This window comes from Mustelus asterias, chromosome 2, assembly GCF_964213995.1.
Source record: "Mustelus asterias chromosome 2, sMusAst1.hap1.1, whole genome shotgun sequence".
Lineage (NCBI taxonomy): Eukaryota > Metazoa > Chordata > Chondrichthyes > Carcharhiniformes > Triakidae > Mustelus > Mustelus asterias.
Window position 1 is genome coordinate 6,254,806 of NC_135802.1, and position 144,179 is coordinate 6,398,984.

The 144,179-nt window shown below is 44.7% G+C and overlaps 2 protein-coding genes across 6 annotated transcripts; one reads left to right on the forward strand and one right to left on the reverse strand.

Annotated features, from left to right (window-relative positions):
• Positions 1–9,248: 9,248 nt before the first annotated feature.
• fbxl6 (F-box and leucine-rich repeat protein 6) lies at positions 9,249–66,605 on the forward strand. Its single transcript, XM_078230545.1, has 10 exons — positions 9,249–9,305; positions 30,119–30,674; positions 31,031–31,189; positions 33,935–33,998; positions 36,755–36,886; positions 38,909–39,016; positions 48,494–48,607; positions 53,412–53,643; positions 57,012–57,252; positions 65,091–66,605. The coding sequence occupies exons 2-10, from the start codon at positions 30,202–30,204 to the stop codon at positions 65,272–65,274; spliced, it is 1,707 nt and encodes a 568-aa protein (XP_078086671.1). The 5' UTR covers positions 9,249–9,305; positions 30,119–30,201; the 3' UTR covers positions 65,275–66,605.
• Positions 66,606–73,255: 6,650 nt separating this feature from the next.
• Positions 73,256–109,693, reverse strand: smpd5 (sphingomyelin phosphodiesterase 5). 5 transcript variants are annotated; one of them, XM_078230555.1, is made up of 8 exons: positions 109,526–109,693; positions 93,909–95,256; positions 89,749–89,824; positions 83,840–83,980; positions 79,432–79,521; positions 77,040–77,103; positions 76,045–76,204; positions 73,256–74,059 (listed from the first exon to the last, which is right to left on the reverse strand). In XM_078230555.1, exons 2-8 carry the CDS (start codon positions 95,055–95,057, stop codon positions 73,928–73,930), a joined length of 1,812 nt encoding a protein of 603 aa, XP_078086681.1. In that variant the 5' UTR covers positions 95,058–95,256; positions 109,526–109,693; the 3' UTR covers positions 73,256–73,927. The 5 variants fall into 5 exon arrangements, with proteins under 5 accessions (XP_078086681.1, XP_078086692.1, XP_078086705.1 ...); XM_078230566.1 differs by having other exon boundaries at positions 109,246–109,682; XM_078230579.1 differs by having other exon boundaries at positions 79,432–79,518; positions 109,466–109,562.
• Between the last annotated feature and the right edge of the window lie 34,486 nt (positions 109,694–144,179).

The window sequence follows — 144,179 nt, forward strand, 5'->3', positions numbered from 1 at the left end:
CCTCTTAACCCTCCACTCCCTTGTAGATCAAATATCTTGATGTGGAGATGCCGGCGTTGGACTGGGGTAAACACAGTAAGAAGTTTAACAACACCAGGTTAAAGTCCAACAGGTTTATTTGGTAGCAAAAGCCACACAAGCTTTCGAAGCTCTAAGCCCCTTCTTCAGGTGAGTGGGAATTCTGTTCACAAACAGAGCTTATAAAGACACAGACTCAATTTACATGAATAATGGTTGGAATGTGAATACTTACAACTAATCAAGTCTTTAAGAAACAAAACAATGGGAGTGGAGAGAGCATCAAGACAGGCTAAAAAGATGTGTATTGTCTCCAGACAAGACAGCCAGTGAAACTCTGCAGGTCCACGCAACTGTGGGAGTTACAAATAGTGTGACATGAACCCAATATCCCGGTTGAGGCCGTCCTCGTGTGTGCGGAACTTGGCTATCAGCTTCTGCTCAGCGACTCTGCGCTGTCGTGTGTCGTGAAGGCCGCCTTGGAGAACGCTTACCCGAATATCAGAGGCCGAATGCCCGTGACCGCTGAAGTGCTCCCCAACAGGAAGAGAACAGTCTTGCCTGGTGATTGTCGAGCGGTGTTCATTCATCCGTTGTCGCAGCGTCTGCATAGTTTCCCCAATGTACCATGCCTCGGGACATCCTTTCTTGCCCAAATATCTGCCCAACTCAGCCTTGAATATATTCAATACCTCAGCCTCCACTGCTCTCGAGGAAGAGAATTCCAAAGATTAACTATCTTTTGAGATAAGAAATTCCTCCTTATCTTCTTAAATAGAGTCATAGACGTTTACAGCATGGAAACAGGCCCTTCGGCCCAACTTGTCCATGCCGCCCTTTTTTTAAACCCCTAAGCTGATCCCAATTGTCCGTATTTGCCCCATATCCCTCTATACTCATCGTACTCATGTAACTGTCTAAACGCTTTTTAAAAGACAAAATTGTACCCGCCTCTACTACTACCTCTAGCAGCTTGTTCCAGACACTCACCACCCTCTGTGTGAAAAAATTGCGCCTCTGGATCCTTTTGTATCTCTCTCCTCTCACCTTAAATCTATTCCCTCTAGTTTTAGACTCCTCTACCTTTGGGAAAAGATATTGACTATCTAGCTGATCTATGCCCCTATTATTTTATAGACCTCTATAAGTTCACCCCTCAGCCTTCTATGCTCCAGAGAAAAAAGTCCCAGTCTATCCAGCCTCTTCTTATAACTCAAACCATTCAAGTCCCGGTAGCATCCTAGTAAATCTTTTCTGCACTCTTGATAGTGGGGGGGAATTCAGTGATGGCCAATGGTAACCCCCAGGATTTTGATAGTGGGGGGGATTCCGCAATGGTCAATGGTAACCATAAGAACATAAGAACATAAGAAATAGGAGCAGGAGTAGGCTATCTAGCCCCTCGAGCCTGCCCCGCCATTCAATAAGATCATGGCTGATCTGAAGTGGATCAGTTCCACTTACCTGCCTGCCCCCCATAACCCCTAATTCCCTTACCGATCAGGAATCCATCTATCCGTGATTTAAACATATTCAACGAGGTAGCCTCCACCACTTCAGTGGGCAGAGAATTCCAGAGATTCACCACCCTCTGAGAGAAGAAGTTCCTCCTCAATTTTGTCCTAAACTGACCCCCCTTTATTTTGAGGCTGTGCCCTCTTGTTCTAGCTTCCTTTCTAAGTGGAAAGAATCTCTCCACCTCTACCCTATCCAGCCCCTTCATTATCTTATAGGTCTCTATAAGATCCCCCCTCAGCCTTCTAAATTCCAACAAGTACAAACTCAATCTGCTCAGTCTCTCCTCATAATCAACACCCCTCATCTCCGGTATCAACCTGGCGAACCTTCTCTGCACTCCCTCCAAGGCCAATATATCCTTCTGCAAATAAGGGGACCAATACTGCACACAGTATTCCAGCTGCGGCCTCACCAATGCCCTGTACAGATGCAGCAAGACATCTCTGCTTTTATATTCTATCCCCCTTGCGATATAGGCCAACATCCCAGGATAACTGGGACCGCTGAGTTAACCGCTGAGCTAACTGATTAACATTGACCATCGCTGAAATCCCCCCCACGATCAAAATCCTGGACCATTGACCAGTAACCCCAGGATTTTGATAGTGGGGGGGATTCAGCGAAGGTCAATGATAACTATGTTTCTATCAAAAAGAAACTAGATATAGCCCTTGGGCTAAAGAGATCGAGGGATATGGGGGTAGGGGGGGAACCGGAATATTGAATTTGATGATCAGCTATGATCAAAATGAATGGCGGAGAAGGTTCGAAGGGCCGAATGGTGGGCAACTCCTTGGGGGCGATTCTCTCAGCAGCATAGCAGGCCGGGAGACTCAAGCGGAGGATGTTTAGCGGGCTCCCCGCTGGGTGCCACGGCCTCCGCGAGTTTCCGTGCGCCAGATTTCTGGCATCGTCAGCTCCACACCAGAAATCAGCGTGGAGCTGTATAAATTATTTAAATGATGACAGACACTTTAGGAACATTTAAGCGGTTATTGGATAGGCACATGGAGCACACCAGGATGATAGGGAGTGGGATAGCTTGATCTTGGTTTCAGATAAAGCTCGGCACAACATCGTGGGCCGAAGGGCCTGTTCTGTGCTGTACTGTTCTATATCTATATTATGATTTGCATCTAATTAGCAAGCCCGGGACTGAAGTATCCAGGCCCGCCAGCATCTCCCTCCCCCATGCCGCCCCGCCCCTCCCCCCCCCAACCCCCATGCCCCCGCCCGGAGTGGTTCACTCCAGTGGGGTTTACAACAGCTTCCCACTAACAGGGAGCTGGTGGCCTGATCCCGCTGGAGTGAAGGGGGGCTATTGAGGCCCCCTGGGCATTGCCACTGTGCCCCTTGGGTAGTGCCAGCCTGGCCGCCTGGCACTACCCAAGGGGCATAGTGGCAATGCCCAGGGGGCACCTTGGCGCTGCCCACCAGGCATCAGGCAGTGCCAAAGGGGCTGGGCCAGAGGGGGCATGGCCTATAGGGTCGGGGCCTCTGTGAGGGGGAGATCGGTGGGGGTGGGGGGGGTCCCGCTGCCACTCTGCACTCAGCGGTGACAGAGGAAGAGAGGCCAACGATCAGGGCTGGGAGTCGGGACTGGGGTTGGGGGGGTGGTTGCTGCCAGTGGGGCGGGTTGGGGGGGGGGGGAGGGTGAGATCGGGACGGGCTGGGGTGGCGGGAGGGGGGGGTGTCGGGGCTGGCTCAAGTTGGGGATCGGAGGGGCAGCGATGCGGGCATCACAGGGCTGACCAGCGATTGGGAGGCCGGCAGTGCAGCTACTGTGCATGTACTGATCTTGGTGCTGACAGAGTCATAGAGGTTTACAGCACGGAAACAGGCCCTTCGATCCAACTTGTCCATGCCGCCCTTTTTTTTTTAAACCCCTAAGCCAGTCCCAATTGCCCGCATTTGGCCCATATCCCTCCATATCCATCTTATGTTCCCTTCCTGTTGGGGAACACTTCAGCCGTCACGGGCATTCAGCCTCTGATCTTCGGGTAAGCGTTCTCCAAGGCGGCCTTCACAACACACGACAACGCAGAGTCGCTGAGCAGAGACTGATAGCCAAGTTCCGCACACACGAGGACGGCCTCAACCGGGATCTTGGGTTCATGTCACACTATCTGTAACCCCCACGACTTGCCTGGGCTTGCAAAATCTCACTAACTGTCCTGGCTGGAGACAATACACATCTCTTTAACCTGTGCTTAACCCTCTCTCCACTCACATTGTCTGTACCTTTCAGACTTGATTACCTGTAAAGACTCGCATTCCAACCATTATTTTGTAAATTGAGTTTGTGTCTTTATATGCCCTGTTTGTAAACTGAAATCCCACTCACCTGATGAAGGAGCAGCGCTCCGAAAGCTAGTGGCTTTTGCTACCAAATAAACCTGTTGGACTTTAACCTGGTGTTGTGAGACTTAGAAACATAGAAACATAGAAAACTACAGCACAAAAAGAGGCCCTTCGGCCCCACAAGTTGTGCCGAACATATCCCTACCTTTTAGGCCTACCTATAACCCTCCATCCTATTAAGTCCCATGTACTCATCCAGGAGTCTCTTAAAAGACCCTATTGAGTTTGCCTCCACCACCACTGACGGCAGCCGATTCCACTCGCCCACCACCCTTGTGTGAAAAACTTCCCCCTAACATTTCCCCTGTACCTACCCCCCAGCACCTTAAACCTGTGTCCTCTCGTAGCAGCCATTTCCACCCTGGGAAAAAGCCTCTGAGAGTCCACCCAATCTATGCCTCTCAACATCTTATATACCTCTATTAGGTCTCCTCTCATCCTACGTCTCTCCAAGGAGAAAAGACCGAGCTCCCTCAGCCTATCCTCATAAGGCATGCCACTCAATCCAGGCAACATCCTTGTAAATCTCCTCTGCACCCTTTCAATCTTTTCCACATCCTTCCTGTAATGAGGCAACCAGAACTGAGCACAGTACTCCAAGTGGGGTCTGACGAGGGTCTTATATAGCTGCATCATTATCCCCGGACTCCTAAACTCAATCCCTCGATTGATAAAGGCCAGCACACCATACGCCTTCTTAACCACCTCCTCCACTTGCGGGGCCGATTTTAGAGTCCTATGGACCCGGACCCCAAGGACCTTCTGATCCTCTACCGTACTAAGAGTCTTTCCCTTTATATTGTACTCCTTCATCCCATTTGACCTGCCAAAATGGACCACTACGCATTTATCTGGGTTGAAGTCCATCTGCCACTTCTCCGCCCAGTCTTGCATCCTATCTATGTCCCTCTGTAACTTCTGACATCCCTCCAGACTATCCACAACCCCACCAACCTTCATGTCGTCGGCAAACTTACCAACCCATCCCTCCACTTCCTCATCCAGGTCATTTATGAAAATGACAAACAGCAGGGGTTCCAGAACAGATCCCTGGGGCACACCACTGGTGACCGACCTCCAATTAGAAAAAGACCCATCTATACGCACTCTCTGCCTCCTTTGGGCAAGCCAGTTCTGGATCCACAGGTCAGCAGCCCCTTGGATCCCATGCCCTCTCACTTTTTCTAGAAGCCTTGCATGGGGGACCTTATCGAACGCCTTGCTAAAATCCATATAAACCACATCTACCGCTTTCCCTTCGTCAATGTGTTTAGTCACATTTTCGAAGAACTCCACCAGGCTCGTAAGGCACGATTTGCTTTTGACAAAGCAATGCTGAGTATTCTTGAGCATACTAAACCTCTCTAAATGCCCATTAATCTTGACCCTCAGGATCTTCTCCATCAGCTTACCAACCACTGAGGTTAAACTCACCGGTCGGTAATTTCCTGGGCTATCCCTATTCCCCTTCTTGAAAATAGGAACCACATCCGCAATCCTCCAATCCTCCGGCAGCTCTCCCGTCTCCATCGACGATGCAAAGATCATCGCCAGAGGCTCTGCAATCTCTTCCCTCGTCTCTCACAGTAACCTGGGGTACATCCCATCCGGACCCGGCGACTTATCTATCTTGATGCCATTCAAAGATTCCAGCACAACCTCTTTGTTAAAGTCCACTTCTTACTATGTTTACCCCAGTCCAACGCCGACATCTCCACATCATGCACAGAGTGTGCCAGATTCATGTTGAAACTCCCGCTGAAAAAACAGCGGAATTTATTCCAGTTTTTCTGTGAATTCGACACTCAGAAGTTTTTGTGGAGAATTCCAGTGAATATTTTCAAATTGCACCCTCATTCGTAGAATACCTATAGTGCAGAAGGAGGCCATTCAGCCCATTGAACCTGCACTGACAACAATCCCACCCTGGCCCTATCCCCGTGACCCCACATGTTTACCCTACTAATCCCCCTGATATCCCCCTGACACTAAGGGTCAATTTAGCATGGCCAATAAACCTAACCTGCACATAGTTGGAGTGTGGGAGGAAACTGGAGCACACAGAGGAAACGCACGCAGTCACAGGGAGAATGTGTAAACTCCACACAGTCACCCAAGCCGGGAATCGAACCCGGGTCCCTGGTGCTGTGAGGCAGCAGTGCTAATCACTGTGCCACCATGTCACCCTCATTCTCGATTCCCCCATGAGGGGAAACATTCTCGCAGCATCTACCCCGTTAGGTTCCCTCAGAATCTTTTATGTTCTTTTGAACTCCAATGAATATAGGCTCAACCTTTCCTCATAAGAGAACTGCTTCATCCTAGGAGTCAGCCTGGTGAATCTTTCTAAGTTCCTTCCAATACAAGTCTATCCTTCTTCAAATAAGGAGATCAAAACAGTTCTCTAGGTGCGGTCTCACCAATGCCCTACACAGCTGCAGCTAGACTTCTCTACTTTATACTCCATTCCCCTTGCAATAAAAGCCAACATTCCATTGCCTTCCTAATTACCTGCTGTACCTGCATGCTAACATTTTGTGTACAAGGACATCCAGATCTCTCTGCACCATAGCATTCTGAAGTCTGTCTCCATTTAAATAGAAAAATAGAATTTAAATAAAATTTAAATAGAGCAGGAGTAGGTCATTCAGCCCATAGAACCTGATCCACCGTTCAATATGATCATGTCTGATCCTGTATCTCATTGTCATACTCTAGCGTCCCCCCATATCCCTTGACACCTTTAGAGTCTAGAAATCTATCCATTTCCTTCTTAAATATATTCAGTGATTTGGCCTCCACAGCCTCTGTGATTGAGAATTCCCGACAATCTTGTTTCCCAGGAATCAGTCTGGTGAACCTTCGCTGCACTTCCTCTATGGCAAGAACTTCATTTCTTAGATAAGGAGTTCAAAACTACACACAATACTCCAGATGTGATTTCACCAAGTCCTATACAGCTGCAGTGGGACATTCTTGTTCCTATACTCAATCTTGCACTTAAGGCCAACATACCATTTGCCTTCCTAACTGCTTGCTGTATCTGCATGCTTGCTTTCAGTGAATAGTGTACTAGGACACCCAGGTCCCTTTGTACATCAACATTTCCCAAATTATTAGCATTTACGTAATACCCTGCCATTCTGTTTCTCCACTATGAAGGCCAACATACCATTTGCTTTCTTTACTGTCTGTTGTATCTGCGCGCTTACTTTCAGCGACTGATGCACTAGGGCACCAAGGTCTCGCTAAGTGTCCACCTCTCTCAATTTACACACATTCAAGTAATAATCTGTCTTCCTATTATTGCAATCATCTACTGTATTTAACTTCATAACATGTAGAAAGTACTCTCTGATCTATCCTTTTTTAGTCCAAAATAAATAACCTCACATTTGCTTAATTGAAATTCCTCTGTCACAGTTTTGCCCAAACACCTAGTTTATCCCTTTGTAACTTTATGCTATCATGTACACTGTCCATAATGCCGCCTAACTTCAACAAATTTAGATATATGACTTTCTATGCTATTAACCAAGTCATTAATAAATAATGTGAATAACTGAGACCCCAACACAGATCCTTGTGGGACACCACTAGACACATCCTGCCAATTTGTGTACCTACCCATTATCCCTACTTTCTGTCACCTGCCACTCAATTAATTTCCCAGCCATGTCAATAATTTGCCCTCAATTCCATGGGTTTCTACCTTAGTTCACAGTCTCTTATGTGGGATTTTATAAAAGGTCTCTGGAAATCCATATAAAGAGCATCCATAGATATTCCCCTGTCCACTACCATAATCACCTCTTCAAAAGATTCACCGAGGTTTGTCAGGCATGACCTACCTACCTGTCATGAATCCATGCTGGCTCACTCTGATTAACTGAAAAATTTCAAGGTTACCCTATCTTTTATTTTCAATTGGCCTTGGAGGGACAACGTGTGTTTATAAGAATGCTACCTAGTTTTCAGGGGTTTAGTTATGAATTATAGATCATAGAGTCATAGAATCCCTATAGCACAGAAGGAGGCAATTCAGCCCATCAAGCCTGCACCAACAACAATCCCACCCAGGCCCTATCTCTGTAACTCTACGTATTTACCCTGCTAATTCCCCTGTGAAAGTTCAGTTATCCTATCTTTTATTTTAGGCTCCACCAATTTCTCGCCACAGGTGTTAGGCTAACTGGTCTGTAATTCCCTGGGTATCCTTTTTCATTTTTCCTAAAAAGTGGAGTGACATGAGCAATTTTCCAATGCAGAGGGATGACTCCTGAATCTAAGGAACTCTGAAAGAGCATAGTTTGAGCATCAATAATGTGCTCCCCTGCTTTCTTTAACACCGATGTGGAGATGCCGGCGTTGGACTGGGGTAAACACAGTAGGAAGTCTCACAACACCAGGTTAAAGTCCAACAGGTTTATTTGGCAGCAAAAGCCACTAGCTTTCGGAGCGCTGCCCCTTCATCAGGTGAGTGGGAGTTCTGTTCACAAACAGGGCACGTAAAGAAACCATAGAAAGAAACCATAGAAACCCTAGTGCAGAAGGAGGCCATTCGGCCCATTGAGTCTGCACCGACCACAATCCCACCCAGGCCCTACCCCCACATATTTACCCACTAATCCCTCTAACCTACGCATCTCAGGACTCTAAGGGGCAATTTTTTTAACCTGGCCAATCAACCTAACCCGCACATCTTTGGACTGTGGGAGGAAACCGGAGCACCTGGAGGAAACCCACGCAGACACGAGGAGAATGTGCAAACTCCACACAGACAGTGACCCGAGCCGGGAATCAAACCCGGGACCCTGGAGCTGTGAAGCAGCAGTGCTAACCACTGTGCTACCGTGCCGCCCCCACAAACTCAATTTACAAATAATGGTTGGAACTATATTTTGCAGATTGTTAAGGAATTTTAGAACTTGAAAGAATGTAAAAAAAAGTCAAGTAAAACAAAACAAAATAGTGCAGTTTATTAATGTAAATTCAGCCTTTAAAAACTCCTCCAGCAACACCTGATTATGCAAATGAGCAGCTGCCATACAAAAATAAACGTCAGCATTTTGCTTTGTGCCACGCATTTAACGCAAAATAAAAATAACATATTTTTAAAAGGCATTTTAAAAATGAAAATTCTGCCAGTTAAAAAAGCCAGTGGCTTTGGTGGTTGTTCCCTCCCCTTTTAAAACGTTGCCTTTAAGATTAAGGGCCGAAGAGCGGCGCAGGCGTCGACCCAGCTTGATCAGCGTGTTGTGATTGACAGGAGCCACGGACCAATCGATGGTGAGGACCGCCTGACAATGCTGAAAGCAGCAGCCAATTGGCGCGCGGGGAGGGCGGGACTTGGGGCGGGTTGATGCGAGAGGGAAACAAGATGGTGGAAGCGGAGTGAAGCTGTGGCAGTAAGTGAGAGAGCAGAGCGGGGGAGAGGGGACGGTGAGGAGGGTGTAGGTGGGGCCGGGATAGGGAGGAGATAAACTCAGCGGGAACAGAGTCCGTACCGCGCTATCTATGGAAATCTTTAATTAGGCCTCGTTACCTTGGTTACTGCCCCCCCGCCATGTCCAGTTGGATGCTGTGCTTAACCCCCCCCCCCGTGTCCAGTTGGATGCTGTGCTTACCCTCCCCCCCCCCCCCCCCCACTACACCCTTTCCATGCTCAGTTGGATGCTGCTTCATCATCTGAGGAAGGAGCAGCACTGCGAAAGCTCATGATTCCAAATAAACCTGTTGGACTTTAACCTGGTGTTGTTGGATACGAGGATTACTCTTCTGTCCGAGAGAGTCCATAGAGTGGCAGTTGGTACCCAAATGTTGGTTTCTGCTGTGAGGCAGGATTGTGGATGTTGCTGGAATGCACGGTGTGGATGCAGCTGGGTCATTTCGGGAAGGGTGATGGTCTAAAATGATCTCCCATTTTTGGTTGTTTATTGAATGTAGTGCTCCTGGCAAGGCCATGGTGCATTGATTATCTCTTACCTGCCTTCCTCTGATATTTAATCAGGGCTGTAGTGAGAGATGATATAGGTTCTATGGAAAAAAAAAGGTTGAATCCATTTGGGTGGAAATTAGAAATAGTAAGGAGAAAAAGTCACTGATAGGCGTAGTCTAGGCCACCAAATAATGACATCATGGTGGGACGAGAAATAATGTAAAAATGGTACAACAATTATCATGGGGGATTTTAATCTACATTTAATCAATTGGTCAAACCAGGTTGCTCAAGACAGCCTTGAGGAGCGGTTCATAGAATGTATCCGTGATAGCTTCCTTGAAGAGTATGTAATGGAACTGACAAGGGAGCAAGCTATCCTAGATCTGGTCCTGTGTAATGAGATGGGAATAATTAATGATCTTGCAGTTAGGGATCCTCTTGGAAGAAGCGATCACGGTATGGTTGAATTTAAAATACAGATGGAGCGTGAGAAGGTAAAATCCAATACCAGTGTCTTGTGCCTAAACAAAGGAGGCTACAAAGGGATGAGGGAGGAGTTGGCTAAGGTAGACTGGGAGCAAAAACTTTATGGTGGGACAATTGAGGAACAGTGGAGGACCTTCAAAGCGATCTTTCACAGTGCTCAGCAAAAGTATATACCAGCGATAAGGAAGGACTATAGAAAAATAGATAATCTGCCATAGATATCTAAGGAAATAAAGGAGGGTATCAAATTGAAAGAAAATGCATACAAAGTGGCAAAGATTAATGGGGACCTAGAGGATTGGGAAATCTTTAAAGGTCAACAGAAAGCCACGAAAAAAGCTATAAAGAAAGGTAAGATGGATTGAGAGTAAACTAGCTCAGAATATAAAAACAGAGAGCAAAAGTTTCTACAAATATATAAAATGAAAAAGAGTGGCGAAAATAAACATTGGTCCTTTAGAGGACGAGAAGGGGGATGTAATAACTGGAAATGAGAAAATGGCTGAGGCATTGAACAGGTATTTTGTGTCGGTCTTCACAGTGGAAGACACAAATAACATGCCAAAAATTGATGGCAGGTGAGAACCTAGAAATCATCATTATCACGAAAGAGGTAGTGTTGGGCAAGTTAATGGGGCGAAAGGGGACAAGTCTTCTGGTCCTGATGGAATGCATCCCAGGTACTAAAAGAGATGGCGGGAGAAATAGCAAATGCACTAGTGGTAATTTACCGAAATTCGCTGGACTCTGGGGTGGTTCCCGCAGATTGGAAAACAGCAAATGTGACGGCATTGTTTAAAAAAGGAGGTAGACAAAAGGCAGGTAACTATAGGCCGGTTAGCTTAACTTCTGTAGCAGGGAAAATGCTTGAATCTATCATCAAGGAAGAAATAGCGAGACATCTGGATAGAAATTGTCCCATTGGGAAGACGCAACATAGGTTCATGAAGGGCGGGTCATGTTTGACTAATTTGGTGGAATTCTTTGTCCACTGCACATGTAATGTTCTCAATGGGGAACCTGTGGATGTGGTGTATCTGGATTTCCAGAAGGCATTTGACAAGGTGCCGCACCAAAGACTGCTACATTAGATAAAGGTGCACAGTATTACGGGTAATGTATTAGAACATAGAACATAGAAAGCCACAGCACAAACAGGCCCTTCGGCCCACAAGTTGCGCCGATCACATCCCCACCTCTAGGCCTATCTATAGCCCTCAATCCCATTAAATCCCATGTACTCATCCAGAAGTCTCTTAAAAGACCCCAACGAGTTTGCCTCCACCACCACCGACGTCAGCCGATTCCACTCACCCACCACCCTCTGAGTGAAAAACTTACCCCTGACATCTCCTCTGTACCTACCCCCCAGCACCTTAAACCTGTGTCCTCTCGTAGCAACCATTTCAGCCCTTGGAAATAGCCTCTGAGAGTCTACCCTATCCAGACCTCTCAACATCTTGTAAACCTCTATCAGGTCACCTCTCATCCTTCGTCTCTCCAGGGAGAAGAGACCAAGCTCCCTCAACCTATCCTCATAAGGCATGCCCCCCAATCCAGGCAACATCCTTGTAAATCTCCTCTGCACCCTTTCAATGGCTTCAATATCTTTCCTGTAATGAGGTGACCAGAACTGCGCGCAGTACTCCAAGTGGGGTCTAACCAGGGTCCTATAAAGCTGCAGCATTATCTCCCGACTCCTAAACTCAATCCCTTGATTAATGAAGGCCAGTACGCCGTACGCCTTCTTGACCGCATCCTCCACCTGCGAGGCCGATTTAAGAGTCCTATGGACCCGGACCCCAAGGTCCTTCTGATCCTCTACACTGCTAAGAATGGTACCCTTCATATTATACTGCTGCTTCATCCCATTGGATCTGCCAAAATGGATCACCACACACTTATCCGGGTTGAAGTCCATCTGCCACTTCTCCGCCCAGTCTTGCATTCTATCTATGTCTCGCTGCAACTTCTGACATCCCTCCAAACTATCCACAACACCACCTACCTTGGTGTCGTCAGCAAACTTACCAACCCATCCCTCCACTTCCTCATCCAGGTCATTTATGAAAATGACAAACAGCAAGGGTCCCAGAACAGATCCCTGGGGCACTCCACTGGTCACTGACCTCCATGCAGAGAAAGACCCCTCCACAGCCACTCTCTGCCTTCTGCAGGCAAGCCAGTTCTGGATCCACAAGGCAACAGCCCCTTGGATCCCATGCCCTCTCACTTTCTCAAGAAGTCTTGCATGGGGGACCTTATCGAACGCCTTGCTGAAGTCCATATAGACCACATCCACCGCTCTTCCTTCGTCAATGTGTTTGGTCACATTTTCAAAGAACTCAACCAGGCTCGTAAGGCACGACCTGCCCTTGACAAAGCCGTGCTGACTACTTTTGATCATACTAAACTTCTCTAGATGATCATAAATCCTGTCTCTCAGGATCCTCTCCATCAACTTACCAACCACTGAGGTTAGACTCACCGGTCGGTAATTTCCCGGGCTGTCCCTGTTCCCTTTCTTGAATATAGGGACCACATCTGCAATCCTCCAATCCTCCGGAACCTCTCCCGTCTCCATCGACGATGCAAAGATCATCGCCAAAGGCTCCGCAATCTCCTCCCTCGCCTCCCACAGTAACCTGGGGTACATCCCATCCGGTCCCGGCGACTTACCAACCTTGATGCCATTCAATAGTTCCAACACATCCTCTTTCTTTATGTCCACATGCTCGATCCTTTCTGTCCACCGCAAACCAGCAGTACAACCACCCAGATCCCTTTCCACCGTGAATACCGAGGTAAAGTATTCATTAAGCAGCTCCGCCATTTCTAACGGTTCCGCACAAACTTTTCTCCCTTCACCTTTTAAGGGTCCTATGCCTTCACATCTCATCCTTTTACTCTTGACATATTTGTAGAAAGCCTTGGGATTCTCCTTAATCTTACCCGCCAAGGCCTTCTCATGACCCCTTCTCGCTCTCCTAATTTCCTTCTTAAGCTCCTTCCTACGTCCCGTATACTCCTCTAAATCCTTAACACCTCCTAGCTCTCTGAACCTTCTGTACGCCTCTCTTTTCTTATTCACCAGGTTCATCACAACCTTCGTGCACCACGGTTCCCGTACCCTACCAACACCCCCCTGTCTCATCGGAACGTTGTCATGCAGAGCTCCAGACAAACATTCCTTGAAAATCCTCCACTTTCCTTCGGTACTTTTCCCCAAGAATGCCTCCTTCCAATTTACCCGTCTAATTTCCTCCCTGATGACACTGTATTTCCCTTTACTCCAGAGAAACACTTTCCTAGCCTGCCTGATCCTATCTCTTTCCAATGCTATCGTGAAGGAGATAGAATTAGAATTAGCATGGATAGAGGATTGGTTAATTAACAGAAAGCAAAGAGTGGGGGTAAATGGGTGTTTTTCTGGTTGGCGATCAGTGGTGTGCCTCAGGGATCAGTGTTGGGACCGCAATTGTTTACGATTTACATAGATGATATGGAGTTGGGGACCAAGTGTAGTGTGTTAAAATTTGCAGATGACACTAAGATGGGTGGAAGAGCAAAGTGTGAAGAGGACGTTGAAAGTCTGCAAAGGGATATAGATAGTCTAAGTGAGTGGGCGAGGGTCTGGCAGATGGAGTACGATGTTGGTAAATGTGAGGTCATCCATTTTGGTAGGAATAACAACAAAATGGACTATTACTTAAATGGTAAAAAAATGCAGCATGCTGCTGTGCAAAGGGACCTGGGTGTCCTTGTGCAGGAATCTCAAGGTGTTGGTTTGCAAGTGCAGCAGGTAATTAAGAAGGCAAATGGAATTTTGTCCTTCATTGCTAGAGGGATGGAGTTTAAAAACAGTGAGATTATGTTGCAGCTGTATAAGATGCTGGTGAGGCCACACCTGGAGTACTGTGTACAGTTTTGGTCTTCTTATTTGAGAAAGGATATACTGGCACTGGAGGGGTGCAGAGGAGATTCACTAGGTTGATTCCGGAGTTGAGAGTGTTGGCTTATGAGGAGAGACTGAGCAGACTGGGGCTATATTCATTGAAATTCAGAAGAATGAGGGGAGATCTTATAGAAACATATAAGATTATGAAGGGAATAGATAAGATAGAAGCAGGAAAGTTGTTTCCACTGGCGGGTGAAAGTAGAACTAGAGGCCATGTCCTCAAAATAAGGGGAAGCAGATTTAGGACTGAGTTGAGGAGGAACTTCTTCACACAAAGGGTTGTGAATCTATGGAATTCCCTTCCCAGTGAAGCAGTTGAAGCTACCTCATTGAATGTTTTTAAGGCAAGGATAGATAAATTTTTGAACAGTAAAGGAATTAAGGGTTATGGTGAGCGGACAGGTAAGTGGAGCTGAGTCCACAAAAAGATCAGCCATGATCTGAATGAATGGTGCAGCAGGCTCGAGGGGCCAGATGGCCTACTCCTGCTCCTAGTTCTTATGTTCCTCACAAGGGAGTGCTTTGCTGGGCCATTTTTGCGGGCAATTAAGTGTCAACCGTGTTGCTGTGGATCTAATGTCACATTTTAGCTAGACTCAGACTCTGAGACAAAGAATGAAATTTTCTTCCTGAACTATTAGTTTTTTTAAACAGCAATCCAGTAGAAAGTCATGTCACCATCACTGATGCTAGTCTTTTATTCCAGATTTAATTTGACTTGCATTTCTGAGCTGCCATAGTAGGTTTTGAATTTTAGTCTCTCTGGATCATTAGTCCAGTAACAGAATCACTATCTTATCATTCCTGATGCTTCTTCAAAACCCACCCATCTGTTTTGTCAGCCCTCTGGGTCATGTCCTGGAGCCTCCAAGAATTAAAGATTAATCTCCTGGATGAACAATACTGGTGGAAGTTCATTGGGGCAGGCTGTTTAATTTTTTTACTATTCGTTCATCAGATGTGGGCATTGCTGACTGGCCAGCATTTATTGCCATTTCAAAGGACATTTAAGAGTCACCACGTTGCTGTAGATTTGAGTGACATGTAGGCCAGACTGCGTAGGGACATCTTTCTCTAAAGGATATTCGTGAATCCGACCTTTTTTTTTATGACCATGGTAATGGTTAGACTTTTACTTTAAGATTTTTAGGGAATTCACATTTCACTATCTGCTATGGTGGGCTTGGAACCTGTGCCCCAGAGCGTTGCTCTGGATTACTAGTCCAGTGCCAACACTATGCCACCATCTTCCAACCAATGCTTCATATATTATGCAGACTGATGGTCACGTGGTGGAAGTTCTGGGAATATGTCTAACCATAAAAGTAAAGCGTGTTGCTGCAACTGTACAAGGTACTAGTGAGGCCACATTTAGAATACAGAATACAGTTTTGGTCCGTTAATTTAATTAAAGATATATTATCATTGGAGGCAGTACAAAGGAGGTTTACAAGTATAATCCTGGGTATGGAGGGACTGCCATATGAGGAAAGATTAAACATGTTGAGTGTGTATTCCTTGGAGTTCAGAAGGATGAGAGGTGATATGATTGAAACATCTAATATGGGTTGATAGGGTAAGTGTTGGGAGGATGCTTCCACTCGTGGGAGAGTGCAAGACCAGAGGATATAGTTGCAGAATAAGGGGGTGTTCATTTACGGTGAATCTGAGGAAGAATTTCTCGAAAGAGTCCTGAATCTTTGGAGTTCTTTACGCCAGGAAGCTGTGGAAGCCGCGTCCTTGAATGTTTTAAAGGTTGAGTTCGATAGGGAAATTAAGTATTAAGGCAGGACAATGGACTTAGTGAGTGTTGAATCAGCTATGATCTTATTAAATGGTGGAGCAGGCTTGAAGGGCTAAATGGCCTATCCCTGTTCCTGTTTCTTATGTTATATTTGGAAACTTTAATTTCTTCCCTGATCTGAATGGATTTAAGGCAAGTGGATTATGAATGTTGGATGAAGCAGCATTATGGACTCATCCATTTTATGTACATGATGTGGGTGCTGGCAGGGCCACCAGCAATTGACCACAGTGGTTTGCCAGTCCATTTTAGTGAGCGATTAAAAGACTCAATCACACATAGGCCGGAAGGGTGGCACATTGTATTGTGTGCTTAAAAAAGAGAGTGGGGAATACACTCAGCAATTACAGGCCAGTCAGCCGTACCTCAGTGATGGGCAAATTATTGGAAGAAAAGTTCTGAGGGACAGTATAATTATCATTTAGAAAGACATAGATTGTTGTTGCTCTTCAGATAAAGATGACCATATCCAATCAGCTGGATGTTTGGTAGGGTTCTGGTAGGTGATGTAGGTGCCTGGAAGGTTCCTGTGCAAATAAGGCAGGATATTGCAGACAATTGAGCATTGGGTGAGCTACTGGCTTAGGAATTCCTCTGTGTTTTGTCTCTACCTCTGGTATGCATTTGCTTTTGCAGGACGTCGCGCCATTTCTTTGTGCCTGATGCAGCAATCCTCGGAAGCTTGTCTCGGAACTCGGGAGTGATATCAAAGGCATGAATTAACCAAGCAGTCAGCATGGATTTGTTAAGGACAGGTCATGTCTGGTTAACTTAAATTAATTTTTTTGGAGGTAACAAGGATCTGCAATGGCAGTGCATATGATGTAGTCTACATGGGTTTTAAAAAGGCTTTTGACAAGGTCCCAAATAGATTGGTTGCATCTTTTTTTTGAAAGAGATGTTCCCTGTACAGAACAGAAACCAAAACTAAATAGTAACCTGTGAAACACCCCAATGATATCACCACCAAATCATGTGACTGGTTCTTAAAGCAATCAGGCAACCACTTAAGTATATAGAATTTCCACCTCCCAGTGCATTTGCAACAATCTTCAGCCAGAATTGCAGGCCAGTTACATAGAACCATAGAAAATTACAGCTCAGAAACAGGCCTTTTGGCCCTTCTTGTCTGTGCCAAACCATTTTTTGCCGAGTCCCACTGACCTGCACTTGGACCATATCCCTCCACACCCCTCTCATCCATGAACCCGTCCAAGTTTTTCTTAAATGTTAAAAGTGACCCCGCATTCACCACTTTATCCGACAGCTCATTCCACACTCCCACCACTCTCTGCGTGAAGAAGCCCCCCCTAATATTCCCTTTAAAACTTTTCTCCTTTCACCCTTAACCCATGCCCTCTGTTTTTTTTCTCCCCGATCCTTAGTGGAAAAAGCCTGCTTGCATTCACTCTATCTATATCCATCAAAATCTTATACACCTCTATCAAATCTCCCCTCAATCTTCTGCGCTCCAGGGAATAAAGTCCCAACCTATTCAATCTCTCTTTGTAACTCAGCTTCTCAAGTCCCGGCAACATCCTTGTGAACCTTCTCTGCACTCTTTCAACCTTACTACATCCTTCCTGTAACTAGGTGACCAAAACTGTACACAATACTCCAAATTCGGCCTCACCAATGCCTTATATAACCTTACCATAACACTCCCAACTTTTATACTTGATACTCCGATTTATAAAGGCCAATGTACCAAAGGCACTCTTTAGGACCCTATCCACCTGTGACGTCACTTTTAGGGAATTCTGTACCTCTATTCCCAGATCCCTCTGTTCAACTGCACTCTTCAGAGTCCTACCATTTACCCTGTACGTTCTACTTTGGTTTGTCCTTCCAAAGTGCAATATCTCACACTTGTCTGCGTTAAATTCCATTTGCCATTTTTCTAGTTGGTCCAAATCCCTCTGCAAGCTTTGAAAACCTTCCTCACTGTCCACGACACCTCCAATCTTTGTATCATCAGCAAACATGCTGATCCAATTTACCACATTATCATCCAGATCATTGATATAGATGACAAACAACAATGGACCCAACAACAATGGACCCAACACCGATCCCTGCGGCACACCATTAGTCACAGGCCTCCACTCAGAGAAGCAATCCTCCACAACCACTCTCTGGCTTCTTCCATTGAGCCAGTGTCTAATCCAATTTACTACCTTCCCATGTATAATCAGCGACTGAACCTTCCTAACTAACCTCCCATGAGGGACCTTGTCAAAGGCCTTGCTGAAATCCAGGTAGACAACATCCGCCACCTTCCCTTCTTCCACTTTCCTGGTAACCTCCTCGAAAAACTCTAATAGATAGGTCAAACATGGCCTACCACGCACAAAGCCATGTTGACTCTCCCTAATAAGTCCCTGTCTATCCAAATATTTGTAGATCCTATCCCTTATCACACCTTCCAACAACTTGCCCACCACCGACGTCAAACTTACTGGCCTATAATTTCCTGGATTTCTTTTGGAATCTTTTTTAAACAACGGAACAACATGAGTCACCCTCCAATCATCCGGCACCTCCCCCGTGAATACTGACATTTTAAATATGTCTGCCAGGGCCCCTGCAAGTTCAACACTAGCTTCCCTCAAGGTCCGTGGGAATACCCTGTCCGGTCCTGGGGATTTATCCACTCTGATTTGCCTCAAGACAGCAAGCACCACCTCCTCTTTAATCTGTAAAGGTTCCATGACCTCCCTACCTGTTTGCCCGATTTCCGTAGACTCCATGCCCGTTTCCTCAGTAAATACGGATGCAAAAAAACCATTTAGTATCTCCCCCATCTCTTTTGGTTCCATACACAGTCTTCCACTCTGGTCTTCAAGAGGACCAATTTTATCCCTCACTATCCTTTTGCTCCTAACATACCTATAGAAGCTCTTTGGATTTTCCTTCACTCTGTCTGCCAAAGCAACCTCATGTCTTCTTTTAGCCCTCCTGATTTCCCTCTTAAGTAGCTTCTTGCACTTTTTATACTCCTCGAACATCTGATCTGTTCCTTGCTGCCTGTACATTTCATACAACTCTCTCTTCCTCTTAATCAGTGTTACAATCTCCCTCGAGAACCAAGGTTCCTTATTCCTATTTACTTTGCCTTTAATCCTGACCGGAACATACAAACTCTGCACTCTCAAAATTTCTCCTTTGAAGGCCTCCCACTTTCCATTTACATCCTTACCAGAGAACAGCCTGTGCCAATCCAAGCTTCCCAGATCCCTTCTCATTTCATCAAATTTGGCCTTTTTCCAGTTCAGAACTTCAACCCGAGGACCAGATCTATCCTTATCCATGATCAGGTTGAAACTAATGGCATTATGATCACTCGATCCAAAGTGTTCCCTCACACTCGTATCCATCACCTGCCCTTACTCATTTCCCAATAGGAGATCCAATATCGCATCCTCTCTAGTTGACACCTCTATATACTGATGTAGAAAATTTTCCTGAACACATTTTACAAACTCTACCCCGTCTAAACCTTTAACAGTATGCGAGTCCCAATCTATATGTGGAAAATTAAAATCCCCTACTATCACAACTTTGTGTTTCTTGCAGTTGTCAGCTATCTCTCTGCTGATTTGCTCCTCCAATTCTCGCCGACTATTGGGTGGTCTATAATACAACCCCATTAATGTGGTCATACCTTTCCTGTTTCTCAGCTCCACCCATAGGGCCTCTGTAGACAAGCTCCCTAAACTATCCTGCCTGAGTACCGCTGTAACATTTTCCCTGACCAACAATGCCACTCCCCCACCTTTTATCCCTCTGCCTCTATCCCGCCTGAAACATTGGAACCCTGGAACATTGAGCTGCCAGTCCTGCCCCTCCTGTAGCCAAGTTTCACTAATGGCTATAATGTCATATTTTCATGTGTCTATCCACACCTTCAGCTCATCTGCCTTCCCCACAATACTCCCGGCATTGAAATAGACACACCTCAAAAGGTTATTTCCACTACACTCAACCCTTCCATTTGTGATTTTGCTTGAACTAATCTGTCTTTTTACCCCTGCTCCACTATCTGCTCTGGCACTCTGCAAATCTAGTTTGAACGCTCCCCAATAACACTAGCAAACCTCCCTGCAAGTATATTGGTCCCCTTGTAGTTTAGGTGTAACCCGTCTCTCTTGTACGGGTCCCACCTGCCCCTGAAGAGGTCCCAATGATCCAGGAAACGGAAACCCTGCCCACTACACCAGTTCCTCAGCCACGTGTTCATCTGCCCAAGCATCCTACTCCTACCCTCACTGGCATGTGGTACAGGTAGCAATCCTGAGATTACTACCCTCGGGGTCCTGCTTTTTAACTTCCTTCCAAGCTCTTTGTACTCACTCTTTAGGATCTCCTCGCTCTTCCTACCTACGTCATTTGTACCCATGTGTACCACGATATCTGGCTGATCACCTTCCCACTTTAGAACGCTGTGCACACGATCAGAGACATCCCTGACCTTGGCACCTGGGAGGTAACAAACCATGCGGGAGTCTCTGTCCCGACCACAGAACCTCCTGTCCGTACGTCTGACCATTGAGTCCCCTATCACTACTGCTCTCTTCTTCCTCCCACCCTTTTGCGCTGTAGAACCAGACTCAGTATCAGAGTTCTGGCTGTCGCAGCTTGTCCCAGGTAAAACATCTCCCACAACAGTATCCAATTTAGTATACCTGTTGTGGAGGGGTATGGCCACAGGGGAACCCTGCTCTGCCTGTTCTTTCACATTTCCATTTCCTCTCCTTACAGTAACCCAATTTCCTGTGCTCTGCTGCTTAGGTGTAACTACCTCCCTAAAGCTACTGTCTATATACTTCTCATTCTCCTGAATTAGATGGAGGTCATCAAGCTCCTGCTCCAGTTCCCTAACAAGCTTTGCTAGCAGCTGCAGCTGGTTGCATCTTTTGCAGGTGTTGTCCGGTCTCCCTGATCTCCCACATCCTGCAAGAGGAGCATTCCAACATCTTGCCTGGCATTTTTTTTTTTACCCTGAGCATTTGTCTTGGGGAACTTGCTAGAATCTATTATTAAGGAGGTTATAGTGAGTGGATGATCCACCTCAACTTCCTCTGCAGGTTCCCAGAATCAGAGATGTCAGTCTTCAGCCAATTTGATTCACTCCACGTGATATCAAGAATATCCCTCCCTAACAGCACTGTGGGTGTACCTATACCTCAGGGACTGCAGTGGTTCAAGAAGGCAGCCCACCAGCACCTTCTGAAAGGCAACTAGGAATGGGCAATAAATGCTGGCCTAGCAGTGACATCCATATCCAATAAAATACATTTTAAAGATACTCAAATAATACATTCCAGTGAGAAGTTAAGACTCTAGAAGAAGGATGTATCATCTGTGGCTAACTAAAGACAATATCAAATTGAAAGAAAAAGCATATAATTCCACAAAGATGTGGCAAGTCAGAACATTGTACAGCTATAAAGAACAGGAAAGAATGACTTAAAGATTAATAATAAGGGAGAAATTAATGTACGAGAGAAAACAAGCCAAGAATATAGAAACAGATAAATGTTTCTGCAGGTATTTAAAAAGGAAAAGAGAAAGTTAACTGAGTGTTGGTCCACTAGAGTGAGAATGGGCAATTAAGGAAATGGCAGGTGAATTGAACATCTATTTTACATCTGTCTTCCTTGTAGTTGATGCATCCCAAAATAATTGTGAATCAGGAAGTGAAAGGAGGAGACAGAAAGCAGAGAATTGCAGGCCAGTTAACTTAACATTTGTTTTGGGGAACTTGCTAGAATCTGATATATATAGAATAAGGGCGGCACGGTAGCACAGTGGTTAGCACTGCTGCTTCACAGCTCCAGGGTCCCGGGTTCGATTCCCGGCTTGGGTCACTGTCTGTGTGGAGTTTGCACATTCTCCTCGTGTCTGCGTGGGTTTCCTCCGGGTGCTCCGGTTTCCTCCCACAGTCCAAAGATGTGCGGGTTAGGTTGATTGGCCAGGTTAAAAAAAAAAATTGCCCCTTCGAGTCCTGAGGGATTAGCGGGTAAATATGTGAGGGTAGGGCCTGGGTGGGATTGTGGTCGGTGCAGACTCGATGGGCCGAATGGCCTCCTTCTGCACTGTAGGGTTTCTATGATCATTTCTATGATCTATTATTAGAGAGGTTATAGCAGGGCACTTATAAAATCTCAATGAAATCCGGCAGGGTCAACGTGGTTTTGTGAAAGAGAAATCATGTTGCAGTTCTTTGAGGCAGTACCAAGCAGTGTGGATAAAGGGGACCCTGTGAATGTGCTGTACTTAAAGGCATCTGACAAGATGCTGTATGAAAGGTTACTATGGAAAATAGCTCATGGTTTAGGGGGTAACATATTAGCATGGATAGAGGATTGGTTGGCTAACAGGAAACAGAAGGTGAAGTCACATGGGATCTGAGGTGAACTGGTGGTGCAGCAGTGGAAGGATACTTTTCTAATTCGAGGTCTGTGACAAGTGGTGTTTCACAAGGATCAGTGCTGGGGCCTCTGTTGTTTGTAATATATATATATAAATGATTTGGAGGAAAATGTAGGTGGTCTGATTAGTAAATTTGCAGATGATACAAACATTGGGGGAGTAGCGGATAGTGAGGAGGATTGTCAGAGGATACAGCAGGATATAAATTGGCTGGAGACCTGGGCCGAAAGATGGCAGATGGATTTTAACCCGGACAAATGTGAGGTGATGCAATTTGGAAGGTTTGCTGCAGAAGGAAAGTATACAGTAAATGCTAGAGTACTTGGAAATATTAGTATACAGAAGGATCTAGGCGCACAGATCCACAGTTCCCTGAAGGTGGCAACTCAGGTGGTCAAGAAGGCTTATGGCATGCTGACCTTCATCAGTCGGGGCGGTGAGTATAGGAATTGGAAAATCATGTTGCAGCTGTATAAGACTTTGGTTAGGCCGCATTTGGAGTATTGTATACAATTCTGGTCACCACACTACTGGAAAGATGTTGATGCATTGGAAAGGGTGCAGAAGAGATTTACCAGGATGTTGCCTGGTTTGGAGGATATGGACTATGAAGAAAGGTTGAACAAACTTGGATAGTTTTCATTGGAGTGTCGGGAGGATGAGGGGGGGAACCTGATAGTGGTTTACAAGATTATGACAGGCTTGGATAGAGTGGATCGTCAGAGTCTTTTTCCCAGGGTCGAAGGGTCAATTACTCGGGGGCATGGGTTAAAAGTGAGAGGGGGAAAGTTTAAAAGAGATGTAAGGGGCAAGTTTTTCACAGAGTGGTGGATGCCTGGAATGCGCTGCTGGAAGAAGTGATGGAAGCAGATTCTATAACAACGTTCGAGAGGCATCTGGATAGATGCATGAAAGATGCAGGGAATAGAGGGATATGGACCACATAGAGGCAAGAAAATATTAGTTTAGAGAGGCATCTGTGTCAGCACAGACTTGGTGGGCGGAAGGGCCTGCTCCTATACTGTACTGTTCTTTAGGGGTAAATTGGCCATTTTTGGGTTGGCAAGATGAATGCAGTACCATAGATTAGTGCTGGGGCTTCAACTATTTACTGTTTGTATCAATGGCTTGGATGAAGGGACTAAATATATGGGGCAAGATTTTCTGGCCTTGCTTGATTTGAAACCGTAAAATCCCACCCAAGGTCCACGGACCTTCCCATTGTCTGCCCCTCGCCCACTCTGATTCCTGTGATGGGTGAGGCAGTAAAATTCCGGCCATGGTTTCTAAATTTGCTGATGACACAAAGAAAGGAAGGTAAGTTGTGATGAAGACCTAAATCTGCAAAGGGACTTGGGTTAAGTGAGAGGGCAAGAATTTGATATAATGTGGAGAAATGTGAACTTGTTCACTTTGGCATGTGGAATAGAAGACCAGCATATTTAAATGGAAGGGGATTTCAGAACTCAAGTACAGAGGGTTCTGGGTGTCCTGGGACATGAATCAGGAAAAGGTTGTATGCAGATACAGCAAGAATGGCAAATGGAATGTTGTCATTTATTGCAAGTGGAATGGAGTATAAAAGTAGGGATGGTAGAATATTAAGAAGTGTGGAGGAACAGAGGACCTTTAAGTGTATGTACAATTATCCTTAAAGGCAGCAGGACAGGGGAGGTGGTGGTGGTGAAAAAGGTACGTGGGATACTTTCCTTTATTGGGTAAGACATGGAGTTTAAGAACATGGAGGTTATAGGAACTATACAAAACTAGTTAGACTGTAGTAAGAGTACTGCATGCAGTTCTGGTCACCGCATTGCAGGAAGGATGTAATCACACAAGAGAACATGTAAAGTTTGTGAGGGTGTTACCAGGAATGATTGGCAAAGCTGGAATTAGTTTCTTTGGAGTAGATGAGGTTGAGGAGAGATTTAATTGAGCTGTATAAGATTGAGGCCTCGGTCGAGTGTATAGGAAGGACGTTTATGAGGAGATTGTGCAAACTCTACATACACAGTTACCCAAGGCTGGAATTGAACCCAAGTCCCTGGCACTGAGAGTCAGCAGTGCTAATCATTGTGCCACCCTAAAGGATGTTAGTGAATCAGACAGGTTTTATTACAACAAAAACAGAAAATGCTGGAACATCTCAGAAGGTCTGTTAGTATCTGTGGAGAGAGAATAGAGCTAAAGTTCAAGTCTGGATTCAGATTCCAGCATCTGCAACATTTTGCTTTTACCTTTGGGTTTTTATTGCAATCTGGCAGTATTAGGTTACTGTTACCTTTAATACCAGATTTATTTCATTAACTGAATTTAAATTTCTTAGATGCCACAGTGGGGGGTATTGAACGTTTTACTGTGGATGATAAGTCCAGTAATATAAGCACAATGCTGCTGTACTCTGTTTAACGCAGTATACACTGTGGATTCCTCCATATTATTTTGTCACATACATTGCATGAAATGTTAGTATTTAATTGAGAAAGATGTAGGGGAATTAAGGATAAGAATAAAGAGTTTGTTCTGTGATTATTGAGATATGAAAAATAGTATTCCTTGGGCAGTGGTGGTGTAGTGGCAATGTCACTTGACAAGTAATGCAGAGGCCCAGGCTAATCCTCTGGGGATAGGGGTTCAAATCCTACCATGGCAGCTGGTACAATTTAAATTCAATTAATACATTGGAAATACAAAGGTAATTTCAGCAATGGTGACCATAACAACTATTATCGGTTATTATAAAAACCCATCTGGTTCACTTGTGCCCGATAGGGAAGGAAATCTGCCAACCGAACCTGGCCTACGTGAGACTCCAGAACCAGAGCAAGTTGGTTGATTCTCACCTACCCTATGAAGTGGCCTAGCAAGTCACTCAGTTAAAGGGCAGTTAGGGATAGGCAACAAAAGCTGACCTTGTCAGCAATGCCCACGTCCCATTAACAAATGAAGTAAAAAAATCTTGTGCTGAGGTTTCTGCTTTTCACCTACACTGAGTTGGCTGAATGAACAGAGTTTTATATTCCATTTTATGGAAGACACTTAAGTTAGGAGGCACAACAAGTTGTTCAGATGGGAGAGGAAGTTATAACGGAACATAGACGAAGAGAGTGGGCAAAACAATGGCAGATGGAGTTCAATCCATAAACTCCTTTGCTCTTCATATTGTATCCCTATTATCGGAGGGTTACTAATCATTGTTCAAATAGGAGTAGACTACTCGAGAACTACCTCAAATGGTACAGGAATGGAACCCACACTGTCAGCATTGTTAATATCCACTTCCACTACCTCCCCCGGCAACGAGTTTCAGGCACCCACTACTCGCTGTGTAAAAAATTTGCCTCATACATCTCCTTTAAACCTTGCCCCTCGCACCTCAAACCTGTGCCCCCTAGTAATTGACTCTTCCGCCCTGGGAAAAAGCTTCTGACTATCCACTCTGTCCATGCCTCACATAATCTTATAGACTTCTATCAGGTCTCCCCTCAACCTCAGTTGCTCGAGTGAGAACAAACCAAGTTTCTCCAACCTCTCCTCATAGCTAATGCCCTCCATACCAGGCAGCATCTTGGTAAATCTTTTCTGTACCCTCTCCAAAGCCTCCACTTCCTTCTGGTAGTGTGGCGACCAGAATTGAACACTATGTTCCAAGTGCAGCCTAACTAAGGTTCTATAAAGCATCAACGTGACTTGCCAATTTTTAAACTTCCCGATGAAGGGAAGCATGCCGTATGCCTTCTTGACTACCTTCTCCACCTGCATTGCCACTTTCAGTGACCTGTGTACCTGTACACCCAGATCCCTTTGCCTATCAATACTCTGAAGGGTCCTGCCATTTACTGTATATTTCCTATCTGTATTAGACCTTCCAAAATGCATTACCTCACATTTGCCCGGATTAAACTCCATCTGCCATCTCTCCGCCCAAGTCTCCAACTGATCTATGTCCTGCTGTATCCTCTGATGGTCCTCATCGCTATCCACAAATCCACCAACCTTTATGTCATCCGCAAACTTACTCATCAATCCAGTTACATTTTCCTCCAAATCATTTATATATATATATATTATGAACAGCAAAGGTCCCAGCACGGATCCTTGAGGAACACCACTTGTCACAGCCCTCCATTCAGAAACACACCCTCCCACTGCTACCCTCTGTCGTCTTTGACCGAGCCAGTTTTGTATCCACCTTGCCAGCTCACCTCTGATCCCATGCTACTTCACCTTCTGCACCAGTCTGCCATGAGGGACCTTGTCAAAGGCCTTACTGAAGTCCATGTAGACAACATCCACTGCCCTACCCTCATCAATCATCTTTGTCACTTGCTCGAAAAACTCGATCAAGTTCGTTAGACACGACCTCCCCTTCACAAAACCATGTTGCCTCTCACTAATACGTCCACTTATTTCCAAGTGGGAAACACGATCCGAGACATCATGGACCCTGCACCTGGGAGGCAACACACCAGCCGCGAATCCCTCTCGTTCCCACAGAATCTCCTATCTATCCCCCTAACTATTGGAGTCCCCAGTAACTAATGCTCTACTCCTCTCCCCACTTCCCTTCTGAGCAACAAGGACAGACTCTGTGCCAGAGACCTGTACCCCATGGTTTACCCCTGTTAAGTCATCCAAGTCCTTCTCTTTGGTGAATACTGATGCAAAGTACTCATTTAATACCTCGCCCAAGTTGTAATACAAGTAGGCTTACATTCACACTGCAATGAAGTTACTGTGAAAATCCCTCAGTTGCTGCAGTCTGGTGCCTGTTCGGGTACACTGAGGGAGAATTTATCATGACCAATTCACCTAACCTGCACATCTTTGGACTGTGGGGGGAAACCGGAGCACCCGGAGGAAACCCACAGAGACTCGGGGAGAATGTGCAAACTCAACACAGACAGTGACCCAAGCTGGGAATCGAACCCGGGTCCCTGGGGCTGTGAGGCAGCAGTGCTAACCACTGTGCCACCGTGCCCCCCCCAACTGGCACCCAGATTTGGGTGTCAGTGTACACAGATTACTTTTGTGTACCTGCATATTAGCTTCTAGTTATCAAAAAAGGCTAATAAAACTGTTACATCCTAGGGAGCTGTGGTCAGACATTATCTGGAATATTTGTGATTTATTCTGGACACCACGTCCAGGAGGGTATATTAGGCTTGGGTGGGGTAGTGTGCATTAATGATGCTGGGGCTTGAAAGGTTAAATTATGCAGATAGATTGCATTTCCCTTGAGTTTAGAAGGCTGACTGCTGATTTAATTGAGGCTATTACAGAGAGGCACAGTCTTAACATTGGTACTTGGGCCATTTAGGAGGAAAATCTGGAAAAGTTTTTCACCCTAAGGGCAGTACTACATAAGAAACCTGTTAGCAACATTTAAAACCCAAGGGTTTAAATGGGTAATAGCTGCATGGATACAGACTTGGCTGCAACACAAAAGGTAGAGGATAGTGGTGAATGGAGCGGCCCTGCACAGGGGTCAGTATTGGAACCACTGTACTTTGATATGGAGAAATATACATAATGATGACTGGCTTTGGGAGTAGGCCCCTCGCGCCTGCTGCGCCATTTAACAAGATCATGGCTGATCTTTTTGTGGACTCAGCTCCACTTACCCGCCCGCTCACCATAACCCTTAAATTCCTTTACTGTTCAAAAGTTTATCCTTGCCTTAAAAACATTCAATGAGGTAGCCTCAACTGCTTCACTGGGCAGGGAATTCCACAGATTCACAACCCTTTGTGTGAAGAAGTTCCTCCTCAACTCAGTCCTAAATCTGCTTCCCCTTATTTTGAGGCTATGCCCCCTAGTTCTAGTTTCACCCGTCAGTGGAAACAACTTCCCTGCTTCTATCTTATCTATTCCCTTCATAATCTTATATGTTTCTATAAGATCTCCCCTCATTCTTCTGAATTCCAATGAATATAGCCCCAGTCTGCTCAGTCTCTCCTCATAAGCCAACACTCTCAACTCCGGAATCAACCTAGTGAATCTCCTCTGCACCCCCTCCAGTGCCAGTATATCCTTTCTCAAGTAAGGAGACCAAAACTGTACACAGTACTCCAGGTGTAGCCTCACCAGCACCTTATACAGCTGCAACATAATCTCGCTGATTTTAAACTCCATCCCTCTAGCAATGAAGGACAAAATTCCATTTGCCGCCTTAATTACCTGCTGCACCTGCAAACCAACTCCTTGTGATTCCTGCACAAGGACACCTAGGTCCCTCTGCACAGCAGCATGCTGCATTTTTTTACCATTTAAATAAGCATCTAGTTACTAGAGACAATATAAACAATATGGTACAATTTAACAGAGGTGCAGAAACAGACATTGGGTTCACTTTCACAGATTTTTGAAGGTGTCAAAATTGCGAGTGAGACTCCAGGCTGGAGTAACATGGGTAATCCTAGGCACCACATTTTAGCAAAGATGTCAAAACCTTGGAAGGAATGCAGAGATTTAACAGAATGGTACCCAGAGCTGAGGGACTTCAGATATGTGCAGACACTAGTGAAGGTGGCATTGTTTTCCATAGCGCACAGTAGGAGAAGAAAACGTGCAGGAATATGGGGAAAGAATGGTGGTCCACTAAGTGAATTGCTTTTCGATAGGGCCAGCACAGCTCAAAAAGTGACCATTTGGCCCATCATATCAGTGCTGATTTTCTGTCGGAGCAACTCGCCTACTCCCATCCCCTGCATTTTCCCCATTGCCCTACAAATATTTTTCTGTTAAGGTAATTGCCCAGTTTTGTTTTGAAAGCTATGGTTGAATCAGCCTGACCACACTCAGGCAGATCATTCCAGATATTAACCATTCAAAACAGTTTCTGTGTGTTGCCACTTCTTTTGTTAATTATCTTAAATCATTATCCTTTGATTCTAGATCCTTCTGAGAATGAGAACGGTTTATCTGCTTTTTCCTACCGGTTTGTAGGAAATGTTGGGGAGAATAAACATTACGGTGCAGTGGCAGGACATTAATGCTTAGTTATTAACAATAGCAGCAGCATTTACAGAGAAGAGCCAGTTGTTGTCTGAAATGGATGCTATTTGGCTGCCTGTTTGTGAAATCATTGTCCATTAAAGATGCAAATGGATAATGGGCTGAGTAATAACTTCTAACCAGTGTTGTTCACTCTGATTTACTTTTGAAGAAATAGGCCTGAATTTTTGAGAATTGGGCATCAAACAGCTGTCAGTCTTTTGTCCTTCTACATTTTTAACATTTTACATGGCAAGTTGCTGAACGCTTTCTCACAACTGATCAGATCTTCTTGGGTTGTTGTCGACCCCTTGGATTTGATCCCTATAGTTTTATCTTACTTAAGGAGCAGAAACCTTCTCTACTATAATCTCAGGACATGTGATGTGTAATGGACTGTATACCACTTTGTTGGGCATGCATCTCATGGGAGCCAGGAGAGGAGTATGGAGAATTTAAAGATATTTTAATTTTTAAAATTGGCTTCTATCCAATTTTCTGTTTATACGTCTGTCGAGACCAGTTTGCCTCCTTCCATAAGTGCAAAGGTCCATTTTGAGAACACTGGCAATGATGAAATGCTAACTTTTTCTTGTTCCAGTGACGTTCCAAATTCCTCTTTACCGTTGAATAAGGACTCATCCAGCTGAAGAATTTAATGAGGAAGACTGAGGGGACAACGTGATGGAAGGCTCTTCTTCTCCCCACACCTCTCGGCCTTCGTCTTCACGCAAGCGGGACGGAAGTGTGGAAAGCCGTAGTAGGTCATGTGTCCGAGTGACCTCCAAACCAGTAAGGAAAGTGCGACGAACGTCGAGGTGGAACACCACAGACTACACGGTTCATGATACTGACAATGACATGCTATTGATCATTTCTAACGAAAACAGGGTGCAGAGGAGGCCGCGCAAACTGGCAGGGAAGAAAAGCAGCCGCAAGTTGAACACACCGCACAATTCCCACAAAAATAAGGTGTCCCTGGGCAATGCAGCGACAAAGGCAGCCAGGGGCCTGGCAGGCCAGGTTAAGCTAACTGATTTAGAACTGGAGAAGACAGAACCCTTGGACCGATGGGGTCAAGAGCTTCCGATCGAAGTCTTGGTTCATATCTTCCATTATGTCGTGTCATCGAATGGGGCCGTACCATTTTTGTGCAGGTAAATGCAAATGATGGGTGGGGGGGTTGGTCTGTAACCTCACCCTGTACAGGTAACTTTTGTCAAAAAAATTTCCCCTTCCCTTTTATGGACTATTAAGGATTCTGCTTTTACTATCTCTAGTCAAGCATCAATGTCCTAACAACTTTCCTGTAGCTGATCTTATTTGCATGATGCAGTGAATAAGCACTTTCTGATAGAATTGTTTTCCTATGATTGTTGATTGGATCATTATGGACCCCTGTGGTTTTGACTTTCTTGGAGAGCGTAACATAATATCAGGATCACAACTCTGCGTTTTGGTCTGTGTGGTTGTGTGCTTTGATCTCCCAGTGCTAACTCTTGTTTTTAAACAGGATGGCCCGGGTGTGTCACCTCTGGTATGGTGCTGCTGCCAACCCCAAACTCTGGCAGAAAGTTACAATCTCCTATTGCTGGTCAGAATCTGGAAAGAAACTGGCGCCTCCAATTCAGCGAAAAATCCAAAACACCCTGAACTGGCTGAGAGACAACAGGTTTGTATGAGTTTTAATGGCTGAAAAGAACATTTCTAATGTGATGTGGGGGAAATAGGCACAGTATTATCAGGTGCGATCAGCTGTTCGAATGTTAAATAGCCAGAAACTTCATTTGTATAACAAAGCTAATGTAAAATATCCCAAGGAGCTTCAGGGTAGCATTACCAAACAACATTTGATACCAGGTCATGTAAGGAGACATTAGGACTGCTGGGGTGTTGTGTTCTGAGGGAGCATCTTAAGAGGAGAGAGGACTGGAAAGGTTGAGAAAGCATATTCCAGAGTTTTGAACCTAGACAACTGTAAACCCAGCTGTTGATCATAGAATCCTACAGTGCAGAAGGAGGCCGTTTGGCCCCTCGAGTCACAACCGCACCCACGCCCTACTCCCACAACCCCATGCATTTACCCCAGCTAGTTCCCCTGACACCAAGGGGCAATTTAGCATGGCCAATCCACCTAACCCTGCACATCTTTGGATGGAGTGCAGGAAGTAAAGGAAGTGACTCAGCATCGGAGGAGTGTTGAGTTCCTGGAGGATTATGGAGCTGGATGAAGTTAGAGATAGTGAGGCCAGGGAAGAAAGAGAATTTTAAGAGTTGTCCTGGGACTCAGAGAGTGTCTCAGAGAGATGTGTTGATCCGTTAGAAAAAATCTCAATTACAAGGGAGGAAGTGTTAGGTTTTTTAGGAAACATTAAGACAGACAAATCCCCAGGGCCGGATGGCATCTATCCTAGACTCCTCAGGGAGGTGAGGGATGCAATTGCTGGGCCTCTAACAAAAATCTTTGTCTCTTCACTTGATACAGGTGAGGTCCCAGAGGATTGGAGGATAGCAAATGTGGTCCCATTATTTAAGAAAGGTAGCAAGGATAACCCGGGTAATTATAGGCCGGTGAGCTTGACGTCCGTGGTAGGGAAGTTGTTGGAGAAGATTCTTAGAGATAGGATATATGCGCATTTAGAACTGAATAACCTCATTAGCGATAGACAGCATGGTTTTGTACGAGGGAGGTCATGCCTCACAAATTTGGTTGAGTTTTTTGAGGAGGTGACAAAAACGATTGACGAAGGAAGGGCCGTGGATGTCGTCTATATGGATTTTAGTAAAGCGTTTGACAAGGTCCCTCATGGCAGGCTGGTGCAAAAGGTTAAATCTCTCGGGCTAAAAGGTGAGCTAGCTAGATGGGTGGAGAACTGGCTTAGCCATAGAAGACAGAGGGTAGCAGTGGAGGGGTCTTTTTCCGGTGCGAGGTCTGTGACTAGTGGAGTTCATGATGTGGAGGAAGATGTAGCTGGTGTGATCAGTAAGTTTGTGAACGACACGAAGATTGCTGGAGTTGCGGATAGTGATGAACATTGTCAGAGAATACAGCAGGATATAGATAGGCTGGAACATTGGGCGGAGAAATGGCAGATGGAATTTAATCCAGATAAATGCGAAGTGATGCATTTCGGTAGATCTAATGTAAGGGGGAGCCATACAATAAATGGCAGAACCATCAGGAGTATAGACACACAGAGGAACTTGGGTGTACAAGTCCACAGATCCTTAAAGGTGGCAGCACAGGTGGAGAGGGTGGTGAAGAAGGCATATGGCATGCTTGCCTTTATTGGATGGGGCATAGAATATAAAAGTTGGCATATGATGTTGCGGCTGTGTAGAACGATGGTTAGGCCACATTTGGAATACTGCGTCCAGTTCTGTTTGCCACACTACCAGAAGGATGTGGAGGCTTTGGAGAGAGTACAGAATAGGTTTACCAGGATGTTGCCTGGTATGGAGGGTCTTAGCTATGAGGAGAGATTGGGTAAACTGGGGATGTTCTCCCTGGAAAGACGGAGGTTGAGGGGCGACCTAATAGAAGTGTATAAAATTATGAAGGGCATAGATAGGGTGAACAGTGGGAAGCTTTTTCCCAGGTCGGAGGTGACGAACACAACGGGTCACGGGTTCAAGGTGAGGGGGGTAAGGTTCAACACAGATGTCAGGGGGACGTATTTTACACAGAGGGTGGTGGGGACCTGGAATGCACTGCCAAGCAAGGTGATTGAGGCGGACACGCTGGGATCGTTTAAGGCTGATCTAGATAGCCACATGAACAGACTGGGAATAGAGGGATACAAACGAATGGTCTAGTTGGGCACATGAGCGGCGCAGGCTTGGAGGGCCGTGGGGCCTGTGCTGTATTGTTCTTTGTTCTTTGACTGAGAACCGGCTGAGGTCAGTAACATAGGGTGATGATTGAATGGTACGATAAGAGCTAGGATACAGGCAGCAGAGGTTTTGTTGGGCTGATGGTTATTGTGTTCTAATCCTTCCCCTACTCCAATGAAACACACCCACCTGGTCCAGCATTTGGTAACTCGGCCAACACTCTGCTCCAAGCCCTGACTTCATTTCTACTAAGCCCCTTGAGAAGCCGAAAGTCGTTATTACTCCTAGTAGCAAAGAAAAAGTTGCTGAAATGCTTTGATGCTGAGACAGCCATTGGTCTCAGACTTGATGGGCAAAGATTCATTCCTTTGATGCCAAGTCTCAGTTGGCCTTCAAATTTGAAGGCAAAAGACAAAACGCGGGAAAATCTCAGCAGGTCTGGCCACATCTGTAAGGAGAGAAAAGAGCTGACATTTCGAGTCCAGATGACCCTTTGTCAAATTTGAAGGAGTCATTTTAAAGGTGGGAACTTATGGTAAAGTTGGTAAATTGATTTCATCTGCTTTTCTTTTAAAACGTGCAGATTTACACAGCTTCGGGAGTTCTCTCTCTGCCACTGGAACAATCTTGTGAGTTACACCATGAAGGTAAGGCTTGACATTCAAGGGTTGCTCTCTAGTTGGATCAGCAGTGGTTTGCTTTTCAATGTGAAATCGTATTCAAAGGGAATCCACTAATGCTAACTCTCTAACCCTCTGTCAGTCAAATAGAATCATCATGGAATCATAGAAACCCTACAGTGCAGAAAGAGGCCATTTGGCCCATCGAGTCTGCACCGACCACAATCCCACCCAGGCCCTACCCCCATATCCCTACATATTTACCCACTAATCCCTCTAACCTATGCATCTCAGGACACTAAGGGGCAATTTTAGCATAGCCAATCAACCTAACCTGCACATCTTTGGACTGTGGGAGGAAACCAGAGCACCCGGAGGAAACCCATGCAGACACGAGGAGAATGTGCAAACTCCACGCAGACAGTGACCCAAGCCGGGAATCGAACCCAGGTCCCTGGAGCTGTGAAGCAGCAGTGCTAACCACTGTGCTACCATAGAAAGGGCAAAACTTGCTAATATTTCCAAATATGGTGGTATCGATTTAGAATCATCTTTTCCGCTTCTGTACTCTCTACCCTGTGTAAGTTTGATTTGCATCCTTACCTTTATAGGTACAGCCTGGGTATAAAAGGATCATAACAATCTGCTGTATTTTTCATAAGTTACGTGTTTAAAGAAGACAAAAGCACAGACTGTCTGCTTGTCTGTGGGAGTTGTAAATCAGAGGGCACAAATATACAGATGTTCATAGAAACCCTACAGTTCAGAAAGAGGCCACTCGGCCCATCGAGTCTGCACCGACCACAATCCCACCCAGGCCCTACCTCCATATCCCTACATATATACCCACTAACCCACGCATCTCAGGACGCTAAGGGGCAATTTTTTAGCATGGCTTATCAACCTAACCCGCACATCTTTGGACTGTGTTGAATGTTGGTAGTGGAACAGTTCTACCATTGTGGTTAAACTGCATTGTAGTGGAAGCTTTACTTTGTTTCACCTCACTTGGGCATGCTTGATGTGGCAAAGAAATGGGGCACATGCTATGTGCCAGGGTTGCTTGAAGTTAAGGGATTTTCATCTGTTCTATACTTTACCTGGTCTGCAACTAATATTGAGGTAGGATGAAAATTGTAGGGAAGCACTCATTCTGTATTTTTTATCTAATTCCCACATTGTTCCATGTGGCATTATCTAATTTTGTTTGATTTGGGAAGAGTGTTCCAGGTTTCGCCATTGTAGCAATATTTCTAACAAGAGACACGTTGCCAAAGTATTTTTTTGAACTCATCCAGACAAATGCAAGAATGTCAAATTTCAGACGATTGCAATAATTTATACTCCCAAGAGTAAAGGGTGCTGATTGGCAAGTTGACTCTGGCTGAGGCATTGCCATGGAGAAAGCAACAGGGAATTCTAGGCTCCCCAAACTCATGGTGATTCAAAAAAGCCTCAAGACTTGAACATATTCCTTTTGTTTGCAGAGCATGGACCCCTGCATATGAATGCACGTCACTTCTAGCAAGTGTAAATGGGTTACTCACAAAACTGATTATCTTCAATTGGTTGCTAAGGTAGCTGTTAGTATACTCCGAATTCATAGAATCTTACAGTGCAGAAGAGGCCTTTCAACCCATCGAGCCCGCACCAACACATTAGAAACACCTGAACTCCCACCTAATCCCATCTGCCAACACTTAGCCCACAGCCCTGAATGTTATGGTGTGCCAAGTGCTCATCCAGATACTTTTTAAAGGATGTGAGGCATCCCGTCTCTACCACCCTCCCAGGCAGGGCATTCCAGACCGTCACCACCCTCTGGGTGAAAAAGTTTTGTTTTTAAAAATGTGCTGCCCAATGCTGAATCACATCTAGCAATAGACATTTTGTTTTCGGTTTAGCAAGCACAGACTAATTGAATAAGGTCTGTGCTCTATCTGCTACGAAAAACTGAAAGAACATGCTGTTTGATTTGATCATCCTGGGACATGTAACTTAAGTACCTGACATTACACTGGCACTGAAATTCATACACTATTTTGCTCAGTTGTGTGGTAGACAGGACACCTTTTTGGACTGGTGGCAGCATTCTGGTGGTAGCAAATACTACTCGCATATACCTAACTAATGGCTATGTGAGTGATATTTTCCACAAACAGGATACTGCCATTGGTAGAAACTGTCTACCAGATAATTGAGCATTGTCTTTGTATGAATTTCACTGCTAGTATGATGCTAGGTAGCTAGGTAGCATGTCCCTGATTGCTTGATGAAATCGAATTGCATGTTCTTTGGTTGTTTGTAATTGACATGTGCTCAAGCAGCCGGTGTTTGTAAAACCCAAACAAAATGTCAAAATGTCGCTTGTTAAATGTGATTCTACAATTGGGCAACACTTGCTGAATAATCCGAGTGTGATAATAGTTACACTAACAACCAATTTAAGATGATCATCTTGTTCATTTGGTTGCTCATTTACACTTACTAGAAATGGCAAGCATTCATACTCTGTTGACAAAAGGAATAGGTTCAAGCTTTGAATTTAGCTTCGGAGCCTGTTGTTTCCTGCTGCTTTCTCCATGACAATGTCATGGCCAATCAAAGTCGGCTTTCAACCAATCAGCACCCTTTCTCCTGTGGTATAAAATCTTGATTATTTGAAGCTTGACATCTTGTCCTGATCACAAGATGAAAAGCTTTGGCAACAAAGCTATATTCAAGTTCTGTACAACCAAGTGACCATTTTAATACTAAAGCTGTTGTTGTTTTCCTCTTTCCAGACCATCACCGAGTCCTGTCCTCACTTAGTCTCCTTGAGACTGACCAATTGCACTGGTGTCACATCTGATGTCTTTGAGGCGTTGGCCACCCGTTGCCAGAAGCTGGAAAGTTTAAACCTGCAACATTCAGTGGTAAGTTGGCTAGCAAGTTGCATGTTTCAGTTGTAAGCGCATGTTACACTTACTATCATAAGAGCTATCATCAGGTGGTCACACCAGGCCCACGGGTGGAGGCCAAGTGGGTGACGGCCAGGAAGGGTAAAGCTCGCGTGATTGAGAGCACCCCGGTGGATGTGCCCCTACACAACAAGTACTCCTGCCTGAGTACTGCTGGGGGGGGACAGCCCGCCTTGGGGAAGCAGCAGTGGCCGTGTTTCCGCAGTGGAGTCCGGCCCTGTAACTCAGAGGGCTAAGGAAAAGAGGAGGAAGGCAGTGTTAATCGGGGACTCGACAGTAAGGGGGTCGGACAGACGTTTTTGGGGAGGCAGACGGGAGTCTCGGATGGTGGTCTGCCTCCCTGGGGCCGGGATCCAGGGTGTCGCTGATCGAGTCCCAGAGATCCTGAGGTGGGAGGGAGAGGAGCCAGAGGTAGCGGTACATATTGATACCACTGATGTGGGTAGGAAGGGGGAAGGGTTCATGAAAAGAGAGTATAGGGAATTTGGGAGACTTAATAGGATGGAGGGTTATAGGTAGGCCTAGAAGGTAGGGATGTGTTCGGCACAACTTGTGGGGCTGAAGGGCCTGTTTGTGTTGTAGTTTTTCTATGTTTCTTACTGCACAGTGTTGAGTCACCCTATCATGCTTGGGCTGGTGCTAATTTATTTCTGAAATTATTTATTTATATTTTTTGCCCTATCTTGATCCAATTCCCTCTTGAATGTGATGGGCTTATTTTAATGGGTATTCTTTGTTTTCTTATGTGGGAAACTTCTCTTTCTATGCTTTTATTACTAAATTCTGAGTTTATGCTCTATTATTCTTTCACCAAGTAATACAGTCTTTATCTTTTAGCCTGGTTTCTAGGAGTTTTGTACTACTACTGAGTCTAACTATTCGACAGTTATCTGTTACAACCTTTTCCAATTTTTAAAGTTTGTTTTATTTATTAGTCACAAGTAAAGCTTACATTAACACTGCAATGAAGTTATTGTGCAATTCCCTTAGATTCTGGATAACAACATGGGAAATAGGAGTAGGCCATTTGGCCCTTTGAGACTGCTCCACAATCCAGCACTTGGTCCACAGTCTTGAATTCCAGGGTTTCATGTGTTCGTCCTAAATGCTTCTTAAATGTGAGGGTTCCCACCTCTATCACCATTTCAGGCGGTGAGATCCAGATTGCCATAATCCTCTGGGTGAAGTTGTCTTCAAACCCCTCTAAATTTCCCGCCCATTACCTTAAATCTTTGCCCCCTGGTTATTGACCCCTCAACTAGGGACACAGGCTTCGAGTCACTAAAACAACCTTTGACCAACAACCTTTGCCTCTCTGCTACTAAGCCAATTTTGGATCTAATTTGCCAAATTACGCTGGATTCCATGTGCTCTTCTATTGGCTTTAATTTGGGGAATGGAGAGTTCCTTTTCCTCACTCAGGCACTCAGAGCTGCAGAGACTTGGTCAGTTTATGAGGAGAGGTTGGAGAAACTTGGTTTGTTCTCACTGGAGCAACGGAGATTGAGAGGAGACCTGATAGAAGTCTGCAAGATTATGAGAGGCACGGACAGAGTGGATAGTCAGAAGCTTTTTCCCAGGGTGGAAGAGTCAATTACTAGGGGGCATAGGTTTAAGGTGCGAGGGGCAAGGTTTAAAGAAGATGTACGAGGTAGGTTTTTTACACGGAGAGTGGTGGGTGCCTGGAACTCGTTGCCGGGGGAGGTAGTGGAAGTGGATACGGTAGTGACTTTTAAGGGGTGTTTTGACAAGTACGTGAATGAGATGGGAATAGAGGGATATGGTCCCCGGAAGGGTAGGGGGTTTTAGTTCAGTCGGGCAGCATGGTCGGTGCAGGCCTGGAGGGCCGAAGGGCATCTTCCTGTGCTGTAATTTTCTTTGTTCTTTGTTCTAGTTGGAGTGTTCAGACTGAGAATGATGAAAGCCAGGAAGCTGTATTTTAGTTTTGATCGCCATATTGTGTGTTCTTCTTTGCAGGTTGACACTGCAGCTGTTGTTCATTTCCTTGAAGCAGCGGGTTCAAATCTCAAACAGCTTTGTGTGACTTACAACAGTCGCCTGCACAACATCTTCAACGCCATTGTGGTAAGGTGTATCATAGATTTGGGATTGGTCATAGAGTGGTTAACAGAATGGAAGGAGCCATTTGGTCCATTGTGTATATGATGGCGCTCACTGACAGCAACTCAGTTAATCTCACTCTTCTGCCTTTTCCTATCTTGTCCTGTAATTGTCTTTTATCGGGAACCCATTCTTTTTGAGCTGTGGTGTGTGAGGGGGAATTATTCTGTGGTATATATGCCACACTTGGATTCCACCACCAGAGTACAAGCAGGGGTACAGTTTTACATACACAGAAAATAAAAGCAGGAATAGGCCATTTAGCCCATCGAGCCTGCTTTGCCGTTCATTATGATCATGGCTGATCATTGAATTCAATATCCTGATCCCAACTACCCCCAATATCCCTTGATCCCTTTAGCCCCAAGAGCAATATCTAATTCCTTCTTGAAATCGCACAACATTTTGGCCTCAACTACTTTCTGTGGTCGTGAATTCCACACATTCACCACCCTCTGGGTAAAGAAATTTCTCCTCACCTCAGTCCTAAAAGGTTTACCCCTTATCCTCAAACTGACATTATTTCTGAACCTACCCTGTCTAACCATGTTACAATTTTATACGTTTCTATGAGATCCCCTCTCTAACCAATTTAGTCTCTCCTCATATGACACCTGCCATCCCAGGAATCAGCCTGGTAAACGTTCGCTGTGTTCCCTCTATAACAAGGACATCCTTCCTCAGATAAGGACACCAAAACTGCACACAATACTCCAGGTGTGGCCTCACCAACGCCCTATACAATTGTAGTAAAACATCCCTATCCCTATACTCAAATCCTCTCGCTATGAAGGCCAACGTACCATTTGCCGCCTTTACTGCCTGCTGCACCTGCATGCTTACCTTCAGCAACTGATGCACGAGGACGCCAAGGTCTCATTGAGTATCCATCTCTCTCAATTTGCATCCATTCAAGCAATAATCTGTCTTCCTATTATTGCTACCAAAGTGGATAACCTCACATTTATCCATATTATACTACATCTGACATGCATATGCCCAGAGACTTAGCCTGTCCAACTCACACTGAAGGATCCTGCATCCTCCTCACAGCTTACCCTCCCACTCAACTTTGTTATCTGAAAATTTGGAGATAATACATTTAGTTCCCTCATTCAAATCATTAATATATAATGTGAACTGTGGGTTCCTAGCACAGATCCCAGCGGTACTCCGGTAGTCACTGCCTGCCAATCAGAAAAAGACTCATTTATGCCAACTCTTTGCTCCCTGTCTGTTAACCAGCTTTCCATCCAACTCAAGACACTACCCACAATCCCATGCGCTTTAACTTTACATAATAGTCTGCTATGTGAGACCTTGTCAAAAGCCTGCTGGAAGTCTAAATAAACCACATCCATTGGTTCTCCTTAGTCAACTTTACTAGTTAGATCTTCAAAGAATTCCACTAGATTTGTCAAGCATGATTTTCCTATCGTAAGTCCATGTTGACTGTGATATACCACTGCCTTCCAAATGCTGTGTTAAGAAATCCTTGATAATGGACTCTTAACAACTTCCCTACTACTGATATTAGGCTCACTGGTCTATAGTCCCTCCTACAGTCTCTCTACCTCCTTTTTGAATAGCGGGCTTACTTTTGCAGTCCTCCAGTTTGTAGGGACCATTTCAGAGTCCAAAGAATTTTGGAAAATGACCACCAATGGATTTCTATTTCTAGGGCCACTTCTTTAAGTACTTTGGGATGAACATTATCAGGCCCTGGAGATTTATCTGCCTTCAATCCCATCAATTTCCCCAAAACTATTTCTCTACTAATATTGATTTCTTCAAGTTCCTCACTAAAACATGTTTCTCTCATAACTTCTGATACCTTATTCATGTAACTGTGAAGACAGAAGCAAAATACGAATTTAGTTCCGCAGTCATTTCTTTCCTCGTTATGAATTCCCCATTCGTGATTTCTAAGTGGCCTACGTTCATTTCTGTAGAATTCTTTAGGTATGTAAAGAGACACTGTCACAACATGGTCACTCATCTACAAGGGTTCTCTCTAGATTGCCAACTAGTCGTTTCTCATTACACAACACCCAATCCAAGATGGACTGTTCCCTGTTTGGTTCCTCAACGTATTGGTCCTGGAAACCATCCCATATACACTGCAGAAATTCCTCCTCTATTGTACTGTGACAAATTTGACTCACCCAATCTATATGCAGATTAAAGTCGTCCATGATCACAGATGTTCCTTTATCATATGCATCTCTTTTTTTATTTGTTCATGGGATCTGGGCATCGTTGGTTTGGCCAGCATTTATTGCCCATCACTGAGGGTATTTAAGAGTCAATGACATTGCTTTGGGTCTGGAGTGACATGTAGGCCAGACCAGGTAAGGATGGCAGATTTCCTTCCCTAAAGGACGTTAGTGAACCAGACTGTTTCCTGTCTAATGCTATTCCCAATATTACCACTACAGGTTTGTGATCTGTAAACCACCTCTATGCACGGGTGCCATATTAGTTTAAACCCTCCCAACCACTGTAATAAATACCCCACCAAGGACATCAGTCCCTGTCCAGATGTAACCCATGAATGCTTTTTGCCCCTTGGTGTTTCTTAACCAGCCAGCGATGCCCAGATGTAATGAGCGTGGTGGCACAGTGGTTAGCACTGCTGCCTCACAGCGCCAGGGACCTGGGTTCTATTCCTGGCTTGGGTCACTGTCTGTGTGGAGTTTGCATGTTCTCCCTGTGTCTGCATGGGTTTCTTCCGGGTGCTCCGGTTTCCCCCCACAATACAAAGATGTGCAGGTTAGGTGCATTGGCCATGCTAAATTCTCCATCTGTGTACCTGAACAGGCACTGGAGTGTGGCGATGAGGGGATTTTCACAGTAACTTCATTGCAGTGTTAATGTAAGCCCAAAGAACAATACAGCACAGGAACAGGCCCTTCGGCCCTCCAAGCCTGCGCCGCTCATGTGCCCAACTAGACCATTCGTTTGTATCCCTCTATTCCCAGTCTGTTCATGTGGCTATCTAGATAAGTCTTAAACGATCCCAGCGTGTCCACCTCAATCACCTTGCTTGGGAGTGCATTCCAGGCTCCCACCACCCTCTGTGTAAAATACGTCCCCCTGACATCTGTGTTGAACCTTGCCCCCCTCACCTTGAACCTGTGACCCCTTGTGTTCATCACCTCTGACCTGGGAAAAAGCTTCCCACTGTTCACCCTATCTATGCCCTTCATAATTTTATTCTTCCCTCGCCAATCATTTTTGTCAACTCCTCAAAAAACTCAACCAAATTCTATTAGGTCGCCCCTCATCCTCCGTCTTTCCAGGGAGAACATCCCCAGTTTACCCAATCTCTCCTCATAGCTAAGACCCTCCAAACCAGGCAACATCCTGGTTAACCTTTTCTGCACTCTCTCCAAAGCCTCCACGTCCTTCTGGTAATGTGGCGACCAGAACTGGACGCAGTATTCCAAATGTGGCCTAACCAATGTTCTATACAGCTGCAACATCATATGCCAACTTTTATATTCTATGCCCCATCCAATAAAGGCAAGCATGCCATATGCCTTCTTCACCACCCTCTCCACCTGTGCTGCCACCTTTAAGGATCTGTGGACTTGTACACCCAGGTCCCTCTGTGTGTCTATACTCCTGATGGTTCTGCCATTTATTGTATAGCTCCCCCTTACATTAGATCTACCGAAATGCATCACTTCGCATTTATCTGGATTAAATTCCATCTGCCATTTCTCCGCCCAATTTTCCAGCCTATCTATATCCTGCTGTATTCTCTGACAATGTTCATCACTATCTGCAACTCCAGCAATCTTTGTGTCATCCGCAAACTTGCTGATCACACCAGCTACATCTTCCTCCAAATCATTTATATATATATATCACAAACAGCAGAGGTCCCAGTACAGAGCCCTGCGGAACTCTACTAGTCACAGACCTCCAACCGGAAAAAGACCCCTCCACTGCTACCCTCTGTCTTCTATGGCTAAGCCAGCTCTCCACCCATCTAGCTAGCTCACCTTTTATTCTGTGAGATTTAACCTTTTGCACCAGCCTGCCATGAGGGACCTTGTCAAACGCTTTACTAAAATCCATATAGACGACATCCACGGCTCTTCCCTCGTCAATCATTTTTGTCAACTCCTCAAAAAACTCAACCAAATTTGTGAGGCATGACCTCCCTCATACAAAACCATGCTGTCTATCGCTATTATTCAGTTCTAAATGCGCATATATCCTATCTCTAAGGATCTTCTCCAACAATTTCCCTACCATGGACGTCAAGCTCACTGGCCTATAATTACCCGGGTTTTCCTTGCGACCCTTCTTAAATAACGGGACCACGTTTGCTATCCTCCAATCCTCTGGGACCTCACCTGTGTCCAGTGAAGAGACAAAGATTTCTGTTAGAGGCCCAGCAATTTCATCTCTTGCCTCCCTGAGGAGTCTAGGATAGATGCCATCCGGCCCTGGGAATTTGTCTGTCTTAATGTTTCCTAAAAAACCTAACACTTCCTCCCTTGTAATTGAGATTTTTTCTAACGGGTTAACACATCTCTCTGAGACACTACCAGTCAAGATGTGTCCCTCCTTTGTGAACACTGATGCAAAGTATTCGTTTAGGATCTCTCCTACTTCCTTTGGTTCTAAGCATAATTTCCCTCCTTTGTCCCTGAGAGGTCCGATTCTTTCCCAAACAACCCTCTTGTTCCTAACATATGTATAAAATGCCTTAGGATTCTCCTTAATCCTGTCTGCCAAGGACATTTCGTGACCCCTTTTTGCCCTTCTAACTCCCTGTTTGAGTTCTTTTTCTCTGTATTCCTCCGGTACTCCATCTGTTTTTAGCTGCCTGGACCTCTTGTATGCCTCTTTTTTCTTTTTGATTAGACCCACAATTTCACTGGTTATCCACGGCTCTCGAATCCTACCTTTCCTATCCTTCCTCTTTACAGGCACATGCCTGTCCTGCAGTCCTATCAACTGCTCCTTAAAAGACTCCCACATGCCAGATGTGGATTTGCCCTCGAACAGCCTCTCCCAATCAACAGCCACCAAATCCTGCCTAATCCAGCTGCAGTTAGCCTTCCCCCAATTCAGCACCTTACCCATAGGACAACACTCATCTTTTTCCATTATTATCCTAAAGTTTACAGAATTGTGGTCACTATTTGCCACATGTTCCCCCACTGAAACTTTGATGACCTGACCCGGCTCATTCCCCAGTACTAGGTCCAGTATAGCCCCCTCTCTAGTTGGACTGTCAACATATTGTTCCAAAGAACCTTCCTGTACGCATTTTATAAATTCTTCCCCGTCCAGGCCCCCAGCCCTAAGCGATTTCCAGTCTATGTGAGGGAAATTAAAGTCTCCCACTACAACAATCCTATTTTTTTCTGCACTTGTCCAGAATCTCCTTACATATCCGTTCCTCAACTTCCCGTGGGCTGTTGGGAGGCCTGTAGTATACCCCCAGCATAGTGACTGCGCCCTTTCTGTTTCTGAGCTCCACCCACAGTGACACGTTACCTGACCCTTCCAAATTGTCCACCCTCTGTACCGCTGTAATATGCTCTCCCTAACCAGCATTGCTACTCCCCCACCACTCCTAGCCCCTCCTCTGTCTCGCCTAAAACACTTATACTCCAGAATATTCAGCTGCCAGTCCTGTCCTTTTAACCAAGTCTCTGTCACTGCAACCACATCCAAGTTCCGCGCAAGCATTAGGGCTCTAAGCTCGTCTGCCTTGCCTGCAACGCTCCTTGCATTGAAGCAGATGCACTCCAGACCTCCAGGCCCACTGAGGTAATCCTCCCCCAGAATGCTCTTCCTCTTAGATAGCCTTGTCTTGGCCCCAACCTCATCCCCAGCCTCTATGCTTATTGACCTATTGTTCTGATTCCCCCCCCCCCCCCCCCCCGGCCCCCTGCCTACTTGTGACTAATAAATAAACTTAACTCAACCCACACAGATTCCACAATATCTTTCTTCAATATCGTATCAATATCTTCTTTAATCAATAATGCACCTCCACCAGCTTTTGCTGTTTGTCTGTCCTTCCTAAACACTGAAAAGCCCTCAATGTTTATTGAGTCCGTAATCCCAACTATCATCCCACAGTTATCTGCGCAACTAATTCATCCATTTTATTTCGAATGATTTGAGCGTTCGGGTGCAAAACATTAAAACTCATTCTTTTAACATTTCTTCTCAAAGAACAAAGAAAAGTACAGCACAGGAACAGGCCCTCCAAGCCTGGGCCGATCATGATGCCCCAACTAAACTAAAAAAAAACCTTCTGCCCTTACTCTCTTCCCTCCCTATTCATCTACCCATACAGATGCCTCTTAAACATTGCTAATGTGCCTGCTTCCACCACCCCCACTGGCAACGCGTTCCAGGCACCCACCACTCTCTGTTTGAAAATCTTCCCCCGCACATCTCCCTTAAACTTTACCCCTCTCACCTTGAACCTCCTAATTGACACTTCCACCCTGGGAAAAAGCCTCTGACTATCCACCCTGTCTGTGCCTCTCATAATTTTGTAGACCTTTATCAGGTCTCTCCTCAGTCTTTCCAGTGAAAACAATCCTAGTTTATTCAATCTCCTTGTAGTCAACGCCCTCGAGACCAGGCAACGTCCTGGTGAACCTTCTTTATACTCTCTCCAAAGCTTCCACTTCCTTCTGGTAGTGTGGTGACCAGAACTGCGCACAATACTCCAAATGTGGCCTTACCAAAGTTCTTTCCTGTTTGTACTATTTCTTACTGTGTGTTTATCTGATTCTGGCCCTTGATTTCTCTGCCTATCACTTTCCTTATTCTCCTTGCTGTCTTTTTCTTTTGTTCTTGATTTCCCCTGCTCTGAATCCTTACTTATGCCCCCATCCCCCTGCCATATTAATTTAAACCCTCCCAACCACTCTAACAAATACCCCACCAAAGGCATCAGTCCCGATCCTGCCCGGGTGTAACCTATTCAGTCACATATTTATCCTATATATCCTGCTGTTTCTACTCTGACTGGCATATGGTACTGATGGTAATCCTGAGATAACTACCTTTGAGGTCCTACTTTTCAACTTGCTTCCTAGCTCCTTATACTCTGTGTTTAGGACTTCATCCCTTTTTTAACCTGTCATTTGTATCAATGTGTGCCATGACCACTGGCTGTTCACCCCTCCCCCTTCAGAATGTCCTGCAACCGCTCTTGAGACATCCTTGACTCTACCACTGTCTTTTGGAGAAGAGTTCCAGAGAGTCATGACCCTCAAAAAAATTCTCATCTCCCTCTTAGATGAGCGAACCCTTAAGTCTAAACAGTGACCCGAGGAACTATTTGCGCCACATCCACCCTGTGAATACCCCTCAGGATCATAAAGGTTTTGATTAAGTCAGCTCTCTCTCTCTCTCTTGCTCTCTCTCTCAGGGCATAGGTCACTAGTCTGTTGCCAGGGGTGTATAGCTTGAGGGGCACTGCACTACATCAAAATAGCCACATACACAAACTCAGGATCAATATAATGTGGCCAATCCACCTACCCTGCACGTCTTTGTACTGTGGGAGGAAACTGGAGCACCTAGTAAAAATGCACGCAGACACAGGGAAGACGTGCAACTCCACTTAGACAAACCCCAGGCCAGATTTGAACTCTGGTCCCTCGTGCTATGAGGCAGCAGTGCTTACCACTGTGCCACCTCAAACCCAACCTCCAACCTTTCCTCATAAGACAACCTGCTCCTTTCTGGTATTAGTCTAGTAAATCTTCTCTGATTCTAATGTATTTACATCTTTCCTTAGAAAAGGAAATTAATGATGTACACAATAGTCCAGACGTGGTCTCGCCAATGCCCAGTTCAACTGAAGCATAACCTCCCTACTTCCACGATCGATTCCTTTCACAATAAACTATAACATTAGATCATAGAATCCTACAATACAGAAGGAGGCCATTCAGCCCATCGGGTCTGCACCAACCACAATCCCACCCAGGCCTTATCCTCATAGCCCCATACATTTACCCTAGCTAGTCCCCCTGATACTAAGGGGCAATTTAGCATGGCCAATCCACCTAACCTGCCCATTTTTGGACTGTGGGAGGAAACCGGAGCACCCAGGGGAAACCCACGCAGACACGGGGAGAACGTGCAAACTCCTCACAGACAGTGACCCAAGCTGGGAATCGAACCCGGGTCCCTGGCGCTGAGAGGCAACTGTGCTAACCACTGTGCCACCTTGCTGCCCTTTCATTCTATTAGCTTTCCCGGTTACTTGCTGTACCTGTATCCTGCCTTTTGTAATTCATGCACTAGGACACCCAGATCCATCTGCACCTCAGAGCTCTGCAATCTCTCGCCATTTAGATGAAATACTTTTTTAAATTCTTCCTGCCAAAGTGGCAATTTTACATTTACCCATGTTATACTCCATTTGCCAGATTTTTGCCCATTCATTCAATCTATCCATGTTCCTTTGTAGCCTCCTTGCATCATCTTCACAATTTACTTTCCTATCTATCTCTGTCTCATCAGCAAATTTAGCAACCATACCTTCTGTCCCTTCATCCAACTCATTTATATAATTGTAAACATTTGAGGCCCCAACTGCTGCCAACTAAGCCACAGCTGAATTACCCAATGAGCAGCTAATCTGTTTTGTTATAAAAGTAAAATACTGCAGATGCTGGAAATCGGAACTAAAAATATAACCTGCAGTTCAAACGGGTATGGCAGCACCAGTGTGAAACATTGACGCTGTTTCTGCCTCCAAACCTGCTGAGTTTTCCCAGCATTTTCTGCTTTTATTTCTTTATGGCAAATTGTGTTTAATTAACTTGCAAGTGATTTTGATCAGGCAATAGAGAGGGTTATGAGGGTAATTCTGTGATCTACGTGGACTTCCAAAAGGCATATGATAAAAGTGTCTCACACAGACATGTGAGCTAAGTTAGGACTCGTGGAATAAATGGGACAGTAGCAACATGGATATAAAATTAACCAACTGACATAAGACTGAGAGTAGTGGTTAATAGATGTTTTTCAGACTGGAGGAGGGTTGATAGTGGAGTTTCCCAGTGATCAGTGCAGGGACTCTTGCTTTTCCTGATGGATATTAACAACCTGGATCTTGGTTTATAGGGCACAATTTCAACATTTGTGGATTATACAAAATTTTGGATGTACTGTGAGCCATGAGGATGAGGGGGTAGAACTTCAAAAGGACATAGGTTGGCTGAATGGGCAGCAAGTATTTCTGATCTGGAATGCATTGCCTGAGAGTGTGCTGATGCCAAAGTCAGTTGAGGTATTCAAAGGGAATTGGATCATTATCTGAAAAAATAAATTTGCAGGGCAAAGAGGAATGAGCTGGTGGGACAGCATCAGGCAGAGTGTTGCATTTCCCAGTTGGGTCCCTGCTTTACTCACCTGTTTTCTCATGTGTTTCTGTAGGCGGGCTGCTGCACTGAACTTCGGCTACTGGAGGTGAACACTGAAATTAAGCAGACCAACCCCTACTTCCAGTTCTGCATTGAGATGCTGCAGGCCGGCTGTCCCAAGCTGCAGGTATTTCATGAATAATGCCTCCAAATCCTGCCCTTGACAGGGTCTATCTCCCTTTCCATACCCCCTGCTCAACCCTCCGTTCTGTTAATCTAATGCCATCTCCAACTTTGCCTTCATCTTCAAAGTTCTCCATTATTCCTGTTTCACAATTTGAATCCTTTCCATCAGGCTGCTGTTCTAATTACAATAGCAAGTTTTTTTCACAGTAACTTCATTGCAGTATTAATGTACGCCCACTTGTGACACTAATAAATAAACTTTAAACTATAAAACTTTAAGTTGAACAATAGAACTGTATTGCACACTTTTATTTATTTACAGAGTTACACATTACAAGTACACAACTCCTAAACCACCAACCACCATTTTAGTCAGTGCCTATTTATTAGTGTCACAAGTAAAATAAAGTTTATTTATTAGTCACAAGTAGGCTTACATTAACACTACAATGAAATTACTGTGAAAATCCCCTAGTCCCCACACTCTGGCGCCTGCTCGGGTTCACTGAGGGAGAATTTAGCACGGCCAATGCACCGAACCAGCACGTCTTTCATACTGTGGGAGGAAACCAGAGCACCTGGAGGAAGCCCAAGCAGACACGGGGAGAACGTGCAGACTCTGCACAGACAGTGATCCTCTGTGTGAAGAAATTGCCCCTCTGGACCCTATTGTATCTCTCCGCTCTCACCTTAAACCTATGCCCTTTAGTTTTAGACTCCCGTACCTTTGGGAAAAGATGTTGACTATCTACCTTATCTGTGCCCATCGTTATGTTACAGACCTCTATAAGATCACCCCTAAGCCTCCTATGCTCCAGGGAAAAAAGTCCCAGTCTATCCAGCCGCCTCTTATAACTCAAACCATCAAGTCCCAGTAGCTTCCTAGTAAATCTTTTCTGCACTCTTTCTAGTTTAATAACATCCTTTCTATAATCGGGTGACCTGAACTATCAAAGAAAATTATAGCACAGGAACAGGCCCTTCGACCCGTCAAGCCTGCACCGACCATGCTGCCCGACTGAACTAAAACCCCCTACCCTTCCGGGGACTGTATCCCTCTATTCCCATCCTATTCATGTATTTATCAAGACACCCCTTAAATGTCACTATCAAAGAAAACTCCAAATGTGGCCGTACCAATGTCTTGTACAACTTCAACGAGACATCCCAATTCCTGTATTCAATGTTCTGACCAATGAAACCAAGCACGCCGAATGCTGACTTCACCACTCTGTCCACCTGTGAGTCCGCTTTCAAGGAGCTATGAACCTGTACCCCTAGATCTCTTTGTTCTATAACTCTCCCCAACGCTCTACCATTAACTGAGTAAGTCCTGCCATGGTTCGATCTACCAAAATGCATCACCTCACATTTATCTAAATTAAACTCCAGCTGCCACTCGTCAGCCCACTGGCCCAATTGATCAAGATTCCGTTGCAATCCTAGATAACGTTCTTCACTGTCCACTATGCCACCAATCTTGGTGTCACCTGCAAACTCACTAACCATGCCTCTTAAATTCTCATCTAAATCATTAATAGAAATGACAAATAACAGTGGACCCAGCACTGATCCCTGAGGCACACCGCTGGTCGCAGGCCTCCAGTTTGAAAAACAGCCCTCTACAACCACCCTCTGTCTTCTGTTGTCAAGCCAATGTTATATCCGATTGGCTACCTCACCCTGGATCCTGTGAGATTTAACCCTATGCAGTACCCTGGCAAAGGCCTTGCTAAAGTCCATGTAGACAACGTCGACTGCACTGCCCTTGTCTACCTTCTTGGTTACCCCTTCAAAAAACTCAATCAAATTCGTAGCTTTAATTCCAGATTGATTTATTTAATTGAACTTAAGAAAGCCAACTGCCATGGTGGGATTTTGATGCCTGTTTCATGAGAAATAGTCCAGAGTTCTTGATTTTCAGTCCACTGACATAAGCACTATGGCACCATTCCTGACATAAAGTCTCCAACTCGATGCTGCAAACTTCATTCTCACAATTGGGTGCAACTTTCTCCATGGCCACACATGTTACAACCGTAACTTTTCCACACAGCGTCTGGCATGTGGGAGTCTTTTAAGGAACTATTGATAAGGCTGCAGGATAGGCATGTGCCTGTAAAAAGGAAAGATAGGAAAGATAGGATTCGAGAGCCGTGGATAACCAGGGAAATTGAGGATCTGATTAAAATGAAAAGGGAGGTGTACGTTAAGTCCAGGCAACTGAAAACAGATGGAGCTCTGGAGGAATACAGAGAGAGTAGGAAAGATCTCAAACGGGGAGTTAGAAGGGCAAAAAGAGGTCACGAGATGTTGTTGGCAGGCAGGATTAAGGAGAATCCTAAGGCATTCTATTCATACGTTAGGAACAAAAGAGTTGTCAGGGAGAAAATCGGACCTCAGGGACAAAGGAGGGGAATTATGCTTAGAACCCAAGGGAATAGGGGAGATCCTAAATGAATACTTTGCATCGGTATTCACGAAGGAGAGGGGCGTGTTAACCGGGAGTGTCTCGGAGGGAGGTGTTGACCCGTTAGAGAAAATCTCCATTACAAGAGAGGAAGTGTTAGGTTTTTTAGGGAACATTAAAACTGACAAAGCCCCAGGGCCTGATGGCATCTATCCTCGACTGCTCAGGGAGACGAGAGGTGAAATTGCTGGGCCTCTGACGGAAATCTTTGTCGCTTCTTTGGACACGGGTGAGGTCCCTGAGGATTGGAGGATAGCGAATGTGGTCCCGTTGTTTAAGAAGGGTAGCAGGGATAACCCAGGAAATTATAGGCCGGTGAGCTTGACGTCCGTGGTGGGGAAGTTGTTGGAGAGGATTCTTAGAGACAGGATGTATGTGCATTTAGAACGGAACAATCTCATTAGTGACAGACAGCATGATTTTGTGAGAGGGAGGTCGTGCCTTACAAATTTGGTGGAGTTTTTTGAGGAAGTGACAAAAACGGTTGATGAAGGAAGGGCCGTGGATGTCGTCTATATGGATTTCAGTAAGGCATTTGACAAAGTCCCACATGGCAGGTTGGTTAAGAAGGTTAAGGCTCATGGGATACAAGGAGAAGTGGCTAGATGGGTGGAGAACTGGCTTGGCCATAGGAGACAGAGGGTAGTGGTCGAAGGGTCTTTTTCCGGCTGGAGGTCTGTGACCAGTGGTGTTCCGCAGGGCTCTGTACTAGGACCTCTGCTATTTGTGATATATATAAATGATTTGGAAGAAGGTGTAACTGGTGTAATCAGCAAGTTTGCGGATGACACGAAGATGGCTGGAATTGCGGATAGCGAAGAGCATTGTCGGGCAATACAGCAGGATATAGATAGGCTGGAAAATTGGGCGGAGAGGTGGCAGATGGAATAAATGCGAAGTGATGCATTTTGGAAGAAATAATGTAGGGAGGAGTTATACAATAAATGGCAGAGTCATCAGGAGTATAGAAACACAGAGGGACCTAGGTGTGCAAGTCCACAAATCCTTGAAGGTGACAACACAGGTGGAGAAGGTGGTGAAGAAGGCATATGGTATGCTTGCCTTTATAGGACGGGGTATAGAGTATAAAAGCTGGAGTCTGATGATGCAGCTGTATAGAACGCTGGTTAGGCCACATTTGGAGTACTGCGTCCAGTTCTGGTCGCCGCACTACCAGAAGGACGTGGAGGCATTGGAGAGAGTGCAGAGAAGGTTTACCAGGATGTTGCCTGGTATGGAGGGTCTTAGCTATGAGGAGAGATTGGGTAGACTGGGGTTGTTCTCCTTGGAAAGACGGAGAATGAGGGGAGATCTAATAGAGGTATACAAGATTATGAAGGGTATAGATAGGGTGAACAGTGGGAAGCTTTTTCCCAGGTCGGAGGTGACGATCACGAGGGGTCACGGGCTCAAGCTGAGAGGGGCGAAGTATAACTCAGACATCAGAAGGACGTTTTTTACACAGAGGGTGGTGGGGGCCTGGAATGCGCTGCCAAGTAGGGTGGTGGAGGGAGGCACGCTGACATCGTTTAAGACTTACCTGGATAGTCACATGAGCAGCCTGGGAATAGAGAGATACAAACGATTGGTCTAGTTGGACCAAGGAGCGGCACAGGCTTGGAGGGCCGAAGGGCCTGTTTCCTGTGCTGTACTGTTCTTTGTTCTTTGTAAGCAATTTTCAGCCGTTACCGAGTTTCCCACTTCATATTCTGTCCAGCACAGCTCACTTCTATCTTTCATAATGTCATCCATCCACATCTTGGCCTATCTGCCACTGAAATCCTCATCCATGCCTAGACTTGAGTAGCCAGTGTCTGATCTGCCACCACCCTCTGCAAACATTAGCTCATCCAAGACGTTAACCAGATGCTCTCCTGTGCCAAATTCCTCTCGCCCATCACCCTTGTCTTTGCTGAGCAACATTGAGGTATTTACACTGGTTTCGCCACCCATTGAACTGTCCACTCCAGTGGTGTCCAGATTTAACATTTGCCCCCTCCATTGAGGAAAAATATCCCATTCTGTTGCTGCCGTGGTTTCTTGAATGATCATCATTGTTTCCCTCTGAGTCCCATCAAAGGCCCTTTGAGGCTGGGGTGCTGTCAAATATTGTCTTAGCAATGAAAGATGAGCAAGTAGTGAATTGAGCTTTGTCTTCCATGCCAGATCCTCCGTACTGCCTGTTAGCATTGGCCTTGAGTTAGCTGGCCAATGTCCACATTCCAATCTTATATTCTTCTTCTGTCTGCTCAGAGACACTCATTCACAGTTTAGACTTCATCAATTATCACTGAGTGTCCCAGGCACTGAGTGATTCCACCCATTTCTTGTGCAGGTGCTGAGGCTGCTGAACTTGACCTGGTTCCCAAAGGCTTGCACGATGATAGTTTCACCGGAGGTTGGCTTCACGGAGCTGGAGGAGTTGTGCTTGGCCACGTCATCGTTCTCGCTAGTCACGGATGAAGTTCTAGTAAAGTTGTTGCACTTGTCGTCCAGGTTACGGACATTAGACCTGAGAGGTTGCTATCGGATCACATCAGCAGGATTACAGCTTTTGCCCTGTCAAGGTAAGGACATGTCTTTGGAACCACTTCATGACCCCTCTGTCCTGATATTTGTTATGACCGGGGCATTTTGATTTATTCTTAGTTAATATTACAGGTGTACTGCTGCAATGAGGTAGCTCGTTGTTTTCCCCAAGCATCCCAGATCAGATAAAGGATGTCTAAGTTGCAGGACGAATCATCACAGGTTAGATACAGAGTAAAGCTTCTAGTACACTATCCCAAGCAACACTCCCAGGACAGGTACAGCTTAGGGTCAGATACAGACTAAAGCTCCCTTTACACTGGCCCATCAACCATAAGGGCAGGTGTTGCATTTGTTGACTTTTGCTAGTTGCCTTAAGGAGATGATTGTGGGCTTTTGTCTTGAAGCATTGCAGTCCAACTTGTCCATGAGGTTGTCCAGCTATTGTAGGAAGTTGCTTTCTTTATTTGGTTTAGGGTGAGTTATCCCGTCAGATAAGTGTTGGAGGAGCTGCAACAGCAGGTGCATTCTTCTCATTGTAGTCTGGTCACATCCTTGCATTTAGTCCAGGAATAACTTATTTCTCACCATTCCATGACACTGATCCCTACTGATAGCTCAATGCAAGTTGCAGTGAGGTCCATCCTCCTCCAACAAGAAAAGATGCATGGAATTGATCATAGTCTGAATGATTGATCCATCTTCAGCTTGAACACTGGAAGACATTAATTACACACCAGAAATTAAGGATGACCAAGGGGCTAATAAATGTACGGAACCTGATTTTTCTCTGCTGGTGACAGTATTAGAGAAACTAACAGCTGTCAAATCCCCAGGACATGACTGTCTATGTCCCAGGGTTCTCGGTTTCTACAGGTAAGATATGGCAGGAAGAATGGATTCAGGAATCAATCCTGGACCGGGGAGCGGCGTGGGCTTGGAGGGCCGAAGGGCCTGTTCCTGTGCTGTATTGTTCTTTTGTTCTTTGAATAGGAAAGAAGCATATTATTTAAATGGAAGAGAGATTTCAGATCCCTGCGGTATAGAGGGATCTGGGTGTCCTAGTACATGAATCATAAAAGCTTAGCATTCAAATATAGCAAGTAATTAGGAAAGCTAATAGAATGTTATTGCTTATTGCAAGGGCAATTGAACACAAAAGTAACAAGGTAATGCTTCAATCACACGGCATTGGTGTACAGTTTTAGTCTCCTTATTTAAGGAAGGACATAAATGGTTGGAAGCAGTTCATAGGAGGTTTACTCGACTAATACTTGGAATGGATATGTTACTTTATCAGGAAAGGCTGATAGGCTGGGCTTATATACATGATTTAATTTATTATTGTCACATTATTGGAATACAATGTTATTATTGTTTCTTGCATGCTATACAGACAAAACACCGTTCGTACAATACATAGGGGAGAAGGAAAGGTGAGGGTGCAGAATATAGTGTTATAGTCATAGCTAGGGTGTAGAGAAAAATCAGCTTAATATGTGGTAGGTCCATTCAAAAGTCTGATGGCACCAGGGAAGAAGCTGTTCTTGTGTCGGTTGGTATGTGACCTCAGACTTTTGAATCTTTTTCCTGAGGGAAGGTGGAACAGAGCATGTCCGGGGTGTGTGGGGTCTTTGATTATCCCGGCTGCTTTTCTGAGGCAGCGGGAAGTGTAGACAGAGTCAGTGGATGGGAGGCTGGTTTGCGTGATGGACTGGGCTGCACTCACAACCCTTTGTAGTTTCTTGCGGTCTTGGGCAGAGCAGGAGGCATACCAAGCTGTGATACAACCAGAAAGAATGCTTTCTATGGTGCATCTGTAGACATTGGTGAGAGTCAAAGTGGAGATGCCGAATTTCCTTAGCCTCCTGAGAAAGTATAGGTGTCGGTGAGCTTTCTTAACTAGAGAGTTTAGAAGAGTGAGGGGTCACTTGATTGAAACTTACAAGATCCTGAGGGGTATTGACAAGGTGGATGCGGAGAGGATGTTTCCTCTTGCCAGAGAATATAGAACTAGGGGGTTCCTGTTTAAGGAGTTGCCCATTTAAGACAGATGAAAAAAACATTTTTCTTACGAGGGTTGAGAGTTTTTGGATGCAAAGTCTTTGAAGATTTTTAAGGCAGTGGTTGACAGATTCTTGATAAGCACAGTGATGAAAGGTTGTCGGGGTAGGTGGAAATGTGAAGTTGAAGTTACAGTCTGATCAGCCAAATCTATTTGAATGGTGGAGCAGACTTGAATGGCTGAATGGCCGACTCCTGCCTCTGATGTTCGGATGTATATACAAAGAAAATTACAGCACAGGAACAGGCCCTTCGGCCCTCCAAGCCTGCACCGACCATGCTGCCCGACTGAACTAAAACCCCCTACCCTTCCGGGGACCATATCCCTCTATTCTCATCCTATTCATGTACTTGTCAAGACGCCACTTGAAAGTCACTATCGTATCTGCTTCCACTACCTCCCCTGGCAGCAAGTTCCAGGCATCCACTGTGTAAAAAAACCTTACCTCGTACATCTCCTTTAAACCTTGCCCCTTGCACCTTAAACCTACGCCCCCTAGTAATTGACTCTTCCACCCTGGGAAAAAGCTTCTGACTATCCACTCTGTCCATGCCTCTCAATCTTGTAGACTTCTATCAGGTCGCCCCTCAACCTCCGTCGTTCCAGTGAGAACAAACCAAGTTTTTCTAGCCTCTCCTCATAGCTAATGCCCACCATACCAGGCAACATCCTGGTAAATCTTTTCTGCACCCTCTCCAAAGCCTCCACATCCTTCTGGTAGTGTGGCGACCAGAATTGAACACTATATTTCAAGTGCTGCCTAACTAAGGTTCTATAAAGCTGCAACATGACTTGCCAATTTTTAAACTCAGTGCCCCGGCCGATGAAGGCAAACATGCCGTATGCCTTTTTGACGACCTTCTCCACCTGCATTGCCACTTCCAGTGACCTGTGTACCTGTACACCCAGATCCCTCTGCCTATCAATACTCTAAAGTGTTCTGCCATTTACTGTGTATTTCCTAGCTGTATTAGACCTTCCAAAATGCACTACCTCACACTTGTCGGCATTAAAGTCCATCTGCCACTTCTCAGCCCAAGCCTCCAACTGATCTATATCCTGCTGTATCCTCTGATGGTCCTCATCGCTATCCGCAAATCCACCAACCTTTGTGTCGTCTGCAAACTTACTAATCAAACCAGTTACGTTTTCCTCCAAAACAGGGGAGGGGGGGTTGTGGTGTGTGTGCACTGTGTTACAGAGTTCCTGAGTGTCAAATTCAAGCTAGTTCCTCACTTGAGATTGTAGCCGATATTTTCTATCACCTACACCCTCTCCTGTTGAGATGCCACAGACTAAAGGACTAAATTGCTTTCTTATGAAACTTTCTGCTTGTTTCAGACCTGGCGCGGCTGTTCCTGGGACTTTACTGTAGCACCACCACCCTACTGTTGGCTAAACATGGCTCAGAACAGATGGCATTGAAATGGAGGCATTCTTTGCAAGAACTGGATCTCACTGGGCAGTGCTACAATGAGAAGGACCTTGAGCTGGCCATGGAAATCCTAGCAGGGACTGAGGGGAACCATCTACTGCGCTCTTTGAATCTGGCTGGGACAAAGGTGTCACTAGATGCTATCAGGTATTCATGATGTGCTACTCTGTGTGGTTTCACCTTAGAAATTGTAAGAAGATTTGAAGTGAGAAAAGACCATTCAGCACATTAAAAAGGAATTGAATAGAGACTTGAACAGGGGGGTGAAACTAATGAACTTTTTTAGCCAGGTGGCAGCTCTAGGATTTGGAGATCAATTGCATTGTACTTGGATTTTATATAAGATATTCTCTGTCACCTGCTCACTAATGCTATACTATCTGGTCAATGCAATTCCCGTATGAGCAACTTAAATGTTTGCATGGAATCCCATGTGTGTTCAGGTGATGGTTTTGTTCTCCTTTCCCTTCTCCCCGAGATACTGAGCAGTATCATTAAGATCTTTATTAGGAGTATAGAGGGAGAGATGAGTTTAGCATCAGAAAGCTGTGGTGGCATGTCCAGAATACATGCCCCAGGACCATTGGCCCAAATTTGAGCCGAAATTTGGGCTTCAGGAATAAAACCAGTGAGCTGCGGACAGCAGTTGGGGCCCCTAATGCAGCTCGCCATTCAAGACCCTACAAAATTCAGTTGGCCCCAAATGTTAGCTGGCCTGGGATTAAACCCTGTCCTGGTCTGGGACAGATTTGAAATGGGCAAGAGGGTTGGGAAGGCAGAGGCATGGTATTCTCAAACTGGCAGCAGGACTTCATCTAGATTAACACTCGAACAACCAAAATATGTACTTGCCTTTACTCAGTGGCCTCACATCAAGCTTGGTTTGGCTGGTGTAGATAGAGGGAGTTTGTTGGTATAAAAGGGATTTGGTAAAACTGTAACAGAGGAAGTCGAAGGGAGAAAGAAATTCAGAAGTTTTCAAAATTAGGAAATAGTGAAAGATTGTTGCCACTGGTCCACTAGAAATGTGATGTTTTCTGTTTTGTCTTTCTGAACTTCTGAATATTCCACTACTCTGACTAAACAATGTACCTTTAGCCCAGCCAAATATCATCGTACCTGCCCCTGTGCAACATTTTCTGGTTTCTCACAGCAGCTAGTGCATAGCTTCTTGGAATAAAATTATCAATTGCTTCCAATTTCATTCTTTTGTGCCTGTGACCACTAGGATCTGGATCTGGTTGCCAATCTCATTTCAAATAACGAAAGAAAGCACTTGCATTTCTCTAGCACCCAACTGTTTACAATCTGGATCATTAACTTGGATGAAGGGACTGTATGTATGGGAGCTAAGTTTGCTGATGATATGAAAGTAAGTTGTCAAGAGGCGATGGAGTCTACAAAGGCATGAGAGGCGAAGTGAGTGGGCAAAAACATTGGCGGGTGGTGTGTAATATGGGAATATGTGAACTTGCCTACTTTGGTAGGAAGAAAATTAAAGCAGATTATCTAAATAGGGAGAGATTGCAGAACTCTGAACAAAGAACAGAACAGCACAGGAACAGGCCCTTCAGTCTACAAGCCTGCGCCGCCACATCATACCATTCCAAACTAAAGACCTTTTGCTTCTACGAGATCCGTATCCCTCTATTCATGTATCTGTCAAGATGCCTCTTAAACGTCGCTATGGTAAATCTTTCCTGTACCCTCCAAAGCCTCCACATCCTTCTGGTTGTATGGTGACCAGAACTGTACGCAATATTCCAAATGTGGCCTAACTAAAGTTCTATATACCGGCAACATGACTTGCCAATTTTTATACTTTATTTATCATCTGACAGTAAGGATACTTCAGTTGCAAGCAATTAAAGAACTAACTTCACAAAGTAGATCAAAGAAAGGTTTAATAAAGAAACTTAATTACACCACCCCTTGGGCCACACAAGTTCCCATCTGCTTTCTATTTGTACTTGGTCAGCTGACCACATCATTTTGCCGTTGGTTACATTATCTACTGGGTCAGCTGGTCAGCATCTTCCCATTGATTTAAATTATAACAGATTCCAATGTTATCATTGGTTACATTATAACATATGCCCCGACCGATGAAGGCAAGAATGCCATATGCCTTCTTGACCACCTTATCCCACTTGTGTTGCCACTTTCAGGGAACTGTGGATCTATGTACGCCCAGATCCCTCTGTATGTTAATACTTCTAAGGGCACTGCCATTTACTGTATACTTCCCTCCTGCATTAGACCTTTCAAAATGTATCACCTCGCATTTGTCTGGATTAAATTCTATCTGCCATTTCTCTAGTCTATTTATATCTTGCAATCCTTGCTAGCCGCAACTCCCCCAATCTTTGTCTCATCTGCAAACTTACAAAATAATTCTCCAAATCATTCATATATAACAACAGGGATCCCAGCACTGATCCCAGCACTAATCCCTGCGGAACACCACTGGTCACAGATCTCCAGTCAGAAAAACACCCTTCAATCGCTTTGATCAAGCCAGCTCTGTATCCATCTTACCAGCTCACCGCGGATCCCATGAGGGACCATGTCAAAGGCTTTGCTGAAGTCCATGTAAACAACATCCACCACCCTGCCCTCATTAATTATCTGTCACTTCCTCAAAAAACTCAATCAAGTTTGTGAGACATGACCTCCCCCGCGCAAAGCCATGCCGCCTATCACTAATAAGTTCATACTTTTCCAAATGTGAGTAAATCCTGTCTCTAATATTATTCGGCCACTGATTCAAACTCTTTCCAAGCATTCCAGTTTCATGTGACAACAAGGACAGTAGTGGACTCTTAATTCTCTTAACAATCTTCCTTTAACACTTTAGGTACCAAACTCAAATTTACAACCGTTGCAACACAACTCTTTAGCTGAACTTTAACTGAAAATAGATACTACCCGGTTTAAATGGACAGGGTCGCTTTCAATGTAGTATCTATCCTCGTGCTCTTCTCTGAAGATGTTCTTCAGGGCATTTCTTGCGACGGTTGATCTCTAAAATTATTGTTGGAGCCAAAGGACTGAAACATCTCCTCTTATCCACAAATGGTTGCAACTTTCCAGAAGGTTCGGTGGCATCCAGCCAATGATCTAACCGGAAACCAATCACATTGCTCGAACAGCCAATGGAATTACTTGAAAACGACTCCATAACGCTCCCCCAAGCCTGCATGTAGGACACACAGCCTTAATGGGTTAACCTATAAACCTCGGTGCCATAGTGTCTAACTCCAGCTAAACAGCTCCCCATATTTGGTCAACACAGGAAGCTTCAAATCATAGCACCCAGACCAGGTCATGGCTCACAGTAACTCTGCAGATTGCATCTGTTTTTATTTGCCTCTTGACCAAAAATCCCAGCATGTTTAGTTCTGTTACACCATTGCTCCTTAAAGCCAATATTGCCATTATTGTTGTTACAATCATTGTTATAGTCGTTCTTTCTCTGTCTACACTAAGAATCCCCTCCAATAATTTCCTTACCGCTGATGTAAGGCTCACCGGCCTGTAATTTCCAGGATTATCCCTGTTGCCCTTTTTGAACAAAGGAACAATATTGGCTATTCTCCAGTTCTCTGGGACCTCTCCTGTGACTAAAGAGGATCCATCCATACAAGGCCCCAGCAATTTCCTCCCTTGCCTCCCTCAGTATTTTGGGATATATCCCATCAGGTCCTGGGGACTTGTCTACCTTAATGCTTTTCAAAACACCCAACACCCTTTTTATATCGACATGCCCTAGAATATCAACATATCCCTCTCTAGACTCACCATCCACCATGTCCTTCTCCTTGTCAATACCGATGCAAAGTATTCGTTAAGAATCTCACCTACTTCCTCCATCTCCATACATAAATTCCCTCCTTTGTCCCTGATTGGACCTACCCTTTTGCTTTTTAATTTATTATTGTCACATGTACTGCGAGTCTGTGATAGGTATGTCCCTGTCAGGCAAGGAGGAATTGGTAGGGCTAGGGAACCGTGGTGCACCAAAAAAGTTTCTTTGTTGGTTAAAAAGAAAAAGGAGGCTTATGTTCGGATGAGACGTGAGCACTCGGGTAGTGCACTAGAAAGCTTTAGATTGGCTAAGAGGGAGTTGAAGAGCGAGCTTAGAAGGGCTAAAAGGGGACATGAGAAGACTTTGGCGGATAGGGTTAAAGAGAATCCTAAGGCGTTCTATAGGTATGTCAAGAACAGAAGGTTGGTTAGGGCAAGTTTAGGGCCAGTTATAGATGGCAGAGGGAAGTTATGTGTGGAACCGGAGGAGATTGGTGAAGCATTGAACCAATATTTCTCTTCGGTGTTCACGCAAGGGGACATGAATATAGCTGAGGAGGACACTGGGTTGCAAGGGAGTAGAATAGACAGTATTACAGTTGATAAGGAGGATGTGCAGGATATTCTGGAGGGTCTGAAAATAGATAAATCCCCTGGTCCGGATGGGATTTATCCAAGGATTCTCTGGGAGGCAAGAGAAGTGATTGCAGAGCCTCTGGCTCTGATCTTCAGGTCGTCGTTGGCCTCTGGTATAGTACCAGAAGATTGGAGGTTAGCGAATGTTGTCCCATTGTTTAAGAAGGGGAACAGAGACTTCCCCGGGAATTATAGACCGGTGAGTCTCACTTCTGTTGTCGGCAAGATGTTGGAAAAAATTATAAGGGATAGGATTTATAGTTATTTGGAGAGTAATGAATTGATAGGTGATAGTCAGCATGGTTTTGTGGCAGGTAGGTCGTGCCTTACTAACCTTATTGAGTTTTTTGAGAAAGTGACCAAGGAGGTGGATGGGGGCAAGGCAGTGGACGTGGTATATATGGATTTTAGTAAGGCGTTTGATAAGGTTCACCATGGTAGGCTTCTGCAGAAAATGCAGATGTATGGGATTGGGGGTGATCTAGGAAATTGGATCAGGAATTGGCTAGCGGATAGGAAACAGAGGGTGGTGGTTGATAGTAAATATTCATCATGGAGTGCGGTTACAAGTGGTGTACCTCAGGGATCTGTTTTGGGGCCACTGCTGTTTGTAATATTTATTAATGATCTGGATGAGGGTATAGTTGGGTGGATTAGCAAATTTGCTGATGACACCAAAGTCGGTGGTGTGGTAGACAGTGAGGAAGGGTGTCGTAGTTTGCAGGAAGACTTAGACAGGTTGCAAAGTTGGGCCGAGAGGTGGCGGATGGAGTTTAATGCGGAGAAGTGTGAGGTAATTCACTTTGGTAGGAATAACAGATGTGTTGAGTATAGGGCTAACGGGAGGACTTTGAATAGTGTGGAGGAGCAGAGGGATCTAGGTGTATGTGTGCATAGATCCCTGAAAGTTGGGAATCAAGTAGATAAGGTTGTTAAGAAGGCATATGGTGTCTTGGCGTTTATTGGTAGGGGGATTGAATTTAGGAGTCGTAGCGTTATGTTGCAACTGTACACAACTCTGGTGCGGCCGCACTTGGAGTACTGTGTGCAGTTCTGGTCCCCACATTACAGGAAGGATGTGGAGGCTTTGGAGAGGGTGCAGAGGAGGTTTACCAGGATGTTGCCTGGTATGGAGGGGAGATCCTATGAGGAGAGGCTGAGGGATTTGGGATTGTTTTCGCTGGAAAGGCGGCGGCTAAGAGGGGATCTTATTGAAACATATAAGATGATTAGAGGTTTAGATAGGGTGGATAGTGATAGCCTTTTTCCTCTGATGGAGAAATCCAGCACGAGGGGGCATGGCTTTAAATTGAGGGGGGGTAGTTATAGAACCGATGTCAGGGGTAGGTTCTTTACCCAGAGGGTGGTGAGGGATTGGAATGCCCTGCCAGCATCAGTAGCAAATGCGCCTAGTTTGGGGGCGTTTAAGAGATCCGTAGATAGGTTCATGGACGAAAAGAAATTGGTTTAGGTTGGAGGGTCACAGTTTTTTTTTAACTGGTCGGTGCAACATCGTGGGCCGAAGGGCCTGTTCTGCGCTGTAATGTTCTATGTTCTATGTTCTATGTATTGGGATACAGTGAAAAGTATTGTTCCTTGTGCGCTATATAGACAAAACATACCATACATAGAGAAGGAAACGAGAGGTGTTACAATCATAGCTAGGGTGTAGAGAAAGATCAACTTAATATGTGATAGGCACATTCAAACGTCTCATGGCAGCAGGGAAGAAGCTGTTCTTGAGTCGTTTGGTACGTGACCTCAGAGTTTTGTACCTTTTTCCCGTATCATCCCTAGCTACCCACCGCGTTGTGTTAGGGAGTGAATTCCAGGGTTTTGACCCAGTGACCGTGACGGAACAGTGATACATTTCCAAGTCAGATGGTCAGTGCGTTGGATCTTATGAGGAAAGGTTGAACAGGTTGGGCCTATACCCATTGGAGTTTAGAAGAATGCAAGGTAATCTTCCGAAACATTTAGGATCCAGAGGGGAGTTAGTAGGTGGATATTGAGAAGAGATGTAGTTTAAGAATATGAGGTCGCCCATTTAAGATAGAGATGAGCAGAATTGTTTTCTCCGAGGGCTGTTGTCTGTGGAATTCTCCAGCAAGGTTGGATCATTGTTGAAGGCTGAATTAGACAGATTTTTGATAGACAAGGGAGTGCTTGGTTATGGAGGAGCAGACAGGAAAGTGGAGTTGAAACCACAGCTAAATCAGCTTGGTCTTATTGAATGGTGCAGAGCAGGCTAAAAGTATTGAATGGCCTACTCCTGTTCCCAAGTCCTGTATTCCTCTGATGAACCTAGGATCCTCCAGCATGCCTGCCAGTACAAAGTTTAGTCATGTAAAATTCAGTCTGGAGTTACTTCAATGATACTTCCCGCAGTGCAGTGCTAACTTTGCACTTGTCCTGCACTACGGAAATTATAAAATCATAAGAATGATTACAGCACAGAAGGCGGCCATTTGATTTGTTCTGTTGATGCCAGTTGTCTGTATTAACAACTCTCGTCTTTCAACTAAACCAAGCTTAGGGCGTCAACCATTCCCTGGTTCAAAGGTCAAGACATTGTCTTGGGCAATCAGAGTCAACCTGCCTATTTGAATAAAAGCTTGGCAATGAACTGTTTCCTGTTGCATTCTCTATGGCAACACCTGAGGTATATATTGCTGTTCCCGTTACTGCTGGTATTCTTGCAAACAATCCTAATGAGACAAAAAGCTTCAAAAGCATGTCTCTTTTCTCAGCTCTCGTCTGGCTGTTTAGAGAGGTTTGTGGGGGGGGTGCTCCTTTACTCAAAAAGTTAACATGCAAATATCACCAGCAATTAGGAAGGCAAATGCATGTTAGCTTTTATTGCAATGGGTTACTAGGGATAGGACAGGAAAGTGGGGTTGATGTAGGTGTTCAGCCATGATGGGTGGCACAGTGGTTAGCACTGCTGCCTCACAGCGCCAGGGACCTGGGTTCAAATCTGGCCTTGAGTCTGCGTGGAGTTTGCATGTTTTCCCTGTGTTGGCGTGGATTTCTTCCAGGGTGCCCAGGTTTCCTCCACAGTCCAAAGATGTGCGGGTTAGGTGGATTGGTCATGCGAAATTGTCCCTTAGTGTCAGAGAGATTAGTGGGGTAAATTAGTGGGGTTACGGGAATAGGGCCTGTTGTCGGTGCAGGCTGAATGGGCTGAATAACCTCATTCTGTACTGTCGGGATTATATAATCTTACTGAATGGTTATAGGAAAACTTGCTCCTGTTTAGTTCTTGTGTATAAAAGCGTGTTCTGGTAGGGTTGGATGTAGAGAAGAGGGTAGGAGGTTCATGCTCAGCATTAGCACTGTTGTGGATGATTAAGCAGAATGATTTATTTCTGTGTTATATATTTAATGCTGTTAAACCGGTCTCTCCTCCCGGCCCCCCAGATGTTGAATGCTCTCCTGTGGATCTTAATTCTCGATGGAAATCTCTGATTTCCTGCTTGCTATTTCTGGTCATTGGAATAACATTTGCTTTTCCTTTCCTGCCCCTTGCCCCTGTCCTGTAGAGTGGTGGTGAGCAGCAGCCCCAATTTGATCTACCTGAATCTGACGTCCTGCCGCTGCCTTCCCCGCGGGATGAAGCGCATCTACCGAGGTCAGGATGAAATCTCCCAGTTTGTCAACCGGTTGCTGGGCGGCATGGAGAAGGGCAGTCCAGCAGCGAACGTGGATCACAAGGGGCGGTTGTGAAGCAAGTGGCCTGCTCGTGGACACCAGCAACAGCCATACTGCAAATTCAATGGATGATGTGACGGACTCACTTTCTTAAACAAAATGCATGCGCGTGTGTGTATGTGCGTGCGTGTGAATGTGTATGTGTTCGCACACGCGTGTGTAACTCCAGCTCCTTCCATAAAGTTCAAAGCACAATCAGTAAATAAAAGATAAAAAATGTCAACTGTACTCCAGTTGCTACCGGTAAACTGAAACAACCATTGTCAGAAAACATCTCGGAGCAATAGATATGTGAAGCAGACAGGAGGAGAAAGGGTTGTTCTGTGCTCAGATGCTTTGGTGACATTGAGGAAAAGTTACAAGGTTAATTTGACTTTAAAATTCAGTTTGAATGTCCAGACCGGTTACATTGTAAATGAGACTGATGTGAAGCGCAATGTAAGGGCTCTTTTGAGATTGTATATATTGTAGTGTCCCTGAGTCACTGAATGTAAACTGGGGCCCAGTTTTGCAGCCCAACAAGGGCCCTGTACAATTTTTTAAGCAGATTTTTCTGAACACTGCAGGGGAAATAAATGTCCAGTGCCTTAAGGTGTTTCTTTTTCTGTACATTCCACCCTCTCCCATCCCCACTCTTTAAGTGGAGGCTAATTATTCTTTCGATGGTGCTAATTGCATTTCTACATTTGGGTGAAAGAGCAAAGGCCGTTCTTGTAAAGACTTAAATCATGGTGTATTACTGAAAATATGAACTCAAAATTTAAAAATGTGTTTTGAATGTTTGGGGCTGTTGCAGTTTTTATTCTCAGGAAAAGTAGGTAACTTTCCCAACTGGGGAAGCAACAGAGCGGCTCGGGTGCTAATCTTCCCTTGATTACATTGAGCTCACCCTGGTCAGCAACTCGCCATGTCTCATTTCATTTAACAACCACTACTCTGGAGTTTGGAGTCAGGTGTGGAGGGAGGGTAAGAGAGAGCAAAATTGTTTTCAGGTCTTCAAACTCCTGCTCCAGAAACTTGGGCAAAGCATAAGACTGAACATGGCAGTTGTTACTCCTGCTCTCTCTCTCTCATCACATTGTGATTGGCAACATATCCAAGAACTGAGTGGCTATAATCCTGGTAAATTGTTCCACGAGGCGGAGGAGGCACAGGGTGGTGGGTGGGGGGGGCTCAGTGAGAATGGGAGACCATTCCAAACTAGATGCTAAACCAGTGATTGGTGCTTTTATGATCTTGCCATGTACGTTCTACAATGTTTTTTGACTAATACTAATAACGTGAATGTAGAAACCAATAAATGAAATATGTAAATGTGATTATGTAATTAAATATTTGTAGAACTTAAAACGTTTCATTATTTCTGTTTGTCACTGACTGGAACTGTGGCCAATAAATTAAGCAGAATATGAAAATGTAAAGTTTTGATCCAGCAAAGGAGGAGAAAGTTCCAGAAGGATTAATAATCAAAGGATGTTTATTGACACGTGGAACCTTTTTTTGATGGTGAGATTTAATTTGGGATGTAATGCTGAAGTGGAAAACCTTACACTGTGCAGGGGTGTGGGATAGTGTGTTTGATCCATTGGAGAGTGCTATTAAAGAGAAGGCATGTGCATGGTGGGCTGAATGGTCATGTGCTGTATCAATCTGCTTTAATAGTACAAACCATGCAGGTTTCTGTTGCTATGCTAGAGCTGTCATTTAGTTGGTGCCGCTGATGATCCCTAGTGGAAAATCTACTCTGATCAACTTTGGCCTGGGGCATGTGGCAAGTCATAGATGGAGCTGAAAATTAGTAGTTACAATCGTTCCAACCCTGGTGTCCCATTCACCTTCAGGATGCCGGTGCTTCCAATGCTTCCTCTGTTACTATGATTATTGTTAACTAATACTTCACACTCTTCAACTACAATGTCTGCATCATCCCTCTCATTAGTAAAGACAGACAAAGTACTCATTGAGAACCCTGCCCAAATCTTCTGAATCAATAAGTAAGTTAGCATGGACATCTCTGATCCCTCACCTTGGTTATTTTTGGAGTATTTTTCTAATGACAGTGATCAGGAACGCTTAAATAATTTAGAAGCAAAAAGTCTTCAAGCACATGGTCTGCATATCAAGAAAGGTGTGACTTTTTCCAAACGTCAGTCCATTATTTGAGTCATGTTATTGATCAAAAAGGTCTACGTTAAACACCTAGAAAGATGGAAGCTATTTTAGAAGAACCACTTCTGACGAATGTGACACAATTGAGGTCTTTTCTAGCATTAGTAAATTATGGCAAATTTGTTCTGAACATAGCTGCATTATTGAAGTCATTGCATCATTTACTGTGTGAAACAGCTGTCAAAGATGCTTTGTAGAAGTCTGAAATATCAGATCATTTTTAATCCAAAACTACCATCACTGCTTGCTTGAGGCACTTCACCATATGGAGTAGGGGCAGTAGTTTCACATATGTCTTTGGGAGAAGAATGACCAATAATATCCAAAGATATGGGGTTAGGTGGTTTGGCAATGCTAAATTGCCCCTTAGTGTCAGGAAGACTATCAGGGTAAATAGTTGTCGGTGCAAACTCAATGGGCCTCCTTCTGCTCTAGGGATTCTATGATAGGCAAAGGGATCTGAGTGTACAGGTACACAGGTGGCAATGCAGGTGGAGAAGGTAGTCCAGAAGGCATACGGCATGCTTGCCTTCATCGGCCGGGGCATTGACTTTAAAAATTGGCAAGTCATGTTGCAGCTTTATAGAACATCAGGCCGCACTTGAAATATAGTGTTCAATTCTGGTCACCACACTACCATAAAGGGTGTAGAGACGCAGAGGGACCTGGGTGTGCAAGTCCACAGATCTTTGAAGGTGACGTCACAGGTGGAGAAGGTGGTGAAGAAGGCAGATGGCATGCTTGCCTTATAGGACGGGGCATAGCGTATAAAAGTTGGGGTCTGATGTTGCAGATGTATAGAACGTTGGTTCGGCTGCATTTGGAATACTGCGTCCAGTTCTGGTCACCACACTACCAGAAGGACGTGGAGGCTTTGGAGAGAGTACAGAGGAGGTTTACCAGGATGTTGCCTGGTATGGAGGGGCTTGGTTATGAGGAGAGATTGGGGAAACTGGGGTTGTTCTCCTTGGAAAGACGGAGGATGAGGGGAGACTTAATAGAGGTGTATAAAATTATGAAAGGCATAGATAGGGTGAACGGTGGGAAGCTTTTCCCCGGGTCGGTGGTGACGTTCACGAGGGGTCATAGGTTCAAGGTGAAGGGGGGGAGGTTTAACACAGATATCAGAAGGACATATTTCACACAGAGGGTCGTGGGGGCCTGGAATGTGTTGCCGGGCAAGGTGGTGGAGGCGGACACACTGGGAACGTTTAAGACTTATCTAGACAGCTATATGAACGGAGTGGGAATGGAGGGATACAAAAGAGTGGTCTAGTTTGGACCAGGGAGCGGCGCGGGCTAATTGTTCCTGGTTTCTCGTTTCAAGGCTTCATTCTATGATCATCTTGCTGGTGCCAGTACAGAGTGAGACTGCGGATAGTTGGGAACCTGTCTCGGGGGCAGGGAATTCATATGGTGTTCGTGGAAGTGGAAATGACTAGGGTTGGGAAGCATTTTCCGATCAGGGCCATTGTGATCTCCTGGACTCGTTTCGATCGCCTCAGGGGGTCGGAGAGGAATTTCCCAGATTTTTTTTCCCCATATTGGCCCTGGGGTTTTTCACTCTGGGTTTTTGCCTCTCCCTGGAGATCACATGGTCTGGAATGGGGGGGTGGGGGTAAGTTAATAGGTTGTAATGAACAAAGCATCGTAGCTGTGAGGGACAGCTCGGTGGATAGGATATTGGTATGTAGATAGGCTGGAAAATTGGGCGGGGATCCTGGATTCAATCCTGGACCGGGGAGCGGCGCGGGCTTGGAGGGCCGAAGGGCCTGTTCCTGTGCTGTATTGTTCTTTGTTTGTTCTTTATTAGAGGGATGTTTTTTACAGAGGGTGGTGGGAGCCTGGAATGCGCTGCCAAGTAGGGTGGTGGAGGCAGGCACGCTGACATCGTTTAAGACTTACCTGGATAGTCACATGAGCAGCCTGGGAATGGAGGGATACAAACGATTGGTCTAGTTGGACCAAGGAGCGGCACAGGCTTGGAGGGCCGAAGGGCCTGTTTCCTGTGCTGTACTGTTCTTTGTTTTTGGAGCAACGGAGGTTGAGGGGAGACCTGATAGAAGTCTACAAGATTATGAGGGGCATGGATAGTCAGAAGCTTTTTCCCAGGGTGGAAGAGTCAATTGCAAGGGGGCATAGGTTTAAGGGGCAAGGTTTAAAGGACATGGACGAGGCAGATTTTTTACACAGAGTACTGGGCGCCTGGAACTCATTGCCGGGGGAGGTAGTGGAAGCGGATATGATAGTGAGTTTTAAGGAGCGTCTCAACAAATACATGAATAAGATGGGAATAGAGGAATATAGTCCCTGGAAGGGTAGGGTGTTTTCGTTAAGTCGGGCAGCATAGTCGGTGCAGGCTTGTAGGGCCGAAGGGCCTGTTCCTGAGCTGTAATTTTCTTTGTTCTATGATTCTATGCAAAGCTTTTGCTTTGCATACTATGACTCATGCTGAATCTAACTGCTCAACTAGAAAAAGAAGCATTGAGTATGATTTTTTGGTGCAAAGGTTTCTTTATTCTTTGGGTGGTTTCACACTGTTAACTGATCATTGATCTATAATTATTTTTGGGCTATGTAAAGGCTTATCTTTGTCATCTGTTAGCCAATGCAAAGATGGTCACTGATCTTATCTGCACATTCTTATGCCAAGTATTGTCAATCTGTGTACCATGCTAATGATGCCACCAATTAGGTTTGCTAAATTCTTTGAACTTGAGAAGCTGTCACAGGCAGTGACAAATCAGAAATGATCCTGTAAAGAGGAGGATGATGGATGATACGGAAAGGAACAATAGCTGGAATGCATCATATGCATCCTGATTTGAAACCATGTGTGTCAAAGTTTGAGTTGACTATGTAAGGTGGGTGTCTGTTGTAGGGAATCTGAGTGCTTATTTCTCCTAATTTGCGAGCAAGAGTTTTTGAGCAACATGAAGGAAATCCTGGTATATTGCAGGTGAAGGAAGTAGCACAGTTATTTTTATGGTCAGATCTGGATGCTCAGATTGAAGAAAAAGATGGGACAGTGTCAATCCTGTGCACAAATAAGGAAAATGCTACATTGTCTCCTTGACACCCTTAGGAATGCCCTAAAATACCATGGCAACAATTGCATGTAGATTTTGCTGGGTTACATCCTCTTAGTCATAGTTAAGGCACACGCAAAGTGGCCAGAAATTATCACGAAAGTGGCAAATCGAATTCTATCCTGAAAAGTGTGAGGTAATGCATTTGGGGAGGGTAAACAAAGCAAGGGAATACTCAATAAATGGGAAGATATTGAGAGGGTAGCACAATGGTTAGCACTGCTGCCTCACAGCACCAGGGTACTGGGTTCAATTCCCAGCTTGGGTCACTGTGGAGTTTGCACATCCCATGTTTGCATGGATTTCCTCTGGGTTCCTCCCACAATCCAAAGATGTGCAGGTTAGGTGGATTGGCCATAGCCAATGTTGTTCCTTTAAGAAGGGTAGCAAGAATAATCCAGGCAATTACAGGCTGGTGAGCCTTACATCAGTGGTCGGGAAATTATTGGGAGAGGATTCTTCGAGACAGGATTTATTCCCACTTGGAAATAAGTGGACGTAATAGCGAGAGGCAACATGGTTTTGTGAAGGGGAGATCGTGTCTCACTAACTTCATTGAGTTTTTCGAGGAAATGATAAAGATGATTGAGGAGGGTAGGGAAGTGGATGTTGTCTACATGGACTTCAGTCAGGCTTTTGACAAGTTCCCTCATGGCAGACTGGTGAAGAAGGTGAAGTTGCATGGGATCAGAAGTGAGCTGGCAAGGTGGAAACAAAACTGCCTCGGTCAAAGAAGACAGAGGGTAGCAGTGGAATGCTGCGTTTCTGATGAGAAGATGAGGGCTATGAGAAGTGGCGTTCCTCAAGGATCAGTGCTTTGGAGGAAAATGTAACTGGTTTGATTAGTAAGTTTGCAGACGACACAAAGGTTGGTGGATTTGCGGATAGCGGCGAGGAGTGTCAGAGGATAGAGATTGGTTGGAGACTTGGGCGGAGAGATGGCAGATGGAGTTTAATCCGGACAAATGTGAGGTAATGCATTTTGGAAGGTCTAATACAGATAGGAAATATACAGTAAATGGCAGAGCCCTTAAGAGTATTGATAGGCAGAGGGATCTGGGTGTACAGGTACACAAGTCACCAAAAGTGGCAACGCAGCTGGACAAGGTAGTCAAGAAGACATATGACATGTCTGCCTTCATTGGCCGGGGCATTGAGTTTAAAAATTGGCAAGTCATATTGCAGCTTTATAGAACGTTAGTTAGGCCGCACTTGGAATATAGTGTTCAATTCTGGTCACCACACTATCAGAAGGATGTGGAGGCTTTGGAGAGGGTACAGAAAATATTTACCAGGATGTTGCCTGGCATGGAGGGCATTAGCTATGAGGAGAGGTTGGAGAAACTTGGTTTGCTCTCACCGGAACGACAGAGGTCGAGGGGCAACCTGATAGAAGTCTACAAGATTATGAGGGGCACGGACAGAGTGGATAGTCAGAAGCTTTATCCCAGGGTGGAAGAGTCAATTACTCAGGGGCACAGGTTTAAGGTGCAAGGGGCAAGGTTTAAAGGAGATGTACGAGGCAGATTTTTGTTTTACATAGAGGGCGGTGGGTGCCTAGAACTTGCTGCCAGGGGAGGTAGTTGAAGCAGATACAGTAGTGAGTTTTAAGGGGCGTCTTGACAAATACATGAATAGGATGGGAATAGAAGGATATGGTCCCTGGAAGGGTGGGGGTCTTAGTTAAGTTGGGCAGCATGATCGGTGCAGGCTTGGAGGGCCAAAAGGTCTGTTCCTGTGCTGTAATTTTCTTTATTCTTTGTAAATTGCCCTTTAGTGTCAGAGGACTAGCTGGAGTAAACACGTGGAGTTATGGGGATAGAGCCTGGGCTGGATTGTAGTTGGTGCAGACTTGATGGGCCAAATAGCCTCCTTCTGCATGACAGGATTTTATAATCCGAGATGGACAAGATGGTCAAAAAAGCATATGGAATGCTTTCCTTTATTAGACTAGGTACTGAATAAAAGCACAAAGATGCAATGTTGGACCTGTATAAAACGCTGGTAAGGCAGTAGTTGGAATTTTGCTCTGGCACCATATTACAGGAAGGACATAATTGCAGAGAAGATTGAAAACCGAAGCCAAGATCAGATAAGATCTCAAACAATGAGACAGAGAGAATCTGGTGAACTGGTGCAACAATAATCTCTCCCTTAATGTCAGTAAAACGAAGGAGATAGTCATCGACTTCAGGAAGTGTAGTGGAAGACATGCCCCGTCTACATCAATGGGGATGAAGTGGGAATAGTCCAGAGCTTCAAGTTTTTAGGTGTCCAGATTACCAACAACCTGTCCTGGTCCCACCATGCTAATGCTAAAGTTAAGAAACCCCACCAACTCCGCTATTTTCTCAGGAGGCTAAGGAAATTTGGCATGTCCGCTATGACTCACCAACTTTTACAGATGCACTACAGAAAACATTCTTCGTGGTTGTATCACAGCTTGGTATGTTTGCTGCTCTGTCCAAGACCGCAAGAAACTACAAAGGGTTCTGAACAAAGCTCAGTCCATCATGCAAACTCGTCTCCCATCCATTGACTGTCTACATTTGCCCGCTGCCCTGGAAAAGCAGCCAGCATAATCAAGGACTCCAAGCATCCTGAGAAGCTGCGCTCTATTTTCTCTCTTTAGGCCAGTACTGACATGATGGGCTGAATGGCCTCTTTCTGCAACATTTCTCTGATTCTAGAACACTTTTTCTGTCACAATCAACAATAAAAGGAGTCAAAGGCGTCTTGCTTAAAGTGTCATTTATACAATACAAAGAGAGAAAAACAGTAGGCATGGACAATCAGAGCACACACCAGCGACCCACTTACTGCTCTGCACAACATGGTGGTCTTCTGCCACCCTTCTTCCCTTTACAACCATCAGCATTAGATCCAGGTCAGCATCGATGAAGTGATGGGTCAACCATGCGCAAGGTGTTAGATCTCTGGCTCTCCTGTGCCATCTTGCTTTCCTCTGGTGCTGTAAGAGACTTTGGAACAATCAGATCTCTCTTTTAGGGCAATTAATAGCCTCAGTGATAGCTGCCATGGAGAGTCTAAATCAGTTCCACACATCAGACCCACTCCCACAGGCTAATCGGGCAGTGAATCAGTCACCATATCAAAGGTTCTTCCCCATGAAAATCACGTCTTAATCAGTTTCCTTCCAGAGGCCGGATCCGGTTCCTGCCTCCTTCCTCAGCCCAGTATGTCTGATGTAGAAAGGGCTCCTTTCCCATCAACAACATTCTTCATCGTGAAAAGCAGAAGAAATTGCTGAAAATCAAAATTCCTGGGCAGTCTTGTTAGAATATTTATATTTCTTAAAAATACCAGATCAAAGATTAGTTCTTCTGTACATATTGAGGTTTTTGGCACTGATTGCAGTCAGTCTGCTTCTGAGGGAGGGTAAAGGGTGATCAAAGGTCAACATCTTGGTCACGGTTCACATCTCCTTCCTCGGGCGCGATGGAAATGAAGAGTCTCATTCCGACAGGAAGATGGTCGGTCAGTCCAGCCAGCTGGGTTATAAAGGTGAACTCCTCCAGTTCCTGCCGTGAAGAGATAAATAAATTCGCATAGTCATCTTTCTACATGAACAAATTGGGAATTTCCTCCCATACAACTGAAGACTTGATGGGCCGAATGGTCTCATTCTGCACCATAAAGATTCTGACACAGTGTTCTCTAGTTCTAGACCTCTCTCGCCAGGAGAAACATCCTTCCTGTATGTCATGTTGCACCGTTTAAGAATTTTATTGATTTGAATAAGATCACCTCTCATTCTTCTGAACACCAGAAAGCAAAGGCCCAATCTATTTAATCTTTCCTCATAGGAATTCTCTCCATCCCAGGAATTACTTTAGTGAACCTCTGTTGCACTCCCTCTGTGGAAAGTATATCTTTCCTGCCTAAGGAGACCAAAACTACACACCACGCATTAGATGTGGTCTCAACAAGGCTCCATATAACTGCAGTAAGTCATCTTCATTCCTACCTCCTAGCTATGAGAGGTTGGAGAAACTTGGTCTGTTCTCACTGGAGCGACGGAGGTTATGGGGAGACCTGATAGAAGCCGACAAGATTATGAGAGGCATGGACAGAGTGGATAGTCAGAAGCTTTTTCCCCAGGGTGGAAGAGTCAATTACTAGGGGACATAAGTTTAAGGTGCGAGGGGCAAGATTTAAAGGAAATGTACGAGGCAGATTTTTTACACATAGTGGGTGCCTGGAACTCGTTGCCGGGGGTGGTAGTGGAAACAGATACGGTAATGACTTTTAAGGGGTGTCTTGACAAGTACATGAATGAGATGGGAATAGAGGGATATGGTCCCCGAAAGCGTAGGGGGTTTTAGTTAAGTCAGGTAGCATGGTCGGTGCAGACTTGGAGGGCCGAAGGGCCTGTACCTGTGCTGTAATTTTCTTTGTCCTATTAGTCCATCCTTTATTACAGATTCTCATCTTTTCCCTGCAACTAATGTTAAGTCTATAGTTTCCTGCTTTCTCTCCTTTAACTAGTGGGGCCAACTGTCACCTTTCAATCTGCAGGAACCATTCCAGAGTCTATAAAGAACAAAGAAAAGTACAGCACAGGAACAGGAACAGGCCCTTCAGCCCTCTAAGCCTGTGCTGATCATGATGAATCTCACTGGCTGTCCTGTCTGAAGACAATACACATCTCTTTAACCTGTCTTAATGCTCTCTCCACTCACATTGTTTGTACCTTTAAGACTTGATTAGCTGTAAGGATTCGCATTCCAACCATTATTCTGTAAATTGAGTTTGTGTTTTTATATGCTCTGTTTGTGAACAGAATTCCCACTCACCTGAAGGAGCTGCTTAAGGCTCCGAAAGCTAGTGGCTTTTGCTACCAAATAAACCTGTTGGACTTTAACCTGGTGTTGTTAAACTTCTTACTCATCATGATGCCCTAACTAAACTTCTGCCCTTACTCGGTCCGTATCCCTCTATTCCCTATTCACACATCCATCCAGATGCCTCTTAAATGTTGTTAATGTGCCTGCTTCCACCACCTCCTCTGGCAGCGCGTTCCAGGCACCCACCACTCTCTGCGTGAACAACTTCCCCCCCACATCTCCCTTAAACTTTCCCCCTCTCACCTTGACCTGTGCCCCCTTGTAACTGACACTTCCACCCTGGGAAAAAGCCTCTATCTACCCTGTCTATGCTTCTCAATTTTGTAGACCTCGATCAGGTCTCCACTCAGCCTCCATCTTTCCAGTGAAAGCAATCCTAGTTTATTCAATCTCTTCGCTTCTCATAGTCAATGCCCTAGAGACCAGGCAACACCCTGGTGAACCTTCTTTGCACTCTCTCCAAAGCTTCCACTTCCTTCTGGCAGTGTGGTGACCAGAACTGCACACAATACTCCAAATGCAGCCTAACCAAGGTTTTATATAGCTGCAACGTGATTTGTCAACTCTCGTACTCAATGCAGTGGATGCAGGTCAGTGGGCACGGGGTGTTGGGTGAAGGGGACTGGGATGTAAGAGTTGAGATAAGGCAGCAAACTCACAGTAGTCACTTCCTTTGCAACAGTGTCTTCCCGATACAACAAGTAATCGATCCTGCGACCACCTCCCACGTTTCTGGGCTCTGTGCTGTCAGTGGTGTCGATAGCAGGGTTCATGGGGAATGCCAGGTACTGTTTCCTTAATTCATCAACTTCCAAGGCCCTGAAAGGATTGAAAACATGTGTTTTGAACCTGGGATTCAAGTATCTTCACTCAACTACTCTTAGCCATCTGCGAGGTACGAGATCTGGAGACAGGCAGACAAACAGATCAATTTATAGAAATAGTTCAAAGTGCTTCATGCAGAGAGAGCCATTTGAAGTTTTTTTAAAAAAAATGCAAGGTAGTTGGCCTATTCAGAATAAAGAAATGAAAAACCAAAGTAGCATTTATTCCTTTCACAGCTCGACATCCTAAAGCACGCTTTGAAATGCAGTCTCTTATTATGTAGGAAATGTGGCATCTAATTTATGTAAAGCTCGATTTCACCAACAACAATGGGATAAATGGCAATCATTCTAAATATTGGTTGGGGGATAAACCTTGGCAAAGAACTGGGGAAAATTCCCCTATTCCTCTTCAAAATGGTGCCATTTGATGTTTTTATTCAAAGGTGGCAAACCTCAGTTTAACATCTCATTTAAAGGATGGCACCTCCAGCAGAAGCACTCTCCAAATAATTGCATACTTCCAAGGATGGTCTTACCAAAACCCTGTACAACTGTGGCAAAACTTGTTTATTCTTGGATTCAAATTCCTTGCAATAAAGCCAATATACTACTGACTTTCTTAATTGTTTGCTATACCTGTGCATTCAGTACTACATGAGGAATGCCAGCCTGGATTGTGCACTCCACCTCGGAGTCAGAAGGTTGTGGCCTCAACTCCCAGCCCAGAGGCAGGAGTGCTACCCAGTCACTGCTGCCACGAGTACAGGCAGCTTTGTAGTTGGGCTCAGTTGTGCTGTGTGTGTTCTGCTCCTCTTGCCGTTACTCACCTCTGCAAGTTTTCGGGGTTCATCACCGGAACTTCATACATGGTTCTTTGTTCCAACAGTGTACCTAACAAAAAGGAAGTGTGACATTTAGACATTGGAGGGGTCAAGAAAGCTGGTAGTGAGTAGAGCCGAATGTCGGTTTTCATGTGGAACCTGACATTTCAAAGACAAAGAGGAAAAAACCACACAGTGCAGTGAGCCGTTCTCCCATTCAAATGATTATTGTTGATCTTGGGCTTCAACTCCACTTTCCTGCCGGCTTCCCGTATCCCTGAGACAATTGTCTTAAATATATCTAATAGTGGAACAGCCACAACCATCTGGGGGATATATTCACAACCCTTTGAAGAAATGTTTCCTTATGTCAGTCTAAATGATCGGCCCCACATCCTGAAACCGTGCTCCTTGTTCTAGATTCCTCAGTCAGAGAAAACAGTTTCAGCATCTACCTTGGCAAGCTCCTTCATAAATTTGAAGGTTTCAGTGAGATCATCTTCAATTTTTCTAAATTGTAGAAAACACTGACCCAATTTAAGCCTCTCACCACCACCACCTGGAGGCTCCGCTCCAAGTCACTCACCATCCTGACTTGGAAATATATCGCCGTTCCTTCACTGTTGCTGGGTCAAAATCCTGGAACTACCTCCCTAACAGCACTGTGAGTGTACCTGCACCTCAGGGGCTGCAGTGCTTCAAGACGACATCTGACCACCATCTTTGCACGGTTAACTAGGGATGGGCAATAAATGCTACCTTAGCCAGCAACACCCACATTCCCTAAATGAATTTAAAGGAAATTGTCTCATCCCAGGGATCAATCTAGTGAACCTTCGCTGTACTGCCTCCAAGACAAGTATACCCTTCCCTAAATATGGAAGGCAAAACAGCTCACCTTTCTACTGAGCTTAGTATCTGCAAATTTAAAAAATCAGGAGTATGAGGGAGTGGTGGCAAAGGATAGTGAGGGGGAAACTTGACTGTCATAATGCAACAGGAGTAGGAAACAGAAAAATATGCAACAGAGCAAATCCAGAGTTGCAAACAATTGTAAAAAATTAAAGCTACAGGTTCTTTATTTGAATGCATGAAGCATTTGCAACAAGACAGATGAGTTGATAGCACAGACTGCATCATATGAGTATGCTGTATTAGGTATTACAGAAACGTGGTTGCAGACTCCTAGTTCTCTCATCTCAATAACCTACTGTCATACAACCAATCCAAAATGCTTCAATCCCCTGATATACTTTTATGAATCCCCTCCCTTTGTCCCACCACAGGCAGCCTTGCCCTCTGATGTCCAAGCTTCATTCCCTGGAACTCCCTCTATAAATCATCAATCTCACTCTGCTGTTTGGAGACCATCCTTAAATCCCATCTCTTAGGACCAACACAACCGGTGGCATTTGTATTGGTAAATCTCCCAGTCTTTCCTCTCTTTCAAAACTGGATTTAAAATCAGTCCAGGTGATGATTTCTTGTCCTTCCCAGAGGGGTTGTATAAATCACCTGGACAGATTTATTTGAGGATCTGAAATTCCTTCTTGGGGGAAGCACCCCTCCACAAAGACAGTTAATAATTTGAATCCTTACTCTGTCTCAAACCATGATAATCTGGCAAACATTCATTTATCCGAGTTAAAAGCAAATTGCTGCGGATGCTGGAATCTGAAACCAAAAGAGAAAATACTGGAAAATCTCAGCAGGTCTGGCAGCATCTGTTAGGAGGGAAAAGAGCTGACATTTCGAGTCCAGATGAGCCTTTGTCAAAGCCCTTTGAATGAGGAGCCCTTTAACAAAGGGTCATCTGGACTTGAAATGTCAGCTCTTTTCTCTCCTTACAGATGCCGCCAAACCTGCTGAGATTTTCCATCATTTTCTCTTTTGGTTTCATTCATCCTAGGTTTGAACGAAGAATCCTTCAAGACTGGAGTTAAAACACATTACAATCCCTACCATTTAACATGTCCACATTTAAATCAGGCAATTACTTATATTTGCCAAAGAACAATCACTATTTTAAAGTTGCAGTTATTGCATATTAAGTACTCCACCTATTTTGCACTGCAACTGCTGTGTTTATTCATTAAGGTACACAGAATGCAAGAACCAGCATGAGTACTTTTGTTTATAATACCTTGTGCATACTTAAACCTTTCTAATCACCTACAAGTGGAATGGGTGGGGTCACCATTTGTGTTAAACATGGACTCCAGTGACAAAAGTGAATACAATCGCGACCTACAGAGTGTGGTATTACAGTCTTGGCGCTATATCGTTATATTGCTGATGCACATATTACACAAATCCTCTTTGCACCCCCTTTATAAATGGAGGGGGACTGAATATAAATATCATTAACCTCACCAAATGAAGTCCAACAAGTACTAACCTATGACACCAGGCTTCTCTTTACCAGGTCCAAAACCGCAGGGATCTTTATACATTTTGAATATCTGGTGCTGCTGTTCCAACTGATCTTCTAGAGGAGAAAGAAATGGTTAAGGATGTTGGCTGTTTTTCATCCAGTGCAGTTAGCAATATCCAGTCTAAGTTCAAACCTCTGAGGGTTCAGAATTAAGTTAAATTGATTTTGACCTATTTTAATGCTCAGCTTTAACTTACTAAATTATGTGTGATGAGTAAGTTGTTGGAAGGTATTTTGAGAGAAAGGATCTACAGGCATTTAGAGACGCAAGACTGATTAGGGACAGTCAGCATGGCCTTGTGGGTGGAAAATCATGTCTCACAAATTTGATTGAGTTTTTTGAAGGGGTAACCAAGAAGATAGATGAGGGCAGTGCAGTTGATGTTGTCCACATGGACTTTAGCAAGGCCTTTGACAGGTACCGCATGGTAGGTTGTTGCATAAGGATAAATCTCACAGGATCCAGGTCTCTAAATGGATACAAAATTGGCTTCTTGACAGGCCAGAGGTTGGTTGTAGAGGGTTGTTTTTCAAACTGGAGGCCTGTGACCAGGGATCAGTGCTGGGTCCACTGTTATTTGTAATTTATATTAATGATTTGGATCAGGATATAGGAGACATGATTAGTAAGTTTGCAGATGACACCAAAATTGGTGGCATAGTGGACAGTGAAGAAAGTTATCTCCAATTGCAAAGGGAGCTTGATCAATTGGGCCAGTGGGCTGATAAATGGCAGATGGAGTTTGATTTAGACAAATGCGAGGTGATGCATTTTGGCAAGTTGAACCAGGGCAGGACTTACTCAGTTAATGGTAGGGCGTTGGGGAGAGTTACAGAACAAAGAGATCTAGGGGTACAGGTTCATAGTTCCTTGAAAGTGGAGTCACAGGTGGACAGAGTGGTGAAGGCGGCATTCGGCATGCTTGGTTTCATCGGTCAAAACATTTAATACAGGCGTTGGGACGTCTTGTTGAAGTTTTACAAGACATTGGTAAGGCCATACTTGGAATACTGTGTGCAGTTCTGGTCACCCTATTATAGAAAGGATATTATTAAACTAGAAAGAGTGGAGAAAAGATTTACTAGGATGCTACCGAGACTTGATGGTTTGAGTTATAAGGAGAGGTTGGATAGACTGGGACTTTTTTCTCTGGATCATAGGAGGCTGAGGGGCGATCTTCTAGAGGTCTATAAAATAATGAGGGGCACAGATCAGCTAGATAGTCAATATCTTTTCCCAAAGGTAGGGGAGTCTAAAACTATAGGGCATGGGTTTAAGGAGAGAGGGGAGAGATACAAAAGTGTCCAGAGGGGCAATTTCTTCATACAGAGGGTGGTGAGTGTCTGGAACAAGATGTCAGAGGTAGTAGTAGAGGCAAGTACAATTTTGTCTTTTAAAAAGCATTTAGATAGTTACATGGGTACGATGGGTATAGAGGTATATGGGCCAAATGTGGACAATTGGGATTAGCTTAGGGGTTTAAAAAAAAAGGGCGGCATGGACAAGTTGGGCCGAAGGGCCTGTGTCCATGCTGTAAACCTCTATGACTCTATGTAATCTTTTTCTCACATGCTTATTATACAGATAAAATATTCTATCATATTAAGCTCGGTTAACCATGCAGGCACCAAGGATTAAAAATGGGCTCTTCCAGTCCAACTTTACCTTTTACTAACAGTGCTTTAGAAGCAGCTGAATTTGTGTTAAAAACCTAATTAGTTTGATAATACCTCAAATAAAGCAAAATACTGGAAATCTGGATGCTGGAAATCTGAAGAAAAAAAAGAAAATTCTGGATAAACTCAGCAGGTTTGGCAGCATCCATGGAGAAAGAAACAGAATTAACATTACAAGTCCTGATGACATGAGGCAGCACGGTGGTTAGCACTGCTGCCTCACAGCGCCAGGGACCCGAGTTCAATTCCCAGCTTGGGTCACTGTCTGTGTGGAGTTTGCACATTTTCTCTGTGTCTGCGTGGGTTTCCTCCAGGTGCTCCGGTTTCCTCCCACGGTCCGAAACTTGCGCTGTTTAGTTGCATTGGCCATGCTAAATTCTCCCTCAGTGTACCTGAACAGGTGCCAGAGTGTGGCAGCTAGGGGATTTTCATAGTAGCTTCTTGTGGCTAATAAATAAACTTTAAATTTTCGAAGACACTGCTTTAGAACTTGAGGGATAAAAAGAATTATATAATGGAGGAGTGAGGGGAGGGAGTACAGAACGGAAGGTCAGTGGTAGGTTGGGGCTAAGGAGAAATTAACAAAGATATCATGGATTTAAGACAAAGGGAATGTTAATGGTGACATTATGGACTGAAGAGTGCTATTGAGGTAAGATAGCAGACTGTGTTAACAGGAGAACAAAGGTCAGTGCTCAGTGGGAACAAAATTGAGGGAAAGTTTCCCCCTCCATTTTTACCCCACTTTTTGTTTTTGTGGCTCCCTTGGCTTGCCCCAGTACAACATCACCCTTCCCCCACAGGGCCATCTGTACCTGGCTGTTCAGTTTTGTTTCCTTCTACCAAACTGAAGTGGAAAGGTCTTAAGGACTTGAAACATCAACTCTCTTTCTCCCTCTCAGAAGCTGCCAGACCCAAGTGCATCCAGCATTTTCTGGTTTTAATTCAATGTACTGACAGGAACTTGAAGTCCCATACCAAGTTGCTTCCCTCTTAACTGCTTCTGAAGGGGCTGAGAGCGCCAGTTCAATGTATCAAACTGATCACAGCAAGTCAAGATGGTAGCCCAATCCCGTCTCCTTGTGGTAATAAATGCCAGCCTGGCCAGAAACCCTCAGATCCTGGGAACCATTTTGATTTATAATAGTAAAAGACAATCTGTGCACAGATGACTAATCACAACAACATATTCACAGGAGAATTATCAAATAAAATCAGACACTGAACCATAAAAGGGGGTATTAGGTTAGGTGACTAAAAGCTTGGTCATAGACTTAGGTTTTAAAGAGTTTCTTAAAGGAAGAAAGCGAGGCAGAGAAGGGATTCCAGAGCTTAGGACCCAGCCAACTGAAGGCACAGCCACCAATGTTGGAGCGATTATAATTGGGAATGTCCAAGAGGTCAGAATTAGAGGAACACAGATACCTGGAGGGTTGTGGGGCTGAAAGAGAATAGTGCTTTGGAGGGGCAAAAGCCAGGGTAGGGTGTTTAAATAAAGGCAATGTCTGACCAGAGTGTGCAAAGGTGATAGGGGAACAGGGACAGGACTTGAATCAAGGCATGAACAACAGAATTTTGGAAGAGCTCAGGTTTACGGAGGGGAGGATGCAGAAGAGCAGCCAGGAGTGTTAGAATAGTTGTGCCGAGAGACAATGAGCAGAAATGTGAATGAGGCTTCAGCAGCAGATGAGATGAGACAGAAGTGATGTCAGGTATGAATCTTAGAATCCCTACAGCACAGAAAGAGGCCATTTGGGCCATCGAGTCTGCACCGACCACAATCCCACCCAGGCCCTACCCCCATATCCCTACATATTTACCCACTAATCCCTCTAACCTACGCATCCCAGGACACTAAGGACAATTTTAGCATGGCCAATCAACCTAACCCGCACATCTTTGGACTGTGGGAGGAAACCGGAGCACCCGGAGGAAACCCACGCAGACACGGGGAGAATGTGCAAACGCCACACAGACAGTGACCCAAGCCGGGAATCGAACCCAGGTCCCTGGAGCTGTGAAGCAGCAGTGCTAACCACTGTACTACCGTGCCGCCCAATGTTAAGGTTTAAGGATGTGGAAGTAGCTGTGTTCGTGATGGTGTGATATGGGTTTGGGAGCTCATTTCGGGATCAAATGTGACACCAAAGTAAACTGTTGCCAGGGAAGATCAGATGATACTTCAGCAAGAGTGGGCTCTCACTGGCAGAGAAGGGGAGTCATGATGTGGAGATGCCGGCGTTGGACTGGGGTAAACACAGTAAGGAGTCTAACAACACCAGGTTAAAGTCCAACAGGTTTATTTGGTAGCAACCGCCACTCGCTTTCGGAGCGCTGCTCCTTCGTCAGGTGAGGGGTCAGACATTGCCTTTATTTAAACACCCTACCCTGGCTTTTGCCCCTCCAAAGCACTATTCTCTTTCGGCCCCACAACGCTCCAGGTATTTGTGTTCCTCTAATTCTGACCTCTTGGACATTCCCAATTATAATCGCTCCAACATTGAGTTTGTGTCTTTATATGCCCTGTTTGCTGTTTATGAGCAGATCTCCCACTCACCTGACGAAGGAGCAGCGCTCCGAAAGCTAGTGGTGTTTGCTACCAAATAAACCTGTTGGACTTTAACCTGGTGTTGTTAGACTCCTTACAGAGAAGGGGAGAGCATTATTATTTTCAAGTGTATGGACAGACACTCACCCAGGGAGCAGTTGTCAAAGTTGAAGTCCCCACAAAGAACATCGAACACAATCTTCTCATCCTCACTCCTGGATGTACTCTGGAACTCACTGATCCACACTATCATGTGACTGAGCTGGCTTTGGCGAATGTGGCAATCCTCTGAAAGAGACATATGGACTTGAAACCAGACAAACACTCAAACTCACATGGAGCATTCCCTTGACTTGGTGATTTGAAAATAAAAGCTTTCAATTTTCACAGAGACTCTGCTTTTAACACTTTCAGATCAGCTGCATTTTCTGCCAATGCTGTGCATATGCAGTTGTATGTTTCTGCATGTTTACGCTGCAGCAAGGCACATGCATAGTCACCACTCCTGGCAGCAGCAAGACAGAATGCTGTAAATTTCAAAGCAAAAGTAAAGTTTATTTATTAGTCACCAGTAGGCTTACATTAACTCCGCAATGAAGTTACTGTGAAAATCCCCTAGCCACCACACTCTGGCGCCTGTTTGAGTACACTGAGGGAGAATTTAACATGGCCAATACACCTAACCAGCACGTCCTTGGACTGTGGGGGGAAACCGGAGCACCTGGCGGAAACCCAAGCAGACACGAGGAGAACGTGCAGACTCCACACAGTCACCCAAGCCGGGAATTGAATCCAGGGTCCCTGGCGCTGTGAGGCAGCAGTGCTAACCACTGTGCCACTCCAAGTCTATCTTGGACTGAGAGCAATGAATTTTGGAAACTCCTTTTACAGGGAGTTAGAAGACTTTGTAGACAGGAAACAAATATCTTTTCCTTCTGGGATGATTTACCGCAGCCATGTTGGTCAGTTTTTCGAAAGTTGGTCAAACTATATAACAAGTCTCAATGTTACTGAGGCTGTGCCTGTCCTCACACAGCTGCACCCAGTGGAACATGCTCTGTGCAGACTGTAATATAAATCGAATGTAGATGGCCGAGAGGATTAGACACTATTGCTTCACCTCATTCTTTCCCCTTCCACAACTGAGTTCCAGGTTCCAACAGTGAATATCAATAGATGACTGCGCATGCACACAAGTACTGGTGGCTATTTTGCGTGGCCACATTGCACTGGCAGCCCACAATATTTCAGATTACATCTGATGCCTCCTTTTATTTTGCAGAATTCTTCCTCTTTACTTGTTCCATTAAAGATCTTAAGGTGCAGTGAGTAGCATGGCTGCCCCGAGATAGAGAGGTGAGATTGACTGCCCTTGACAGCAAGGCAGCATTTGACTGGGTATGGCATTAAGGAGCTCTAGCAAAAAAGTCAATAGGAATTGGGGGGAAAAATCCATTGAACAGAAACTGAACGAGACTAGCTATATAAATATTGTGGCTACCAGAGGAGGTCAAAGGCTAGGAATTCTGTGGTGAGTAACTCATCTCCTGACTCCCAGAAGCCTGTCTGCCATCTACAAGGTGCAAGAGTGTAATGGAATACTCTCCACTTGCCTGGATGGGTGCAGCTCCAACAACACTCATGAAGCTTGACACCATCCAGGACAAAGCAGCCCCGCTTGATTGCTACCGCTTTCACAAACAACCAATCCCTTCACCACTGCTGCACAGTGGCAGCAGTGTGTACTATCTACAAGATGCACTGCAGGAACTCACCAAGCTTCCTTAGGCAACACCTTCAAAATCCACAGTCACTACCATCTAGAAGGACAAGAACAGCAGATACTTGGGAACATCGCCACCTGGAGGTACGCCTCCAAGTTACTCACCATTCTGACTGTTCCTTCACTGTCACTGGAATTCCCTCCCTAACAGCACAGTGGGTATACTTACACCTCAGGGACTGCAGTGGTTTAAGACGGCAGTTCACCGTCACCTTCTTATGGGCAACTGGAGATGGGTAATATATACTGGTCCATCCAGTCACATCCACATCCCATAAAGGAAGAGAAAAAAAGCTCCAGGTTCAAGTCCCACTCAAGGTCTTCATAAACAGGGAAGGTGCATTGATAGCATGGCCGAACGGAGGGTACCAACCTACAAATTCTTGAAATTCACCAATAGGAGGACACATCATTGGAGGCTGTAAGCTGGAGAAATTCTTGGTCAGCCAGTGATGGAAAAAAAATTGGAGTCTTTACCGTCACAATCCACACGCACCACCATCATTTGTTTCAATGGCCAGTTGGCACATGACTAGCGTGTGGCTCAGAATAATACCAACATCAGGAGTTTGATTCTTGTTTCAGTGGAGGAAGACTTGTGACCTTTTTGCTTGCCCTCCAGAAAGCGGAAGGCAACACCAAACCATCGCTGAGAAACTAGCCAAGCAAATGGCTCAGTATGAAGCAGCAGCAGATAATGACATGCCTTCAGGCAAAGTACATAAGTGAACAAAGTCACCCGTTTTGTAAAATAATTTCCATTGCTTCCACACTATCCTGGACCTACCCACAACCATCAACCCATTTCCTCACCCCATCCCCCACTCGGCCCAGCCCACCTCACACTGACTCGATTTGCTTAAAACCTGTAACGTCTCTTTAATTTGATCATTTCTGATGGAAGGCCATTGATCAGAAACATCAACAGTCTATCTTGCAATAGGTGCTGCAAGACCCGAGTACCTTCAGAATGATCTGTTTTAATTTCAGATTTCCTGCATCTGCAATAGTTTGACTTTTGTCATGAATCTGAAACTTTGAATATTTTTGGCAGATAGGGTCTATCGAGCTGTAGGATGAGTAACACGCTGGCCTTGCTATCAACAACCCCATCCCATGAAATAACTTTTTCAAAGATCACTATGAAGTGCTGATGGCAATTTCATTTTTCGCTTCTTTAGGAAGATAGGAATTAGGAATGAGAGTCAGCAATTCAGCCCTTCGAGCCTGTTCCACCATTCTGTATGATCATGGCTGATCTCCATCTCATCCTAACTCCACTTCCCTGCCTTTTCCCCAAAGCCCTTTATCCCGCCTTTGATCAAATATTTATCTCTCTCTTTCTTGAATCCACTGATCGATTCTGCATCCACTGCACTCAGACAGTGAGTTCCATGGATTCACAACCCTCTGAGAAGTAGCTCCTCCTTGTTGTCAACCTCCCCCCTCTTACTCTACAACTATGACCTCTTGTCTTAGACTGTTCTAGAAGGGGAAACATTTGGTTAACAATTACTTTATCAATCCCGTTGGGTATTTTATATCCCTCAATCAAATCCCCCCTCATTCCTCTGTACTCCAGCAAGTACAAGCCCAAGCTACTCAACCGCTCCTCATACGACAGCCCCTTCAAACCTGGAATCCATCCAGTGAACCTCTTCTGAACCGCCTCCAGTGTCCCACATCCTTCCTCAATGAAGATGACCAAAACTGAACACAATACTCCAAATGTGGTCTCACCAATGCTTTATACAATTCTAACAACACTTCTCTACTTTTATATTCTGGACCTTTTGCAATAAATGCCAAGATTCCATTTGTCTTCCTTATAACATTCTGCACCTGCATACCCACTTTGAGACTCATGCACAAGGACACCCAGATCCCTCTGCACAGACGTCTTTTGAATCAGTTTCCTATTTAAATGGTAATTCGCCCTTTTCCAGCCAAAATGGATAACCTCGCATTTTAGTCACATTAAACACCATCTGCCAGATTCTGGCCCATTCCCCTAGCCTGTCAATGTCCATTTGTAAACTTTTTATCTCATCACAGCCTGCTTTCCTATCTATTTTCACGTTGTCAGCAAATTTCACTATGTTACACACTGTCCCTGTTTGTAGATCATTGATATAGATTGTAAATAGCTGTGGTCCAAGAACTGAACCCTGCAGGATCCCACTAGTTACAGACTGTCAACTGGGGAAGGACCCTATACTTTCCATCAGTCAGCCAATCCTCAATCCAAGCCACTACTCTACCCCAACCCTTGGGATCTAACCTTCTGGATCAGTCTCGTGTGGCACTTTACCAAATGCCTTCTGGAAGTCCAGATAGATCACATCCACAAGATCCCCGTTATCTATCTTGCTGGTTACATCCTGAAAGAACTCTAGCAGATTTGTCAAACAAGACTTGCCCTTCACAAAACTGTGCTGACGCTGGTGAATTGAGCTTTGCTTTTCCAGATGCTCAGTCACCTCCTCCTGAATGATTGACTCCAGCAACTTTCCCACCACAGAGATAAAGTTGACTGCTCTATAGTTTCCCACTTTTTGCCTCTCTCCTTTCTTGAATTAGGGCGTCACATCAGCATGTTTCCAGTCTACCGATACTTTTCCGGAATCCAGGGAATTTTGGAATATCATAATTAATGCATCCACTATCGCTGCTGTCACCTCCTTTAACACACTAGGGTGTAGACCATCAGGTCCCTGGGACTTACCTACTTTTAAACTCTTTACTGCTCAGTTTATTCTGCCTCAATAAAAATGAACAAGTGGGTGTGGTATATTTACATTTTCAAAATCATTTGATAAAGTGCTACAAGATAAGGTGGAGCAGTGAATCAGCATGGCAAGTGAATTAAAGAACTGGAAAACAGTAGGAGTAAAGGCCATTTTCAGGTTGAAAGGCTTACCAGTGGGGGAGGGCACACGGATCAATGCTGTGATCTCATTTTACAATGAGATGATTTAAATGAAGGGATGAAGTGTAACGTATCCAAGTTTGCTGACAATACAAAGCTAAGTGCCAAATGAAGCTGTTTGGAGAATATGGTTTGCAAAGGGATGTTGATGGCGGAAATGATTGAGAATGAAGGTGTTAGATGGAGCATGGTGAGGAAATGCTTTGGTGGGGAGAATGGAAAAGTATAATTTATTTTAAATGGTAAGAATTTAGTAAATGCTGATGTTCAGAGGGATTTCAATGTCCTATATAAAACACAAGGTTAACTTGCTTCCTCCTGAGATCCCTATCATCAGAGATGCCTTTCCTGGTGAGACCAAGAAATATCTGAGCACACTGGATGCCCCAAGGGCTGAGAGTCCGGACAATACCCCGGTTAGTACTGCTGAAGACTTCAAGAGCTAGCCATCATAGAAACGTTCTAACAGGGTTAGACAGGGTAGATTCAAAAAGAATGTTCCCGATGGTGGGGTAGTTCAGAACTAGTTTTGAGGATAAGGGATAAACTTTTAGAACTGAGGTGAGGAGAAATTTCTTCACCCAGAGAGTGGTGAATTTGTGGAATTCACTACCACAGAAAGTAGCTGAGGCCAAAATTCTGATTTCAAGGAGTAATTAGATATAGCTCTTGGGTCTAAAGGGATCAAGGGATATGAGGAAAGGCGGGATCAGGATATTGAATTTGATGATCAGCCATGATCAAAATGAATGGCGGAGCAGGTTCAAAGGGCCAAATGGCCTCCTCCTGCTTCTAGTTTCTATGCCTCTGGTCAGGTTGCTTAAATACATCTACAACACTGGCATCTACCTGACAAACAAAATTTGCCCAGATAAATCCTGTCCATAAAAAAAGCAGGGCTAATACAATCTGACCAATTACCATTTTCTTGGTCTACTCTCAATCAGAGGGGTTATGGAAGATGTCATTGAGTGCTATCAATTGGCACTGACTTCCCAAAAACTTGCTTATCCAATGTTACCAGACCTCACTACAGTGTTGGTCCAAATCTGGACAAAAGAGCTGAATCCAGACGTGAAGATAGAGTGATTGGCCTTGACATCAAAGCAGCATTTAATGACTGCTGTGGCATTGAGAACACCAGGATTCAGGGGCAAAACTCTCCATTGATTGGAGTCATACTTAGTAAAAAGGAAAATGGTTGCAGTTGTTGGAGGTCAATCACCACAGTGACAGGACATCACTGTTCGAGTTCCTCAGGGTAGTGTCTATGCCCAACCAGTTTCAATTGCTTCAACGACCCACAACCTGCTGGATTAGGGAACTCATTTCCATTTTCTTTACCTGCAGTGGCGTGCAGGTGAGTGCAGCTGAGAAACCCCACAATTTGCTGGCCTTTCTGAGTCAAACCGACTTGGACCTAAAAGTAAAAATATTTCTATTATTAGTTTTTGATGATTGGCATATTTTAAGAACTTTTTTTTATTAATCTTGCCCACACATCACCAGGAAAGGGATCTGAAAACAAGCTACTCTTAAATGTTGAACTTTAAAGCAAAGTGTACATACAGGTTTAGAAAGTAGTTACGGTGATGAAGGCCAATGAAGTTGTTTTGGGCGGCACGGTGGCACAGTGGTTAGCACTGCGGCCTCACAGTGCCAGGGGCCCAGGTTCAATTCCCAGCTTGGGTCATTGTCTGTGCGGAGTCTGCATGTTCTCCCTGTGTCTGCGTGGGTTTCCTCCGGGTGCTCCGGTTTCCTCCCATAGTCTGAAGATGCTGGTTAGGTGCATTGGCCGTGATAAATTCTCCCTCAGTGTACCCGAACAGGTGCCGGAGTGTGGCAACTGGGGGATTTTCACAGTAACTTCATTGCAGTGTTAATGTAAGCCTACTTGTGACACTAATAAATAAACTTTAAACTTATATGCCTTCCTTCCTGACTACTTGGAAGGTGAAAATACAAAAAGGCAGTTCGACACAATTCTATTGAAGTCAAACAAGATAACCCACTAATGTGGGAAAGGAGAGCATGCTAATTTGTTTTGCATTTCTACATAAAGAACTAATTGAATGAAGCAAGTCCAATTGTAAGTGTTGCTCTGCAGGTTTACTGATCATGAAATAAACCAGTTCCTTTTCAGCAATGTCTCAGCCTGGTAGCCCCCTCAGTTCACTATCAGAAAGATCATAGCGGGAGGTAATATTGGGCAGCAAGCAAAAGACACAAATATCTTAGGTGCAAAATTTACTAGTTCGGTACCAGGATCATAGAATTGCTCAGTGCAGAAGGAGGCCATCTGGCCCATTGAGTCTGCATCAACTCTGATAGAGTGCACTCTCCCTCACCCTATCCCCATAACACTGCACATGGCTAATCCCATCTAACTTGCATATCTTTGCACTATGGGAGAAATCCACAGGGGAGGTGATGGCCGAGTGGTATTATTGCTAGACTATTAATCCAAAAACTCAGCTAATGTTCGCTAGGGACGCGAACTTGAATCCTGTCAAGGAAAAGGTAGAATTTGAATTCAATAAAAACATCTGGAATTAAGAATCTACTGGTGACCTTGAGACCATTGTCAATTGTCAGAAAACCCGTCTGGTTCACTAATGTCCTTTAGGGAAGGAAATCTGCTGGCCTACATGCGATTCCAGAGTCACAGCAATGTGGTGGACTCTCAACTGTCCTCGGGCAACGAGGAGTGGGCAAATGCTGACCCGCCTGGAATTGAACCCGTGTCCCCGTCATGGGTCATGGGTCTGGAAGGTGCTGCTCAAGGGGCCTCAAGTTCCTGCAGTGCATCTTGTAGATAGTACACACGGCTGCCACTGTGCGTCAGTGGTGAAGAAAGTGAATGTTTGTGGATGGGGTGCCAATCAAGTGGGCTGCTTTGTCCTTCGAGTGTTGTTGTTGGAGCTGCACTCACCCAGGCAAGTGGAGAGGTACAAGAGTCAGGGTTCGCGAAAGCGAACAAGGGGCAAGAAGGCTTCTGTCTGGAACATTCACTGGGCAGGAAAGCAATCAATCTTTCCCAGTCAGATTTATTCCCATGATTAATGGATATCCAGCATTGCTGGGGAATTGGTGTTGTGTGTGAATTAATTCGAAGGGCGTAACAACAAAATTAATTCAGCAATTACAAGTCAAGCACCACTTTTGTTGCCATGGCTCATTTCTTCTCCGGTGCGATTTTGATTGTCAAGACCTTGCAGCTGTTTTGCTGCTCCCACTCTCCATATCCACCAATGATTAATTTATCAACTTCTAAAGATTGAGTAGCCTCATTATTCCTCCTACCCAAATGAATCACCTCACACTTCTTATTGAATTTTATCATCCCACTCTGCCAGCTGTTTACATCTTCCTGCATTTTGGTACTGATCTCTACATTATTAACCAGACCTGCCAGTTTGGGATCACATGCAAGGTTTTGAGACATGACGACTCCATTTGATAGAATTTAAAGCACAAAAGGAGGATATTGAGTTTGCGTTGGTTTTTCAGAGGTACAAAGCAGTTATGACTGCGTCTTCAGTTCTTTTCTCCTTCAAATGTCTTCAATTTATTCTGGAAGCTACTTTTTAAATCTATATCCATCACCCTATCAGAGCGCATATTCCAAATCATAACTACTAGATTCATAAAAAGTTTTCCCTCCATCCTTGGAATTCTATAACTTAGGTGTAGATGTTTAGTTATTGAGTATATTCAGGGCTGAGATAAATTTTAGAAATCTAGAAAAAACAAATCGAGGCTATGGGGATCAAAAGGGAAAGAGGAGGTGTTAAAATTAAGTTACTGAATGGTTGAGCTGTGGTCATAAAGCCTACTCATGCTCTTAATTCTCATATTTCTACGTAATCTCCGGTTATTTCGATCACTTTAAACCTATGCCCTCTTGGATGGGCCTCCAGTAATTGGACACTGATCTTACTCTAAACCATAACAACTCTTATCAAATATTTCCTAAATGGAACTCCAGATTCTTCAGTCTATCGACTTCACCGTAATCCCTCATATTTGGGATCACTCCAGTAACCTAGCTTTGCATTCAATACCTCGCTTTATAAAGCCCTGAAACCTATATGGTTTATTAGTGGCTTTTGTTGAATTGCCCAGACACTTTCAATGGGTTGTATGCAAGCACCTTCAAAATTCTACCATTTTGCTTGTGTTGTCTTGTCTCATTCAGCCTACCAAAATGTAACACCTCATTTTTGTTTGAATTTCTCTGCCACGTTTACCTATTCCAGCCAATCTACATCCTCTTGAAATCTATTCCTGCATTCTTCACTGCTTGCTACATTTATAAGTTTCCATGTAATTTGCAAATTTCTAAACTGTACTGTGCCCTGCACCCCCCAAAGTCCAAGTCATTAATGCACATCATAAACAGTAGTGTCTTACCCCCCCACCCCCTCTGTTTATATCTCCAGTCTGAAAAACAGCTGTTCACCACAACTCTTTTTCCATCCATTAGCCAATTCCATATCCATGCTGCTACTGGCCCTTTTATCCCACTGACTTCATTCATTCTGCAGATCAGACTAAAAAAGATCATACACAGCTTGTTCAAGTAGCTAAAGGTCAAGATGAGAATTCTTTTAAGACTTGGTGTCCTAACATCCAACCAGAGCAGCAAACTGTACTTCAGTCACAGCACAACCTGAATATTGGGACAGAATCATAGAAACTTTATAGCAGAGGAAAAGGCCATTCAGCCCATTGTGTCTGATATATCTGAAAAAAAAGAGCCACCGAGCCTAATCATTCTTTCCAGCGTTTGGTTTGTAGCCTTGCAGATAACAGCACTTGATACCTTTTAAATATGAGTTGAGGGCTTCTGCATCTACTACCCTTGCAGGCAATGAGTTCCAGAGCCCCACAATCCTTTGGATGAAAGACTAATCTTTCTACCACTTTAATCTGTGCCCCACTGATCTCTCAGCTAAAGTAAATAGGCCCCTCAATTTTGTACATTGCAATCAAATCTCCCTTCAGCTCCTCTGTTCCAAAGGGAACAACCCCAGCCTATCCAATCTTTTCACTTGGCTACAATTTTTCAGGCCTGGCAACATACTCGTAAATCTCCTCTCTACACTTGCTAATGTAACAACATCCTTTTTGTAATGAGGTAACCAGAACTGCACACAGTACTCAAGTTGTGGCCTAACTAATATTTTATTCAGTTCCAGCATAACCTCCCTGCTCTTATATTCTATGCCTCAACAAATAAGATTCCACATGCCTCCTTAGCCACCATATCAGCATAGGGACATGTGTGTGCTGTATAGAATTCAACAGTGTAGCACTCCCTCAGCACTCCACTGAAGGAGTTAGCCTAGATTTTGTGCTCAACTCTCTGGGGAATGTATGACACACAACTTTCTCAGAGGAGAGCGTGTTACTCACTGAACCACAGCTGACCTCTGATCGTTACGCACATTGCAGCCAACATGCACATGAAAATTCCATCTGGGACATAAACACTTCCTTACCTTGACACATAGGAGACCCTTAGCAGCCAAGGAATCTTCCCCTCGGGTCCTGGGGAAACAGAAGAACTTGGCATCTAAAATGGGATATCGGCTAGCAAGAAAGATACCACTGTTGAGGAATTTAAATTCACAACAGCCATGGAAGCCGTACACACCAACATCATAAAGGATATGTCCAAAAGCTGGTTGAAGGATCTGCTTTAGTTTGGTTGCCGCCCGTTTCTCAAACACTTCGAGGAGGCAGACAAAGGCCACATCGGCAGGAAAGAGCGGAGATATTTCCACTGGCAGGTCATCTTTCCTGTTTTGCTTTTTCCGAGGTCTACCTTGGATCTTCAGAGAGGTGGGTGACAGAGCTTGCTGTCCACTGGGCTGGTCAGCTGGCATCTCATCCATGCCACTTATTAGGTTGCCTTCTTCAACAACTGTTAAATCTGAAGGATCCATGTTAGGTTGAAACATTTCATGCATATTCTCGACTTCGCTGCTTTCTTCTGAACTATCAATGTAGTGTAGGTTGTTCACTGCCAGAACTGACCCTCCAGATCCAAGCGGTTTGGTCATATTAAAAGAGTTGTATTCTTGTTTGACGGTGGCCAAGGGGCTATTTCTGCTCTGAAAGCTGGCAGTCACACTTGTCGGAGAGTCCACCCAAACTTTAATCCTTGGTCGGTTGACAGAGTCACAGATATAGGCAGCAATTAGAGCAGCTCTCCTTTGGGTCTGGGACAGGTTGTTAAAGCGAGCCAAGCAATTGGGCAAGAAGCACAAGTTTGCCTCCACAAAGCTAAACCCTTTACCCTCGCCGCATCCAGTCCAGTCTTTCTGGATGTCTATCTTTGGGTTTTTCTCACGGGAGTAACTAAAGGGCCTTCTCACCGCTTGTAGAGGTGCCCAGATGATGAATCCAATTAATGCCAACGGAATAGAGACTGCCAACAGAATCAGACACAAAAGGAATCTGAAGAAAACTTTCAGTGGCCAAAGGTAGCACTCTTGCTCTTGTTTTTGTTGTTGCTCATAAGTCGTTGGCTTAAAAGAAGCTACCATGTGATCCAGAGACCAGAAACAGGGGAAGATCAAGCCCCAGGCTGCAGTGTGTAAACCATGGATACAAGTATTGGGGAAAGGAGATTCACGTAGAACCATTTTTATAAAAAAGTCAAAATTTAATCTTCCCAGGTAGTGATTATGTTAGAGGTTCACACAATAATTTTGGTAGGCTGGTGTCAGTCATTTATCCTGGTATTATATATATCATTTATATTATGTTGCATTCTGTTATATCCCGTGAAAGCTTACATCCAGAATTGTTGATGTAGAATGTGCTTCCTCTTTGCCCTGTGACCTGAAATGAAACAAACATCATCAGTTTCGGTGTCTGTTCTTAAAATGGAAGGAATATGGTGAACCTTGACAATACCGAGGAAGCGCTGGGCTATCTTTCAGGTGAAACAACTGGGACATTAAGCCCTGCCTTAGCAGATAGAAGTAAAATATCCTGTGGCACCATTTGAAGAAAAACAAGGACGTTCACTCCGGCATCCAGTCAATATTTATTCTTCAACCAATATTCACACAAAATATCTGGTCATTTATCCCAATGTGGTTTCTGGGACCTTGCTGTGTGCAAATTGGCTGTTGCACTTGCTGCATTACAGGTGGACAATCCACTAGATGTAACATACCAACTCACTGAGCCTTCTTCAACAGCACGTTCAAAAACTATGACCTTTGCCACCCAGAAGAACAAGGGCAGCTAACAAAAAGACTCCCTAGTTGGTCCAACCCACAAGCAAACACCACCCAGGCAACACTCCCTTATAGATGCTTAACAATAAAAATCCAGTAACATCATGTTGTAAAACAGAGGTTGATCTCCCCTCTGCGAACTAACGCCGAAACACCCAAAGAGGAGTACCTCGCCCTATAATCTGTAAAAAGTGTGTGAAGTGATGTGACCTGCTCTCCAGTAACTTCTAGTGATTAAATAAAATTAAATCCCTGACACTTACTCTAAAATCAACACGTAACAATTTATTTATCTAACAGTGAACAAATTAACTAAACTATTAACAAACCGAATAAATCCCTTCTTATTAACTATTCCCAAATAAAACAAGATTCTAATGGTACGCTGTTCAAATAAATACAATTCCCACTCATTAACAAAATAGAATTGAGTCATCTCTAAATTACAACCAGGTTTTGTATCTTCCGGAATATTCTGGGCCTTCTCTGTTGATTCTTCTGTCTGGAACTTCTTTCTTCTTTGGTACCTTTGCTATCTAGATGGTGCTTCTCTAAGACATAGGTGAAGCTATGAGAGCCAGCGATTCTCTCTCTCTCTCTCTCTCTCTCTCTCTCTCTCTCTCTCGAGAGAGAGAGTGAGTTGAGAGCTGTTAGCTCTGGCAGGTGGCAGTTGCTCTACTTCCTTGTCCTACTGCCCCTTCTTTTATACCCATGATGACATATCAATATTTCCCACAATAGGATTGGTCTTAGATTGTCAAAACCATCAGACTTAAATTTAATAGGTTTTCGGTATCTAAGTGCCTGATTTAAATTGATTGGCTAAGTTCAAACAATTCAAAAGCCTATTGTCTTAGTAAAGCTGCTGATTGGTCTTTTGATACAAATGTTTCAGTTTGGGCTCTCTGTGTACTTGCATTTTTAAATCTCTAAGCACAGAAAAAGCACCACCTTTTAACGGGATCATGCAAAGCTTTCCTCCCTCGCATTTTACAATTTTACAAATACCAAATTCTAACTTCCTACCTCCCAATCTACAATTACCCTCCCCAACTTTGCAACACATTACCCCAAGGCAAAGCTGTCTTCCACTAAGGAGAAGAATACTGACAAATACTGTCCAAATTTCCAGCCTTAATCTCAGGGAGGGGTCCTACACAGTCAGTACCCTGTTAAAAGCTTCCTCAAATGCTAGAATCGGAATTAAGGGTGCAGGCAATTTTCAAAAACTAAACAAAAAGGTTTAATTACTGCTTGACGATTTCCTATCACCTGACATGTGACAATTTTGACAGAATTTGACTATATCTTTGCATAATTCAAGCCAATAGAAATGTTTTTGTACCTTAGCTTAGAACATAGAACATAGAACATTACAGCGCAGAACAGGCCCTTCGGCCCACGATGTTGCACCGACCAGTTAAAAAAAAAAACTGTGACCCTCCAACCTAAACCAATTTCTTTTCGTCCATGAACCTATCTACGGATCTCTTAAACGCCCCCAAACTAGGCGCATTTACTACTGATGCTGGCAGGGCATTCCAATCCCTCACCACCCTCTGGGTAAAGAACCTACCCCTGACATCGGTTCTATAACTACCCCCCCTCAATTTAAAGCCATGCCCCCTCGTGCTGGATTTCTCCATCAGAGGAAAAAGGCTATCACTATCCACCCTATCTAAACCTCTAATCATCTTATATGTTTCAATAAGATCCCCTCTTAGCCGCCGCCTTTCCAGCGAAAACAATCCCAAATCCCTCAGCCTCTCCTCATAGGATCTCCCCTCCATACCAGGCAACATCCTGGTAAACCTCCTCTGCACCCTCTCCAAAGCCTCCACATCCTTCCTGTAATGTGGGGACCAGAACTGCACACAGTACTCCAAGTGCGGCCGCACCAGAGTTGTGTACAGTTGCAACATAACGCTACGACTCCTAAATTCAATCCCCCTACCAATAAACGCCAAGACACCATATGCCTTCTTAACAACCTTATCTACTTGATTCCCAACTTTCAGGGATCTATGCACACATACACCTAGATCCCTCTGCTCCTCCACACTATTCAAAGTCCTCCCGTTAGCCCTATACTCAACACATCTGTTATTCCTACCAAAGTGAATTACCTCACACTTCTCCGCATTAAACTCCATCCGCCACCTCTCGGCCCAACTTTGCAACCTGTCTAAGTCTTCCTGCAAACTACGACACCCTTCCTCACTGTCTACCACACCACCGACTTTGGTGTCATCAGCAAATTTGCTAATCCACCCAACTATACCCTCATCCAGATCATTAATAAATATTACAAACAGCAGTGGCCCCAAAACAGATCCCTGAGGTACACCACTTGTAACCGCACTCCATGATGAATATTTACTATCAACCACCACCCTCTGTTTCCTATCCGCTAGCCAATTCCTGATCCAATTTCCTAGATCACCCCCAATCCCATACATCTGCATTTTCTGCAGAAGCCTACCATGGTGAACCTTATCAAACGCCTTACTAAAATCCATATATACCACGTCCACTGCCTTGCCCCCATCCACCTCCTTGGTCACTTTCTCAAAAAACTCAATAAGGTTAGTAAGGCACGACCTACCTGCCACAAAACCATGCTGACTATCACCTATCAATTCATTACTCTCCAAATAACTATAAATCCTATCCCTTATAATTTTTTCCAACATCTTGCCGACAACAGAAGTGAGACTCACCGGTCTATAATTCCCGGGGAAGTCTCTGTTCCCCTTCTTAAACAATGTGTTTTCCTAATTTCCAAATATCCAGCCATTGGAATTCCATGAACCCCATTAACTTCAATGAACTAAACACCCAAGCCTCATTTCTTCAAACTTTTCCTGAGGAATTTTCCCAAAAATAGATCCAGTTAACTCAACTTCAAGTGAGTCAAGATGGCGCCAGAGTGAGGCGACTTCTTGCAAGCTGTGCCCAGCATACCTTCTAATTCTATCTTTTACTCTCGTTCTACGCTTCTATTATTCCACACCCTAGCTATGATTGTAACACTACATTCTGCACTCTCCTTTTCTTCTCTGGAGCGGTATGCTTTGTCTGTATAGCGCACAAAAAACAATACTTTTCACTGTCTGCTAATACACGTGACAATAATAAATCAAATTCAAATCAAATCATGAAATCAAAGCTTTGACAAAGGGTCATCTGGACTCAAACGTCAGCTCTTTTCTCTCCTTACAGATACTGCCAGACCTGCTGAGATTTCCCAGCATTTTCTCTTTTGGTTTCAAATCAATTCAAATGGGCATGCCTGGCAAGTTCTCCACCAAGTCACAAACTATCCCATCCTGCAACTATACCACTTTTTGCTACCATTAGGGAGAGAATTTCAGGATTTTGAGTACAAGAGTTGGGATATCATTTTGCAGTTATGTAAAACCTTGGTTAGGCCGCATTAAGTGAGAGGGGGAAAGTTTAAGGGCGATGTAAGGTGGAGGGGTGTGGGTTTCCACACAGAGTGGTGGATCCCTGGAACACGCTGCCAGAGGTGGCGGTGGAAGCAGGCAATTAGCAATATTTAAGAGGCATCTGGATGGGTACAAGAAGAGGGAGGGAATAGAGGGATATGGACCGAGTAAGGGCAGGTTTTTTTTAAAGTTTAGTGAGGGCATCACGATCATTATGGGTTTGGGGGGCCGAAGGGCCTGTTCTTGTGCTGTACTTTTCTTTGTTCTAACCAACGAGCACTCTGGGTGCAGCTACATAACATGGATTGCAGAGGCTCATAAAGGCAGTTCATTACTACCTTCTCAGGGACAATTAGGGATTGACAAAAATACTGACCTTGTGAGTGACCTCTATTGCGGCTGAATTAAAAAGCTACATTTCAAAAGAACTTCCTCGGTGATAAAGCACTTTGGGATGCCAGAGGTCATAAAAAGTACGACATAAATGCAAATTCTCTCTTTAACTCATTAATTATCAGTAACGATCAGCAGCAGGTTAGATGGCAGCTCAGTTACTTGGGTAGCAACCTGGAGTAGGAATCCCCAAAGTATTGCCCTCTCTTCCCAACAGCAATTCTGAAACCTCTTCAGCCACTGTCTGGTTTGTAAAGCTCAGATTTTTTTCTCAGCGCCACCATTATAACTGCCATCTCTTATGAGGAGCATAAACTGGACAGTACCTGATTTTCCATCACAAAACTGTGGCTGGAGCATCTCACACAATCCTAACCTGTTTTCCCTCCCTTTAGCCATGTCTAGAATCATCCACGAGTGAACACAATTCCACAATCACTCTTGTGCAACTTAGTCATCTTCCTGCTCCTTCAACATCTTTGGCCAATTAGTTTAAAATTTATTTATTAGCGTCACAAGTAGGCTTACATTAACACTGCAATGAAGTTACTGTGAAAATCCCCTAGTCGCCACACACCGGCACCAATTGGGGTACACTGAGGGAGAATTTAGCATGGCCAGTCTTTCGGATTGTGGGAGGAAACCATGCAGACACGGGGAGAACATGCAGGCTCCGTACAGGCAGTGACCCAAGCCGGGAATCAAACCCAGGTCCATGGCACTGTGAGGCAGCAGTGCTAACCACTGTGCCACCCATATTGGAGCCCTAACCTGTTAGCTAGAACTCTCAAATTTCTGCAAAACCATCTATGCTGCAGCCCAAATCGGATCTCAGCCTTCGCAATTCCTGTGCTCTTACTCCCTCCTGCATATTAAAAAAATGTACAGGATCTACATGATGACCATGTTCTGAGCCACGTAATTAAAGACTTGAGCAGAGAAGGTTGAGGGGGGACATAATTGAGGTGTATAAGATTATGAGGGGTATGGAGAGAGTCAGTAGGAAGGGGTTGTTCCCCTTGGTTGAGGGGTCAATCACAAGGGGCATAGTTTTAGGGTAAGGGCAGGAGATTCAGAAGAGATTTCTCACTCAGGAGGTTGTGGGAATCTGGAATGCACTGCCTGGGAAGGCAGTGGAGGCTGGAAACCTTCAAATAATATTTGGATGAACACTTAGAAATATCTTTGATTTGTTGTCACATGCACTGGTATACAGTGAAAAGTATCGTTTCTTGCACACTATACAGACAAAACATACCACTGATAGACTATATAGGGGAGAAGGAATGGAGAGGGTGCAGAATGTAGTATTATAGTCATAGCTAAGGTGCAGAGAAAGATCAATTTAATATAAGGTAGGTCCATTCAAAAGTCTGAGGACACCAGGGAAGAAGCTATTCTTGAGTCAGTTGGTATGTGATTTCAGGCTTTTGTATCTTTTTCCCAACAGAAGGTGGAAGAGAGTGTGTACTGGGTGCGTGATTATGCTGGCTGCTTTTCTGAGGCAGCAGGAAGTGTAATCAGAGTCAATGAATGAGAGACTGATTTGCATGATGGATTGGGCGATGTTCACAACCCTTTGTAGTTTCTTGTGGTCTTGATCAGAGCAGGAGTCATAACAAGCTGTGATACATCCAGAAAGGATGCAAGGATGCTTTCCGTGGTGCATCTATAAATATTGGTGAGAGTTGTAGCGGACATGCTGAATTTCCTTAGCCTCCTGAGGAAGTAGAGGCATTATTAAAGTTAAAGTTTATTTATTTGTCACAAGTAGGCTTACATTAACACTGCAATGAAGTTACTATGAAAATCCCCTAGTCGCCACATCCTGGCGCATGTTCGGGTACACTGAGGGAGAACTTAGCATGCCAATGTACCCAACCAGCACATCTTTCGGACTGTGGGAGGAAACCGGAGCACCTGGAGGAAGCCCATGCAGATGCAGGTAGAACGTGCAAACTCTGCACAGTGACTCAAGCTGGGAATCAAACCCGGGCCCCTTGATGGGCTTTTTTAACTGCAGCATCAACATGGAGGAACCAGGACAGGTTGTTGGTGATCTGGACACTTAGAAACTTGAAGCTCTCGACCATTTTCACTTAATCACCATTGATGTAGACACGACATGCCGTCCACTATGCTTCCTGAAGTCGACGACTATCTCCTTTGTCATAACATTCAAGGATATGGGACAAGTGTAGGGAAACGGGATTAGCGACCTTTAGTGGTAGTTGTCAGTGCAGACTCGATGGGCCTTTTCTGGGCTGTATGACTCTATAAATACCAAATACCTCTTCATATTGCATCAAACTAATGGTTGAGAAGTTTAAGGAGTGATGTAATGACATGCTTGTCCAGTGTTCATTCACCCAAATCTCTCGACTTTAAAACATTAGAGCCACTTAACTCATTCACCATGTAAACAGATTTTTATCAGCATTTCTGATGGACAGAGTAGATAGTTGTTGCAAGGGGGCGGCACGGTAGCACAGTGGTTCGCACTGCTGCTTCACAGCTCCAGGGACCTGGGTTCGATTCCTGGCTCAGGTCACTGTCTGCGTGGAGTTTGCACATTCTCCTCGTGTCTGTGTGGGTTTCCTCCGGGGGCTCCAGTTTCCTCCCACAGTCCAAAGATGTGCGGGTTAGGTTGATTGGCCATGCTAAAATTGCCCTTAGTGTCCTGGGATGCATAGGTTAGAGGGATTAGTGGATAAGTATGTAGGGTTATGGGGGTAGGACCTGGGTGGGATTGTGGTCTGTGCAGACTTGATGGGCCGAATGGCCTCTTTCTGTGCTGTAGGGTTTCTAAGATTCACTCCCATCCCTAAATGGACTATTGCCCAGAACGCTTTTATTTTTTTTAAAGTTTATTTATTAGTCACAAGTAAGGCTGACACTGTAATGAATTTAATGGAAGAATCAGGCACACATCCCATTATATACTCAGCAGGTTGAGGAACGCGAATATAAAATTTGTCCAGGATCTAAAGTTACAAGGTTATGACCAAATTTAAAAATATAGCCACTTGATTTACTAATGCAGCCTGCATCAGATAAATTAAGCAGAGATGGCACTTTGACTCATCCTACCCAATGAGTCATAACTGACAATAGGAGAATCAATGATTCACAAAATGGTTACAGCACATAAGGAGTCCAACATGTCTCCTCTGAAGGAGCAATTCACCTAGTGCTGTTTCACTGTCTTTTTCCCCATAGCTTTGACCATTTAATGATCTAACTCCCTTGCGAAAGCCTCAAGAGACCTTGCCTCCACCACATTCTCAGGTAGTGCATTCTAGGTCCCAGCCATGTGCTGCATTGAAAAACTTTTCTTTGTTACCATTGTTTGTTTTGCCAATTCACTTAAATCTGTGCCCTCTGGTTCTTAATCCTTCCACTAATGGGAACAGTTTCTCCTTATCTACTCTGTCCAGACCCCTCAATTTTGAATGCCTCTATCATTCTCCAAGAGGAGTCCTGTTTCTCATCCCTGGAGCCATTCTCGGGAATCCTATCTGAACTCTCCCAAATGTCTTCACACCTTCCTATGGGGAAATAGATAAATCCCCTGGTCCGGATGGGATTTATCCAAGGATTCTCTGGGAGGCAAGAGAAGTGATTGCAGAGCCTCTGGCTCTGATCTTCAGGTCGTCGTTGGCCTCTGGTATAGTACCAGAAGATTGGAGGTTAGCGAATGTTGTCCCATTGTTTAGAACATAGAACATAGAACATTACAGCGCAGAACAGGCCCTTCGGCCCACGATGTTGCACCGACCAGTTAAAAAAAAAACTGTGACCCTCCAACCTAAACCAATTTCTTTTCGTCCATGAACCTATCTACGGATCTCTTAAACGCCCCCAAACTAGGCGCATTTACTACTGATGCTGGCAGGGCATTCCAATCCCTCACCACCCTCTGGGTAAAGAACCTACCCCTGACATCGGTTCTATAACTACCCCCCCTCAATTTAAAGCCATGCCCCCTCGTGCTGGATTTCTCCATCAGAGGAAAAAGGCTATCACTATCCACCCTATCTAAACCTCTAATCATCTTATATGTTTCAATAAGATCCCCTCTTAGCCGCCGCCTTTCCAGCGAAAACAATCCCAAATCCCTCAGCCTCTCCTCATAGGATCTCCCCTCCATACCAGGCAACATCCTGGTAAACCTCCTCTGCACCCTCTCCAAAGCCTCCACATCCTTCCTGTAATGTGGGGACCAGAACTGCACACAGTACTCCAAGTGCGGCCGCACCAGAGTTGTGTACAGTTGCAACATAACGCTACGACTCCTAAATTCAATCCCCCTACCAATAAACACCAAGACACCATATGCCTTCTTAACAACCTTATCTACTTGATTCCCAACTTTCAGGGATCTATGCACACATACACCTAGATCCCTCTGCTCCTCCACACTATTCAAAGTCCTCCCGTTAGCCCTATACTCAACACATCTGTTATTCCTACCAAAGTGAATTACCTCACACTTCTCCGCATTAAACTCCATCCGCCACCTCTCGGCCCAACTTTGCAACCTGTCTAAGTCTTCCTGCAAACTACGACACCCTTCCTCACTGTCTACCACACCACCGACTTTGGTGTCATCAGCAAATTTGCTAATCCACCCAACTATACCCTCATCCAGATCATTAATAAATATTACAAACAGCAGTGGCCCCAAAACAGATCCCTGAGGTACACCACTTGTAACCGCACTCCATGATGAATATTTACTATCAACCACCACCCTCTGTTTCCTATCCGCTAGCCAATTCCTGATCCAATTTCCTAGATCACCCCCAATCCCATACATCTGCATTTTCTGCAGAAGCCTACCATGGTGAACCTTATCAAACGCCTTACTAAAATCCATATATACCACGTCCACTGCCTTGCCCCCATCCACCTCCTTGGTCACTTTCTCAAAAAACTCAATAAGGTTAGTAAGGCACGACCTACCTGCCACAAAACCATGCTGACTATCACCTATCAATTCATTACTCTCCAAATAACTATAAATCCTATCCCTTATAATTTTTTCCAACATCTTGCCGACAACAGAAGTGAGACTCACCGGTCTATAATTCCCGGGGAAGTCTCTGTTCCCCTTCTTAAACAATGGGACAACATTCGCTAACCTCCAATCTTCTGGTACTATATCAGAGGTTTAAGAAGGGGAACAGAGACTTCCCCGGGAATTATAGACCGGTGAGTCTCACTTCTGTTGTCGGCAAGATGTTGGAAAAAATTATAAGGGATAGGATTTATAGTTATTTGGAGAGTAATGAATTGATAGGTGATAGTCAGCATGGTTTTGTGGCAGGTAGGTCGTGCCTTACTAACCTTATTGAGTTTTTTGAGAAAGTGACCAAGGAGGTGGATGGGGGCAAGGCAGTGGACGTGGTATATATGGATTTTAGTAAGGCGTTTGATAAGGTTCACCATGGTAGGCTTCTGCAGAAAATGCAGATGTATGGGATTGGGGGTGATCTAGGAAATTGGATCAGGAATTGGCTAGCGGATAGGAAACAGAGGGTGGTGGTTGATAGTAAATATTCATCATGGAGTGCGGTTACAAGTGGTGTACCTCAGGGATCTGTTTTGGGGCCACTGCTGTTTGTAATATTTATTAATGATCTGGATGAGGGTATAGTTGGGTGGATTAGCAAATTTGCTGATGACACCAAAGTCGGTGGTGTGGTAGACAGTGAGGAAGGGTGTCGTAGTTTGCAGGAAGACTTAGACAGGTTGCAAAGTTGGGCCGAGAGGTGGCGGATGGAGTTTAATGCGGAGAAGTGTGAGGTAATTCACTTTGGTAGGAATAACAGATGTGTTGAGTATAGGGCTAACGGGAGGACTTTGAATAGTGTGGAGGAGCAGAGGGATCTAGGTGTATGTGTGCATAGATCCCTGAAAGTTGGGAATCAAGTAGATAAGGTTGTTAAGAAGGCATATGGTGTCTTGGCGTTTATTGGTAGGGGGATTGAATTTAGGAGTCGTAGCGTTATGTTGCAACTGTACACAACTCTGGTGCGGCCGCACTTGGAGTACTGTGTGCAGTTCTGGTCCCCACATTACAGGAAGGATGTGGAGGCTTTGGAGAGGGTGCAGAGGAGGTTTACCAGGATGTTGCCTGGTATGGAGGGGAGATCCTATGAGGAGAGGCTGAGGGATTTGGGATTGTTTTCGCTGGAAAGGCGGCGGCTAAGAGGGGATCTTATTGAAACATATAAGATGATTAGAGGTTTAGATAGGGTGGATAGTGATAGCCTTTTTCCTCTGATGGAGAAATCCAGCACGAGGGGGCATGGCTTTAAATTGAGGGGGGGTAGTTATAGAACCGATGTCAGGGGTAGGTTCTTTACCCAGAGGGTGGTGAGGGATTGGAATGCCCTGCCAGCATCAGTAGTAAATGCGCCTAGTTTGGGGGCGTTTAAGAGATCCGTAGATAGGTTCATGGACGAAAAGAAATTGGTTTAGGTTGGAGGGTCACAGTTTTTTTTTTAACTGGTCGGTGCAACATCGTGGGCTGAAGGGCCTGTTCTGCGCTGTAATGTTCTATGTTCTATGTTCCTAGGGTGTGGTACTTGAGCTGGATGCAGTGCTCCACTTGAGGCTGAACTAGTATTTTACACAGAATTTCCTTTCTTTTGTACTCCATGGACTATTGATAAAGCCACATACTTTATTAACCCGGCTCAACCCGCCCTGCCACTTGCAAAGATTTATGCACATATACACCCACATCTCTCTGCACCTACACCCTCTTTTAGTATTGTCTCTGCATTCTTCCTACCAAAATGAATCACTTCACACTTTTCTGATTAAAATTTCATCTAATTGTCTACCCATTCCATTTCTAACTTTGTTCAAGTCAGTTTTGTGGCACTTTATCAAATGCTATTACTTCATCAATAAGCTAAAGCAAGTTAAACAGAATCGTTAGGGTGCAGGAGGCAGCTATTTTGCCAACCTGTCTCCACTGGTTCTCCAAATGAGCAACTCACATAGCACCATTTTTCCACCTTTGCCCCATACCCTGCACATAGAAGCAGCACAGTGACACAGTGGTTAGCACTGCTGCCTCACAGTGCCAGGAACCCGGGTTCGATTCCCAGCTTGGATCACTGTCTGTGTAGAGTTTGCATGTTAGAAAGATGGAGAGTAGAACTTGGTGAGGCTGCGGCATGGTTAGACATGGTCAGCAGTGTCCTCCAGCAATCTTCAGAGTTGTATAACCATTAAGCTAAGGACAATGGCACTGCAGTATTAGTGTAACTGAACTAATAATCCAGAGACCCAGGCTAATGCTCTGGGGATATAGATTTGAATCCCACTGCAGCAGCTGGTGGAATTTAAGATAAAAGCAAATTACTGTGGATGCTGGAATCTGAAACCAAAAGAGAAAATGCCGGAAAATCTCAGTAGGTCTGACAGCATCTGTCAGGAGAGAAAGGAGCTGATGTTGAGTCCCGATGACCTTATGTTAAAGCTGATATTCATGGAAGCAGGCCTTTCAGCCGAACTTGTCCATTATGACAAAGGGTCATCTGGACTCAAAACGTCAGCTCTTTTCTCGCCTTAGATGCTGCCAGACCTGCTGAGATTTTCCAGCATTTTCTCTTTCGGTGGAATTTAAATTCAATTAATAAAACTCCACTTAGTAATGGTGACCGTTAACATATCATCAATTGTTGTAAAAAACCACCTGATTCACTAATGCCCTTTAGGGAAGGAAATCTGCCATCCTTACCTGGACTGGCCTACATATGACACCAGACCCACAGCAACGTGGTCAACTACCCATTGAAATGGCCAAACAAGGCACTTAGTTCAACAGCAATAAAGGATGAGCAACAAATGCTGACAACACACACCAGCCCATGAAAGGAACACAATTGCTCAGATGACAATGGCAAATGAGACAGATGCGTTTAGCAACATGGCACCTTGGTGGACACCAAAGGTGCAAATCAGAACTAACAGCTGGAGGAAGCAGTGTCAGACTGGCAGAACTGAGGATGCGATGGGAAAGCAACTGAAGATGAAGTCCATCTGTAATATATGCAACAACGTACTCTCAAGGCTAGCAGTGTGCCCTGACACACAAGGATTCACCAAGTTAGTTAAACACAATTTGCCATAACAAATCCATACCGGCTTTCCGTAATTGAAAGATCGGTGATGACGTTCACCAGGGGTCATAGGTTCGGGAGGGGGGGGGGGGGGGTGGTTTAACATGGATATCAGAAGGACGTATTTTACACAGAGGATGGTGGGGGCCTGGAATGCGCTGCCGGGCAAGGTGGTGGAGGCGGACACACTGGGAACGTTTAAGACTTATCTGGATAGCCACATGAACGGAGTGGGAATGGAGGGGTACAAAAGAATGGTCTAGTTTGGACCAGGGAGTGGCGCGGGCTTGGAGGACCGGAGGGCCTGTTGCTGTGCTGTATTGTTCTTTGACCCACATTTTCTCTGCCCAACTCACTACTGATTTTGTCCCAAATTATCATTGCTAGAAGCTTCTCCACAGGTTATGATCACACCCAAGGAGCAGTGCTCCAAAAGCCCATGCTATCAAATAAACCTGTTGTTTAAAAGCGCTATCTCGGCCTTTTGGCTCGGATGCGGGTGGGATCAAGTCTTGGAGGAGGAATTGCTTTCCCTCCTTCGGTCAGCTTGGCTCGTGTGGATCGGGCCCAGGACTGGGTAAATGGTCGCTTGCCCTGTCTTGCCAGCCTGGATCAGAGGTGTCTCAACTTGTTGAGACTCTGAATTAGACTCGATTTGATTGAATTGGAAAAGTATTTTTAAAAAAAACCTGTTGGGACTTTAACCTGGTGTTGTGAGACTTCTTACTGTGCTTACCCCAGTCCAATGCCGGCATCTCCACGTCATGGCCCTTTTTCTTCGATGTGGAGATGCCGGCGTTGGACTGGGGTAAGCACAGTAAGAAGTCTCACAACACCAGGTTAAAGTCCAACAGGTTTATTTGGTAGCAAATACCATAAGCTTTCGGAGCAGAGCTCCTTCGTCAGATGGAGTGGATATCTGTTCTCAAACAGGGCACAGACACAGAAATCAAATTACAGAATACTGATTAGAATGTAAATCTCTACAGCCAGCCAGGTCTTAAACGTACAGACAATGTGGGTGGAGGGAGCATTCAACACAGGTTAAAGAGATGTGTATTGTCTCCAGACAGAACAGCTTGTGGAATTCTGCAAGTCCAGGAGGCAAGCTGTGGGGGTTACTGATAATGTGACATAAATCCAACATCCCGGTTTAGGCCGTCCTCATGTGTGCGGAACTTGGCTATCAGTTTCTGCTCAGCGACTCTGCGCTGTCGTGTGTCGTTAACCTGTGTTGAATGCTCCCTCCACCCACATTGTCTGTACATTTAAGACCTGGCTGGCTGTAGAGATTTGCATTCTAATCAGTATTCTGTAATTTGATTTGTGTGTCTGTGCCCTGTTTGAGAACAGATATCCACTCCATCTGACGAAGGAGCTCTGCTCCGAAAGCTTATGGTATTTGCGACCAAATAAACCTGTTGGACTTTAACCTGGTGTTGTGAGACTTCTTACTGTCCTTTTTCTTTGAACAAGGGTATAACAGCATGGAAACAGGCCTTTCAGCCCAACTTGTCCATACCAACCAGGTTTCCTAAACCGAACCAGTCCTATTTGCCTCTGTTTGGCTCTAATCCCTCAAAATCTTCCTTATCCATGTACCTGTCCAGATCACTTTGAACTGTTGTAAATGCCAGTGAGAGAATCATGGAAAGCTGGAAAGCTGCAGCAGGTCCGGAAGAATTCCAAGGCGTCCTACTGGGTTAATTATCCCTCTCTCCATAGGTGCTGCCGGACACGGGGAGTTTTTCCAGCACTTTCCGGTTGTATTCCCATCAGAATCGGGGACAGGGAAAGAGGAGCAACACAGAACACAGCTCACTTGACCTGACTGATCGGCTGACGAACCCTCTCCGCGCGGGGGGAGGGGTAAAGACCTCACCTGCAACCGCTCCTCCATCGCAGGGACTGGATGCTGTCAGTGGTTGGGTGTGTGAAGCGCGGGCAGGGAGGGTCGGAAGGCGGGCTCCGCTCCGCTCCTCTCTCCCACCCCCATGCAGCGGAAGCCGCCTCCGCCGCTCATTCCGCTCCAACCGCCCACCTGGCACCTGCTCCTCCCGCGCAGGCGCACTCAGCGACCCCCACCTGCTGGCCCGTCTGACGTCAGCGCGCACGCGGGTCTGTGGCCACGCCCCCTGGGCAGGTGCGGCTTGAATGCGGACTCGAAAGTGTGGAGTGGAGTGGCGGTTGGGAATTGGCGCGCGCCAAGCAGCCGCGGCTCAGGTGGAAAGCTGATTGAGGGGGAAGGGGTTCATCCACTAACGGTTCAGGTCTATGTTGATTTAACATCGTTATCTTCGTTTATTTTAGAAGTTTCAGATTTAAAATAATTTCCAAAGGTTAGGTTGCCCGTGCTAAACTCAGAATTGTTTTATTTGTCCTCAGGATGGGAGTATTGCTCACAAGGTTGTCATTTATTGCCGATGCCCCATTCGCCACTGTTAGAGCAATGACTGTATTCACATATAGACCAGACCAGGTAAGGACGGAAGATTTCCTTCCCGAAAGGACATTTCATAGAATCATAGAAACCCTACAGTACAGAAAGAGGCCATTCGGCCCATTGAGTCTGCACCGACCACAATCCCTCCCAGTCCCTACATATTTACCTCCTAATCCCTCTAACCTACGCATCTCAGGACACTAAGGGCAATTTTTAAGCATAGCCAATCAACCTAACCCGCACATCTTTGGACTGTGGGAGGAAACCGGAGCACCCGGAGGGAACCCACACATTTGCAGATGAGTTGGATGAATTTTTCAGTGTCACTCAAAGCAGCTTTTACATTTTCAAGGTTCGGATTTAAATAGACATCTCCTGGTTTGCTAGCTGAGCGACAGAACCACCACACTAACACATTGGCAGTATTGAAAGGGTTTGCAGTACTTTAAAGTCTATTTATTAGTGTCACAAGTTGGCTTACATTAACACTGCAATGAAGTTACTGTGAAAATCCCTGAGTCGCCACACTCCAGCGCCTGTTCAGGTACACTGAGGGAGAATTTAGCATGGCCAATGCACCTAACCAACACGTCTTTCAGATTGTGGGAGGAAACCGGAGCACCCAGAGGAAACCCACGCAGACATGGGGAGAACGTGCCAACTCCATACGGACAGTGACCCAAGCCGGGAATCGAACCCAGGTCCCCGGTGCTGAGGGGCAGCAGTGCTAACCACTGTGCCACCATGTTGCCAAATGGTGTAACATGTAACCCCCACCATTTGGCTTGGGCTTGCAAAATCCTACTAACTGTCCTGGCTTGAGACAATTCACACCTCTAATCTGTGATTATCCCTCTCTCCATTCGCACTGTCTGTACCTGTAAAGACTTGATTACCTGGAAAAACTCATTCCAACAATTATCTTGCAATTGTGCCTTTGCCTACATATGCCATGATTGTGAACCCACTTGATGATGGAGCAGCGCTCCAAAAGCTCGTGTTACTAAATAAACCTGTTGGACTTTAACCTGGTGTTGTGAGACTTCTTACTGTGGCCACCCCAGTCCAACGCCGGCATCTCCACATCATGACTTTTTTTTTTAAACAATAGAAAATATTTTGAGGCACACCTAGGGGATTTTCACAATAACTTCACTGCAGTGCTAATGTAAGCCTACTGTGACACTAATTAATAAATAAACTTAAAAGATAAACAGAATCTGATGAAATGGTGCAATTACAATAATCTCTCCCTCAATGTCAGTAAAACGAAGGAGGTAGTCATTGAGTTCAGGAAAAGTTGTGGACAACATGCTCCTGTCTACATCAACGGTGATGAAGTGGGGATTGTGGAGAGCTTCAAGTTTCTAGGTGTTCAAACCACCAAAAATCTGTCCTGGTCTCTCCACGCTGATGCTATAGTTAAAGAAAGCCCACAGACACCTCTACTTTCTCAGGATGCTAAGGAAAGTCAGCATGTCCGCTACGACTGTCACCAATTTTTACAGGTGCACCATAGAAAGCATCCTTTCCAGATGCATCATAGCTTGGAGTGGCTCCTGCTCTGATCAAGATGGCAAGGAACTACAAAAGATTGTGAATGTAGTCCAGTCCATCACGCAAACCAGCCTCCCATCCATTGACTCTGTCTACACTTCCCACTGCCTTGGAAAAGCAGCCAGCACCCCGGCATACTCTCTTCCATCTTCTTCAGTCGGAATAAAGATACAAAAGTCTGAGAGCACATACCAGCCAACTCAAGGACAGCTTCATCCCTGCTGCCATCAGACTTCTGAATGTATCATATATTAAGCTGATCTTTCTCTTCACCCTTCTGTAACTACAACACTATATTTTGCACCCTCTCCTTTCCACCCCCCCATGTACTCTATAAATGGCATGTTTTGTCTGAATAGTGTGCAAGAAACAATACTTCTCACTATCTCAAGACATGTAACAATAATAAATCAAATCAACTAAACTGCTCTCCCTTTTATCTCTGAAACCTCCTAAAACATGCAATCCACATTTAATACAATCTTCATTAGTTTAAGTTTACATTGAAATCCTTATCACTAGTTGCATGTCAAATACAATATTTTTATTGAAAATGTACACCATAAGACCAGAAGTTTAAAAGTGTTTACGATTAAAAACTTCAATTGTTCTCATTTGTTTGAAGTTTGTATTTCTCGATGTGAAAGTTCATTAATATAGGAAGTACTGTGAGCTGCATCTTACCAACAATATTAATGTGACATCTGGGCCTGCCTCTGTGAGCAGAATCTCTTGATCTGGGGAGAAGCTGATGACCGGGAACTGCCAGATTTTGTTCCACTGACAGGTGCACCCTCTTTACAGAAGCCAGTATTAAGAATGCCAACTTGCACAGGTAGGTTGTGAGATATGTTAAGAGTTTGCTATAGTGTGATCTGAAATAGATAGATATTTTTGTCCCACAAGCAAGCAAAATGTGTCCAGAGGCATCTCTACAAACTTCAGTTTACAATCCATCCTGAGCTTTGCAAATTCCTCTTCTTTTAATAACCCAGTCTTGGAGGGAAGTAGCATTCAAACTTTCTTGTAGTGCTTTAAGATGTGTGGAGGTAAGGATGAGTCTGATTTTTGATTTATTGTCACATGTATTGGCATACAGTGAAAGTATTGTTTCTTGCACGCTTTACAGACAAAGCATACTGTTCATAGAGAAGGAAAGGAGAGAGTGCAGAATGTAATGCCAGTCATATCTAGGGTGTAGAGAAAGACCAACTTAATGTGAAGTAGGTCCTTTCAAAAGTCTGATGGCAGCAGGGAAGAAACTGTTTTTGAGTCAGTTGGTATGTGTCCTCAGACTTTTGTATCTTTTTCCTGACGGAAGAAAGTGGAAGAGAGTATGTCCGGGATGTGTGGGGTCCTTAATTATGCTGGCTGAATTTCTGAGGCAGCGGGAAGTGTAGACAGAGTTAGTGGATGGGAGGCTGGTTTGTGTGATGTATTGGGCTACATTCACGACCTTTTGTTGTTTGTGTTTTTGGGCAGATTGGGAGCCATACCAAGCTGTGATACAACCAGAAATAATGCTTTCTATGGTGCATCTGTAAAAGTTGGAGAGAGTTGTAGCTGACATGCCAAATTCCCTTAGTCTTCTGAGAAAGTAGAGGCATTGGTGGGCTGTCTTAACTGTATTGGTCGGCAGTGTCATATGGGACAGGTTGTTGGTGATCTTGACACCTAAAAACCTGATGCTCTTGACCCTTTCTACTTCGTCCTTGTTGATGTAGACAGAGACATGTTCTCCACTTATGCTTCCTGAGGTTGATGACAATCTTCTCTGTTTTGTTGACATTGAGGGAGAGATTATTGTTGTCACAGTTCAACAGATTCTCTATCTCATTCCCGTACTCTGTCTCGTCATTGTTTGAGATCTGACCCACCACGGTGGTGTCATCAGCAAACTTGAAAATCGAGTTGGAGGGGAATTTGGCCACAAAGTCATAGACATATAAAGGAATATAGTAGGGGGCCGAGGACACAGCCTTGTGGGGAACTAGTGTTGAAGCTGATCATGGAGGAGATGTTGGTGCCTATCCTTACTGATTATGGTCTGTGGGGTAGGAAGTTCAGGATCCAGACGCAGAGGGAGGAGCCCGAGGCCCAGGCCGCAGTGTTTGGAGATGAGTTTCATAGGAATAATGGTGTTGAAGGCTGAGCTGTAGTCAATAAATAGGAGTCTGACATAGGTGTCTTTGTTATCTAGGTGTTCCAGGGTTGAGCGCAAGGCCAGGGAGATGACATTTGCTGTGCACCTGTTGTGGCGGTAGGCGAACTGTAGTGGATCCATGCAACCCAGGAGGCTGGAATTTATTCATGCCATGACTAACCTTTCGAAGCATTTCATAATGATGGAAGTCAGAGCCACCGGACAATAGTCGCCAAGGCACGCTGCTTGGCTTTTCTTTGGTGCCGGCATGATGGTCTTTTTGTCAGCAGGATTTGTAGACACCACCTTAAGAACGTAAAGAACATAAGAAATAGGAGCACGAGTAGACTATCTGGCCCCTCGAACCTGCTCCGCCATTCAATAAGAGTATGGCCGATCTTTTCGTGAACTCAGCTCCAGTGAACTGCCTGCTCACCATAACCCTTAATTCCTTTACTGTTCAAAAATGTATCTATCCTTGCCTTAAAAACATTCAATGAGGTAGCTTCAACTGCTTCACTGGCAGGGAATTCCACAGTTTCACAACCCTTTGTGTGAAGAAGTTCCTCCTCAACTCAGTTCTAAATCTGCTCCCCCTTATTTTGAGGCCATGCCCCCTAGTTCTAGTTTCATCTGCCAGTGGAAACAACTTCCCTACTTCTTTCTAATCTATTCCCTTCATAATCTTACATGTTTCTATAAGATCTCCCCACATTCTTCTGAATTCCAATGAGTATAGCCCCAGTCTACTCCTCTCCTCATAAGCCAACCCTCTCAACTCCGGAATCAACCTAGTGAATCTCCTCTGCAGCCCCTCCAGTGCCAGTATATCCTTTCTCAAGTAAGGAGACCAAAACTGTACACAGTACTCCAGGTGTGGCCTCACCAGCACCTTATACAGCTGCAATATAATCTCGCTGTTTTTAAACTCCATCCCTCTAGCAATGAAGGACAAAATTCCATTTGCCTTCCTAATTACCTGCTGCATCTGCGAACCAACTTTTTGTGATTCATGCACAAGGACACCCAGGTCCCTCTGCATAGCAGCATGTTGCAATTTTTTAACCATTTAAATAATAGTCCATTTTGCTCTTATTCCTTCCAAAATGGATGACCTCACATTTACCAACATTGTCCTCCATCTGCCAGATCCTTGCCCACTCACTTAGACTGTCTATATTCCTTTACAGACTTTGTGTCCTCTGCGCACTTTGCTCTGCCACTCATCTTGGTGTCATCTGCAAATTTTGACAAACTACACTTGGTCCCCAGCTCCAAATCATCTATGTAAATTGTACACAATTGCGGTCCCAACACCGATCCCTGAGGCACACCACTAGTCACTGATCGCCAACCAGAAAAACACCCATTTACCTCCACTCTTTGCTTTCTGTTAGTTAACGAATCCTCTATCCATGCTAATGCATTACCTGTAACAGTGCGCCTTTATCTTATGAACATAGAACAGTACAGCACAGAACAGGCCCTTTGGCCCACGATGTTGTGCCGAGCTTTATCTGAAACCAAGATCAAGCTATCCCACTCCCTATCATTCTGGTGTGCTCCATGTGCCTATCCAATAACCGCTTAAATGTTCCTAAAGTGTTTGACTCCACTATCACTGCAGGCAGTCCATTCCACACCCCAACCACTCTCTGCGTAAAGAACCTACCTCTGATATCCTTCCTATAACTCACACCATGAACCCTATAGTTATGCCACCTTGTAATAGCTCCATCCACCCGAGGAAATAGTCTTTGAACGTTCACCCTATCCAACCCCTTCATCATTTTATAAACCTCTATTAAGTCTCCCCTCAGCCTCCTCCGCTCCAGAGAGAACAGCCCTAGCTCCCTCAACCTTTCCTCATAAGACCTACCCTCCAAACCAGGCAGCATCCTGGTAAATCTCCTCTGCACTCTTTCCAGCGCTTCCACATCCTTCTTATAGTGAGGTGACCAGAACTGCACACAATATTCCAAATGTGGTCTCACCAAGTTCCTGTACAGCTGCAGCATAACCCCACGGCTCTTAAACTCCAACCCCCTGTTAATAAAAGCTAACACACTATAGGCCTTCTTCACAGCTCTATCCACTTGAGTGGCAACCTTTAGAGGTCTGTGGATATGGACCCCAAGATCGCTCTGTTCCTCCACAGTCTTCAGAACCCTACCTTTGACCCTGTAATCCACATTTAAATTAGTCCCACCAAAATGAACCACCTCACATTTATCAGGGTTAAACTCCATTTGCCATTTTTCAGCCCAGCTTTGCATCCTATCCATGTCTCTTTACATCCTACAACAGCCCTCCACCTCATCCACTACTCCACCAATCTTGGTGTCATCAGCAAATTTACTGATCCACCCTTCAGCCCCCTCCTCTAAGTCATTAATAAAAATCACAAAGAGCAGAGGACCAAGCACTGATCCCTGCAGCACTCCGCTAGCAACCTGCCTCCAGTCCGAAAATTTTCCATCCACCCTCTGTCTTCGATCAGACAGCCAGTTACCTATCCAATCGGCCAACTTTCCCTCTATCCCACACCTCCTCACTTTCATCATAAGCCGACCATGGGGGACCTTATCAAACGCCTTACTAAAATCCATGTATATGACATCAACTGCCCTACCTTCATCAACACACTTAGTTACCTCCTCAAAAAATTCAATCAAATTTGTGAAGCACGACTTGCCCTTCACAAATCCGTGCTGACTATCCCAGATTAATCCGCATCTTTCTAAATGGTCGTAAATCCCACCCCCAAGGACCTTTTCCATCAATTTACCAACCACCAAAGTAAGACTAACCGGTCTATAATTACCAGGGTCATTTCTATTCCCTTTCTTAAACAGAGAAACAACATTTGCCATTCTCCAGTCCTCTGGCACCATCCCCGTGGACAGCAGGACCCAAAGATCAAAGCCAAAGGCTCTGCAATCTCATCCCTTGCCTCCCAAAGAATCCTAGGATATATTTCATCAGGCCCAGGGGACTTATCGACCTTCAGTTTATTCAAAACTGCCAGTACATCCTCCCTCCGAACATCTATTTCCTCCAGCCTATTAGCCTGTAACACCTTCTCTTCCTCAAAAACATGGCCCCTCTCCTTGGTGAACACTGAAGAAAAGTATTCATTCATCGCCTCGCCTATCTCTACTGACTCCATACACAAGTTCCCACTCTTGTCCTTGACCGGCCCTAACCTCACCCTGGTCATTCTTTTATTCCTCACATAAGAGTAAAAAGCCTTGGGGTTTTCCTTGATCCGACCCGCCAAGGACTTCTCGACTTATGTAGCAGCCTTTGGTGTGGCACCTTGTCAAATGCCTTCTGGAAATCCAGATACACCACATCTAGAAGTTCCCCATTGTCCACTGCACCTCAAAGAAAGCATTCTCAAAGAATTCCACCAAATTAGTCAAACATGACCTGCCCTTCATGAACCCATGCTGCATCTTCCCAATGGGACAATTTATATCCAGGTGTCTTACTATTTCTTCCTTGATGATAGATTCAAGCATTTTCCCTACTACAGAAGTTAAGCTAACTGGTCTATAGTTATCCGCTTTTTGTCTACTTCCTTTTTTAAACAATGCCGTCACATTCGCTGTTTTTCAATCCACGGAAACCACCCCAGAGTCCAGTGAATTTTAGTAAATTACCACTAGTGCATTTGCTATTTCTCCCGCCATCTCTTTTAGTACCCTGGGATGCATTCCATCAGGGCCAGGAGACTTGTCTACCTTTAGCCCCATTAGCTTGCAACACTACCTGTTCAATGCCTCAGCCATTTCCTCATTTCCACTCATCCTCTAAAGGACCAATGTTTACTGTAGCCAACCTTTTTCGTTTTATATATTTGTAGAAACTGTTTTTATATTCTGAGCAAGTTTACTCTAATCTATCTTACTTTTTATAACTTTTTTCATGGCTTTCTGTTGACCTTTAAAGATTTCCCAATCCTCTAGTTTCCCAATAATCTTTGCCATTTTGTATGCATTTTCTTTCAATTTGATACTCTCCTTTATTTCCTTAGATATCCATGGCTGATTATGCCTTTTTCTACAGACCTTCCTTTTCACTGGTTATACTTTTGCTGAGCACTGTAAAAGATCACTTTGAAAGTCCTCCACTGTTCCTCAATTGTCCCACCATAAAGTTTTTGCTCCCAGTCTACCTTAGCAACTCCTCTCTCATCCCATTGTAGTCTCCTTTGTTTAAGCACAAGACACTGATATTGGATTTTACCTTCTCGGCCTCCATTTGTATTTTAAATTCAACCATACTGTGATTGCTTCTTCTGAGAGGATCCCTAACTGTAAGATCATTAACTATTCCTGTCTCATTACACAGGACCAGATCTAGGATAGCTTGCTTCCTCGTAGGTTCCATTGCATACTGTTCAAGGAAACTTGATGGATACATTCTATGAACGCCACCTCAAGGCTGCCTTGACTGACCTGGTTTGACTAATCGACATGTAGATTGAAATCCCCCATGATAATCATACTGATGTACCAGTTTTACATGCATCAGTTATTTCTTGTTTATTTCTCGCTCCACCATGATATTATTTGGAGGCTTATAGACTATGCCTATCAGTGACTTTTTCTCCTTACTATTTCTAATTTCCACCCAAATGGATTCAACCTTTTTTTTCCCCCGCCATAGAACCTATATCATCTCTCACTACCACTCTGATGTCATCCTTAAATGATGTGGAGATGCCGGCGTTGGACTGGGGTAAGAAGTCTAACAACACCAAGTTAAAGTCCAACAGGTTTATTTGGTAGCAAATGCCACTAGCTTTCAGAGCGCTGCCCCTTCGTCAGGTGGAGTGGGAGATGTGCTCACAAACAGGGCATACAGAGACAAACTCAATTTACAGAATAATGATTGGAATGCTAATCAAGCTAATCAATGCTAATACAGCCAATCAAGTCTTAAAGGTACAGACAATGTGAGTGGAGAGAGCATCAACCAGATCTCGGTCATGGCCACCAAATCATACTCATTCGCGATGATTTGTGCCGTCAACTCATTTACCTTGTTTCGAATGCTACAAGCATTCACATGCTCTTAAGTGCCCTTATGCTAGTTTTCATACCTTTTTGAATTCTAACATCTCCTGAGTTCTCCTTCCTTTTAACTGTTTTCCTAATTTTTGATGTAGTTGGAACCTTTTCCCCACCTGCTAACCTACTGCTTTGCTTTCTATTAACCGTTATATTTTCCGTAGTTTTATTCTTGCCTTCCCCCCAACTTGCTAGTTTAAAGTCTTTGTGACTATCCTGTTTATCCTTTTCGCTTGAATACTGGTTCCAGGTCAGTTCAGGTGGAGACTGTCCCAACAGTACAGATCCCTCTTTCCAATACTGATGCCACTGCCCCATGAAATGGAACCCCTCTTTCCAGCAACATTCCTTTAGCCATGTGTTAACTTCCCTAATTTTCTCAATCCTATGCCAATTTGCATGTGGCTTGGGTAGTAATCCAGAGATTATAATCCTCGAGGACCTGTTCTTTAATTTAGTTCCTAGTGCTTGATAGTTCCCATACAGGCCTCTTTCCTAGTCTTGCCTATGTTGTTTGTCCCAACGTGGCCCACAACAACTGAATCCTCCCCCTCCCACTCCAATAGCCTTTCAAGCCGGTCAGAGATGTCCCTCACTCTGGCACCGGGCAGGCAACATACCATGCGGGACTCATGATCTGGCTTCCAACGGATGCTATCAATCCCCCTAATTATAGAATCCCCTAGAACTACCACTTGTCTTTTTGCTCCCCACTCTTGAATGGCCTCCTGTACCACAGTGCAATGATCGGCTGGCTCATCCTCCCGACAGCCCTTTTCCTCATCCACACAGGGAGCAAGTACCTCATACCAGTTGGACGAGGTCAAGAGCTGAGGCTCCTCAGTTCCTGAATGCAGCATCTCCCCACCTGCCTCACTTGCAGTCACACCCTGTTATCCCTGACCAAATTAGAGGTACTTAATCTACCGGGTGTGACCACCTCCTGAAACAAAGTGTCCAGGTAACTCTCCCCCTCCCGGATGTGCTGCAGTGTCTGAAGCTCGGATTCCAGCTCATTAATTCTGAGCCGAAGTTCTTCGAGCAACCAACACTTGGTGTAGATGTGGTCACTGCAGCTCGCAATGGGATCTGCCAGCTCCCACATCATACAGCTATAGCACATCACCTGTCCAGGCATCTCTACTTAGTTAATTAGTTTTTTTAGTTTTGTAGTGTTCTTTTTCAAATTAGCACAGTTTTCCTACCTGCCAATCAGGTCACAGCATCCTTTTTCAGGTTTTTCTTTCTGGAAGTTAGATTTATATTCACAGTGCTGCTCTGCCCTGTGCCTGCTCCTTGAAAGCTATGCCAAAGATCCTTGAGGTCAATTAGATTTACACTCACAGTGCTGCTTCTGCTCCATCCTCCGACTGGTTCCTGGCAACTTTCCCTTGTTTGTGGTCTTCACCATGACTTTTTTTTGGTTAGAGGAGGAGGTAGGGAAACACTAAAGTAGCGTTTGGGGTTTAACTGTCACTTTACAACAGCTCCTCCACACACTTTCTGGAAGCAGTGTCTGCGCCTATGCAAGTTTTTCCCACAACAGCCATCAGCATTGCTGCTCTGCTGCCCTTGCCTTTACTCAAACACGGAGGTGTCTTCCAAAGGTTCACTTTCTGGAAGCAGCGTCTGCACCTATGCAAATTTTCCCCACAACAATCAATCAGCACCACCACTCTGCTGGCCTTGCTGGATGTTTGCCTTTACTCGAACATGGAGGGTGTCTTCCGAAGATCCACTTTCTGGAAGCAGTGTCTGTACCCATACAAATTTTCTGAGCAACAACTAATCAGCGTCGCCGCTCTGCTGCCCTTTCTGGATGCTTGTTTTCACTAGAATGCAGAAAGTCTCTTCCGAAGGTCCACTTTCTGGAAGCAGTGACTGCGCCTATGCAAATCTGTCCCACAACAGCCAATCAGCGTCGCCGCTGTGCTGCCTTTTCTGGATGCTTGCCTTCACTCGAACATGGAGGATGTCTTCCAAAGGTCCACTTTCTAGAACTAGTGAGTGTGCCTTTGCAAATTTTTCCTGCAACAGCCAATTAGCATCACTGCTATGCTTGCCTTCACTTGAACACAGAGGGTGTCTTCCGAATGTCCACTTTCAGGAAGCAGTATCTGCACCTGTGCATATTTTCCCCACAACAGCCAATCATTACTGCTGCTCTGCTGCCCTTGCTGGATGCTTACCTTCACTTGAACGCGGAGGGTGTCTTCCAAAGGTCCACTTTCTGGTAGCAGTGTTTGCACCTTTGCAAATTCTCCCCGCAACAGCCAATCAGCATAGCCGCTCTGCTGCTTTTGCTGGATGCTTGCCTTCACTCGAACATGGAGAGTGTCTGCACCTGTGCACATTTTCCCTGCAACAGCCAATCATCCTCGGCGCTCTGCTTGCCTTTGCTGGATGCTTGTCTTCACTCAAACACAGAGGGTGTCTTTTGAAGGTCCACTTTCTGGAAGCAGTGACTGCACCTATGCAAATTTTCCCCACAACAGGCCAATCAGCGTAGGCGTTCTGCTGTCCGTGCTGGATGCTTGCTTTCACTCGAACAAGGAAGGTGTTTTCTGAAGGTCCACTTTCTGGAAGCAGTGACTGTGCCTAGGCAAATTTCCCCGCAACAGCTAATCATCGTTGCAGCTCTGCTGCCCTTGCTTGAACATTTCAATGGCCCCTTATGCCACTTTTTGCTGCCAAAGGACTAGTTTTGATCTGAAACTTTGAAGTGTATCCGTGGCAGTCAGAATGTTCTAATTTTCCCCCTGAATTTTAACATTCAGCAATTTTAGATAGCTGAATATATCTGAATGATGTGCGAGTTTAGCATATCAAGAATAATCACATCTTAAATCTTTCCATGGCAATCTCACTAACTGTCCTGGCTTGAGACAATTCACACCTCTTTAACCTGTGATTATCCCTCTCTCACTTGCACTGTCTGCACCTGTAAAGACTGGATTACCTGTTAAGACTCGCATTCCAACCATTATCTTGTAAATTGAGTCTGTGTCTATAGATGCCCTGTTTGTGAACCCAATCCTCCATTCACCTGATGAAGAAGCAGCGCTCTGAAAGCTCGTGCTACCAAATAAACCTGTTGGACTTTAACCTGGTGTTGTGACACTTCTTACATGCCCACCCCAGGAAAAACGCTGGCATCTCCACATCAGAGATAGCTTTCTGTGCCCATGAGTAAACCTTGCTACTCAGCTCCCATCTCTTCACACAAAATAGTAAACAAGCGTGATTTTGAATGATGTGAGTTCACAGAATTCATGATTCTCACAGTTTAGTCTATCACTGTTAAGTCAGATGGCATTGTTTTGGCAGCAAGGGCTTTGGTGCAGGATACGGTGGCTGATCTGGATTCTGGGCTCTGTTCTTTAATGTTCCTCATGAATCCTTTGACCGTTCCCATCATGGAAGCTGCTCCATTTTGGGCAGATGCTATTACACTAGTTTCAGTTAACATTGTTATGAGACAAAAGGTTTTCTCTCTGGTCGCATGAACAGGAAATTCTTTACAAAAGAAGAAATTCTCTTGGGTCTAATTCCCATCAACATGCCTGACATTGACGAAGAGCTGGCACTGTCTGTTAATATCTGTGGAGTCATCTATTTGCAGGGCAAATTTTCATTGGTATGGCATTTGATTGTACTGTCAGGAAAAGAAACTTTGATTTCTTTGGCAGCATCAGCTCCCAACATTATTCACAATATATTTTGCCTGCCGGCAGCCTCCTGCACGTTATCTGGGGCGGCATGGCTGCACAGTGGTTAACACTGCTGCCTCACTGCGCCAGGGACCTGGATTCGATTCCCGGCTTGGGTCGTTGTCTGTGTGGAGTTTGCATGTTCTCCCCGGGTCTACATGGGTTTCCTCCGGGTGCTCCAGTTCCCTCCCACAGTCCAAAGATGTGCCGGTTAGGTGCATTGGCCATGTTAAATTCACCCTCAGTGTACCCGAATAGGCGTCGGAGTGTTGTGACCAGGGGTTTTTCACAGTAACTTCACTGCAATGTTAATGTAAGCCTACTTGTGACTAATAAATAAATTTTAACTTTACTTTTACACATAGGGCGGTCTAATATTAAAAGCAAGGGAGGGTCAAATGGAAATCAAAATAGTTCTGTTCACCTGCAGGCTGTCACAGCTCCTGAAAATGAAGAGCCTTCAAGAGACTTCACCTCCTTTCGAAAAGTACCACAGCACAAACAGATCAGAATCAAGAGACAAAATGTCGTGCAGAATTTGAGCATTCTACAGGAGCTGGGGCTGGAAGTACATGAAGTGCGGTTGGTGAAAATGCTGCTGTGATCCAGTGGACATATTTATCATCTGAAAAAACAGCTAATACATCTGAAGAAACTGTTGCTAAATCGAAGACTGACAAAATAGATAGATTGGTTAGGAGAGTGGGCCAAAATGTGGCAGATCGAGGTTAACGTGGATAAGTGTGAGGTCAAGCTTTTTGGTCGGAAAAATGGGACGGTGACTTATTACTTAATTGGGGAGGGACTTCGGGGTGCTCCGGTGCAGAGGGATCTGGGTGTCCTCGTTCATGAGTCACAGAAAACCAGCATGTAGGTACAGCAGATAATAAAGAAAGCAAATGGAATGTTGGCAGTTAAAGCTAAAGAAATAGAATATTAAAGGTAAGGAAGTATTGTTGCCACTAGACAAGGCATTGGTGAGGCCGCACCTGGAGTATTGTATATAGTTTTGGTCCCCTTATTTGAGGAAAGATATAGCGACATTGGAGGCAGTTCAGAGGAGGTTCACTAGATTGATTCCAGATATGAGGGGTTTGTCGCATGAAGAGAGATTGAACAGTTTAGGCCCATACTCTCTGGAATTTAGAAGAATGAGGGGCGATCAAATTGAGATATACAAGATGATAAAAAGTATGGATGAAGTAGACATGGAGCGGTTGCTTCCTCTTGTGGGGCATTCTAATACTAGAGGTCACAGAGTTGGGGAGAACCAAAGGGTTCTTCCAAAGGGTTGTGAATCTGTGGAATTCACTACCCCAAAGTGCGTTGGATGTTGGGACAGTGAGTAAATTTAAGGAGGAGTTAGATAGATTTTTAATTGGTTGTGGGGAGAAGGCAGGAAAATGAGGATGAGGAGCACATTAGCCATGATCGAATAGCGGAGCAAACTCGATGGGCTGAATGGCCTAATTCTGCTCCTATATCTTATGAAAATTCTATGTTTTGTTGGAACAACTGGGAAACCTGAATTCAAGTCTTGTGTTACAGCTGGGAAAAATGACTAAACCAGGTCATTGTTCATATGTTTGTATTCTTGATTGATAAAAGATTTTTCAAACTTTATCAAACTAGTTTTAAAAAAATGATGCAGTCAATTGACTTGTATGTTGAACGAAATAAATCCCTTGGAAGTTTTTGGTAACTCTGAATCGGAAGTAAATGAATGAAGCAAAGAAATCTGAAGGGCATTCTTCCCAATTTGAAGCCTAGTATGTTAGACATCAACAATTCACTGATTACTGTTAGGAAATAGAGCTGGTTTAAATAATTCTTATTGTTGGTTTTAGAAATGGGTATCAGTTTAAGTTTAAGCTTAATTTGTGTTTCTTAATTGTGTGCTAAGAAAGGGTTAAAACTTTAGGTTAGTTTCATGTTAAACAAAAGGTGCCTGCATGTCTATTGGTTTTAGTTTCACTTTAAACTTTGCCTTCTTTGTAATTCAGGGTTTACGATAAAGGTAAGAAAAACTAACTCCACAATTAAAGTAGAAGCATTTGAGCTCAGTTGGAAACAGGTAACTGAGAAGAAAGTAGCTCTCACAGAAACTGCCAGTACAGCAAGATAATAGAGTAAGGAGCAGAAATCAAGTACTAGAAACTGGAGCAAATGGTATTAGAAACCAGGGGATTAAACGAGGAGTCCCAGCAAGACTGGAGCCAAAGGGACAAAGACCCAGAATCTGAATAAAGTACTGTTCACTGAAGTTGAAGAAAGGGGCAGAGGGAGGTTTCCAGTTGAAGACAGAGCTGCAAGGTGCAGATTTGGAGAAGTTGACTAGCATGAAGCCAGACATCTGAAGTAATCCTGAAGTTGGTGACACCTGAATATACCCTGCATAACAGTAATGTTCTGTTGGGGTAGCTGGGTATCTGAAAGGTTGCTTGGAAGCTTGAATGCACATGGAACCTGATGGTGGAGGGATATTGAAAGGAGAGGCTGAAATCCTGGATGTGGATCCATGGTGAAGGCATCTGAGAGAAAACCTTGTGTGAGAAGATTTTAAAGTATGATCTTTGAGATTGGAGTTGGAAACATTCATGTGGAAATTAGAGTACCAGTGAGCCCAGTTGGCTGTCAGTGTAGTAAGTATCTGAGGGGAATTGATGAGAAATCCACAGAAGTTAAAATGGGTGGCATCTGTCATTTGATTTCAGAATGTGTGTCTGACTACATTTCGTCAATCAGTTCACATGGACTGTGTAATTCCTATGAACATTAGAGTATAAGATATTGTTTGTATCTTGTGTAATCCTTATAAATCTGTATGTATCTGTGAAAGTATAATGAGATTAATGGAGTATTGTATTATAGTTAATCGTTTTTGTTCAATAAATGGCTTATTCTTTTACTAAAAGTTAATTGGCTGTCCTGCAACTGTTCAGCCACATTTCCAAACAAAAAATAAAAAGTTGTGATTTATTGAGCTAGAGTTATGCTCTGGGATCTGATTGTCCAGTAGTAACATCAGTTGGGATTGTACCATTACCCACACCTGTCAATTAGCATAAATCACCACGTTGCTCTGCTGCTGCAATCTGTTTACATGGAAAATCAGTTTTCAAACCTGTGTGCTCTGTGACCAAAGTAAGTGTCTGTTTTATGGATACTACCAAGAAAAATGGTAAATAAGGTGCAGTGAAGATTACAACCAGGAAGTCAGCCTACACGGAATTGCCCTGTAACCCAGGCACTGAAGTGAAAAAAACATCAAGGTGGATCAGATTCCGTGCATAGAACTTTCTAATGCTAAAATTGCTCACAAGCAAAGCAAGGCAAATATTGCTCAATCATCATGCAGTAGTAATGCTGAACACATCCCAGCCAACTTGCAAAGCACAACAGCAGGTGAAAGTGACCCAGGAGCAATTGGACATGGCTTTGCAGCCTTTCCTCGCATTAAGTTGATTTTTCTCTACAACCTAGCTATGACTGTAACATTCTGCACTCTCTCCTTTCCTTCTCTATGTACAGTATGCTTTGTCTGTATAGTGCGCATTAAAACAATACTTTTCACTGTATACTAATACATGTGACAATAATAATTTAAATCAAATCAAATAATGAGCACCACAACACCTGAAATTATTACAGAGGCAAGAAGAAGACAGGATAAAACAATTGCAGCATAAGCAGCAAATCTCAAGATGGGAAAACCTCTCTGTGGATTTGACAATTATTTTGTCACTCAACTAGATTCATTTGAAGGTGACTTATTACAAATTAATCAAACTGAATCAGTTACGTTAAACAGGCACTTTCCACGAGATTTTGTGGTGAATGGGAACAGGGAGAGCAACGGCAAGACTGTTAAACCAGTCAGATTGAAACATGAGTTTGGAAATATCCTGCCCTGCTGCACTCTGCTTGGGAGAAAGACACCCAAAGGGCGGGATCTTTATTGCCAGGGGCAGGTGAGGGATGGAATAGGAGCATTTAGGAGGCGACCACAAGAGCAGCAACTGTTGAGGCAGGTTGTCTGAAAGGCTCCACAATTCTCTGGGACTTTGTCCCAGTTGTTTTGTTAGATATTCGACAATCTAACCTTTATCCCTAATGCCTTCTCAGACTCCAGTCACCTCCTATGCCACACTCATGCTCCCTTCAAGTATCCCCATGGACCCTTACAGCAGGTATACTAACACATGCCAACCCACCCAGTACCATTTGCCCTTATACTCTCTTCTAATTCACCCAGTAATCACCATGGGCAGACCTCATAAGCTGTGTTGAGATGAAATGAAGTCACATTCTAATATCTATTGCAGCCTTCTGTCTATATAAAATCCCATTCATACAAGCTCATTCAAAACATAAGCGTAAAGGAGAACATGCCCCTGTCTACATTAATGGGGATGAAGTAGAAAGTGTAGCGGGATCTTTCTCTTTACTCCACCTACAGGCCGGTATTTGGGGGTCTGCCGATAGCTGCGAGTGTCTCTCTCTTACAGGCCTTGAAATTTCAAAGGCCGAGGAATGCTGCACTGGGGCAACTCTGCAGGAGAGAGCGCTGAACCAGGTTCACTGTTTATACCTGACCGGTAACCTGATACTTATATCACACAGCCATCCCAAAACCGCCACCAAGGCCTGAGTGGTTCTCTCCCTTGTCGGTGGGACAACGGCCACCCTGCACCCACTCCACTCGAGTAGGTCTCCAAGAGGGAGAACAGAGAGACTCCGTCCTTTTTATCTCCTGACCAGCAGTCTCCCTTGAGTGAGCGGGTTCGAATCACTCAGATCAGCCTCGGTTCTAGACTCCGGATTTATGGTAAGGGATATTGAAACTGTGACCTCGTCAGAGTGCACTGATGAGAGACCAAGAGGCAAGACGGACTCCAAACGAGTTTCAAAACTTATAATGATTTATTTAACAATAGAATCAACCTTTCCCCACCACACATGAATAAAACTTATACTTTATACTATCACTATGGGAGAAATGCTAACGGGTACAATGTAAAATCTTACTTTACACAGTTCAAAACAAGATTACTGAACTTTAAAATTACAATTCATCACCCCTCTCCTTGCCTCAACCTCTATCCTATCCTCAGGAGCTTCACAAGGTTGGCTGGGATACTCACAATTCTAAAAGGGGTTCCTTTGTGATGGGCTCGAATGTCTTAGTGCAGGGTCGAAACTGGGCTGCTGTTGGTCTTCACCTCTGCACATCAGCTTGCGATTCTGGAAGAGAGCCTGGTCCTGCTTGTCTGACTTTCTGATCTTAACTTCAGCCCAATTTAACAACCAACTTCCCTGCCCCCGTAGGTGATTTTCAAGGACAATGGGCTTCCGATCACCGGCAGTCTCGGTTTTAATTGAGTCAAGTCCAAATACAAAAGGCTGGAACTGCCTTGACCAAGATGGGACGTTATTTTAATGTCTTCTTAATGCTCCTCTGGAGCTTCCTGAACGGTATCCCATTAGTGGGATGGGTCTTCTTGTCTTCTGTGGATGGGCCGATTTCTGTGGCTATTGACTCCCTGCTGGTCTGTTTACTGTTCGTCTGTTGGCCTCCATCTCCCTTTGTCCTTCTGATGATTAGATCATAGAACCATAGAAAATTACAGCTCAGAAACAGGCCTTTTGGCCCTTCTTGTCTGTGCCAAACCATTTTTTGCCTAGTCCCACTGACCTGCACTTGCACCATATCCCTCCACACCCCTCTCATCCATGAACCCCCGTCCAAGTTTTTCTTAAGTGTTAAAAGCATTTACCACTTTATCCGGCAGCTCATTCCACACTCCCACCACTCTCTGCGTGAAGAAGCCCCCCCTAATATTCCCTTTAAACTTTTCTCCTTTCACCCTTAACCCATGCCCTCTGTTTTTTTTCTCCCCTAGCCTCAGCGGAAAAAGACTGCTTGCATTCACTCTATCTATACCCATCAAAATCTTATACACCTCTATCAAATCTCCCCTCAATCTTCTACGCTCCAGGGAATAAAGTCCCAACCTATTCAATCTCTCTCTGTAACTCAGCTTCTCAAGTCCCGGCAACATCCTTGTGAACCTTCTCTGCACTCTTTCAACCTTATTTACATCCTTCCTGTAACTAGGTGACCAAAACTGTACACAATACTCTAAATTTGGCCTCACCAATGCCTTATATAACCTTACCATAACACCAACTTTTATACTCGATACTCCGATTTATAAAGGCCAATGTACCAAAGGCACTCTGAACGACCCTATCCACCTGTGACGTCACTTTTAGGGAATTCTGTACCTGTATTCCCAGATCCCTCTGTTCAACTGCACTCTTCAGAGTCCTACCATTTACCCTGGTATCACTGTATCATTGGTGTGTCTGCCTTTTCTGGCCACTTGCATATTCAGGGGGCTCACACCTTTTTCTTAGCACGGTCCACAGGCAGGTTATGTTTGTCCTGCCGAGCCTTCTGGGAGGTTTCTATCAGCCAGCAGCCAGAGTTGGCCACTTTTAAATTCCCACTCACCTGAAGAAGGGGCTTAGAGCCTCGAAAGCTTGTGTGGCTTTTGCTACCAAATAAACCTGTTGGACTTTAACCTGGTGTTGTTAAACTTCTTACTGTGTTTACCCCAGTCCAACGCCGGCATCTCCACATCACTTTTAAACTGTCAGGTTTCTCCTGAGTCCTTTTAAAATATGGAGGATTGCCCTGAAACTTACAAAAGGGTCGAGAGCTTCAAGTTTTTAGGTGTCCAGATCACCAACAACCTGTCCTGGTCCCCCCAAGCCGACACTATAGTTAAGAAAGCCCACCAACGCCTCTACTTTCTCTGAAGACTAAGGAAATTTGGCATGTCAGCTACGACTCTCACCAACGTTTACAGATGCACCATAGAAAGCATTTTTTCTGGTTGTATCACATCTTGGTATGGCTCCTGTTCTGCCCAAGACCGGAAGGAACTACAAAAGGTTGTGAATGTAGCTCAATCCATCACGTAAACCAGCCTCCCATCCATTGCCTCTGTCTACATTTCGCGCTGCCTCAGCAAAGCAGCCAGCATAATGAAGGACCCCACGCACCCCGGACATTCTCTCTTCCATCTTCTTCCGTCGGGAAAAAGATACAAAAGTCTGAGGTCACGTACCAACTGACTCAAGAACAGCTTCTACCCTGCTGCAGTCAGACTTTTGAATGGACTTACCTTGCATTAAGTTGATCTTTCTCTACACCCTGACTGTAACACTACATTCTGCACTCTCTCCTTTCCTTCTCTATGAACGGTATGTTTTGTCTGTATAGCGCGCAAGAAACAGTACTTTTCACTGTATGTTATTACATTTGACAGGAATAAATCAAATCAAAATCTTGTGGAAAAGGTGGTGAAGACAGCATATGGCATGCTTGCCTTTATTGGACGGGGCGTCGAGTATAAAAGTTGGCAAATTATGTTACAGTTGTATAGCACGGTGGTTAGGCCACATTTGGAATACTGTGTCCAATTCTGGTCACCACATTACCAGACGGATGTGGAGGCTTTGGAGAGAGTACAGAAAAGGTTTGCCAGGATATTTCCTGATTTGGACGGTATTAGTTACAAGGAGCAATTGAATAAACTGGGATTGTTCTCCCTGGAAAGACGGAGACTGAGGGGTGACCTGATAGAAGTTTATAAAATTATCAGGGGTATAGATAGAGTGAACAGTTGGAAGCTTTTTCCCAGGACAGAAATGACAATTACAAGGGGGCTCAAGTTCAAGGTAAGGGGGGAAATATTCGTTGGAGATGTGCGCCGGAAGTTCTTTACACAGAGAGTGGTGGGGGTCTGGAATGCACTGCCAAGTGAGGTGGTTGAGGCAGACACGTTAGCGACATTTGAGACTTATCTGGATAGACACATGAACAGACAGGGAATAGAGGGATACAGGCGGTTGGTCTAGATAAGACAACATGATTGGTGCAGGCTTGGAGGGCCTAAGGGCCTGTTCCTGTGCTGTACTGTTCTTTATTCTTTGTACTTTATTGTGGTCATGCCTTCAACCCTCTTACTCTCTTCATCTCATGATTTATAGTGTGAATGAAAAGGTGTGGACATCTCGAAGCCCTGCATGCACCTCTGTGTGAAAAAACCATAAACCAACCCTTTTTATTCTATCTTACTTGGAGTTTGCTGTGCGAGTTATTCATAGAGGATTGGAACCCTCCGAATTTAAAGGTTGGGGAAAAAGGGGAAAATCATAGGTTTCATATGTAAATAGGTTTCATGTCCTTCCTGAGCACGAAGGCATTCTCGCCAGTAAAACAGGACTGGGAGGATATGAAATTTTTATTACCCTCTCATGCTATCTTCCTGGCTCGTCATGCTAATCCACTGGCATGTAAGATTAGGGGTGGCACGGTGGCACAGTGGTTAGCACTGTTGCCTCACAGCTCCAGGGACCTGGGTTTGATTCCCGGCTTGGGTCACTGTCTCTGTGGAGTTTGCATATTCTCCCTGTGTCTGCGTGGGCTTCCTCTAGGTGCTCTGGTTTCCTCCCACAGTCCAAAAATGTATGGGTTTGGTTGATTGACCATGCTAAAATTGCCCCTTAGTGTCCCAGGATGCGAAGGTTAGAGGGATTAGCGGGGTAAATATGTGGAGTTACGGGGATAGGGCCTGGGTGAGATTGTTGTTGGTGCAGAGTCGATGGGCTGAATGGCCTCCTTCTGCACTGTAGGGTCTCTATGATTACACCCTTTGTTTTTAATTGGAATTCCTCCTTTTTCTGCCACCGTTCCCAACCCCTCAGCACCACCATCACCGGCACTCCCAGCTTTCCTTCCTCCAAACCACCTTCCCCACCCTGGCTCCTCTGACTTTGGATCCCTACTTCCCTATTGCTACCCCCAACTTTTCTCTGACATTGGCGGGCCTGAGGAACTTGTGTGTGGGGGGCGAGCAGAACTGTGCTGGGGTAATGGAGTGATTAGGGAATGGAGCCGTGGTGTGGGAGTGGGATAAGCATTTTGACATTTCTGACTAGTTAGGGCTACACTAGGCTCCACACCTGTTAGGAGAAACCCTGAAGAAATCAATTGAAATATTTGTCTAAGTTAAGGGCAATTAACCCGGGTTTACACATTGATAGGTCCTGTTGACATCAGCATTGGATCTATTCACGCACACCATAACTTCCAGATTCGAATATAATTGGACTCTTCAGAAGTAGAATACTATTGTGGCTCTAAGAATTCGCCATTATTGGGACCTTAAGATCCAGGCCATAAGAAGAAGCCATGCTCCAACTGGAAAAATTACAATATAACCAGCTCCTAATTGAATTGAAAGAGAAAGAGAAAATGTGTGTGATCTCAGCCTGAGATCTGCTGTTCTCAACATTTTCTGTAGCTCTGAGACATCCTCACAAAGACATTTTGCTGTTCAATAAAGACATTTTAAAAGTTTTTACAATGTAACAACTCAGGTGAATCACAATTCGATGATTGCAGAAACATCCTGATTGCATCACTGGCTTTCTGATATGTCACAAAGCTTTCAGCTCATCACCTCAGGATGTTTGTTCATCTCATCCTTTCTGCCAAGGGCTTGTAGCCAAATAGAGGAACCAGAGGAGGAGGATATGGATTCGTCAGAGTCCCAAACATGTGATTCAGTTTCTGGTTAGTCTGTGTAAATACATATTTTAGTTGTGGCATGGTAACATTTTTATAAGCTGATTTTACCTAGTCGTCCTTGCTCCTGGTTTGTAGAGTTAGGGAGTTATAACCTAATTTGTAGGGTGGGAATCCCATGGGATTGGGTGAAATGCCAGTTTTATTTTTTGTCCAATATTCCTACTCCCTGTTGACTTCATAGATTCATAGACATTTACAGCACAGAAGGAGGCTATCCGGTCTACCTTGTCTATGCTGGTGAACAAAGGTCTGACGACACTAATCCTATTTCCAGTGCTTGGCCCTGAGCCCTTAGATTATGGCAGTGCAAGTGAATACCTAAATACTTCTAAAATGTTATGAGAGTTTTTGACTCAACCACCCTTTCAGGCAGTGAGTCCCAGACTCCCACCAGCCTCTGGGTGAAAAGGTTTCTCCTCAATTCCCTTGTTAGCCTTCTACCTCTTACCTTAAGTCTATGTCGTCCTGTCCACCCAATCTATGCCTGTCACAATCATACATTTTTACAGGTCCCCTCTTAATCTTCACTGCTCCAAGGTAAATAGCCCTGCCTATCCAATCTTTCCTCATAACTCAGACCCAGTAGCTCAGATAGCAGCCTGGTAAATCCCCTCTGCACCCTCTCCAGTGCAATCACATCCTTCTTATAATATGGTGACCCAGAACTGCATGCACTACTCCAGTTGTATGGCCTAAACAATGTTTTATGCAGTTCCAGCATGACCTTCTTGCTCTTGTATTCTACGCTTCTAATAAAGGCAAGTATTGTAGATGCCTTCTCAACCTCCTTATCTACCTTCCCTGCCACCTTCAGTGGTCTGTGGATATGCACTTCAAGATCCCTCTGATCTTCAGTATTTTCCAGGGTCCGACCATTCACAGTGTAACCCTCTGTCTTGTTAGCTCTCATGATGTGGAGATGCCGGTGTTGGACTTGGGTAAACGCAGTAAGGAGTCTAACAACACCAGGTTAAAGTCCAACAGGTTTATTTGGTAGCAAACGCCACTAGCCTTCGGAGCACTGCTCCTTCGTCCACTCACCTGACGAAGGAGCAGTGCTCTGAAAGCTAATGGCGTTTGCTACCAAATAAACCTGTTGGACTTTAACCTGGTGTTGTTAGACTCCTTACTGTTGTTAGCTCTCCCCAGGTGCATTATCTCAAATTTTACTGGGTTAAACTCAATTTGCCACTGCTTTGCCCACCTGACAAGTCCATTGATATCCTCATGCAGTCTATGGCTGTCCTCACTATTTATCACCCGACCAATTTTCGTGTCATCTGAAAACTTCTTGATCATACTTCATTCTGAAGTGCTTCGAAAGGTTAATCATTGCACAAATCAATTCCTGCCTCCCAGATTGCCTGGGTCCACTACTGTTCGCCTATTGCTGCAACAGGCCCACATATAGGAGACATCACCCTCGCCCTACACTCAACTCTGGAACACCTGAATAACAAAGACACTTATGTCAGACTCCTATTTATTGACTCCAGCTCAGCCTTCAACACCATTATTCCGACAAAACACATCTCCAAACTCCATGGCCTAGGACTCGGCACTTCCCTCTGTAACTGGATCCTAGACTCCCTAACCCACAGACTGCAATCAGTAAGGATAAGCAACAAAACTTCCTTCACCACTGGTGCCCCGCAAGGCTCTGTCCTCAGCCCCTTACTATACTCCTTATACACCTATGACTGTGTGGCCAAATTCCCCTCCAATTTGATTTTCAAGTTTGCAGATGACAGCACCATAGTGGGTTGGACCTCAAACAATGATGAGATGGAGTACAGGAAAGAGATAGAGAATCTGGTGAATTGGTGCAACGACAATAATCTCTCCCTCAATGTCAGTAAAACTAGGGAGATAGTCATCGACTTCAGGAAGTGTAGTGGAGGACATGCCCCTATCTACGTAAGAACATAAGAACACAAGAACATAAGAACTAGGAGCAGGAGTAGGCCATCTGGCCCCTCGAGCCTGCTCCGCCATTCAATAAGATCATGGCTGATCTTTTCGTGGACTCAGCTCCACTTACCCTTAATTCCTTTACTGGTCAAAAATGTATCTATCCTTGCCTTAAAAACATGCAATGAGGTAGCCTCAATTGCTTCACTGGGCAGGGAATTCTCCAAATTCACAACTTTTTGTGTGAAGAAGTTCCTCCTCAACTCAGTCCTAAATCTGCTTCCCTTTATTTTGAGGTTATGCCCCCTAGTTCTAGTTTCACCCTCTGGTGGAAACAACTTCCCTGCTTCTATCTTTTCTATTCCCTTCATAATCTTATATGTTTCTATAAGATCTCCCCTCATTCTTCTGAATTCCAATGAGTATAACTCCAGTTTACTCAGTCTCTCCTCATAAGCCAACCCTCTCAACTCTGGAATCAACCTAGTGAATCTCCTCTGCACCCCCCTCCAGTGCCAGCAATTACTACCTTTTCAAACTATAAACCACAGAAATTACACAAACACTATTGTAGTGTACAACAACTACAATACCAAGAGCAACAAGAAAAAATAACACATACTTACCAATCAGCACTCTCCCTTGTAGCCTCTGCTCCTGTTTCACCTAACTCCTTGTGTTCACCCAACTCCAAAAGCACTCCTCTCAGTCAAACAGCACTCACTGTGCAGTCAAACGGGGATGAAGTGGAAATGGTCGAGAGCTTCAAGTTTCTAGATGGCCAGATCATCAACAACCTGTCCTGGTTCCTCCATGTTGATGCTATAGTTAAGAAACCCCACCAACGCATGTACTTTCTCAGGAGGCTAAGGAAATTTGGCATTTCCGCGACGATGCTCACCAATATTCACAAATGCAGCATAGAAAACATTTCTTCGGGTTGTATCTCAAAGGGCCGTGAACAAAGCCTAGTCCATCACGCAAATCAGCCTCCCATCTACTGACTCTGTCTACACTTCCCACTGCCTTGAAAAAGCAGCCAGCATAATCAAGGACACAACACATCCTGGACATACTCTCTTCCACTTTCTTCCATCCGGAAAAAGATACAAAGGTCTGAGATCACGTACCAACCGATTGAACAGCTTCTTCCCTGCTGCCATCAAATTTTCATATTAAGTTGATCTTTCTCTTCACCCTAGCTATGACTGTAACACTACATTCTGCACCCTCTCCTTTCCTTCTCTATGAATGATATGCTTTGTCTGTATAGTGTGCAAGAAACAATACTTTTCACTGTATACTAATACATGTGACAATAATATGTGACACATGACATGTGACAATAATCCTGACACAGCATGTGGACAAGCCTACAAGAGGAGAGGCTGTACTTGATCTGATACTGACCAATGAACCTGGACAGGTGTCAGATCTCTCTGAGAGAGCATCTTGGGGATAGCGATCATAACTCTATCTCCTTTATGCTTGCATTGGAAAAAGAGAGGATCAGGCTAGCTAGGAAAGCGTTTATGTGGAGTAAGGGGAAATATGAGGACATAAGGCAGCAAATTAGAGGAGTAAATTGGAAGGAGGTATTCTCGGGGAAATATACTGAAGAGAGGTGGCAGATTTTCAAGGAATGCCTGTCTAGAGTTCTACAGGACAATGTTCCGAGCAGACAGGGAGGAGTTGGTAGGTTAAAGGAACCGTGGTGCATGAAAGCTGTGCGGGACCTAGTCGAGAAGAAAAGGAAAGCGTACAAAAGGTTCAGAGAGCTTGGCGAAGATAGGGATCTAGATGAGTATATGGCTTGTAGGAAGGGACTAAAGAAGGAAATTAGGAGAGCCAGAAGGGGTCACGAGAAGGCCTTGTCAGGTAGGATTAAGGAAAACCCTAAGGCGTTCTATAAATATGTGAAGAGTAAAAGGATGAGATGTGAAGGAATAGGACCTATAAAAGGTGAAGGTGGGAAAATCTGTACGGAACCAGTAGAAATGGCAGAGGTGCTTAATGAGTATTTTGCCTCGGTTTTCACAGAGGAGAAGGACCTGGGTGGATGTACTGCGGGTTTGCGGTGGACTGAAAAGATTGAGTATGTGGACTTTAAGAAAGAGGTTGTGCTGGAATCTTTGAATGGCATCAAGATAGATAAGTCGCCGGGTCCGGATGGGATGTACCCCAGGTTACTGTGGGAGGCGAGGGAAGAGATTGCAGAGCCCCTGGCAATGATCTTTGCGTCGTTGATGGAGACGGGAGAGGTGCCGGAGGATTGAAGGATTGCGGATGTGGTTCCTATTTTCAAGAAGGGGAATAGGGATAGCCCAGGAAATTACCGACTGGTGAGTCTAACCTCAGTGGTTGGTAAGCTGATGGAGAAGATCCTGAGGGACAAGATTTATGAGCATTTAGAGAGGTTTAGTATGCTCAAGAATACTCAGCATGGCTTTGTCAAAGGCGGATCGTGCCTTTCTAGCCTGGTGGAGTTCTTAAAAAATGTGACTAAACACATTGACGAAGGGAAAGCGGTAGATGTGGTTTATATGGATTTTAGCAAGGCGTTCGATAAGGTCCCCCATGCAAGGCTTCTAGAAAAAGTGAGAGGGTATGGGATCCAAGGGGCTGCTGCCCTGTGGATCCAGAACTGGCTTGCCCAAAAGAGGCAGAGAGTGTGTATAGATGGGTCTTTTTCTAAATGGAGGTCGGTCACCAGTGGTGTGCCCCAGGGATCTATTCTGGGACCCTTGCTGTTTGTCATTTTCATAAATGACCTGGATGAGGAAGTGGAGGGATGGGTTGGTAAGTTTGCCGACGACACGAAGGTTGGTGGGGTTGTGGATAGTCTGGAGGGATGTCAGAAGTTACAGAGGGACATAAATAGGATGCAAGACTGGGCGGAGAAGTGGCAGATGGACTTCAACCCAGATAAATGCGTAGTGGTCCATTTTGGCAGGTCAAATGGGATGAAGGAGTACAATATAAAGGGAAAGACTCTTAGTACTGTAGAGGATCAGAAGGACCTTGGGGTCCGGGTCCATAGGACTCTAAAATCGGCCCCGCAGGTGGAGGAGGTGGTTAAGAAGGCGTATGGTGTGCTGGCCTTTATCAATCGAGGGATTGAGTTTAGGAGTCTGGGGATAATGATGCAGCTATATAAGACCCTCGTCAGACCCCACTTGGAGTACTGTGCTCCGTTCTGGTCGCCTCATTACAGGAAGGATGTGGAAAAGATTGAAAGGGTGCAGAGGAGATTTACAAGGATGTTGCCTGGATTGAGTGGCATGCCTTATGAGGATAGGCTGAGGGAGCTCGGTCTTTTCTCCTTGGAGAGACGTAGGATGAGAGGAGACCTAATAGAGGTATATAAGATGTTGAGAGGCATAGATTGGGTGGACTCTCAGAGGCTTTTTCCCAGAGTGGAAATGGCTGCTACGAGAGGACACAGGTTTAAGGTGCTGGGGGGTAGGTACAGAGGAGATGTTAGGGGTAAGTTTTTCACACAGAGGGTGGTGGGCGAGTGGAATCGGCTGCCGTCAGTGGTGGCGGAGGCAAACTCAATAGGGTCTTTTAAGAGATTCCTGAATGAGTACATGGGACTTTCTAGGATGGAGGGTTATAGGTAGGCCTAAAAGGTGGGGATATGTTCGGCGCAACTTGTGGGGCCGAAGGGCCTGTTTTGTGCTGTGGTTTTTCTATGTTTCTAATACATCAAATCAACATCATTGAAATTAGACAGAACTTTTGAAAATGTAAGAGAGGTTATGATTATGGAAGAATTCAGATATAGCATTCCAGTAAAGGTCAAGGCATATTTAGATGAATGACAAAGCAAAAAGATCCAGGAAGGTGTTGTTTTAGCTGATTTTCATGATGTTTCACACCAAGAGTTGAGTGTAGGAAATCAGCAAGGAAGTTAGAGATATAGGAAACATAGGGTGGGCTTCTCCCATCTGGGATGAAGTTCTGTGGTGGGAACATGGAATGTTTTCCATTGTAGAGACCAGCGGGAGAACATGCCATGTCTACTGATGCTAACCTCATTAATTATGTAACTGGGTATTTTGCTCCATATTCTGTGGCGGGGCAGGCCTGATGGTGCATAGTCCACCATCGTATGTGGATGCCATAGTGAAAAGGCGACCAACATCACTGACCCACTATTGAAAGAAGATGAATTTTCCAAAAATGAAGGTGGATCTCTGGGAACACTCTGAAGCCTGAAGATGGTTAGCTGAGAAAGAAAATGGTTCTCCAGGAACATTCTGAGGCTGGGAGGTGACCTCCTCAATGACCTGAATCTGGAGGATCCACCTGTAGATGCTCCCCCCATCTACTGATGGATTGCTGGTGGCCTCCATTTCAAACTCTAGAAGCAGGCATTGTTCAGGTGAGTCCCCACATCTGCATGCCACATTGTCCCAGACATTTTTGCACTGGCATGTTTTACTGCTGTCATCATGGAGATCCATCAAAGATGCCAAAAGACAGTACCAGATCAAGCTAGAGTCCCGGGCTACCCACACAGACCCTCGCTGACTATGGCAAGGTCCGCAAGACATAACAGGTTACAAGATGAAGGTATGTAAAATCACCAGCTCCAATGCATCCCTCCCTGATGAGCTCAACGCATGTGTTTTGAGCAAGATATCAGTGAGAGCATGCCCTTCACCCTGGAAGCCTTGGATGAACCTGTACCTGAGGTCACCATTGCAGATGTCAGAGCAGCTTTCTCGAAGGTCAACCCATGGAAAGCAACAGGCACGGAAGGGGTACCTGGACAAGCACTCAGATCCTGCGCGGATCAGCTGGCGGGGATATTCGCAGACATCTTCAACCTCTCTTTATAACAATCTGAGGTCCCTATCTGCTTCAAGAAGATGACTATCATCCCAGTACCAAAGAAAGGCCAAGCAACATGCCTTAATGACTATCGTCCGGTGGCTCTGACATCCATCATTACGAAGTGCTTCAAAAGGCTGGTCATGACACGAATCAATTCCAGGCTCCCAGAATACCTGATCCACTACAGTTTGCCTACCACTACAACAGGTGACCCAAGCCGGGAATTGAATCTGGGTCCCTGGCGCTGTGAGGCAGCAGTGCTAACCACTTTGGCACCGTGCGATCACCAACAACCTGTCCTGGTCCCCCCATGTCGACACTATAGTTAAGAAAACCCACCAATGCCTCTACTTTCTCAGAAGACTAAGGAAATTTGGCATGTCAGCTATGACTCGCACCAAATTTTACTCTATTATTTGAATGCAGATATTAACCTGCTTGCAATAGGTGGGTTAATAGCTCTACTGAGGTCGTAATGAGGTGAATTTGGGCATGCTCATTTAAGATGCACCATAGAAAGCATTCTTTCTGATTGTATCACTGCTTGGTATGGCTTCTGGGCCTCGGCTCTTCCCTTTGCAACTGGTTCCTGAACTTCTTAACCCACAGATCACAATCAGTAAGGGATAGGCAACAACACCTCCTCCAAGATCATCCTCAACACCGGTGCCCCACAAGGCTGTGTTCTCCGCCCTGTATTATATTCCTTACACACCTGTGACTGTATGGCCAAGTTCCCCTCCAACTCGATTCTCAAGTTTGCTGACGACACCACCGTAGTGGGTCAGACCTCAAACAATGACGAGACAGAGTACAGGAATGAGATAGAGAATCTGGTGAACTGGTGTGGCGACAATAATCTCTCTCTCAGTGTCTGTACCTTTAAAACTTGATTACCTGTAAAGACTCGCATTCCTACCATTATCTTGTAAATTGAGTTTGTGTCTGTATATGCCCTGTTTGTGAACACAAGTCCTCACTCACCTGATGAAGGAGCCTGAAACTCTGAAAGCTAGTGCCAAATAAACCTGTTGGACTTTAACCTGGTGTTGTGAGACTTCTTACTGTGCTTACCCCAGTCCAACGCCGGCATCTCCACATCGAGGATTTATATGCAAAGTTGGCAGGAGGACTCTTAATCTCAAAGATAGATATAAATCATGCTCATTTGCAGTTGAACCTGGATGGGGATTCACAGAAATATTCCTTGATCAGTTCTCTAAAGAGCTTCTATCAATACACAAGGCTACACTTTGGGGTATTGTCGGCCTGCTCGATCTTCCAGAGAACAATGGAGAACATGTTACAGGGTTTACCCCAGGTGGTCATTTATCTGGATGACATTCTCATTACAGGTAAAACAAAGACTGAACACGTACAGAACCTGGAGGAAGTTTTTGGTTGTTTTTCAAGGGCTGGCATGCACCTAAAAAGGGAAAAATGTGTCTTCCTGGTACCACAAGTGACTTATCTGGGCTACAAAGTGGATAAGTTGGATCTACATCCTTTGGAGGACTGGGTATGGACAATTAAAGATGCCTCGGCTCCCAAGTTCCATCTGGGAGCTATGGCTGGTGGTGTACAACAAAACATTTACACCAAGCCAAACCAAATCTTGGTTCTGCTACATCAACTGCTTAAAAAAGGTCAAATTTGGGAATGGTCGCTCATCAAGACCTGGTTTTTAAGAGAATAAAGCAATAGCTTTCATTGTCGAATGTCTTAGCACATTATGATCTATGTGCTAACCTGCGATGTGTCTCCATATGGCATTGGGGCAGCACATAGATGGCCAAATGGAGAGGAGCGCCTAATAACATATGCCTCCAGGACCTTGGCTATAATGGAAAGGAAGTATTGAAAAAGAAGGATTAGTGGTAATTTGGAGTGAAAAAATTCATCAATAGCTTTATAGGTGGAAATTTGTGATTGTCACCAATCACAAGCCATTACTGGGGCTACTGAGAGAGGACAAAGTGGTGCCACCAATAGCATTGGCCCATATAAAGTGGTGGGCATTACTATTGGCCACCTCCAACTATCAGTGGCAAACGCAGATGCCTTGAATAGGCTACCTTTAGTAGACATCCCACCGATCATACCACAAGTTGAAGAGATCGTAATGACTATGAATTTTCTGGATACCCTTCCAGTGGCCACACATAATATACATCTTTGGATGCAGTAGGACCCGGTACTCACAAAAGTTAAACTATTGTTGCTGATGGGAGCAATGGAAAGACCAGTGCTACCCCAATTCCACCTGGATTGGAGTAGGATATCATAGAATCCCTGCAGCGCAGAGTGAGGCCATTCAGCCCATCGAGCCTTCACCAACAACAATCCCACCAAGGCCCTATCCCCGTAACCAGACGTATTTACCCTGCTAATCCCCCTGACTGTAAGGGGCAATTTAACATGGCCAATCAACCTAACTTGCAAGTTTTTGGACTGTGGGAGGAAACCCAGAATCCTCACCAGGAAACCCACGCAGACATATGGGGAGGTTGTGCAAATTCCACACCAACAGTCATCCGAGGCCGGAATTGAACCCGAGTTGCTGATGCTGTGAGGCAGTAGGGCTGACTACTGTGCTGTGGTGAAGAGATCAGCTTACTGTAGAAGATGGCATACTGCTATGGGGGACATGAGTAGTTGTTCAGGGCCATCATTCCGTACTGGCTGAACTACATCATGGATACCTAGGATTATCCAAAATGAAATGTTGGCAAGAAACTATGTTTGGCGGCCCAGAATGGACATGGACATAATGGCACTTATGGGTCAATGCCAGCAAGGAAAGAAGTTGCCACCAGCTGCTCCCCTACATCCGTGGAAATGATCGAGTCAACCATGGACTCGGCTGCATGTGGATTATGCATGTGGATTATGCAGGCCCATTCATGGGATCGATGTTTTTAGTTATAGTGGACGTCCACTCCAAGTGGATGGACGTTCATAGGGTGCATTTGGGGACAAGAAAAATAACAATAGAGAAACTTCTCACTTCCTTTGCGACACATGAAATCCCGGAGGTGCTGACAATTGTTCATCTTTTACCAGCCAGGAGTTAAACCAGATTCATGAAGTCGAATGGGATTTGACATTTCAGGACGGCACCATACCATCCATCATCGAACGGTTTCACAGAGAGAGCGGTCCAGACTTTAAAAGCTGGTTTTAAAAAACAGCCAGCAGCACCAATGGACACCAAGCTCTCCCATTGGCTATTTGATTACAGGACAACCCCCCATGCCACAGCCAGAATAGTGCCCGCAGAATTGCTCATGGGCAGATGACTCCATACTAGATTGAGTTTAATCTTTCTGAACCTGGGGGTCAAGGTGGAAAGGCAGCAAGAAATCCAATGCAAAGGTCATGACAACACTACTCTCCATCCTGACTTGGAAATATATCGCCGTTCCTTTATAGTCGCTGGGTCAAATCCTGGAATTCCTTCCCTAATGGCATTGTGGGTCAACCCAAAGCACATGGATGGCAGAAATTCAAGAAGACAGATCACCACCACCACGCAACTAGGGATGGGCAATAAATGCTGTAAGAAACCTCACAACACCAGGTTAAAGTCCAACAGGTTTATTTGGTAGCAAAAGCCACTAGCTTTCGGAGCGCTGCTCCTTCGTCAGGTAAGTGGGAGTTCTGTTCACAAACAGGGCATATAAAGACACAAACTCAATTTACAAAATAATGGTTGGAATGCGAGTCTTTACAGGTAATCAAGTCTTAAAGGTACAGATAGTTCCATTGTGTTGTGTGGCACTCGCACTGAGCTAAATGGAATAGACTTCAAAAAGATCTAGCAACTCAAGGCTGGGCATCCATGAGGCACTCGGCCTTTTGGCTAAGATCAAGTGTAGTATAGATTGGATGCTGCGCTTGGTCGAGGTCATTAGGTTACATTGAAGCTTCATATGTTTCATATGAAGCAATTTTTAAAAGCGGCATCTCGGCCTTTTGGCTAAGATGCAAATGAGCTCAAATCTTGGAGGAGGAACCTCCCCCTTCTCCAATCAGCTTGGCTCATGTAGATCAGGCCCAGGACAGGGTGGTTTGGTCGCTTGCCCTGTCTTGTCAGCCTGGATCTGAAATGTCTCAACTTGTTGAGACTCTGAATTGGGTTTGATTTGATTGAATTGGAAAAGTATAAAAAAAAAAAATCCATGAGGCACTGTGGGCCATCAGAAGCAGCTGAATTGTATTCAACCACAGTCTGTAACCTCATGGCCTGTCATATCCCCCACTCTACCATTACCGCCATGTGAGGGGATCAGCCCTGATCCAATGAAGAGTGCAGGAGGGCATGCCAGAAACAACACCAGAGTTATAAATGAGAAGTCAAGCTGGTGAAGCTACTTCATAGGACTACCTGCATGCCAAATAGCTAAGCAGCAGGTAATAGACAGTTGAGCAATTCTACAACCAATGGATCAGATCTCAGCTCTGCAGTTCTGCCTACGTTATAGATGTTAGCCTTCAGCCAATTCGAATTACTCCACGTGATATTGACAAACGGCTGAGGCACAAGATTCTGCAAAGACTATGGGCCCTGATAATGGACAAAATTCTCTAATTTTCACTCCAAGTGCTCCCATTGGTGTGAAATGAGAGGGTTTCATGCTGGGGCTGGGAGTGTCTGTCAGGTGGAGATACCTGCAGATCCGACCAAAGAACACACCCGTCAACTCAACAGACTGATCAAGACCTTTGATCCGGACCTTCAGAGCGTCCTCCGTGCTCTCGTCCCACGTACTCCCCAGTTTGAGATCTCTATTGCCTCCCGAAGATACACAAGGTCAACGCACTCGGCCGTCCCATTGTATCAGGCAATGGGACCCTGTGTGAGAACTTCTCCGGCTACGTCGAGGGCATCCTGAAACCCATTGTACAAAGAACCCCCAGCTTTTGTCGCGACACTACGGACTTCCTACAGAAACTCAGCACACATGGCGCAGTTGAACCAGGAGCACTCCTCGTCACAATGGATGTCCCCCACAACGATGACATTGCTGCAACTGCCTCAGTGCTCAACGCCGACAACTGCCAATCTCCAGATGCAATTTTACAACTCATTCGCTTCATCCTGGGCCACAACGTTTTCACCTTCAACAATCAGTTCTTCATCCAGACACACGGAACAGCCATGGGGACCAAACTCGCACCTCAATAT

What these genes read in the sequence shown, in the direction of transcription:
- fbxl6 (XM_078230545.1), top strand. Translation starts at nt 30,202, where the DNA reads ATGGAAGGCTCTTCTTCTCCCCACACCTCTCGGCCTTCGTCTTCACGC. An exon ending in TTGTGAGTTACACCATGAAG is followed by an intron (nt 33,999 to 36,754) that starts GTAAGGCTTGAC and finishes TCCTCTTTCCAG; the next exon opens with ACCATCACCGAGTCCTGTCC. An exon ending in ACAGCTTTTGCCCTGTCAAG is followed by an intron (nt 53,644 to 57,011) that starts GTAAGGACATGT and finishes TGCTTGTTTCAG; the next exon opens with ACCTGGCGCGGCTGTTCCTG.
- smpd5 (XM_078230555.1), bottom strand. Translation starts at nt 95,057, where the DNA reads ATGGTTCTACGTGAATCTCCTTTCCCCAATACTTGTATCCATGGTTTA. An exon ending in TCACCTGCACGCCACTGCAG is followed by an intron (nt 83,981 to 89,748) that starts GTAAAGAAAATG and finishes TGTCTCTTTCAG; the next exon opens with AGGATTGCCACATTCGCCAA. An exon ending in AGAGAAGCCTGGTGTCATAG is followed by an intron (nt 77,104 to 79,431) that starts GTTAGTACTTGT and finishes CCTTTTTGTTAG; the next exon opens with GTACACTGTTGGAACAAAGA.